Source organism: Aotus nancymaae, unplaced genomic scaffold (assembly GCF_030222135.1).
Source record: "Aotus nancymaae isolate 86718 unplaced genomic scaffold, 86718_ANA_hifiasm-v0.15.2.pri h1tg000090l, whole genome shotgun sequence".
NCBI lineage: Eukaryota > Metazoa > Chordata > Mammalia > Primates > Aotidae > Aotus > Aotus nancymaae.
The window spans coordinates 4,813,621-4,957,799 of record NW_026988505.1 but is presented as its reverse complement, the minus strand read 5'-3'; the positions used below and the strand labels follow the sequence as shown (position 1 = coordinate 4,957,799).

At 42.0% G+C, this 144,179-nt stretch overlaps 1 protein-coding gene, 2 long non-coding RNA genes, 1 other non-coding gene and 1 pseudogene across 7 annotated transcripts; 4 read left to right on the top strand and 1 right to left on the bottom strand.

The window, feature by feature from the left end:
* The window catches only part of LOC105721575 (palladin-like), a 3,128-nt pseudogene extending 2,155 nt beyond the window's left edge, over positions 1-973 (top strand).
* Positions 974-46,711: 45,738 nt separating this feature from the next.
* Positions 46,712-137,830, bottom strand: LOC135271795 (uncharacterized). 2 transcript variants are annotated; one of them, XM_064369789.1, is made up of 5 exons: positions 137,622-137,830; positions 100,118-100,179; positions 95,993-96,136; positions 83,616-83,697; positions 46,712-46,969 (listed from the first exon to the last, which is right to left on the bottom strand). In XM_064369789.1, exons 1-5 carry the CDS (start codon positions 137,775-137,777, stop codon positions 46,904-46,906), a joined length of 510 nt encoding a protein of 169 aa, XP_064225859.1. In that variant the 5' UTR covers positions 137,778-137,830; the 3' UTR covers positions 46,712-46,903. The 2 variants fall into 2 exon arrangements, 1 of the variants encoding a protein (XP_064225859.1); XR_010339919.1 differs by lacking the exon at positions 46,712-46,969 and adding an exon at positions 83,904-84,097 and having other exon boundaries at positions 80,264-83,697.
* Positions 72,159-87,292, top strand: LOC135271796 (uncharacterized). Its single transcript, XR_010339923.1, has 4 exons — positions 72,159-72,336; positions 81,234-81,308; positions 82,604-84,129; positions 87,131-87,292. It is a non-coding gene; the product is annotated as an uncharacterized LOC135271796 (long non-coding RNA).
* Positions 88,149-126,764, top strand: LOC110568115 (uncharacterized). Of its 3 annotated transcripts, none has more exons than XR_010339922.1 (4): positions 88,149-88,317; positions 89,773-89,846; positions 92,359-92,457; positions 126,408-126,764. It is a non-coding gene; the product is annotated as an uncharacterized LOC110568115 (long non-coding RNA). The 3 variants fall into 3 exon arrangements; XR_010339920.1 differs by lacking the exon at positions 126,408-126,764 and adding an exon at positions 95,181-97,609; XR_010339921.1 differs by lacking the exon at positions 126,408-126,764 and having other exon boundaries at positions 92,359-92,461.
* On the top strand, positions 103,176-103,279 carry LOC135271803 (U6 spliceosomal RNA). The gene has a single exon (XR_010339935.1). It is a non-coding gene; the product is annotated as a U6 spliceosomal RNA (small nuclear RNA).
* Positions 137,831-144,179: the final 6,349 nt, after the last annotated feature.

Here is a 144,179-nt window from a genome sequence, read left to right as displayed (position 1 = left end):
CTCCATACCATAGCCTCCACCCTAGATGATGATGGGAGTTATATAATTATGGGTACAAACCCTCAGACTGCATCCACTGTACTGCACGGCTAATGGTACAGGCTGTCAACCAAAGAGGTCCAAGTCCCCACTCTCCCTCAGGCCATCCTCATGTCAGAAGGTCTCATTCTAGATCCAGGGACAGTGGTGATGAAAATGAACCAATTCAGGAGTGGTTTTTCAGACCTCACTTCTTGCAGGCTCCTGTAGATCTGACTGTTCAAGAAGGAAAACTCTGCAGAATGCACTGCAAGGTCAGTGGGTTACCAACCTCAGATCGAAGCTGGCAACTAGATGGGAAGCCCATACGCCCTGACAATGCTCACAAGATGCTGGTGCGTGAGAATGGGGTGCACTCTCTGATCGTAGAGCCAGTCACCTCACATGATACCTTTATCTACACAGGCATAGCCACCAACCAAGCAGGACAGAACTCAGTCAGCCTGGAGCTTGCGATTGCTGCTAAAGAAGCGCACAACCCCCTGTGTTTATTGAGAAGCTGCAAAACACAGGAGTTGCTGATGGGTACCCAGTGTGGCTGGAATGTCATGTATTGGGAGTGCCACCACCTCAGATATTTTGGAACAAAGAAGATGAATCACCCACTCGCAGCACTGACTGAGTGAGCATGCACCAGGACAACCACGGCTACATCTGTCTGCTCATTCAGGGAGCCGCGAAAGAAGATGCTGGGTGGTATACCATGTCAGCCAAGAGTGAAGCAGGGATTGTGTCCTGTACTGCCAGGGTGGACATTTACACCCAGTGGCGTCAGAAGTCACAGAGTAGCAAGCCAAAAAATGTACGGCCCTCAGCCAGTCGCTATGCAGCAGTTTCAGACCATGGACTACACATCAAAGCAGAGTTCCAACCTGAAGCCAACCCATCTCCCCTGAGCCTGAATGCTGCCTTGGTAGAAAGTGAGAACCTATAATCCAGCATTCTTGTTAAAGCTGAAACACTGAAACTGCCATTGCCTTGACCAGTATATTCCTTTGTCACATCATGTAAAACGCAGAAACATACATTTAAGAAATTTAAAATAACACCCAAATAATATTTTTCTTATGTGATATACCAAACTTAGAGTTTAAGAAGATGATGCTAATAGAAATATACACGTTGCACAGAAAATTTACATTTGCTATCAAATTTAAAACTTTGGAATTGCTGTGATTAAAGTGACCTAAAATGCCAAAACACTAAAGGAAATCAGTTGTTCACAGGTAACCACAATTTGTGTTATCTACAAGTGCCTTTAAACACAAGATACAGGTGCTGTGTAGCCTGACAGTGTGAAATGTTTAATGAGGCAGTTGTACCACAAACAATACTACAATGATTCTGAAGCTCAGTGTATTCATTCAGACAGATACAGTGAGCCAAGGGCAATACATAAGGATGAAAAAAGAAGAAATGACAAAGAAATCCCAAGTAAATTCCTCATCTTTGCAAATGTTTTTATATTAAATCATAAGGAAGGAACTACTTACCTTAAATTTTATTAATATTAAGGGTTTTCTAACAAGGTTAATACTTTAGTTCTTAACATTTTTTTCTTTATGTGTAGTGTTTTCACACTACATTGGTAGGCAACTTATTTGCCAATCATATTAAAAGGCTAATTTAAATGTAAATAATATAAAGTGCTCTGAATAAAGCAGAAATATATTACAGTTCATTCCACAAAAAGCATCCAAACCACCCAAATGACCAAGGCATATATAGTATTTGGAGGAATTGGGTTTTTTTCTGAGACGGAGTTTTGCTCTCATTACTCAGGCTGGTGTGCAATGGCGCGATCTAGGCTCACCGCAACCTCCGCCTCCTGGGTTCAGGCAATTCTCCTGCCTCAGCCTCCTGAGTAGCTGGGATTATAGGCACACGCCACCATGCTCAGCTAATTCTTTGTATTTTTAGTAGAGACGGGGTTTCACCATGTTGACCAGGATGGTCTCGATCTCTTGACCTCATGATCCACCCGCCTCGGCCTCCCAAAGTGCTGGGATTATAGGTGTGAGCCACCAGGAATCGGGGTTTGGAAGGAGAAGGGAAGAGAAAGAAGGAAAATGCAACCAGCACAATTATAGTGTGTTTATTTAGGTGAAAGTAGAAGGCACAGGAGAGGTAGCCAAAGCCAGGCTTTGCTTTGGTTTTCTTCAAAATTCACCTTCAAACGTAAGTGAAAAAACACCATCATTCACAAGTGGAGGAGCCTAGGGCCAGCTGGACATGTGCTGAGGAGATCACGGTGTCTGAAGTTTGTGTAGTAGTGGAAGATTTTAGGTATGTAGAGCAAGTTGAAAATAGATTGAGACTGCAAAGTGGCATCAATGAGAAACTGCCTGTAGGATCTAGTCTACTTGAAGAAAGTGTAGACACAAGGAGAGACAAAAACAGGTTTGTGCCATAAAGTAGTTTTTCAAAGGCACCAAGATGTGGTGAATGGAAATTGTTAGTTCACTTCCCTGCTGCCACGAAACCTTGCCTTGAGAAGGTCCCGGATTCCAAGGTTTGTAAAGGCATCTCGGTAAAGACTGCTTTTTGAATGCATATGATTTTGCATCAGCTAGACTGAGTTGATTCTGACCAGACTTGATGGTTTTAAGTCAGAACTGATAAATTTTAAAAAGGAGAAAAAATAATTTGACCTAGTAGTATAAAAGATGAGGCTTTAATGGTGCTTTGCGATGGAAAGAAAACACTGTATTCCTTATGCAAGACACATATATCTTTCATTATTTATAAGTGGCCTCTCTAAGCTCAGTTACTTGATTCATATGTAGTACTTTAAAAATAATATCTCTGTATCACCCCATATATTTCATATTACTGCTTCACATGTACAGCTTTCTGCTTTGTAAGAACATCAACCAACCAAGGTTTCAGTGATTAATAGGCTTGAGCACCGGGTGGCAGATGTTCTGTGCAGTATAGTTCAAGTTTTTTTGACCACACATATATACATTGCTAATACAGAATTTAAGATATCATGCAAAGTCTCTCATGGACCTGTCTCTATTGTACAATTATGACTTATGTCTTACTTGCCAAATTTTTCTGAATGTGACTTTTTTTTTTTTTTGCTAATTTTGCTGGGTTTGGGATTAACTAGCATTATTTTGCCACTTTTATATTGTATTTATAAAGAAAAAAGTACTATCATACTACTTTGGATTGTTGTGCTGGTGTAATGTGGATTTAACATCAATAAATATTTGGCAAATAAAGAATAATTAAAATATATATTATTTGGTGGAAATAATGATAAAAATATTCAGTGAAAATGGAAATAACAATGATCAATTTTACCAGGTGGTTCTTTTTAACAACACATTTTAATGAATGAAATACAGTATTTTATTTTTTTATATCTATGATATTGATGTGTTAATAATGAAGGTATTTTAGCATTAATTAGCAACATTTTTTTCCTTTAAAAAAGTACATAAAATGTGTGTCTTGCAAGTAATACTGTCTTAGATACAAAAATATATTTGAGATAAGAAATACAGGAATCTAAAAATCCATAGGGTGATGTATCAATTCATGTATCATTGCCTTCAGATTCTGTATATATAAAGAATTGTGAACAGCCTCCATTTCTCATTAGACATCCTTAATAGAATCATGTGTGCTTTTCTGTCTTATTTTCAAAGGTGAAATATGTATCATCCTCATTATATCACTAACTACAATACTCATATTTCTTTACATGCATACTTGAATTATATGGCAAACTTTATTGTTTTATGGCTTTACATGCATTTATATATGGAGATGTTGCCCAATCCCTACTTACTATAATCTTCACTATTCTCACATATAAAAGTCACTACACTTGAGAGAAGTTTTGATTACTAAGAATTACATTACTCGTATTCAATATTTTTTTTTTAGATGGAGTCTTGCTCTTTTGCCAGGCTTGAGTGCAGTGGCATGATCTCAGCTCACTGCAACTTCCATCTCCCAGATTCAAGTGATTCCCTTGCCTCAGTGTCCTGAGTAGCTGGGACAACAGGCACGTGCCACCATGCCCGGCTAATTTTTTTTTTGTATTTTATTAGAGACGGGGTTTCACCATGGTCAGGATAGTCTTGATCGCCTGACCTCATGATTTGCCCACCTAAGCCTCCTAAAATGCTAGGATTACAGGTGCGAGCCACTGCACCTGGCCTGTATTCTACATTTTTATACCCCTGTGAAACTAGGTGAAGCCAGCTTCAACCATCATTAGAAAGTCTACTTCTAGTTCGTCCTCTCTCCTGATGTGCATATACATGTATTTCATGTAATAATCTGGCCTCTATCTCCCGTTTGACCTCCTCTCATCCATTTTCTATATTGCCCACAAGGTGTGCTGACACACCAAACTGATCTTGATCACTAACCTATTAAAAGTCAGTATTACCTATTACTTTCATTATAAAATCTGATTTTGTTGGCAGAGCTTATAAAGTTCTCAAGCTTCAACACTCACCACTTTTTCTAACCAAACCTGACTTTTAGCAAATATTTATTGAAGATTTACTGTAGACCCTAGGATTCTAGTAACAAATATGAGCCATGCAGCATACAGTCTAATGGAGGATTATATTTTTAAAAATATTTTAATGAAGAAAAGAGCAGTATGCAGGACATAGCAATTTTGGTGGTAAGAAAAGACATCCTAGGGAAGCTACATTTTTCCATGAAGGATAAGTGGGTACTGATAAAGTGGCATGGTGCCAAAGATGATTTAGAAACTTGGAACTCTGAGGGGAAAGTGTGACACATCATAGGACTTAACAGAAGCCCAATATTCCTTGGCAGAGTAGGGCATCGGTGGCATCAGACGAATGACTTGAATGCACCACATTCTTTTTTATCTGTGAAATACCTCAAGTGCTGATTTCTTATCCTGAAATGATCTCTCTTTATTTATAGTTACATCACTATTCAACTAACAAATCTAAAACTTACTGATTTATTTGAATAATTAATATCTGCCCATGAGAAAAAAGTATAATACTAGCCAGTGATGATCAGGGCTAAAATAACGTATTCTAATCAAGGGAAAGAAATATTTCTGTGGGCTGAATTAGGTGAGATAGGCCTTAAAAGAGGTTGTACTTGAGCAATATTTTGATAAATTGCAATAGAGGTTAGGGGAGCAGTGACACATTCTATGAGCACTGATCAATATAAGGAAAAGATTGAAGAAAACATTACCTAAGTGTAGCTGAAAAGCAATAGAAAGTGGTACCAACCTTTCAAAAGCTGAGATTTCTTAGAAATCATGTATAAAAATTTAAATTTCATAATTCTTTGTTTTTTCTTCATAGGTTCTTAAATAGAAACAAAATACAGCTTTCTTTCTAACTTGAGATATGAAATAAAATACTAAGTATATAACTATTTGAGTAATTAAAGAGATATCTTGTTCTTCACAATTATATGACTCTACTCTCTCTGTCAGTAAAAGCCATCGTCAAGTTATTAACCAGAAGTGATAACTCTATGCATTGGGAACTGGCAATATAATCTTCTACATAATGCTCTACTTTTATTTCTACTAGAATTGCCTTCAAGTTGTTCTAAATAGTTTTCTCAATGAAAATGCCTAAAAAATTCTAGATGATTCTTTTAAAAAGTCTTTAAAAATGTGTGTTTATAGGATAAGAAAGTAATATATCTGCAGGAAATAAAAATAAATGTTAAATAGGAATCCTTAAAAGTAAATAATTATCAAAGACAGCTTCCTTTCTAATCAGATAGTAGCCAATTTACAAATGTTAAGAGACAATTTTTGTGTGTCTAATAGCCAAAACTGTATTCACATGTTTTTCCCTAGTGGAGATGAATATACATGCTTTTCCTAGATCAGTCACTTAGTTCTTTGAGGATTTTTTTTTTTTTGGTAACTAACATTGGAGAATTTGGACAAAAATCATTTGATTATGTTAAAAAATAATATTTTGGAAAAAGAAGAGACATTAGAGATATTTCTTATCTTACACTCTATATATGAAGAAATTAAAATTATAGTACTGATGGTATGTCACTCAGTACCATCTAACTGGCAAATAACAGAATATAAAATGGAAGGATTTGAAGGAAACTTTTTGATATATGTTTTTAAAAATGAATAAATATTATAAATGTAAAGATTAGTAAAAACTTTGTTAAATGATTATAACTAAAAGTAATATACTACAAGATGCTTCTATGACACTCTTTAAGAATTTGTCATTGACTCTCTAATTTTTATTTTCCAAACCTATAATGATTATTTTTATTAAACATCATGGAACACTCAATGGAAAGAAGACTACAGTTTAAATATAATTTTAAGCAAGGATATATCTTGATCTTTAGGGAATATGCACATGATCAAATGCAGATCTAAAATTACAAGCATATTTTAAATTTTATTTTAATTACATCAGTAATATATATTTTTGTGTGCTAATTTTGAGCTTAAAGCCATGAGATTTTTATTCTAGAATAAAGAAAAACTATATTCTTAATGATTAGAATGCAATGTTAATCAGCCCTGTTTTGTAAAGTAGCTTTATTATAGCCATCAGGAACAGAAACTCATTTCCATAAGTAGGACACCTGTGGTTTTGTTATATTAGCCATATCTTTTAGTACTGATAGATCCTGCTTACACATTTTGTAAATAATACACCCATAGATTCTGAATCAAACCAGTGTTATAGATTGATGTGCTAATCTAACTTTTACCTTTTCCTTTTCTATCGATTTTCAGTAATCCTCAGGAAATCAATGTATCTGCTAAAAGTACAAAAGCTTTAGCCTATTATGCAAAATGCAGATTTGTTTTATTATGGAGAATTTTAAAGCTGAACCTGTTCTTTTTATTTTCCTCCTTCTACATTACCATCTTCTTCTGGCCTCTTTTCCTCTCGAAAAACATGAAAAAAAAGAAATACTCTGATAAATTGAATAAGTAACAGAATTCTGTAGGAAAACACATACAGTTGACCCTTGAAAAACTCAGGAGTTGGGTTCCCAAACCCCCATGCAGCTAGCAATTCATGTATAACTTTTGACTTTTCCAAAACTTAACTCTTAATACCCTGTTGTTGATTGGAAGTTTAAGGATAACATAAACAGTCAACTAACATGTACTTTGTATGTTAAGTGTATTATATGCTGTATTCTTACAGTAAAGTAGGATAGGGAAAAGTAAAACATTGAAGACAATTAAAAGGAAGATAAAATGTATCTACTATTCATTAAGTGGAACTGGATCATCATAAACGTCTCCGTTCTTGTTATCTCCATATTCAGTAGGCTGAGGAGGAGAAGGAAGAGAAGGGATTGGTTTTGCTGTCTCAGGGATGGCAGGGAGCAAGAAAATTCTTTAAGTGAAACCACACAGCTCAAACCCATTGTGTTCAAGAGTGAACTGTATTTATTTTTGATATAATAAAATGTAAATATTATGAACATAGGAATGTCAAAATTGGCAAGATTATCAAAAATAAAGAAAGTCTGAGAAATTGTCACAGCCAAGAGGAGCCTAAGGAGACATGACAACTGAATATAATGTGGTATAGTGGCTGATGTCCTGGAATAGCAAAGGGACAGTGAGTAAAAACTAAGGAAATAGGAGCAAAATATGACCTTTACTTAATAATAATGTATCAGCATTGTTGTTCTTTGTAGCAAATGTATCATGCTACTGTAAGATGTTAATAGTATGGTAACATGTATGTATGTGTGTGCGTTGGGGTTACTATATAGGAACCCTCTGTACTATCAGCTCATGTGTTTTGTAAATTCAAAGTAGTTTTTTAAAAATAAAGTCTGTTAATGTAAAGAAGACAATCAGGCAAATAAATTATTTGTTTAGTGCCTACTTTCAAAGAAATTAGGGTCAAAAGTGAAGTATTGATAAAAAAAAGATGTAACCACATTGCCAGTGTAGAAGTCCTCACATTATTGTAAGGACACAGAGCCACTGGTTACATAAGAAGCTGTTTGGATGACACACTCTGTTGGTAATCCATCAGAAGATAGTTATTTGAATTAGTAAATTATCTGCACATGTGAAATGTGAGAAATTTCCCCACGTAATGTTTATAAGCATGTATAATATGCAATTTAAAGGATTATGGGTGTAAGTCTTTGCAATTCAGGAAAACATACTATTATAGCTTATTTCTTTTATTTCCAAGCATTATAGAACAGTACTGGAAAAGGATTTTGAGATAACAACTGGCATTTGAAAAATAGTGTGAGAAAACTGTAAAAAATTGTTACAAACAACTTGGTGACAATGTTATAGACAAGAATTAGTTGAGACTATATTTCAAATGACATAAGCAAAGACATATAGATCAGAAAATACAGAGTGAACAATTATTCTGACCATAAAAATAAAAAACATACCACGTTGGTAAAGATTATGTAGCTTGTCAAAATTTAAGTAACAAGATTTTCCTTAATCTGGTAAATGTATAATTTGAATGGTTTGTATATACATTGTCCATTTTTAATTCTTTAGTGGGAATGAAGGTAGTAGAGATCAAAATAAATAAACATCATTTTAGACATTTTGTTTCATATTTCACATAATTTCAACAGACAACATACGTTGAGGAAAGATCTGTACCAAGTCTCATGTACAATTCTTAAAATGAAGCAAACCTGATGTTTGTAGAATGTACATGTAGATTTTGAACTCACTCAAAATCTAACCATATTCTTCAGTGAAGTAAATGAACAAACAGAAGAAGAAATACCTAGTACACTCTCAAAGAGGCTTTCACCTGCATTTTCTTCTTTGTATAAATTAATAAGATTGCAGTTATAATTGTACTTATTTTATCTATTAACTGAGATTTAAGTTATGAAAGTGAATACATATCAACTTATAGCTAATGTTTGAATTTCTATTTCAGATTTATTCTCACTAAGGGATAACATCTTTCCAACTATACAAAAAGGTGAAAATGTAAAAAGAGGGTAAAAATCACTGTGACAATGTCAAAATTGATTTTCAATGAGATTTCGGTCTTTGTAAATGTGGAGTCAGTATGCATTTAAATCTCCAATACAAGCTCTGAGTGAAATTCATTAAAAGGGAAATCAATCCATATTGTCTTAGTACTCTTTAAAGCATATGTAAAATAAAATGCATCACATAGCAAATTCCAATTTTATTGACAGTTCTTACTGCCTTTCAGGGATTTGAATGTTTAAATATTTTCGCAACCACATTGGTTGATGTTTCAGGAATGTCACTGCTTCAAAAGTATAACAAAATTTTACTACTGTGAAAGCCATAGAGCAAAGTTTTTCAATACATTTTTTTTTTCAAGGAAGGCCATTTATTTCCAAGATAAAGACTGTACTTTTAAGACAGGACTTTTCAGAAGTAGGAAATTTTAGTTGTCACTAGAGAGGCGTGTCAAGGACACAGCGAAAGAAGCCATGCGAACATGGGTTGGAAGACTTTGTCCAACACTGTTACAATACTTATAGTTCAAAACCTACTCAAAATAGGATTAGATTTTTGAGTGAATTTAAAATTACATGTACATTCTACAAACATCAGGTTTGCTTCATTTTAAGAATTACACATGAGACAGTACAGATCTTTCCTCAAGACATAATGTCTGTTGAAATTATATGAAATATGAAACAAAATTTCACTTTTATAAATGAGCAAAACATCTTTAAAAATTCTTATAAATTCGTTATGCTACACATTTAGAGACAACATTTACAATAAAAGGATGGGGGAGGGAGGGAAAGAAATCTACTTTACACTAAATCTTTGCATACAACAAGAGGACTGATAGACGTGGCAGGGGGTTCACCACCCACCTGGTCTTCCCTGGAATGAGTGGGTGTGTAGGGGCTGGCCTGGTCTATTTACAACCTGTGGGGAGAAGAGGGCGCTAGGTCCTGTCCATCCTGCAGAAACAGCCCAGCTCGGACCCCATAAATAAGTGCGTGAGTGACAGAGACACCAGGGGTGTTCACTATCCCCTCTCCTAAGGGGAAGAAGGTAGGCTTCTGTGTGCCTGGGTTGTGGAAGGAACAGGCACAGGTGGAAGAACAAAAAGAGGGGTGAGGGAGATACCAGCAAGGGGGACCATGGACCTCCCACAAACGGGAATAGGCAGCTGCCCGCAGTCAAAGTGCTTAGCGGGTGACTCAGGCTCAGGGATGTTGGGGAGTAACCCTGGTGAAGGTTTCATTCCTGCCTCCTTGGAGTGGCCACAACCTCCTTCTCGGGCTCTGACAAGCTAAGAGGGCAGGATCCTGTGTGCACCAAAGGCAGGGAGGCCTGGGGGCGCAGTGGGGACCGGGATGGGGGTAGAGGAGCAGAAGTCGCTACTGGAAACACTTTGGGACAGTGACTGCACACACAGTCGCACACACAAGACCCTCCCTCGTGGACATACGCACCCTACACCTCCTCTCCCCAGACAGACACACAGCCCACTTATGAGCTAAAGAGGTGGGAGGGCAGAGGAAAGAAGCAAAAAGCTAGCATCGCCCAGGATCTTTCCTTCAGTGTGAAACTTAGGAGTTCCCGAGCCACACCCCATGGTCCACAAGGGTCTCCAAGGCAGCCACAGAAAGGCTCAACAGGACCCAATGGGCACAAGTGTCAGGCAGCAGATCCCAGCAGCCCACGCCCTCTCCGGAACCCCCTTCCATTGACTCAGTCCAGCTCCAGCCTTCTCCTCTGCTCACCCCCTGACAGTTCCAGCACACAAGCTAGAGACACGGTCTGCTGCGCCCTCCACCCCCACCGTGTACCCAGGGACCACAGAAGCGGGGGTGCAGGCCAGAGGAGGCTCCTGGTTCCCTAGGGGCTCTGGGGAGGGGTGGGGCCCGAGCGGCGCGGGAGGTGGGGATCACAGACAGGCGGGAGGCGGGAGGCGGCTGAGCGGCTGGGGGCTGGCTCTGCAGGGCCCCGGTCCCGGGCGCGGGCGGCAGCGAGGCGGCAGTTGACGGAGCCTGTGCCTTGGTGGACTCCAGGCTGCTGAGGCCGGAGTCCTCGTTGTCATTATGAGCCCGCGCGCCTGTAGGCTCCGGGGGTCCCTCCACCCAGTTCCTTCCACTCGTTGAAGTTGAGGTCGGTCAGCGGGCTCTGCACCGCCACCGTGCCCGGTCTAGGGCGACAGCGGCCACAGCAGGAGCACTGCAAGCACGTGGTCGGCAGAGCTGTGGAGCCGCAGCCGCAGCGCCTACAGGCTGGAGGTCCGCTAGCCCAGTGCCGCGCCGAGGCCACAGAGAGTCCTGGCTGCTGGGCGACGCGGAGCTGGGCGGCTTTAGGGCACGGGGACTGCTTCTGCAGCGCCCTCGCCGTCAGGGCGGCCCAGACCAGGCGCCAGGGTGTGTCAGGGCCTGAGGTGGCGCGAGCTGAAGGACGCCCGGGTCAGGCGGCAGCGCAGGGTGTGTCAGGGCCTGAGGTGGCGTGAACTGAAGGATGCCCGGGTCAGGCGGCGTCGCAGGGTGCGTCAGGGCCTGAGGTGGCGCAAGCTGAAGGACGCCCGGGGCCAGACGGCGCGCCAGGGTGTGTCACGGCCTGAGGTGGCGCGAGCTGAAGGGTGGCCGGGGCCAGACGGCGCGCCAGGGTGTGTCAGGGCCTGAGGTGGTGGCGCGAACTGAAGGGCGGTCGGGGCCAGGCAGCGGCGCAGGGTGTGTCAGGGCCTGAGGTGGCCGCGTGAACTGAAGGACGCCCGGGGCCAGACGGCGCGCCAGAGTGTGTCAGGGCCAGCCTTGATGCTGCTGCAGCCCTGCGAGTAATGGCATCCCAGGGTGAAGGCGAAGGTTGGGGAGGATGGAGGATGGGCTGGTGCCCAGGACGGGGCGAGTTCATGGCACTGGAGACCACAGCGGAGGCAGGGACGTGCTTGGCTTGGAGGTCAATGCTGGGGCTGGTGGGTTCAATAAAGGGGATGAAAACTAGAGAGTCTTTGTGGCGGCCAAAGGGGCCACCTTCCTGCCCAAGAGTTCCCCTCCCCCACTGGCCTCTGGCTCTAGGGACTGATCACCAAATCCAAGGTTCATCTGTCTTGCAGGGGTCAGCCGAACTTTGCGGCACGTTGGGGGCTTCTGCCTCAGGACCACCTCATCGAGGCGATCCTCCGTAGGAGGCTCCAGGGATCGGGTGCTGGGTTCCACCGTACAACCCTGGGTGGCTGGGAGTCCTCTGGTGGGAACTACGCAGGGGACTGGGCCAGGTTGAAGGTAGGCAGCACCGCCTCTCCCCAACCCGCAAAAGGGTGAGTCCTGGAAGGAAAGTGCCTGCAGGAGGCAGATCCAGCGCTGGAATGATGGACTGTAGCTCCATTAGCTGTTGAACCTGACGTAGTCCAGGCCCTGCAACCCAGGCCGGGGCGAAGCCTGGGGCCCTGGCAGGTCTCGAGTTGCGCAGGCAGGGGTGTGGGCAAGAAACGCTAGGAAGCCCAGCCACACTGCTCAAAGTGGGCTGACACCACTGCCCCTGGCCCCAGTGCCTCGGTTGAACGGGTGGTCCGGCTCAAGTAGTCATCTGAGCCAGCTCGGTGCCAGTCCTCCTGGCCCAGCTGGCTCGAGGCATCCTGGGAGGTGGAGCAGGGCCACAGGCGGGGGGCAGCCACCTCCTCCAACCAGTCCTGGGAGGCACTGCGGGCCCGGGGAGCCCAGATAGCTGGGCACCATCTCTCCCCCACACTGCGGGGTACCTGGTTTGACAGCCAGTGTGACAAGGCCTGCTGGCACTCCAGTCTGCTGGGGAGTATCCGGCTGTCAGGGCTCCGGGAAGGCACAGGGCCTCTGGGGCTCCGAAGCGAGGTAAGAGTTATCAACCAGGGAAATCAATCCATATTGTATTAGTACACTTGAAGCATATGTAAAATAAAATATATCGCATAACGAATTCCAATTTTATTGACAGTTCTTACCAACTCTCAGGGATTTGAATATTTAAATATTTTAGCAGCCACATTAGTTAATGTTTCGGGAATATCACTGCTTCAAAAGTATAACAAAACTACTGTGAAAGCCATACAGCAAACTTTTTTCAGTTTTTTTTTTCTAACAGGAAAATATGTGGGTTCGACTAATAAATGATCGCACTTTTGTAAGAAAAGATAGGAAAAAGTTAACAACAGATTGCAAGTAGAATAATAAAATAGAACTAATGAAATTTGTTTTAATTTTAGGGAATTACATTTATGGACTGTTAACTATCTGTAATGCTGGCTTAAAAAGGCGTATGCTCAAATTTTAATAATTTAAATTTTTAATAGGGTAGTGGTTGGTGACAATTGGTATAAAATTATTAAAATGAACAAAAGCACCCTTCGAGCTGATTTTTCCCATGTTGTACACAGTTTTTTTTAAAAGGTAAAATGGGTGGCCTGTGTTTAGTTTCACAGGAGCTTCTTTTTTGTACAGATGACTGAAAGTTTCTTGTTTCATTTTAGACCCTCACTTGGCCCAAAGGAAGTAATGCTTGTTAATATAAGTTAATCTGGCTGTATCTTAGACAGATATAATGGAGGAATGTTCATCTAAACGTGGAGACAAAGAGCACTGTCATTACAACATAGAAACACAGATTTACTCCTAATAGCTCAGTTTGGAGAAAAGTCAACCTTTACTCGAAATCTCAGCTATTAGTGAAGTTAACGTTCTATTGTGTTGTTTAGCTCTATAGAGGAATTAGTATGTAAAATAAAGCCAAACAATTAATCTTTAGAATACATTCTACAAATCTAGGAAAATTAAAATCCTGTGAACAAGCAATCCTCCCCACTCATTCTCCCCAGTAGCTGAGCCTATGGGTATATGTCATCCTGCTGGGCTTACATAATAGGTTCTAGCATTATTTTCAATAATGAACATTAAAAACCAAGACATTAAGCATTCAGTAAATACTAGTTAATACTTCTTCCTCGAATTCTTCATTTGATTTCTGGGAAAGTCTATTCTTCTGTTCTTCTGTCTTCCTCAAAATCTCCTAAGCTAGGTACTTCCCATCTCCACATTTGGCATGTTCTAAGGCTCAGTACTTAGACTTTCTTGCTACTTTGTTTATACCTATACCTTTGGTTATTTCATCAAATCTCCTATCTTTAAGTGGTGGTAAATCACAAAGCCTCTAAGTTTCTATCTTTATCCCCCAAATTTCCCCTGTACTGCAGACACATATCTGTATTAACTACATACTTGAGATCTTCACATGGATGTCTATGGGGCCTCTGAAATGTGTCCCAAACCAAACTCCTGGTTTTTGTGCATTAGCCCCCTACATTTTGCCATTTCCATTATAATTAATCTCAGCAACTATTAAGTCTATTCTTTTCGTTGCTAAGGGTTCATAAATTGGGGCCATGCCTTACTCCTCCTTTTTAATTTTACATGTTCTAATATCTTGATAAATTCTACAGGGTCTTGTATTGATGATAAAATTCCTTATTATTGATTAACCTACCAAGGAGATTGAATGACAATTATTGATTTCTTAGATCTACAGTTCCTAAAGTATGCTCAGGGGTCTCCTGAGAGTCCCAAGACCATTTCTAGGAATTCATGATGTCAAAACTATTTTCATAATGATAACAAGATATTAAAAATCTTGATATTTCCTTGTCTTTAGCAGTACTATCAAATCTTAGCATGGTGTCTCACACAGAGTATACATTAAAATGTAGACTACACAGCAAGTTAGGTAGCCTGATTTACAAAGTCAAGCTCTTTATTATAATGCTATAATCTATCAAAAATAAAATAATTTATTTGAAAATCTGTTTATTGTGGAACCTTTGATGGTTTTCGGTCTTTTCATCTAGTAATATCATAATTTGAGCTCTTTTGCATAAAAATTGCACCCTAATTTCTTAGGACATTGTATATAATGGAATTTTTAGATGAAAGGATGTTCATAATTTTGATTTTCTGGATATACATATAGGCAAATTGTAAGACAAGAGGGTTAAATAAAATCAAAGGCCAATAGCTGCATATGACAGCAACTAATTTACCATATTCTCTTTAGGGTTGTTATCATTTTTTTAAGTGTTTAATATTTTGATAGTTTAAAAGATTATAGTATTTGAATTTACAACTTTTTACCCACAATTATGGTTGACGGTTTTTTGTTTCTCTTTGTCAGTTTTCTCTTTTGAATTTTATTTGTCTTTTATATCTGTCATGTTGTCCTTTAAAGAATTTTAGTTTATCTCTAGTGATGTCAGAATTTGCATGAGCTTTTTCATTTCTTTCTCTTCATTTTCATTTTTTTCTTTTAAGTTAAGCAAAAATAATTTTGATATTTTATTTTTAGATGGAAAATGCATTGTAAATGGTTAGATTATAAAATAGAACAGTTTGCTAACAGCCTCTCATATTTAAATAATTCTACTCTGCCCTGTTTTAAATTGGCAAGTTGAATTTTTAACTCTTTTCTACCTCTAGATATTTTTAGATGTAGGGAATTGTGGCCCTTAGTTTTTCCAGGCATACAGCCTCACATGCAGGTAAAATTTCTTGGGAACCACAACAATTACAAAAACCCAGCAGAACTGAAGAACTTCAAAAAGACAACATTTGACTTGAGTTTTAAATGATAAGGAGGAGTTTGTTGAGCTGAGAAAGAAAAGAAGCACCATATTAAAGGCAGAGAGAAGAACAGTTTGGGTAAAGAAGCAGAAACATAAAAGACCAGAGGGTATTTGGGGTACCCAAACAGTTTGGTGTGATGAGGAAGGAAGATGGGAGATAAGCCTGTGAAGCTAGTGACAGTTGATTTGAGGAAGCTTGCATTCCGGACTAGAGAGTTTGTGCTTAATCTTATTTGTAGTTGGGGATTTGCTAAAGATTTTCTACAAAGGGACACACTATGATCAAATTTGTAGTCTGAAGGCATTCATACAATTTTAGTAGCCTACTAGATTATTTTACTTATTAAATCCTTTTTCCCACTTCTTCATTTTCATATCTGACAATAATGTGGTTGGTATTGGCCTCTGCGAGAATGTAAACGGTGCCTAAGTAGCCTCCAGCCATGTCAGGATCCTGAGCTTTCTCATTTCTTCCTCTTCTTTGTTTTCATTTTGTTCTTTTAATACAAGCAAAAGTAATTTTTGACCTTTGATTTTAATATGATAATGCATTAAAAACATCTAGAGGTGCAAATAGTATAGTTTCCTCAGCTTTACTGACTCAGATTTCATTACTATAAAGAGGCAAGGAAAATGATAAATATACATGTGTGAAGAATAGGAAGAAAGCTAAATTTATTAATATTTTTATCAAAAAATTTTCTGCAGACTTTCAAAGCTTCTGTTTATTGAATAATAGCTTAAGATGTTAAAAATATTTTTAATATTTTATGTTGACATTGGGCCACTCAATTAAAAATTAATTTACTTTTTAGTAAAATGAAAATTGAAGATCTTAGAAACAGAAGCCCTGTTTCTCTAAGAGAATCTATTTCTGGAGGGATCTCATCTCTTAAAATATAGATCCTATAATTACCATGCACTCAGGAAGAAACTAAATGAATTAACCTCAATATTGTCCTCCTTCTGTTGATAAATTCTGTGGAATGCTTATCTTTTGAGTGAAAGAATAGTAGAGTAATAGCATTATAATATTCTTATAGCTTATCACTAGGCTAATAAAAACTATTCCTTTGGTCTTAAGTTTGAATCTTTGTAGGAGGTTGGGAAGACACTTAGTGATGGCAAATTAACAGTGTTTTACTTGTGCTGATTGTGTATATCATTAATATGGCAGCATTTTAACTGTCTTTCACCTAAGCTGAGTAATATATGACTGCCTCAGGTAATGATACTTAAAAATTCAATCAGTATTAAGGTTTATTCCAGGGCAGTAGATGATAGGGACTAGTGTTTAAAGTATTCCTTGTTGCTGAATACTTTAAAAGATCATAGATTTTTTTTCAATCTATGTATGTTAGATATTAAATTGTTTATAGACTATAAACTAATCAAACACAAGGGCTATTTTAATTTTTATCTTGCTTAATTTTAACTGTTTTATTTCATTTAAATGGATTATGATGTTCCCAACTTGTTTAAGTCATAATACAAAAATGTTAATATTCATGATATTATAGATTACTAGAAAATTATGTTTTCACTTACATATATGATAGCTTGACACAAATCAAAATTAAACTCAAATTAAACATAACAGAAAAATTAGTAGCAATCCTTATAAATATAAGATTGTATTTTTACTTAGGTATACTGACATAATCAGTCATATTAAGTGAGATACCATGTCTTTATTAATGGCATTATTGATCATGAATAAGCAAATATGTCATTTTCTAGAACTTAATTTGGTTTGCCTTTTAAGAAAATCTAACAGACAAAATTCTAAATAAAATTTAGATACTTATAAATTTGTTAGTGTTAACTTTCAGAAGAAAACTAAGTAAACTTAAGATACAAAACAGAATTATACACAGCTTAGCACTGTTGATGGAAATACTGTGAATGCAAGATGCAAGGCACATTTTAAAATACCACTTGCATTTCAAACCCCAAAGCAGAGCCATAATAAAAGCTTACAACTAGAAGGAAATTAAAAATCATCTAAATTAAATTTAGTCTTCAGTGTATTAGATGAAGAAATTGAGACAATGTTATATAAGTAGTTAGATATATTTATAAGAATTTAATTTTCTTACTTTTAGTCCACTATGTTTATATCACAAAAAGTTGATTCATTTGACACAATTATATATATATCTATAGAATTATGTAAGAGTAAATATATTACATAAAATTACACACATATACACATTAGTAATATATGTACTAGTATATTAGCATTTATAATCAAGGAGAATATTATTTTATAAAGGTGAATAGCCTTAAAATTAAAAACAGGAAGATAAGAGCTGATTTTTATTATTTGTTAGATTTGGGGATTTAATTTATACTTAAAACACACACACACATATATATATATATACAGATGTATGTGTCTTAGTGTATATATAAAATCTATAGTGAATAATATATATTTTTATGTAGATATATATTTTATCTCTAGTGATAATTTCATTGCTCAATGTAGACAGAGATGATGAGATAGGAATGTATCAGTGAAAGCAAAAAACTTATAATTATATTTCCCTGTTTACTTACTATCTGGATGTCTTTAAAAATTGATTAATCAGCTACTCAGGAGGCTGAGGCAGGAGAATTGCCTGAACCCAGGAGGCAGAGGTTGCGGTGAGCCGAGATCGCGCCATTGCACTCCAGCCTGGGTAACAACAGCGAAACTCCGTCTCAAAAAAAAAAAAAAAAAAAAAAAAATTGATTAATATCTATGAATCCATTTTGGTTTCTTTTCTGTACAATGAGGATAATAAAACAAAATTTTCTGGTTTGGGGAAGGTTCCAGATAATGCATATAATGTAGTCAGCATAGTAGTTTCATGTTGTTTGGTTGGTACTGTGAGACACACCAGAACACTGAGGCAAGCAACCTCTTCCTTTGTATCTCATCATATTAGTTCCAATGGACTAATACAATTCAAACCTGAAAAATTATGATAATCTGACTACTGGGGTACATAATTACTAGAAATGAAATTGTGTTCGTAATATTAGTATACACAAAGTGATCCTTGAAAATTGAATACCCAGAGGTGATTTAATGTTTATTCCTTTTGGCTATGATCTGAGTTTTTATCAACAATAGATAAAAATATGGACTTTGAGATAAGAGAGGCTTGGTTTAAAGTGCTGGATTTGCCTCTTAGTAGCTGCGGGAACATTTTATCTACATCTCCACAGTTCTGTAAAATGCAATAATAATAATATTTGTCTCATAAAGTTATTGTGAAATTAAATAGCACAGTGAAAAAGCTTCATGCTATACTAGATAAAGAAAAGTCAATCCATTTTAAGCATTATATCATTGATGTTATTACGAAGGCAGTGGCATATTTTCTTTCTCTAAAGAAACTAAACTTGATCTTTGCACAATTTTAGGAGTATAAAAGTTATGGTTGATGATACATATAGCAATGCTTTTGGAGCAAGATATATACATTTAGATATTCATTGCTATCAATAGGGTAAAACAATCAATGGAATAATTTTATTTTAAGGGGTCATCATATTTTTACTAAGATCCTTTCAAAGACTAATTCATTTATTATTTATTAGTTTCACTTTTGTTCTTATGCTGCCCAATATTGGCTAATTTCTATATTGTATAAGAGAACAGGATTACCAGATTGTAAATCACATTGTTAATGTGTTTTACAAAAAAAAATTTGATTAGTACTATAATAGGGCAATAATGAAAATAGACAAATTCAGAAAAAGTAAAGGAAATGCTAAGTGATGCATTTGGACAACATATTTGTGAAACTGTTTTACTGATATAATCATAAAGTCTAATCTAAAAAATGTAGATACATACATAGACATAGATTTATTGAGGGAAAACAGGATATATCATGGTAGATCAGCATCCTTGACATTAATCAAAACTGATGATGTTATCAAAGAATTTATAGATTCCCATGATATCTTCTATCATCTATCTATCTATCTATCTATTTATCTATCATCTCTCTATCTATCTACTTATTGTCAGAGAACCTGATTACCCTTTGATTCTGAATCATTATAAAAATTATACTCTTATTTGGCACAATGCAGATAGTGAAATAATTAGTTGATCTAGATAAGCATATTGGGAAATGAGAAACAGCAGTTTTTATACTATTTGTGATTTTTAAAAACTGGCATGCTATTATTCATATTTTCAAAAAGCCTTAGTGGTAAACACATGCATTTCTAATTTTATTTCTATATCATTTTGGTTATTGTTGTTATAATAGAACTTTTGAAAGAACATATCTTTAAAGAATGTTTTTAGTAACTGAAAAACATTCTTTTAACTCATCTGCAAAAGGTTATACTTCTAATATATCCTTACCCTGATCCTTACTGATTGGAGTTAGAAATCAGTTTATTCTGACTCTCATTCTGCTCTGTTCCAAGGCTTTTCTAAATTGTCCCCTTAGAGATTTTGTTTCTATATCTCCTAATTCTGTCTTAAAGGCATTTACTAAAATAAGGCATTTACTAAAAGACAAACTGGAGTAACTTCTGCTTCAGTATTTACCTACAGATACTATCCAATATGAAAGAATGTATCCCTCAAGTCTTCAATAGACTACTCTTTTCTTTGCTTGCTGGACTGAATTAGAGTGCAATTTGGGTTCACAGGAATGATTTTGGCGATAGCCTCCAAAACATCTTCTTTCACAGTACAGATGTTCTAAACCTTTTACTTTTGTTCTTTGCAACTTGAAGTATTTTATGTGACCCTCAAGATATTTTCTATTTGTTATAACCATTATTTTTCTTTTCCTGAGCTTATAACCTATGAAGCAATTGATATAGACTCAGCAGTACTGGATTATATCTTCCTGGGAATGTTTTATTATTTTATTTTATTGTTTTATCGACAGGATCTTGCTTTGTCATCTAGGCTGGATGGAATATAGTGGTATGATCATAACTCGCTGCAGCCTTGAGCTCCTGGGCTCAAGTAGGCAAACCCACCTCAGCCTCCTGAGTAGGTGGGACTAAAGTAGCATGCCACTATGCCTGGCTAATTTTTTTATTTTTTGTAGAGACAGTGTCTTGGTTCGTTGCCCAGGCTTGTCTTGAACTCCTGGGCTCAAGGAATCCTCCTGTCTCAGCCTCTCAAAATACTGGGGTTACAGGTATGAGCCACTGCATCCAGCCCTTAGGAATACTTTAAATTTCTCTGTAAATATATTTCTATTCTGTCTGTCTACCTAAATAAAAGACAGAGAGAGACTGTCTAAAAGCCAATGATACTCACTCAGGAATGGGCACTGATATGGGAAGCATATGCCACAGTAAACTGTGTGTATTCAGGGAGGTAAAGAAAGGCAATGGTTTTTAAAATAAAACCAGGAAGATTACATAATTGTTTTGAGATAATTATCCTTGGCTATAAGAATCAATAACAAACATGGCTCCAGTCAAAGGCTGGACAGGTAGTTGGTGGGCAAATGTTCTCGTAGAATTATATTTTTGTTTGACTGTGGGGTAGGCATTGTGCAGGGTTGTGGGTTTTGCATTTTTTTGTGATAGCTCTTTTTATTAGCTATTTGTATATGAGAACCCTTCCTTCATGACTTTTCCCAGCTCAGTTTGTCAAAGTTTTGTGATATAAGCGATTCATTTTTATTTTGAGTTTAAATATTTTAAATTTCTCTGTGAATATCTTTCTATTCTTTCTAAGCTTCAGAAAGTCTTTAGCTCATAACAGGACCAGGGCTTAAAATTTAAGTTCCTTAAAAGAAGGTGCTTGCCCTATTCTCAGAGAGCTTTAACTCTAAGAGGCAATTTAGCTTTGAGGGTTTTCTTCTGACTAGAAACAAAAATGGTAGTAGGGTCAGAAAATATAACAGTGCAAGGTAATGAATGCACAAGGGATGAGGGAAGGCAAACAGTGGCATAAAGGCCATTAGTTAGATTTCCCTAAGTGTTATTTTGGGACAATCTGAAAGAGATAGTTTAACATTTTTCAACTTAGCCAAGGAATCCTTTAAGAAGATAATTTTAGAATCATAATTTCTTTTGGTGGCTTCATCAACCAAGAAAATCTAGACAGCTGAATACTTGGAATGTTCCTCTCTCTTCTTGTTTTAAGTAACTTTTCACATAAACAATTTTATTCATATCAAAAAAATTCCCCAAAGTTGCTTATATTGTCTTTTTTAGCTCAGCTTGCCATAACAAAATGCATAGACTAAGTGGCTTAAACAATAGATATTTATTTTCTCACAATTCTGAAGACTAGAATATTTTTTTTTTTTTTTGAGACGGAGTTTTGCTTTCGTTACCCAGACTGGAGTGCAATGGCGCGATCTCGGCTCACTGCAACCTCCGCCTCCTGGGTTCAGGCAATTCTCCTGCCTCAGCCTCCTGAGTAGCTGGGATTACAGGCATGCGCCACCGTGCCCAGCTAATTTTTTGTATTTTTAGTAGAGACGGGGTTTCACCATGTTGACCGGGATGGTCTCGATCTCTTGACCTCGTGATCCACCCGCCTTGGCCTCCCAAAGTGCTGGGATTACAGGCATGAGCCACCGCGCCCAGCCTGAAGACTAGAATTTTAAGATCAAGGTGCCAGCATGGTCCATTGCTGCTGAAGGCTGTCTTCCTGGCTTGTAGATGGCCACCTTTTTTGCTGTGTCTTCATAAGGTAGGGGAAGGAAAGAACAATCTCTCTGGTGTCTGTTTTTTAAGGGCACTAATTCCATCATGAGAGCCCCACCCTTGTGACTTTGTCTACACCTAATTATCTTCCAAGGGCTCTGCCTCCAAATACCATCACATTGGGGGTTAACACTTCAACATAAGAATTTGGGAGTGGTGACACGATTCACTCTGTAATGATGATCTGTGTTGCTACTATGCCATTTAGAATGATAGCACTTGAATTAGGCTTATATTGTGAATGTATTGCATGTAAGAGACAAACCTGGGAGGGAGTGCCTTGCATCTATGCTGCTGAACATAAGAGTTGGATGTGTCTAATAGAAGACACAAGAAACAATCTCTGTTGAATAAATGATTATAGATGAGATATATCTAGAATTAAGCTGTTCTGAACAAAGCAAGACAAACTGAGGAAAGTTCTCATAAATTTTTCCCCTGCTTCTTAGTTCTTAGGAGTATATACGTCAGTGATTATCAGCCTTCATCTATATTTATATTTGATTCAAATATTACTTCCAGCACTATCTGTTTTTCTTTCTTTTTTCTACTTTCATTTTTATTTGCAATTTTTTTTCCTTACATTGGCTGTTTTTATAAAATTTCATGTAAATTTATCATGGGGAGACAAGAAATCAATGCAACTGCACATTATGATTTATGTGCTTGAACTGAATAATGCCTAGTTATCAATAATTGACAGAATTTGAAAGAAGTGATATATGTGTGTCACTGATCTTAATATATCTCTTTTATTTACATAATGATTTGTGTACTGAAGCACTAGTAAAGATGTTTGTACCTTATACAATTACTCACAGTTCCATGTAACATGTGAACTGCAATTTGAACCCTGCGGCAGGTGACTGGTGTTATTTAACTGAACCATGTAACTGAATTTTCTGCATATTAGAACCATGTAAAATGAGGACTGACTATACACTACATATATTCAATTGCATTCATTATCAGGAATATATAAATTGAAGCTACAGTGCCATACCACTACAGTTAAAGAAATGGCTTTGGTAGGCAGAATTCTAAGATGACACATGAATCCAGCCCTTAATTCTTTTTACTGGGAATATGATGGGGCATCACTAATGTGATTATTATTTGGCAAAAGGGATTTTGCAGATGTAATTAAGGCTACTAAAAAGTTGACTTTAAGTTGATCAAAAAGGAGATAATCTGGGTAGGCCTAACTTAATCACATGGGCCATTTAAAAGCAGAGAGAGAATTGTTTATCCCTAGTTGGTAGCAGAGGAAGAAATCAGAGATATTTAATGCATGAGAGGGCTTCAATGTGAAGGATGTTCCCCATTGTTTAGATGGATGGGCCATAGGCCATGAACCTGTGAGTAGCCCTAGAAGCTCAGAGTGGTCCCTAGATACAACAGCTGGCAAGGTAAAAGGAGACTTGAATCCTGCTACTGGAAGTAAGTTCTGTTAACATGAGTAAGTCTGGAAGTGGATTCTTCACATAGAGACACTAGATAAGAGAACTGCCTGGCTGACACCTTGATTTTGGCCTTGTAAGACCCTAATAAGGGAACCCAGCTGAGCCCATCTGAACTTCTGATCTATAGGACTGTAAAATGATAAATGAATGTTGTTTTAAGCTGCTAAGTTTGTGTTAATTTGTTAGCTGCAATAGAAAATTAATACAATATTAAAATTTTAATTAAAAAACTGATAAAACCAAGTGTTGGTGTGGATGTGGAACAACTGAAACTCTTTCTCTATTGTTGGTAATGCAAATTAATGTAGATCATTCTGAATCGTATTTGGCAGTAGCTACTAAAGCAGAACATATAACATGACTATATCCTAGAAATAATTACAACTTCTTATTTTTCCAATATAAATATATTTGAGCACTCTTTTTAAAAAGCACAAGAATGTTCACAGATAATTGAATAGACCCAAACTGAAAATAACCCATGTTCATTATTAATGAAATGTGTAAATAAATTGTGGTATATTCATCTAGTGGAAAGCCACACAGCTATGAGAATGAACCAGCTACTGCTAGACATAGATGAATCTTATAAGCACACATTAAATGTAATAAATCACACATAAAAGAATATGCTAGGCCAGGTGTGGTGGCTCACCCCTGCAATCCCATTACTTTGGGAGGCCGAGGTGGGTGGATCACAAGGTCAAGAGATCAAGACCATCCTGGTCAACACGGTGAAACTCCATCTCTACAAAAAACACAAAAATCAGCTGGGCATATTGGCGCTCGCCTGTAGTCCCAGTTACTTGGGAGGCTGAGGCAGGAGAATCACTGGAACCCGGGACGTGGAGGTTGCATTGAGCCAAGATCGCACCACTGCACTCCAGCCTGGGCACCGGAGCAAGACTCTGTCTCAAAAAAAAAAAAAAAAAAAAAAAAAAAAAAAAAAAAAAAAAAAAAAAAAAAAAAAAAAAAAAAAAAAAAAAAAAAATAAGGAAAAGAATATGCTCACAAAGGGCCGGGCACGGTGGCTCAAGCCTGTAATCCCAGCACTTTGGGAGGCCGAGGCGGGTGGATCACGAGGTCAAGAGATCAAGACCATCCTGGTCAACATGGTGAAACCCCGTCTCTACTAAAAATACAAAAATTAGCTGGGCATGGTGGCACGTGCCTGTAATCCCAGCTACTCAGGAGACTGAGGCAGGAGAATTGCCTGAACCCAGGAGGCGGAGGTTGCGGTGAGCCGAGATCGCGCCATTGCACTCCAGCCTGGGTAACAAGAGCGAAACTCCGTCTCAAAAAAAAAAAAAAAAAAAAGAATATGCTCACAAAAGAATATGATCCCATTTGTATAAAGGTCAGATATAGGCAAAACTTCTTTATGGTTATATAAGTGATGATAATAGTTAAGTTCAGAGGCTACAGTAGTGTTTGGGAAGGGGTACCACAGGAGGATTCAGGATGCCGGTGATGCACTGTTTATTTATCTCGAAGCTGACTTAGCATGTGTGGTCGTGTTGCAAAGATCCATTTAACTGTATGTATATAATTTTTGCACTTTTCATTCTTTGATGAAAAGCTTTTTTAGGAAAGGACTATAAACTGTTGGCAATACCTTTTCCACCTTGGGCTTTAAACAAGAAAAATTGCCCAAGGTCATATAGCTAGTGAGTGAAAAGACTTACAGCAAAAAATATTTAAGGATAATTTAATAATTAATGTTTTAGTAAAATTAGACCTTTTATTAGACTAAATATAGAAAGGGAAAAAAGGAGAGGTGAGAATAGTTCATAAACAATTTTCACATTTACAATTCTTTGTTTTTTTTGAACAAACAGTTTGCTGGGAGGATTCATATCACTCTGTCACCTCATGGACTGCTGAGATTCTTACTCCTATGGAACCAACAATAGAAATGAAGAAAAGAGAAGAACCAAAATTCCCTAAACCCTCCAAACAGTGAGTTGTTCATTTAATTTTTAAAGGCCTTGTAAAATCAATTAGATAACTCATCAGAAAATGGGATTCATAATAAATGAATTAACATTAGTGTAAAGAAATAAGAAATAAATATTGTACATTAAAAAAATCTGTTTGATACTGTCTCAATGAATAACTTCTGTGTCTCCCAACTTCATGTGTTTGAACCATGTGTCTTTTGTTGCCTTATCTTAAGGACATGGGCAAGTAGGCTGATTTACTTTATTTCCTACTTCGTGATTGTGAATACACTGTTCTTAGATTGCTTACTATACAGCTGTAGTCTTTAATGATATAAAATGAAATTAGTTTTTAATATAAAGTTTTTAAAGTTGGTTTGTGTTTTTATGAAGAATGTAAATTATTATTTAAAATATTTCTATTAAATTAGAACAAATTTTAATTTTATACTATTTAGTGTTTCCATACTTTTCCATTTGAACAGTTCGTTTTAATTTAAATTTGATCTTCTATTACATAAATGATAAACTTGTACTCTTATAATGGCCAAAAAGACTTAAGTTTATGATGATAAATGTAAGCTTATGTGGATGTAAAATATTAAATAAATGGGGATTATTTTGACTTATACATTAAATACATGAAAAGGAAAAACCTTCTGAGTACTTTTCAGTGAGAAAGAGTATGCCTCCTTTAAGGTCTGAGGTTAGCGATTAGGTGATATAAGGTGCTGCCACGGATTTTAGGCTGACCACCACACCACAGGAGTGAGGCAGAAGGTATCTTGATATACCTACTGTTTTTCTCCATTGGATTGCACTGTGTTATAGTTATTTGCTTCTTGTATGTCTTCCTACAGGATACTAAGCCTTTAAAGCATAATTGTGTTTGATACTGTTTGTGAATAGAGCAATGTATATATTTAATTGTATGAAGATATTCAGTATTAATATTCTCATTATTGAGGGAAGAAACACTGACCAGTTTAAAAAATGATGATTGTAATTCAGTTTTAATACAATCTAAAAGTGAGATAATTTAGATGTTCTTCATATAGTCTTAATTTTTAAGTTCCAAAAGCCATTTTTGTCTAATAGCATCACGTTTGCCAATTGAATTATATTAGAAAGCTCAAATGTGTTTTCCTGCAAAATACTCTCTCTCTGTCTCTCACACACACACATTCACACACACACACACACACACACATAATTTTCCCTATCTCTTAGAGTGATATCACCACCCTCATTGTTAGTATTATGTGAAATGATGCTAAGAAAGGACCTGAAATCTAATAATCCATAAAGTTCTAGTTATGCTGCCCCTTCCATACCTTTAGCTATCAACATTATGGGTGACTTATGGTTATATATTATTTTCAAGAAGGCTCTTTTGAATGCAAATCTAATATTGAAAGTTGTTGATCAGTTTTGTTTAACTAGGCATTCTACCGAAGTGTCATGCAGGCTGAATATCCCTTATCCAAAATGCTTGGGACCAGAAGTGTTTCAGATTTCAGATTGTTTTTGATTTTGCAATATTTGTATTATATTGGCTAAGCATCCCAAATCCAAAAATCTGAAAGTTGAAATGGAACAATGAGCATTTCCTTTGATCATCAAGTTAAGACTCAAAAAGTTTCAGATTTTGGAACATTTGGATTTTGGATTTTCAGGTTTGCAATGGTCGATCTATAGTAAATGTGTCTGAAACCAAATTAATAATCTCTTCTAAATGCTCCTTAAATTCTCAAGTTATTCCATATTTAATTAAAGCTACCATCATTTTTCTTTTCTTAAAATCTTGGTATGTTTTCTTACTCACATCTCATATTCAATCAGTTGTCAATTACTTGATTAATGTCTCCATTATATTTTCTTCTTATTTCAGCTGACCTAAAAGGTATATATATATCTCCCATATTTTAAATTTTTCCCAAAATATCTCTTTATTTGTGATCTTAATGATGCCACCTATCAAATGGAAATTGTTTATGTATTATACCTCACATTATTATTTGGAGAGTTAAAAGATAGGTGTGAATATATGGCAAGAACACAGTATAAACACAAAGGCAGTGATTAACTCAAAGCTCTTGTTTGCCAGTGAGAGAAGCCAAATACTAACTGGTTTCAGAAGAAAGAATCAAGAGTTGGTGGTTATTGGTTCATGTAATTTAAAAAGTACAAAGGTAGCAATTTCTTCAAGTACACTTTTGGTTCTCAAATGATATCATCAAAGATAATTCTGTCTATCTACATCTTTTTACTCGGCTCTTCAGTCTGTGGTTTTTATTTTTGGGAGTTTCCTCTAGTGGTGATATTGCTGCCTTTAGCAGCAACTGGGATTGATTTTCATTTTCTTCACAAATCGAGTGGAAGGAGATAATTTCTCGTTCTCTTTAATCAAAACAAAAAAGCCTCAGATTTGACATTGGATTGGCTTTGACTAGGTTAGCTTGTTTGACACAGTAATTCTGAAGCAATTGCTATGTCCAAAAGTATTTGATGGTGATTAATTAGATGATCTGTTGATGTTGCATGACAAGCCCTGGAACACAGAATGAAAAGGAGAGGGAAAGGTGATTCCACAATTAACATATCGGTGATATTGATAAAAGAAGGCAGAGATAGATGAGGTGTCACAATAATGAATGTTCAATATAGGTAATATCATTAATTTTTAAAGTCAGAATTCTTTATTATATTTAAATCATAAACATTGAAATACTAAAATATAATGTATGTATCATTATTTCTTAATTTAAATGATTTTTTATCTAGTTAATTTTATTTTTTGATGTTTGATCTGGCTGGCTAAGGAGAGGCAGTATAACTCAGTGGTTAGGAATCCAGGCCTTGGGCAGATTCTTATGTTTTCCCCCAATTTTCTTAACCCCTGGGCACTGTGGCTTGCACCTATAGTTCCAGATACTCACAAAGCTGAGGCAGAAGGATCACTTGAGCCCAGGAGTTTGAGGCTGCAGAGAGCTCTGACCATGCCACTCCTTTACATCAGCCTGGGTGACAAAGCAAGACTCTGCCTCTAAAATAAATAAATAAACCTTCTTAACCTTAGTTTATTTCTTTATTTTTAATCTGGGAGATACTTTACCTCATAATGCAATGCCTAAAACATAATATAGAGGCAAGAACATATAAATTTTGTAATTATTTTTTTACAACAAATATATTTGTCAAATAGTCACATCAAATTTTTATAAATGGAATTACTAAAGCCCTGTATAATATCAATTTTATGTATTTTGGATTTCCCATAAGAAAAAAAATAGATAGGGCAGGGTGCAGTGACTCACACCTGTAATCCCAGCACTTTGGGAGGCTGAGGCGGGCAGATCACTCGAGGTCAGGAGTTCAAAACCAACCTGACCAACATGGTGAAACCCTGACTCTACTAAAAATACAAAGAATTAGCCAGGTGTGGTGGTAGGCACCTGTAATCCCAGCTCTTTGGGAGGCTGAGGCAGGAGAATCGCTTGAACCTGGGAGACAGAGGTTTCAGTGAGCTGAGATTGTGCCACTGCACTCCAGTCTGGGTGACAAGAGCAAAACTCTGCCTCAAAAAAAAAGGTAGACATAAAATAATCACCCACCAATATAAGTAATCACTCACCAATATAATACTAATGCAGAAAGTTAAGACATTGTCTTTGGATAACTAATACTTCCTTTTAATTTAGGATGGAATTATTTAAGTAAATTTTCCCCTTGAGTTTTATAGTCTTCACATATAAATTCATAAATTATTGAGTTTTTGAAATATAAGATTCATAGAGTCATCTAATTCAGAACCCAGTACATTTATTGCTAAGAATATCTGAAATAGTCATCTTGGAATATGTAAGACTGCACATAAGAAAGAATATGGAATATATAATTACATCAATTTAGAGGGTAAGAAATATTCTATGACTGAGATATTTGTATTATCTAACTTTTAGTTATATTTTGAAGATAAATATTTTAATTTTGATGAATTGTTATGAAATATTCTCATGTATTTATTAATTTTTACACATTCGATAAAGAAAAATAAGAATTAGGAACTCCTACTGGGAATGAAGTATAAATTTTTCAGCATAGCAAATTATAGGGAGAACCTAAATTCTTTAAGAAGGAAAGCTACGTTGCATGTTATAGCAGGAGGGGACCAGAGCGTTCTGCTTTCTGCAATATCTAAAATTCATCTTAATTCAGGAAACAAAGTTGGGGATTTTCCTTCACGTCTGAGTTTAGTTAGATATGTAACTCGGAATACTGTGGAAAGAATAAACTTGCTAGAAAGTAGAATAATCTATGTAATCCAAAAATAGAGTAGAATTTTCAAATATTTAATCATAAGCATAGAATGCTGGGGTCAAAGCTTTGAGTGCGACTGTTCACAATAGCCAAGTCATGCAATCAACCTAAGTGCCCATCAACAGATGGTTGAATAAGGAAAATGTGGTATATATACAACATGAAAAAGAGTGAGATCATGTCTTTCCAGCAACATAGAGGAGCTGGAGGTCATTATTCTAAGTAAAATAACTCAGAAACAGAAAATCAAACACCACATATCCATAATTGGGAGCTAAATAATAAGCACACATGGACATACAGAGGGGAATTACAAATGCATAAAAATCTGACCGCTAAAAGTATGCCTAAATATCCAGCTACACTCAGCATGTTGCAGGGAACCAGCCCCCACATACCACCAGTGGGTACCTGAGTTTGGTGGTGGCAAAGGAATGAGAAAAAGACAGGTTAAGAATGCATGCAGTGGGACCAGGAGGCCAGTTCATAAAAAGGGTGCAAAGGCCCTAAGCTCTGATCTTCCACAGTATTTATTGGTTACAATCAGTTTGATCTATAGGGCAGGTGGTGGAGTGATGGTGTGGAGAGGGTGATGGTGGGGTGAATCAGTGAGCCAGAAGGGGTGTGTCATTCTGAAGATTGGTAACAGTGGCAGTCTGGGAGTTTCACAAAATAAGAACATATGGCCGGGTGCGGTGGCTCACGCCTGTAATCCCAGCACTTTTGGAGGCAGAGGCGGGTGGATCACGAGGTCAAGAGATCGAGACCATCCTGGTCAACAAGGTGAAACCCCGTCTCTACTAAAAAATACAAAAATTAGCTGGGCATGGTGGCGCATGCCTGTAGTCCCAGCTACTCGGGAGGCTGAGGCAGGAGAATTGCTTGAATCCAGGAGGCCGAGGTTGCGGTGAGCCGAGAACGCGCCATTGCACTCCAGCCTGGGTAACAAGAGTGAAACTCCGTCTCAAAAAAACAAACAAACAAACAAACAAACAAAATAAAAAACAGGAACATATGGGTATCTGTAGCCTATTATCTCTGTGCAGCTGGTGGAATGCAGGCCTCACAAGGAGCCTACAAGTCTGCTTTCGTTTTAGTGCTGTGAAGGGGTTTTACTTTCTTGAGCGCAATGTTTATGGTAACAGAGCCTAGGTCACCCTGCACTGGAACATGAGGCATGATGAAGTTTGCCTCCCCAGAGGCTTCCTGAAGTTTGTGGTGGTTTGTTGTTCCCAGTTTATATGTTACTCATAACCAATTTCTGTAGGCACTCTGTAAGTTCTTTCTCCTTTGCTGCTTCCCCCAACACGTTACTCACAACTCTACATTTCTCAAGTCAGTTTCAAGTAAATGAGCATTTCCTCCTGGCGCAGTGGCTTTCACTTGTAATCCCAGAACTTTGGGAGGCAGAGGCACGCAGATCACCTGAGGTCAGAGTTTGAGACTAGTCTGGCTAACATGGTGAAACCCCATCTCTACTAAAATTACAAAAATTAGCCGGGATTGGTGGCAGGCACGTGTAACCCCAGCTACTCAGGAGGCTCAGGCAGGAGAATCACTTGAACCCTGAAGGTGGAAAAAGCGAAACTTCATCTCAAAAAAAAAAGAAAAAAGAGCATTTCATGAAATGTACATAAAAATCAAGATCAAACTCTGAAGAGAATGAAAGAATAACCATAATTGGTTTTGGATTATATTTTATAGTAATACTTTCTTTGCTAGAAATATGCTTATTGAAATGCAAACATTGTGTCCATACCATAGCTCAGTGTCTGAAATGAAGGGATTTTTATGACCATTGTAAAGTTAGAAATGCAGAGGTAAAAGAAAAATTATTCTATTCTTTGTCCATTTCCACATTATATATTATTTTATAGAAATAAATCTAATCTTGGGAAGAGATTTGTTTACCCATGTGTAGATGAAGCATTACTGAAACATACTATAATTAACTCTAAGTTTCAAGACCTCTTTGTAATGCTTCAGTTTCTTTTCATTAAGAAGGTTCAGTAAGCTTCTGAAATGTCACAGATGCTATCATTTAGAACAGAAGTTTTATTTTTAAAGAATGGCTAAAACTAACCTATTTTATTCTTAGAGGGTACTTAACACAAAGGTTTACAGTTCTATTGGCTCTTTTTTGTTTATTTATCTGAATAAATAGTGTCAGTTAGATTTGGAACAGTGAAGTACTCCCTCTACGGTCTTTTTAGTCTCTCTAAAGTTGTTACACAAACTCTGTAGTTATATTGGAGACACATGAAAGAATAACATTATGAGCTAATCTCCAAGTTTCCTAAACAATCTTCAGGGGAGCATATTTATTTATGCTTTTAGGCAGATATTGATTTGTTAATTCATCAAAAATAGGTAATTCCTGAGTTCCTGCTTTGTTCTTGGCATTGTGCATAGAGCCAGGGATTTTTGCTTTGAAAAGCAGGTGTTGTCCTTTGTGAAACGTATAGTGTAGTCCAGGAAGCAAACATTAATTGTTTAATATTAACAAGAAATGCAAAATTGTAGCTGTGACTATGGCTATAATGTAGAGGTATATCTCATTATAAGGGCTCGTAGTGAGAGGTTTTAACATAGCCAAGGAGGTCAGGTAAAACATCCCTGAGGAAGTGACTCTTGAGCTAACATTTATGGGATATAAGTTAACTAACTGAAGAAACAAAATAACTTTCCAGTTTCTTAAAGTGTTCTGTGATGGGTGGTGTAAGGCCGGTGCCTCCTTGGGAGCCGAATGGACACGCCTTTCTCTCTCCGCGCCTAAAAACTACGACATCATTCTGAGCACATTGCTCAGCATTTGCCCTCTCCACGCGGGCTCCCCCTTGCCAATTTCCGCATTCCAATCTCAGTCCTGCTCCCGCCAGAAATGTTAAAAAGGTCCGCCAAGAACCTGCCCTATGGTAGCTCCCCCGTACGTCCTCGGCCAGCCCCTCGTCCGTGCTCACTCCCTTCATACCCAATGGAAATGCCCCCGCTTTGTTCACCTCGCCCGTCCCCAGTCTTTTAATACCCAATAGAACTACCTTGTCTTTGTTTCCCCCGTAGTCAATCAGCTACCTCTACTCCCCGTGAAACCCCACACCCCAAGACGAGAAGCGCGACTTCTCCGGCCCCTCCTGTCGGACGGTAGAACCTCGCCCAGGAGCTGATTAAATTTCTTTATTCCAATAACTGATCTCAGTTGCTTCATTCAAAACTTACAGGTGGGAGTGTGGAGAAATTGAAGGAAGGTTTGTGGGAGGAAAAGATAGCCAAAAAAATGTCAGCAGGGCCAAGTGACATGGTCAGATTTGCCTTTTGAAAACTTTGTTTGTTATAGAGAACCAATTAGGTGTGGTTGGAGTAGTGATGAAATGGAGCCAGCTTGGGAGAGCCAATTTGTTAGCATTTATCCCCAGCTCCAGGTTCAGTTGAAGTGGGAAATTAGAGACTTGGAGAGATGGATGGGGTAGCAGGAGGAATTTATTTAACATGATTGTGGGCTCAGTGGAATTGAGCAAGGTACAAAGCAACTTAGAGCTTTTTAAGCACCTTTGCAATACAGGATGATGAAGCAGGAAGCAATTTTACAAAACCAAGAACAAAGAATAGTTGATTAACCTGTGACATGTTTTGTGATGTACTTTACATTTTGCGTTTGTGCGACTTGTGCGTTCTTCGACTGTTCTCTGCCCTGTGATCTTGCAGCTGGTTAGCAAGAAAAGCAGGGACTTTTAGATGCCTGAGAACTTTGCTAAGAATGCAGGGAGGATACAGAAGGTTGAATGGTTTGCAGTGAGTTAGTTAACTTTAAGCAGAGCTGGAGGTTAGGTTTTCTATTGAACCCAACAGAGTAAATTTTGCTTTATTGTACAGCAATTGCAAATTATTTATTTATTTATTTATTTATTTATTTATTTTCTTTTCTTTCTTTCTTTTTTTTTTGAGATGAAATCTCACTCTGTTGCCCAGGCTGGAGTGCAATGGCATGATCTCGGCTCACTGCAACCTCCGCCTCCTGAGTTCAAGCAGTTCTCCTGCCTCAGCCTCCCGAGTAGCTGAGATTACAGGCATGCGCCACCACACCTGGCTAATTTTTTATTTTCAGTAGAGACGGGGTTTCACCATGTTGGTGAGGCTGGTCTTGACCTCCTGACCTCAGGTGATCTGCCCACCTAGGACTCCCAAAATGCTGGGATTACAGGCGTGAGCCACTGCACCTGGCCCACAAATTATTTATTTTTAATTATTATTTTCCCACTTTACCTTTGCCTCCCAAAGTACTGGGGTTATAGGCATGAGCCACCACCCCTGGCTCTAAATTCTTTTTTGTATGAGATCCAAGAACCCACTCTTCAGTTCTAGATTGGGACCATTTCTGGAAGCCTCTTTCCAGTGAATCACAAAGGAATGATACTAAGGAAACCCCCAACCCAAAGGAAATAGACTGAATCACCAATTGGCTAACTTTTTGTAAGTGGTGGTGTACCTGGGTAAAGAATGAGATTAGGTTGGTAGCCCAATTTAGGGGAGTTAGAATGTCTCCTAAGACAGATAAGATGAAAGGTCCCTTCTAATAAAAGGCAAGAACACTTGACAAAACTTGCTTGAGGTGCAACTTAGAAGATTTAGGGGGCTAGAAGCCCCTCTCAGTAAAGTGTCAGCTAAGATCAGATTTGGCATTATGGAATGTTAAACACTATTGTCTTTGTCTTTGTTTGTTTTGAGGAAGTCTCTCATGTCACTCAGGCTGGAGTGCAATGGTGAGATCTTGGCTCACTGCAACCTCTGCCTCCCAGGTTCAGGTGATTCTCCTGCCTCAGCCTCCCAAGTACAGGCACACGCCACCCCGCCCAGCTAATTTTTGTATTCTTAGTAGAGATGGGCTTTTACCGCGTTGGCCAGGCTGGTCTCAAACTCCTGACCTCAGCTGATTCACCCGCCTTGGCCTCGCAAAGTGCTGGGATGGGAGGTAAGAGCCACCATGCCCGGCCCTGTCTTTGGATTAATCTGCCTTCCACTTTTTGCTGATGTCTGAGGCTGATAGAATTATGCCAGTACAGGATCACGGAACATGGGGAGCTTTTTCCTCCCTGAAGTGGGAAACTTGAGAGCTGATGGGACTTCCGAAAAAGATTATTTCACAACCGATGAGCAGCCGCCTAAACTTTTGATTCAGTGCAATGTGTGGGTCTTTCTCTGGCTTTCCTGAGCTCCTCACCTTTCCCACCCTGCCATAGGCAATGCCCCTCTCCCTGCTTCCCCCCCACCCCCCTTCCCCCCCTTTTTCTCTCATCCTTTTCCTTTTCCTTTCCTATCTTTTCTGTTACTTTGGGCCACCATCTTGCCCAGAGTCCACATGTTGAAACTTCTGGTCAAAAGTCCCTAAAACAGTTCAGGCATGGCGACTCACACCGGTAATCCCAGCACTCTGAGAAGCCAAGGTGGGCGGATCACCTGAGGTCAGGAGTTCAACACCAGCCTGGCCAACATGGTGAAACCTCATCTCTACTAAAAATACAAAAATTAACCAGGCTGGTGGTGGGGGCCTGTAGTCCCAGCTACTCAGGAGGCTGATGCAGGGAGAACTGCTTGAACCTGGAAGGCAGAGGTTGCAGTTTTATGTTCTTAGGAGCTTGATCTTGTAGCCATGTGGCAGTATTTTCTCTTGGTTTCCACCATTCAGCATACAGAAATTTTGAAATTTATGTTATAGTTAACCCTAAAAGTGAGCTTGAGCAGTTAAAAACCTTTGCAAGCTCAAAATTGGCTACTTTCAGCTTCTTCTGGGAGACTCCATTGGAGATTGCTCAGTGCTGTAGCTCAGTAGCTGAGCTTTGCTGTCTCACAGTGGCAGCCCATGTTCAGGGTTCAATTTCTGGCTTAGGAAATGAGTCCTTTCTGATTTGATATCTGCATGAACATTTGTTGATTCTCTTCCCCTCTGGGGGTAACACCCTCCATGGGGACTGAGGAAGAACTGTCCAGACCCCAGGTACAACTAGTGCCTGAAGAATATCTTAATTTATAATGTTATTGCTCAGCTGTTTCCTTTATATAATCCTTCATATATAATCATATATTTGTTTATAGAATTAGTGCTTGTGCAACTTACTGCTTACATATATCTAGCATACTTAGTCCTATATAATCTTTATATATAATCTTATAGGTATTGTAGTCGGAGCTGTACTGACACATTTAGTGCTGATTTATATAATCCTTCTATATAACCATATAGTAGTTTGTGGTAAGAGGAATGCCTAGAGCAGTCACAGAACAGAAGCAGTACACGGGAAAACAGCCAGACCAGGACAAGAACCAAAGATCCAGGCGGTGGCGTCCCTGCCTGAAAGGGCATACACTGTATGGCAGGCTTGGAGCAAGTGCCTCTCCTCCTGATAAAGGAGTTGTAGTACCTTGCATCCAGTTCCTGTGGGAAGTAGGCCTCAGGCCTGAGATCCTGGAAATAACTGAGGAAGAAGAACCCCTCTGGTGTCACCAGTCACTGCAGCTGTACACCCTGTCAGTCTTCTTTCATTTCTGTGCTAGCTCACATCATCCTCCCATAAATATCTTAAGAGAAGAGCACAAGTCTGTCAGCTCCCACTACATTAAGCTTATAGTATCCTTCTATTAGAAATCCTTTGAAGTCTCCAGCCCCCAGATAAGAAGTGTTGCACGCGGCACCTGTTGCACACAGCCTACCTCCTTGCCTTGATGACCTAATGGGGGTGGACTCCTTTTCTGTACACGATCCTCTACTACTGCGCATGGCACAGTCCCCTGCTGTGCACAGCCCGCTGCTCTTCCCAGGTGACATAATGGGGTGTTCCCCTCGCTTGTAACTTAGGTGATTATGTATGCCCTCTTACTAAGCCTGTAGATGATGACCTCACTCATGACCCTGCCCCCTGCTTGTACCTAATAAATACAGATGCTCTTGGGCATTTGGGGGCCACCACTAATCTCCACTCACAGGTGGTGTGGCCCCCCGAGTCCAGATGCTCTTCATCAGTTCTTCAGTGTCCTGTCTCTTTACCTCTTGGATCCTGCACCTCAACACAGCATAAAGGTCACCCTACGACCCTGTGGGGCCTCCACAGCCCTACACCCTCCACGAACCATCTTGAATTTTTCTTTCTCTGAGCTACCTTTGAAGATTCTAGATTTTGTAAAAACTGCTTGCACCTTTTTGAAAATACCTTGTACACTTGTGGTTAGGTTCATAACCTTAGTTAAAGTTTATTGGTTTCAGGAGATGGCGGTTGCAGCAAGCCGAATTTGGCAACTGCACTCTATCCTGGGTCAAAGAGAAAGATTCCATCTTAAAAAAAAAAGCGGCCGGGCGCGGTGGCTCAAGCCTGTAATCCCAGCACTTTGGGAGGCCGAGGCGGGTGGATCACGAGGTCAAGAGATCGAGACCATCCTGGTCAACATGGTGAAACCCCGTCTCTACTAATACAAAAAAATTAGCTGGGCACGGTGGCGCGTGCCTGTAATCCCAGCTACTCAGGAGGCTGAGGCAGGAGAATTGCCTGAATCCAGGAGGCGGAGATTGCGGTGAGCCGAGATCGCGCCATTGCGCTCCAGCCTGGGTATCAAGAGCGAAACTCCGTCTCAAAAAAAAAAAAAAAAAAAAAAAAAAAAAGCTTATTGATTTCACCTGGGAGGTTATGTTAGCAAAGTTCAAAAGTCAGAAATATTGGCAGTTTTGCATGGCTAAAGTAAAGTAATAAGATAAGTAAATATTTTTTTTTAAAGAGTATCACGGTTAAAAGTCAGCTTTTTATTTATTTATTTAGAAACATAGTCTCACTCTGTCACTCAGACTGAAGTGCAGCGTCGCAATCTTGGCTCACTGCAACCTCTGCCTCCTGAGATCAAGCAATTCTTTTGCCTCAGCCTCCTGAGTAGCTGAGATTACAGGTGCCCACCACCCCACCTGGCTAATTCTTGTATTTTTAGTAGAGACAGGGTTTCACCCTGTTGGCCATGCTGGTCTTGAACTTCTGACCTCAAGTGATCTGCCCACCTTGGCCCCCCAAAGTGCTGGGATTACAGGTGTGAGCCACCACACCTGGCCAAAGTTGGCTTAATTAATTGCAGATATTCAAGCTCTAATGGCCTGGAATTCCTTGGAAAAAAACAGAGGAGGTGCCACAATAGGCATTTTGGGAAAAATATCTGTTTTCCTCATGAAACCCCAGGAATTGGAAGTGGATAGATCCCTCTCAAAGTCTAATCTCAAAGTCTAAGGCTCTTAGACTTTGTTCCATTTTGCACTGCATTATCTGATGGTTTTTACTTTCCAGGGTATCAGAAATTACTTCACATTAGGAGAGAACATAGATATGTAATAACTAGGTAGGAAATATACATTTAGGGATGGCTAATGGCAGCTATTGGGGGATACTCAGCTTTTTGCACATTTGAATCAGAGAAGTGTGGTCTTGGCCACCTAGAAGGTATGGAAATGTTCCCTCCCCTCACTGAGAGGTAAGATGCCAATGGGAGATGGGTTGAATCCCTTGTTTTGGGATCCAGGTTCTAGTATAAAAATAGGAGTCGTAATTTAGGGGATCTGTTTTGCTTCCAGCTGTGCCTGCTTACTAGGCTGTAGAAACTCCTTGGTTTTTGCTTTCCTGGGCCCCTGTTCCCCCTAGGGATCCACCTTGGAGCCAGGGTGGTAATCCAATTAAGAAACTGACAAATGAAAAATCTTACAGGTACTTGATCTTCTTCCATCTGTGTATTTATATGTGTTGGGTGTGCAATATGAAAGAACTTTGATTAATTGGTTTAAAAATAATAAGAGCATAAATCAAATATTTTATCAGAAAAATAGAAACTATGGTGTGTTTTAGTTTACATGACTTTAGTAATATTTGGGAAATAAAAACAGTTTTTTATGCTAGGTGTGTAAAAAAAAAAGTAAAATGTGTTTTTGATAAAAGATTACAAGAAGTCATGGGAATGTGGATTCATTTTGGCCTAAATTAAAGGGTTAAAGGATTGTTTTAAGTTAGATAAAATAGAGCTGAAGGTTTAACCAAGTTGCAAAAGGTTTGTAAAAACTTAAATCTTGTAAATGAAATTCTGTGTGTTAACATATTGGCTAAAGCTAAAGGGATATTCAGTTTTTTAGTAAATTGAACACTGGAATAAAAGCACAACCATTTTTCCTTAGAACACTAATCTGCTCTTTTACAAAAATTGTGAAATGTTGTAAAAGGATTGTAGGAATCTTACCTTATAGTCAAACTGATTAAGACTAGATAGATTTATCTATAAGGTTTTATTAAGAATTAGGTTTGACATGAATAGTGCAGAAATGCAAGGGTGAGATTTAGCTTTTCCCTGTGAACAAGATTTTTATGTATTTTTTTAAAAGAAAGATTTTTGTCCTCCCTTTTGAATAAACTGGAGCAACAGGAAAGGAAAAAATATGATTATTTGGAAAGTGAAGTCATTCCTCTGTTAATGAGTAAGGGATTTTGCCTTTTTAAAATTTTATTTTTTTATTTTTAAAGATGGGGTTTCACCATGATGGCCAGGCTGGTCTTGAACTCCTGACCTCAGGTGATCCACCCATCTCAGCTTCCCAAAGTGCTAGGATTACAGGCATGAGCCACTGCGCCCAGCCTACCTTTTTAAAATTTTTGAGTTATCACTTTGGTTAATGAGTGACTTATGATAACCTGGGATTTGATATCTGACAAACTTTTAAAAATCAAATCATAAATTATGTATTTTTCTTACATAAACATCTTTCAGAGAGGCTGGGTGAGGTGGCTCACACCTATAATCCCAGCACTTTGGGAGGCCGAAGTGGGTGGATCACGAGGTCAAGAGATCGAGACCATCCTGGTCAACATGGTGAAATCCTGTCTCTACTAAAAATACAAAAATTAGCTGGGCATGGTGGCACGCACCTGTAGTCCCAGCTACTTGGGAGGCTGAGGCAGGAGAATTGCTTGAACCTGGGAGGCGGAGGTTGCGGTGAGCCGAGATCACGCCATTGCACTCTAGCCTGGGTAACAAGAGCGAAACTCCGTCTCAGGAAAAAAAAAAAAAAAAAAGTCTTTCAGATATTATATCCCCTAAAGTACAAAAATGACATTTGGCTTATGTGGTATAAAAACCATACAGAAAGAATTGTCAGAAAGCATTGTCAGGCCAGATGCAGTGGCTCCCATCTGTAAGCCCAGCACTTTGGGAGACCAGGGAGGGTGGATCGCCTGACGTCAGGAGTTAGAGATCAGCTAGGCCAACATGGTGAAACCTTGTCTCTACTAAAAATACAAAAAGATTAGCTGGGTGTTGTGGCAAGCACCTGTAATCCCAGCTACTCAGGAGGCTGAGGCGGGAGAATCACTTGAACCAGGAGGTGAAGGTTGCAGTCAGCAGAGATTGCGTCATCGCACTCCAGTCTGGACAACAAGAGCAAAAGTGTATCTCAGGAAAAAAAAGAAAGCATTGCCAAATGGGAAATGGTGTTTGGTTTTCCTTTTGTTGTATTTGTATAAATATGTTATTGGTATGTGTTTCAAAATAATGGAAAACTCCTATAATTTTGATATGACTTAGTGTATGTTATTAATAGTAGTAATTGTTATGTCAAATTGTTGTTTGCAACAGAAGTAACCAAAATCTCCCTGCCAATTTTGGCTGTCATAGTGAGGAAAGGTGTTCTCTTTCCAGGTCCACAAGGGGGCGTAGTTTTAAGGGCAAGAACTTCCAAGTGCCTTGACCCCCTCCCTGACCCGCTCCCATCTCTCTCCATGTGGGAGATTTAATGGTTTATGTTTGAGTTTTGTGGGAACGGGAAGAAACTAAGAGTCAATCACTCCAGCAGAAGTTCTAAGGAACTCCTTTCATTGGCCCGGGTCTTAGAGAAGGTGGGGGTTCCTCCCAGGTTAAAAGTCCCGTTCTTCCTCACCCCTTTGGACTCCGTGTTTGGGTCCCCTTCCATGAACACTCCCTTCGTGGAAGCCATCTTTCTCTCTCCTGGATTTCCCCTCTGGAGTCCCCTTCCACACTCTCTTTTGGAAGCCTGTCTTCCCCTCCTAGACTCCATCTCTCTCTCTATTCCCTTCCACTCAATGTGGAAGCTGCTTTCCTCTCCTGGATTCCATCTTTCTGGAATCTCTTACTCAGTGTGAGAGTTAGCTGTTTTTTTCTCTCTCTCTAAGTATGTCACTTTCTACAAACACTTTTGAGTCTAGCATTTGCTGAGCACTGTGCTGTGGTCCCCTCTCTCATTCTTGAGAGGGCAGGAGACCAAGAACCTGGAGAAACATCCTCTCAGGGGCGCTACGGGCACCCTGAACCCCCATATTACAATGGTGGCCGTCCTAAGACATCTTTGTTATCCACAGACATTTGTTGTCTTGTCCACAGACATTTGTTGTCTTGTTGTAGGATGTTGACAGGTGCTCTTAAATGCAGGTTTCTGCCAACTTTGGAAATTTTGGCATTAGAATAAAGAAAAACTTTCAGAACTCTCATGGAGAGCTGAAATGTTAATGAATATAAAGCAGAAAAGGAGATAACTGCATGGAGTGAACTAATTTAAGACTGAAGTCATCTTTTGACTTTACTTAAAATATTACTGATCCTTTCTTTTTTTTTCAGAGTTCAGGAAACTTATTTTGAGCTATTTATAGCTTTTAGCAATTGAGTAAAACATACTCCAATTGAGTAAAACATACTCCAATTGAGTAAACAAAATTTAGCTCATATTAGTTTCTCTCTACCCGTTTTGTCCAGAATTTGGAATCTATTTGTGAGTATTCTTAACTTATGACAATATAATTTGCATAAGTGCAAAAGAACATTTTCTTCTACAACAGGACACAATTGGAGAAATTACTTATTTTGGCAAGGCTTTGACTGGAATGGCATGCTTTCCTCTAAGGAATCAAACTTGATGTATAGAGTCAATAAAAGCCCTTTGGGAAAACTGGCTTTATACCTTGTCTACACATTCCCTGTACAGGGTTTCTAACCTGTGGTAAGTAAATAATATCACTTCCTGACAGGCTCATGAGACCCAAGTTATCCTGTGACCTCGAAAGAGAAATTTATGCAACTCATATAGTTATTTGAGGGGACAGACCCATGGCTGGGCTCAGCTTTAAATTGTCTTATCTGAGATTCAGTTTATGAAACAAATAGGAAATCCAATTTTTAAAACTAATTATTCTTGCTACACTTTATACAAATAATCAGGCCAAGTATAATAAAGACACTTGGTCACACCATGATTTCTCTTTAGTAAAAATGGGAGACTGGAGGGAGAAAAAAAATTATACTTTAAGAGCTGTGGGTCAGGAGTAGTGCTCACGCCTCTAATCCTAGCACTTTGGGAGGCTGAGGTGGGTGGATCACGAGGTTAGGAGATCGAGAGCATCCTGGCTAACACAGTGAAACTGCATCTGTACTAAAAACATAAAAAATTAGCCAGGAGTGGTGTCAGGTGCCTGTAGTCCCAGCTACAGGGAAGGCTGAGGCAGGAGAATCGCTTGAACCCAGGAGGTGGAGATTGCAGTTAGCCAAGATCGCCCCGATGCACTACAGCTTGGGTGACAGTGAGAGACACTGTCTCAAAAAAAAAAAAAAAAAAAGAGGTCCAGGTCCAACCACCAAGGTGGGGCTGGTGATTGGCTTCTGTCTGCAGGAAGCCTGGGATCCCCATCTAACAGAGGAGGACCCAGGCTGGGGTGAGGAAGACATCAGAGTCACCAGGTGAGTGGGTCAGATCTGGAAACACAGAGCAGGTGGGTAGCCCTGGCCCCTCCCAGTGAGGGCTGAGAAGCTGAGATGGGAACACATGCCATGGGCAGATGCACACAAAGGGTCCCTGGGCCCCTCTCCCTGCCCAGTGACTGCCCAGTTCCTAAGGAACCACTGAGGCCTGAGACCCAGGGACACACCACCTGATCATCATCCCCACACCTTTCTGCCAAGATGAGACAATGCTCAGTGCAGGCAGGTGGTCTGGGATTGGGGTCTGGGGTGGGGTGCATGTTTCTACTTAGCAGGTGCCCTTACATAAAGCTGCCTGAGCTGGTTGGACCATCACTTGTTAGTCTGCCTATGTATGGCCTAGAGTCAAAGGTCCGTTGTCCATTCCGGCCACACCATTCCCTGGCTCCTCTGCCAGGCCCAATTATGTATAAGGAGTTTGAATAACTTCGCTTTTAGATCCTCAATAAGAACAAGCTTTACTGTTACTAGATTTTATCTGTAAAAACACTTTCTGCATTTTCAATGAGATTTGACTTAGTGATTTTGGGCCAAATCCACTTGGTTAATTTAAAAAATTGAAAAATTTTTGTTTTTTGGATGATTATCTAAAGTGCCCCCAAAATTTGCCAAATAGGTTTGCCGTGTTACACTATTAATATAGGCTTGCTGAATTTGAATTTTTATAAGAGGCACTATTATTCTTATGGAATTAAATCCATGTGATTTTACAACTTGAGACCTCCCTATTCCAATCCAAGTTGCAGGTTTTTGATTACTTATAAAAGCAATAGTGAACGCAAATTGCTTACAGTCCTTTTCTGCCAAAGGAATTGTAAAAAAACAGTCCTTCAAATAATAACAGTTAGTAGACAATTTTTCTGAATCATAGTGGGTGAAAGTAGTATAGCTGCAATAATTGCTCTAAGATCTGTTAATTTTTTTTATTTCTTTTTTATTACAAAAATAGGAGAGTTTTAAGGTGAAAATGGGGGAACTATATGACTATATGTCCTTTTTCTAAGTGTTTAGCAACTAAGTTTTTTAAAAAATTTCCAGTTTTTCCTTTGTGAGTGGCCATTGTTCTATCCAAATTGGTTTATTATTTAAATGTTTTCAAGCTATTGGTTTTGGAGGTTTAACAATGGCTGTCATTCAAAATGATACCCTAAACCATGTTGAGAACTTTGTCCCTTAACTTTAAAGATTCCTTTAAACCCTGTAAATTTTTTTCTATTCCCATTCCAGGCACATAGCCCATATCCTACATTATTTGTTGACTTTGGGAGCTATACAATTGTTCAGGTATTAAGACTTTGGTTCTTCACTGCTGTAATAAGTTTCTTCCCCACAAGTTAATAGGAATCTGAGTCACAATAGGCTGAATAGTTCCAGGCTGTCCTTCAAGCCCTTTACATGGTAAGATAAGACAGCTTTGATAAACTTCTGAGGCCTGCCCCACTCTGACTATATTAGACTATATTTTATACAGGCCAAGAAGAGGCTCAGTGCTGAATAGAAATAATTGGAACATTTGTGCTAGGATTAACTAAACCTTTAAGTTTTTTTTTCTATGAATAGTGACTTTACATGTTGGGTGTTTATTTGTAATTTGATATACCCGATATGCAGCTTTGCCCTGCTTATTTGTACTTCCAAATCCTCCAATCCTTTAACTTTGCTTTGACCTAATTTGATGTAAGGTAAAATTAAGAGTTGTGCTATGAGTTTTTTAGGTTTAGCACTTCAAGGAATGGAAGATGACATTACAATTTGTATTTCCCCTGTAAAATTACTATTCATAACTTCTGCATTAACTTTTATCCCTTGAGTATGAAGGCTAGATTCTCCCAAAAGCAAAACCACTGTTTCTGTAGACAATGGCCCACAAACTCCTGTTGGTGCTTTTTGTGGAGGCTCCTTAGGTAAAATACTTGTTTTTTGAGTGCTACACAAATTTACTGCTGTGCTTTTAGCGGTGGCAGGGGACCAGCATTGTACAGAGATGAGGGAGTAACTTGAGCAGGATAGGCCCCGGTTGGAATCGGGTTCCCTTCCTTATTAAATTTTGAATGACATTGATTAGCCCAATTTTTTTTTTTTTTTTTAACATTTACGGCAAATGCCTGGTTTAGTATTTTTTGTTTTTACCCTCAGCTGAGGTCCTGCTCTTAGATTTTGTCCGCAATCCTTTTTTGTGTGTCCCCTTTTTCTACAATTAAAACAAGCCCCAGGCAATGCAGCAGTCCCTTTGTTTATCCTCAATCCTGCCATAGTTTGCACTAATAATGTAGCCTTATGTAAGTTTCCTCCAGTGCCATTACAAGCCTTAATATACTACATTAAAGCTTAAAGCTTTCCCTTTAAAAGGCCATTAGCAGCCTGACATTTTGTATTAGTGTTATTGATTGCTTTTTAAAATTTCTTTAGAAATGTAAATGATAAGGCTTAAATGTTACCTGAAACTGTCCCTGCTCATTTTGAGGATGCTTTATAACAGGAAACTGCTATCCCCCTAAATTTCCGTCTTTACCAGCCTGCTGAATCCCAGCCTGACTAGACCCGATTACTGCTGTGGAAGGCATGTATACACCCACTGAAGCAGCAGGTTTCGCTTTTGAAACAACTTTTAAGTTTTCCAACAGGGCAATATCAGGCAGGTTTGGTCATTTTACTTTTTGAGAATGGGCTTAACATTTTTACTTTTTAACTTAACTATTTAATTTGGCTTAAAGTTTTCCTTTAAAGGGTGTGGTTTTACATGCTTAGTTTCTAATTGCTTTTTAACTAATTCATGGGCCAGGTGTAATTTCTTTCCCTTTAGAGGCTACTGCTTAAATTGGATTTTAAAAGAGTTACCTCAGAGATAAAACAGTAATTATTATTAGAATTTAAATTTTACTTAAACCTTAGAAGGTAATTACAATTTCAAATGTTACTTGTTTACAAAGAACACACAAAATTGTACTGTGGAACACCTGCAGAGAGCAGCATGCAGGTATTTGGACCTGCCCCCACACAGCTGCTGCTTGCTGCATGCCGCTTGTGTTCTGCATGTGCTGCTCGCTATGGAATCTGGGCCACAGTTGCTGGACTTGGGCTGAGACTGTTCGCTGGAACGCCGCTGTGAGCTTTTGTGACATGGTAAAAGCCCCATAAAACTGCATACCTCAACCATACCTTGGCTTTCTGTTGAAACTGCTCTCTGTAACCCCTAATGTGACAGGCAAGCAGTCCAAACCCACACCATCTTGGCGCCTGTGACTTGTAATAAGTAATTAAGGTCTGTGATTTCCACCCTACCCAGACAATGTGTAAACAAATGCTTATCTTGACTTTTGTGAACCACTTAAGTAACAATCAGAATGTCAAAAGTCCCCTGGCCCTTGGAATGTCTGGAGCCCCTCACCCTCATCTCTGCCTAGGAGGTGATTTACAGAATCCACTAGCCCTCAGAATGTCTGAAGCCCCTCACCCTCACCCCTGAGGTGGTTTTATGGGTATAAAATGTCTTGACACCCTCCTTTTGGGGCCACAGGTTGGAGAGAAGCGAGTCCTCCATGGTCGCCGACAATAAAGACCCTGCAATTTGGCATACTTTTGTCTTGGTGTTGACTTTCTATGCTCAGGCCAGTACAACACTTTCTTTGCTGTGGGCTTTTTCCATTTTTTTTTCTTTTTCTTTCCCCACCACTGCCAACTTGACTGAGGGTGATACTTTTGCTTGCTGTGCTCCCTCCTCCTGCCAGGGGTGCAGCTTGCTGGCCTTGGTGGATCTTCCCACTAGAGCTTTTTTCTTTTTCTTTTTCTTTTTTTTCTTAGTCATCTTTGATTCCCTCATTCCAATTGCAATTTTCTTCTTCCCCAGCTCCTTCTTTATAAAGCAATGAAAGACAGACTCATTGAAAACAACTGACACAGCAAGTGGCTAGTACTAACTTTAACTCCCCTTTAAGAGCTGCCTTTGCAGACTCAAAGTAAGCATTAAGCCTCCTCACTCCTTAGCCCGTGTGTCTCTGGCACTTCCGAGCACTTTAGCTTAGCCACAAAGCTTCTTAATGTAGTCCTTGGGTTTTCTTTGTCCATAGTCCTCCTGTTTGTATGCTGGAGTGTTCCTTCACCGAAGCTTCTTTGAACCCCACGGTTGGGCACCAAAATGTTGGGGTACCAGCACAGATACAACCTAGGAAGTAACAGGGTGGGCAGAGACAAAGAAATTAAGAGACAAAAGTAAGTGCATAAAGGTGGGCTCCCAGGGGCCTGAGATGAGTAGGAGGATATGAAGGCTCCGAGCACTGGAGACCCACACTATTTATTGAGTGTTTAAACAAAGAAGCATGTGCTCAGGGATGTAGGGGGTGAAAAAGAAGCAAAGCATCAAGCAGATGATCTATAGCTTTGGCGATTTGGCATTTCCTTTGGAGGTATAGAGCATGCTCTACTTTAGATACAATCAGTAAACAGATAGGGAAAAGGCTGCAGCTAGAGCCAGCAAGTCTGGTCACATTCTGGTGTTTCAAAGAGGTCTTCCTTGCTTAAAAGCAAGAGCATGGAGCATGGAGCATGGTCTTCCATTAATTCTCATCCTGTGCCAGATAAGCAGGCCATGCATCGTCCCTTCTCTCAACAAAGCATGTGTTCTGCTTACTGTGTACCAGGCACTGTTCTAAGTTCTTTACCCAAGCATGGGAAGGGGAAATTGTGCTATAGCTGGCCTGGAGCCAGAACCTGAGCAATGCCATTTTATAAGACAAAGCTGTGTCTCCAAAAATGAGTTGTAATAACTGCCCCATTCTCCTTGCAATAACTGCTGACTTGGTTTCTGTAAATAAGACTGCTAGTCTGCTCTGGATAATGTCCACCAGGTGAAGTTGTTCACCTTTCTCATCAGTAACTGATAGAATTGCTGGCCTTTGCTTATCAGAATGCACAGCCCAAGCTAATCTCATCTTGGCCCCTGTGAACTAAGATCTATAATTTCCACCGGTACCCAAACCACATGTAAACTAACGTTTATCTTGACTTTTGTCGGTACCCAATATGTAAACTAATGTTTGTCTTGACTTTTGTGAATCATTTATGTAGCAATTAAAGTGACAATAAACCCCCGAGCCCTCGGAATGTCCGGAGGCCCCCACCCCCTGTCCCTGCCCAGGAGATGATTTACAGAATCCACCAGCCCTCGGAATGTCTGGGGCCCGTTGATCCCCCTCCCCATTCCTCAACCCCACTCCCAAGGTGATCTTTCGGGTATAAAAAGCCTTGACACTCTCCCCTCGGGGCCGCGGGTTAGAGAGACGTGAGTCCTCCGCGGTCACCGGCAATAAAGACCCTGTAATTTGGCATACTTTTGTCTTGGTGAATTATTTTAATCTTGCATCCCAATACTACAAAAGGAGATAGCCCCTTTAATCTCTTGTCATTTCTTAAATACTTTTTAATCCCCTAGTCTTACAGTGTAGAAGTGAGTTAAATGAAGGAGATGAGAATAGTCTTCTTTATTTATGGCTCCCTTTTATTTCCCTTGAACTTTCATATACTCTAACAAGGGTGTGTTTCCTTCACTCTTCAGCCTGAGCATGTTCAGGTTTTCTTGGGAGAGGGTGGGGGATACAATATTTCATTAATCTAACATCTTTGGTCTTATTTATATAACATGACTTGATATAATTTTCACATGTATTAGGTTTCAATATGTTTTATATTTAATATAAAGAAAACTCTACTGAAAGAAAAGAGTGTGGCAAAGTTTGAGAAGTTGCTTGGATTCATTTAGCTAGTCAAAATGGACCTCATATTTGAGCTCAGATTGCCAGACTCCAATTCAGTTAAGCCAGAGCTCCTTTGTTAGTGTAAACAAACCCGGATTTGAAATCAGGGAGAGAAATGTAAGGTCACTGAGAAATTGAAAGATATTCTAGTATGTTTTCTGATATTTTTAAGTCTGTTGAAAGAATATTATTAATAATGTCCCTAGGGTGTGCTGGTGAGTCTTTTGACTATAGAATTGAAATGAATGTTTAAAAGTAATTTTAAAAATAAAAATAAAGGATTAAAAACTATATTACCTGAATTTTGACTTCAAAATCTATTTCAGTCTGCCCTATCCATGAAGGTTCTGTTCATAAACCTTTTTTGGTAGTAGAAGATGGTTAGAAATACTGAAGGAGGCTGGGCGTGGTGGCTCACCCCTGTAATCCAAGCACTTTGGAGGCCAAGGCAGGCGGATCACCTGAGATCGGGAGTTCAAGACCAGTCTGACCAACATGGTGAAACCCCCGTCTTAAAAAAAAAAAAAAAAAATTAAAAAAAAGAAATACTGAAGGAATTGTGGGAAAAATAGGGCTAGGCCCAAGTCATGAGTAAACTTATGAAAACTGTTATGATGGTTTTATGTTAACTAATTAGGATAGAAGTCTAACTAAAAAGAAATAACAATGTTGCTTCACGCATCCTAATTTACTGATAATGGTTAATGTGCAAGTCCTCCTATTCTTGATTTCCTGCTTGCTGGAAGTTTTTTGGCTTTCAATAAGATGTTTATAAATTTATGTACCTTTGCTGAAAATAATTTGCAGCTTAGGTGTTTTTAAAGTACAGTCTATTCTTCTGCTTAATTATTCAAAGACTTTGTTATTTTGTGATACAGTTGTTGATCTCATAGATCCCACTCTGACCACAGAAACAGAACATTTTTTGATGTTTGAGATGGGAAAAGCTTTGAATATCATTTATGTCAATCTACTTGTTATAGATGAGTAGTTAATCATCAAATTCTTTTGTAAAAATAAAAATCCTAAAATGCATTAAGCATGTATTCTACTTACTGTGTACCAGGCACTGTTCTAAGTTCTTTACCTGTGTTAACTCATTTAATCTTCAGAGAAACTGTTGAAGATAAATGGAATTATCATCCCATTTTTCAGACAGGGAAACACGCACAAAAAGATTAAGTGGCTCATGTGAGGTCACACATCAGAAAGGAGCCAGACCCGGGATTCTGCTTTCTGAAACTGTGTCTTCAGTGTTGCTCACATGTGTGTAGGCATCTCTGTGTGTAGGCTATGCTGTCTCAGAGCTGCCTGAGTCCAGGCTTCTTATTTCCTACTCTCCTGACAAAATAGGAGGGTCATCAATTTTGACTTTACTGTCTGTTGGCTTTTTATGCTTCTGTTAAAGTTTCATTGCAGAAATTCTACTTTGGTTCTCTTTTCTGTGTATGATTCCTAGTTTGTTATCTGTCTGTTTCTCTTGCAGAGTTGACTCTCAGATCTTATATACTATGTATGGGATGACATTTCATGAAGAGTCTTAGAGCTGAAACCTTTTTGCTGAATAATTTATTAAAAGAAATATTCAACATAAAAAACAAAACAAAAACAAACAAACAAAAAAAATTCAACATTAAGGAGGGTTACTGCCTCCCTAATATTTTCTCAGTCAGACCTAATTTAAAGAGCCTTCTTAATTTTTAAATAAATAGAAATGACTGTGTTTTCAGAATACAAAATAACATAATTGTATTGTAAAAATGCAGGGCATGCATGAAGGTATAAAGAAGATCATTAAAATCACCACATATTTCTACCCCACAGTGATATCCACTGTTAGTATCTACTGATGGAGTCACATTACTGATGGAGTCACAGGAAGTACTAACCATGACTGATGAGACAGCATCCTTGAATATACACTTCCAGCAATAGGGAAACTCTATCACAGGTAGCACACACTCTATTTCAACAGCTTTAGTTGTTAGAATGCTCCTTTTGGAAAATGGATATACTTGACTTGCATGTATCCGTTCTTTCTTTCTGCATCTTGGTGGAGACTACTAATTTATCACTGTGCTTTATATTGAGCTTCTAGGCAGTCACACCCACATTAATCTTATCAAATAGCCTGTCACACTATTGTGCCCTCTTCCAAACATGCTATCTAATTTTTTTGTCTTTTTAATTTTATTTTGTTTAGCAGCAGAGCCATCACACTTGAAAACATGCTATCTACGTTTTTTGTGTGTGCAATATGGATAGGCTGAGAATTTTCCCATCTGTAATTTCTAGTTCTTTTTTGCATAAAAATTTCATCTTCAATTCATTTTTTTTCTTACATTTTACTATAAGCAGCCAGGAGGAATAAAGCCACTCCTTCAATACTTTGCTTAGAATTCTCTTCAGCAACATATATGATAAATATATGCAATTTTATCTGTCAGTTCAAAGATAATATAAAAAATAAATTTGTTTAGCTAAATATTTAATTTCATTACTTGCAAATTCTACCTTTCACAAAACACTAGATCATAAACACAATTTTGCCAAATTCTTTGCCATTTCATAACAAGGATTGCTGTTTCTTCCTTATCCAATAATATGCTCTTTATTTCTATCTGAGACGTCATCAGAATGGCTTTTGTAGTCCATATTTCTTTCAACATTCTATTCATTATTATTTGTGTGTTCTCTAAGATGAAAGTCTTCTGCCATGTGAGGCTATAGTAAGAGAGCATCACTTACAAACCAGGAAGACAGCCCATACCAGAAACTGAATCAGCTGGTGTCTTGATCTTAGACTTGTCAGTCTCCAGAATTGTAAGAAATAAATGCTTGTTTTTTAATCCACCAGTCTATAGTATTCTGTTATAGCAGCCCAAACTGATGAAGGCAACTATCTTTTCTTGTTTGCTGTCATCTTTAAAACTGTAGCATATTTTTTCCCCAAATTTATGAAGACTGTAATCAGTCATAGACTGTGAACATTTTTTTACCTTTGTGCAACTTATCAGAGTCTCCAGAGTCACTGAGCCCAAACTTCTTGGTGTAAGATGCAAAGATTTCATTAGTGTGATATAAGGTGTAATAGTGAGAAGGATCACTCCTGTTTCCTGGACGGTGTGTTCTAGTTACGAGGGACTGGCATCATATACTCATTGCTGGCATAATGCTTATGCTTCTAACTGTGCTGTCAACTTCCATTTCCAACCATGCTCAGAGCCATCTCCTAGGTACCATGGCTAAATCTTCAGTGGGCCATTTTTTCCCCTTTCACACATCTGCATCGACCCCAGTGAATCTGAAGGCAGAACACCTAGCCAAAGAGGATTGTTACTGAACCTTGAGATCCCATGGAATTTGCCTTGCTAGGTTTTGAAGTTGCCTGGAAACTGTCACCCTTTCCTTCTTCCCTATTTCCCCTTTTTGGGATGGGATTGTCTCTCCTGTGCCTGTCCTACTGTTGTTTTTTTGGCAGCACATAGTTTGTTTGGTTTTGCACATTCATAGCTGGAGAAGAATTTTGCCTCAGAATGAATCGTACGTGGAGTCTCACCCATATCTGATTTAGATAGTATTTAAATGGGACTTTGGACTGTAGACTTTAGAACTAGCGCTAGAATGAGGTAAGATTTTGGGGGCTATTGGGATGGGATAAATGTATTTTGCATGTGAAAAGGACATTAATTTATTGGGGGCAGAGGTGGAATGCTATGGATTAAATGCTTGTGTTTCCCCCCAGATTAATGTTGCATGAAAAGGGATTTAATGAAGAGCATTAAGCTGTGAGCTTGAATGGGGAAAAAAACACTGATTCACTTAAAAAGGGGGCAATACATATAACTCGGAGGATTAATAGCTGTGGTGTTTGTGAATTCCCAACAGCAGCCTAATGAATGGTCGGTGTGCAAAAACTGCTCCATCCCTTCCTCAAATGCCATGAAGCCATGGAACGTCTTCCCGCATGCATGAAGGGAAAGTCCAGATGCTCATAACTGCATAAACAGATAAAACTCAATCCATGTCAGAAGTTATAATGCAGAGTTATTATAGGGATAGTGTTAATGCTGGGATTAGGGTTCAGGGGTTAGAAGTTAGGATTTGTGATTGGGTTCTGGTTTGGTTGGGGTTGGTGTATGGATCAGGTTAGGATTGCGGGTGGGTAGCCCAGTGGGAGCTGGGACCAGGGCGGTCTCCCTCTGCCCACTTCCCTGCCACACCTTAAGCATCGGGATTTTTTCACCCATCGCTCTGTGCACCTTCCTCGAAGCCTTAGTGTTCCACAGCACCTTTTCTTTGTGGCCCACTCAGCAGGGCTCTCCTCATTGCTAGCTCCACTCATGGACACTTTTGTCCTGTCTCTTTGACCTAAGAATGCCCTCAGCAGCTGGACATCAGGTTAGGTGGTTGCTCTGGTGGGCACGAAGGAGGACAGCATGAGCCTCATCCTCCATATCTGTTGTCCCATGTCTGAGATCAGGGCATTTTAATGCTTGTTTTCTAGCCTTGTAGACTCAGGGGACAAAATAACTTGCCTTCTTAGGCTGTGGTTCTCCTAAATGTCCTAAATGTACTAGTCCATCTCTGCTTTCCCACCTGCTCCCTCTGATTTGGTTGTAATGGCCTCTTGTCTCTGTCAGAGCCCAGGCTGTTAACTTCTTAGCAAACTACACTTTGTTCACTTTTGTGATCTCCAGCTCCTCCTCCATGTGTCTGCTCTGACCCTCTCTACAGCTGCCCTCTGTGACCCTCTGAGTGATTCTGCTCCATGTGTAACACATTTGCCTCCTAACACTCTATTCGCTTCAGGGTCCTGTTGGAATAGAGTCTGGTCATGATCCCTGCCAAGCACTTACAATGGCACCTGATGGGTAGAATGAGGACTGGATGGGTCTGTTTATCCAATGTCTCCCTGAGACAGAGCCTGTCCTGATGGGTAGAAAGGTAACTGTGTGGGTCTTGTCACTCACTGTCACCCTGGACAGAGCCTTCTCTAATGGGAAGATGGCTGGTGGGTCTTGTCACTCAGTGCCCCCCAAGACAGAGCCAGTCCTAATGGGTAGAAGGAGGACTGGGTAAATCTACTCAAGCAGTGTCCCTTAGAGCCTGTCCTGATGGACAGAGAGAGGATTGGGTGTATCTGGTCATTGAGCGTCCCCGAGACAGCCTGTCCTTGAATTATCTTTTCCAGTCCCTCAGGGCTGGTCCCTGGATCTCCCAGTTCCATCTGAATTCCCTGTTATTTTTTGCTTGCTATTGAGCAGAGCCAGCCCCTGCCTCCTAGTCATGTGAGGTCTTCTCTGAGCACTGTGTTTTGCTTTCCACTTCTGGATCCACAGCTCATGGTGATGAGGGGGGCTCGGCTAGTGCCGCTGGAGTGATAAAATGGGAAAAGACAAACAAGGGGCAGGAATGACTTATGGCTGGATGTTGGTCCACCTGGGGCTGGCTGGGTGGGAGGTGCTGTGGGGCAGTATTCTCTCCTGACTCCAGAATAGGAGGGTCTTTCCTGGATCAGAAGGTACCCAGATGGGAGAGCAGGCCTTGAGCCTGGCAGAGGGAGCCTCTATTTGTAACACTGTGTTTCTACCAGGTGCAATGTCCAAATGGACAGGTCTCCTGTGTTGCATTCTGGGGAGCCAGGGTGCTCCTTGAGTTTTCAGAGGGCAGCCTGGGCTTAGGGGGCATCCCTTGCGAGCTGGGCCAGCACCCCAGGAAAAGCAGGTGTGGTTAGTTTGGGTGTTTAACACAGTGAGTTACAGAACTTTATCACTAATAAAAAATAGAAGTCTCCAGAACTCCCTCAGGGGTTCTGTTGAGAATCATTGAGAGATTCTTTGCTTACTGTGATGTTCGAATAGTTTGATTAGCACCTCCCCACAGTGAAGAGTTGTAGTGGAGAAACATTTGAGAAACATTCATGAGATCAGAAATCAAAGGTTGCTGAGCACGTACAGCAACAGGTTGCTAGCTCACACCTGTGATCCCAGCACTTTGGGAGGCCAAGGTGGGTAGATCACCTGAGGTCAGGAGTTTGAGACCAGCCTGTCCAATGTGGTAAAACCCTGTCTCTACTAAAAATTCAAAAATTAGCTGGCCATGGTGGTGGGAGCCTGTGCTCCCAACTACTCGGGAGACTGAGACAGGAGAATCGCTTGAAGCTGGAAGGCAGAAGTTGCAGTGAGCCAAGATTATGCCATTGTACTCCAGCCTGGGCAACAGAGTGAGACTGTCTCAAAAAAAAAAAAAAAAAAAAAGTGATCAAAAGTAATCAAAGGCAGGTATATACTTGCTGTACTATTATGCATTTCACCTGCAATAAATGAGAGTTCCTGTTGCAATTTCTATTGCATTTACAGAAAGGTTCCAGCCATTTTGCTGGGCATGGTAGCTCATGCCTATAATCCCAGCACTTTGAGAGGCCAGGGCAGGTGGATCACTTTAGCCCAGGAGTTTAGGACCAGCCTGAGTCACATGGCAAAACCCCATCTCTACTAAAAATACAAAGAAGTAACACGCTGTGGTGGCACATGCCTGTAGTCCCAGCTACTTGCGAGGCTGAAATGGGAGGATTGCTTGAGCCCAGAAGGTTGAGGCTGCAGTGAACTGAGATTGCACCACTGCAGTCCAGCCTGGGGAATGGAGCAAGACTCTGTTTCCAAAAAAAAAGTAGCTGTTTTAGTAGATATTCAGTGCTATCCTCATTGTTGTTTTAAGTTGCTTTTTCCTCATGACAAGTGTTAATATTATCATTTTTGATGTTTTTGTTTATTCTATAGTTGCTACCAAAAAAAGTATGCATGTATTGCACCATAGAAAACCAAGTGTTGGCTGGCATTGTGGCTCATGCTTGTAATCCCAGCATTTTGAGAGACTGAGCTGGGAGGATCACTTGAGCCCAGGAGTTTGAGGTTGCAGTGAGCTATGATCTCGCCACTACACTCCAGCTTGGGCAACAGAGGGAGACCTTGGCTTTTGATATTATATCTAATAACTCATTCCAAAACCCAAGGCCATGTAGATTTTTCTTATATTAAAACGTGCCATTTGAAAATTTAAGTCTGTTCTCTATTTTGAATGATTTTTTTCAGGAAGTTTGTGTCTTTGTTCACAGTTTTCTCATATGGTTTCTAGTTGTTCTGTTACCATTTGTGGAACACACTTTTCTTTCTCCATTGAATTGCCTTTGTTCCCTTTGACTGCACCCCAGGAAAAGCAGGTGTGGATGGTCTGGTTGTTTAACACAGCGAGTTACAGAGCTTTATCACTAATAAAAAATAGAAGTATCTAGAATTCCCTCAGGGGTTCTGTTGAGAAGCATTGAGAGATTCTTTGTGATGTCTGAATTTTTGGTTAGCAACTCCCCATAGTGGAGAGTTGTAGTGGAGAAAGCAAGGGTTTGTTGTTGTTGTTTGATTTTGTTTCATTTTTTTTTTAATTTTATTTTTATTGAGACAGAGTCCTACTCTGTTGCTCAGGCTGGAGTACAGTGGCGTGATCTCAGCTCACTGCAACCTCTCCCCTCCGGTTCAAGTGGTTCTCCTGCCTCAGCCTCCTGAGTAGCTGGGATTACAGGCGCATGCCACCACGCCCCACTAATTTTTGTATTTTTAGTAGAGAGGAGGTTTTGCCATGTTGGCCAGGCTGGTCTTGAACTCCTGACCTCAGGTGATGCACCCACTTCGGCCTTCCTTTGCCCCATTTGAAAAAATCAGTTGGCTTGAGCATATAATGGAGTTCTCTATTCTGTTCCACTCATCTATGTATCTACTCGTTCACCAATATCACATTTTCTTTATTACTGTGGTTTTACGTAAGTGTTTAGATCTGGTTGTATAACATTTTAAACTTTGCTCTTCTTCAGCCTTATGTCATCCATTCTGTGTTTAGGTAGTTGTTTGATTGTGATTTGGCTTAATCTATAGATCAAGTTTGAAGAACTGTCATCTACAGAATAATGACTGTATTTCTCTAAAACAAGTAATATCTCTGCATTTACATATACATATTTATTTAAAATTTTTTTTTGAGATGGAGTTCAGCTCTTGTTGTCTAGACTGGATTGCAATGGCTCTATCTCGGCTCACTGCAACCTCCACCTACTGGGTTCAAGCAATTCTCCTGCCTCAGCCTCCCGAGTAGCTGGGACTACAGGTACATGCCACCACACCCAGGTAATTTCTGTATTTTTTAGTAAAGACTGGGTTTCTCGGTCAGGCTGGTTTTGAATTCCTGACCTCAGATGATCCACCTGCCTCAGCTTTCCAAAGTTCTGAGATTACAGGCATGAGCCACCATGTCCGGCCTTATATATGTTTATTTTTATTTATCTCAACTGTGATTCATGGTTTTCTAAATGCTTTTTATATGTTTTGTGAGATTTATACTTAATGGATTCAATTTTGGGAGGGCTGTTGTAAATGGTATTTTAATATTTTAAGTTCCAATTATTCCTACACATTATTGTTGATGCAAAAAAAAATCAGTTGAGTTTTGTCTATTGTGCATCTTCTTTGCTTCTTCTTAGCTCCGTTCGTTATGATCAAGGCACGGGATAGTGGGCTTGATTTCAGTTGAAATTTCCAAAATTATGGCCTGGAATAATCCCAACACTGAATTTCAGTGATTCACCAGGACTGCTGGAGGTGGTGCAGAGCCCCTGCTTAACAGCATGCAAACTGGATCTAATCTGCTCAGCAGCATCCCACCTTCTGCCCGCGGACTGCATAGCTTCCTACTCTTCTGGAGGAGAGGCTGTGGTTTTGGGATGCCTGGGGACCTGGGGCCAATTCCCGGTGAGGATGGAGCATCGTTATTCTCCGGACCCACTTGGGCAGGCGCCACTGTGGAGACGCCACTGCCTTGGGACACCTGGGCCCTCCGATGAAAAGGTAAACAAAAAGCTTCCTGTCTAGGCCCTGAGCCTCGAGGAGGGAGCGCTGTGGCATTTCCTTCTCATGTAGTCTTCTACAAGGCTTATTGTACAACTCTCCCTCCACTGAGGCTTTGACTGCGACTCATCACAGCATGCCAGAGTACGTTTTACATATATGGGTTTCTTTCTGGGAAAAGATATTGGAACCAAGGAGAAATGCTTAGTGGTACCACCCGGATAGTTGGGGTGAAAAGTTGGGGACGGGCAGCCAAGTTGCCCCTGAACCTGAGATCAGACGAAACAGTCACTCCCTCCATAAATGCTTTGGTTTGTGTTTTAATGGCTCATTAAAGCTGTTGAAACAATAATGAAAATTTTAAAAGTAGGCATATTAAAACTCACAACAGGAACTTCAAGTATTTTATACCTCTGTAACATTTTTTCCTTTGTTGCAAAAGTCACAGTTTAATTGTTAGTATATTTGTAATGGTACATAAAATAATTTTTTTTGAGACAGTCTCACTCTGTCACCCAGGCTGGAGTGCAATGGCGTGATCTCAGCTCACTGTAACCTCTGCCTCCCAGGTTCAAGCAATTCTCCTGCCTCAGCCTCCTGAGTAGCTGGGATTACAGGTGTGAGCCACCACACTCAGCTAATTTTTATATTTTTAGTAGAGATGGGGTTTTATCGTGGTAGTCAGGCTGGTCTCGAACTCCTGATGTCATGATCCACCTGCCTCGTCCTCCCAAAGTGCTGGAATTATAGGCGTGAGCCACCGTGCCTGGCAATAGTGTTTTATAAACATTGAAATTTTACATTTAATGAAATATATGAACTCTCTCAAACTTCAAGATTATACCATCAAATTAATTAAAATTTGTCTTCTGTGTTTCCTGGATCTTGACCATGTTTTTTTTTTTTTTTTTTTGAGACAGAGTCTTGCTCTGTCACCAGGAGCCAGGCTGGAGTGCAGTGGCGCAATCTCAGCTCACTGCAATCTCTGCCTCCTGGGTTCAAGCAATTCTCCTGCCTCAGCCTCCTGAGTAGCTGGGACTACAGGCGTGGGCCACCAGGCCCAGCTAATTTTTGTATTTTTTAGTAGAGACGGGGTTTCACCATGTTGGCCAGGATGGTCTCGATCTCTTGACCTTGTGATTCGCCTGCCTCGGCCTCCCAAAGTGCTGGGATTACAGCCGTGAGCCCGGACGACCATATTTTAAAAAATCAGATTCTGTTAATTTTGCTGACTACACTGTTAGCAAGAGGGCCCTGCAGCGTCCCTAGATGCCAGCAGGGGCACACAGGGACCATACCGTGAGCAAGAGGATCTTGCAGTGCCCCCAGGGCCAGCATGGGGCATGCCATCACCACACCGGGAGCAAGAAGGCCCAGCAGCACAGGCCTCAAGCCTAAGCAAGAGGACCTGCATTGCCGTCGTTGCCAGCAGGGGGCGTGCTGCCACTACACGGTGAGCAAGAGGGCCCCCCCCCCCCCCGCAGTGCCGGGCGCCAGCAGGGGGCGCCCGATGCTGCCTTTTCAGAATCCTGAGGCTACGCATGGCGTCACGGCGCGCAAGGCCGCGCATGGCGTCACGGCGCAGGTGTGTGGTGGTCTGCAGAGTTGGGTTCTAGTAAGAACAGACCTTGGGGGCACTGCGAGGGCGGGGCTGCGTTCCCTTCAGCACAGACCCGCGGGCACCGCGAAGGCAGAACAGCGTTCTCAGCACAGACCTTGGGGGCACTGCCTCGCTTTGGGACAACTCTGGGCCGCGTCCACAGTGAGTAAAATCCTTCTTGTTTGCAGCCATGACTGCTGGGGGTCAGAGACTAGTAAGAAGGTCTCGGTGTGGAAAACTAGACACCAGAAGCCCCTCTGAATCCTGCTCGCAGAGGTTCTCCTCACCCAAGGCCGGGCGGCCGCAGTGTGAAGTCCACACCGCAGCCTCAGAACACAAGTAGAGCGTTCCTAAGGCAGATAAGACATCCGAAGTACGAATACAACACCCGCAGTGTGGTGTTGATGAAGAAAACACCTATAATGCTAATGCAAAGCCTCAGTACAAAAATGTTAATATAAAATCCGCAGTACCCACGCAGCCTTGCCAATACAGCACTCAATAAATCAGCACTGACATAGCAATGCAAACGTAGAAAGTAATGTATGATTAGGGTTCAGGGTGAGGATTAGGGCTAGAGGTTAGGGTTAGAGTTAGGGGTTACCAGTTAGGAGTTAGGGGTTAGGGTTTAGGGGTTAGAAGAATTTTAGGCAAAATAAATTTAAGCAATTTATTTGAGTAAAGGAATGATTCATGAATCACACCTGAAGCACCAGAATGGAAAACAGGGTTTGGGGCTTCCAGCTCTTAGAGGTGGCAGCTGTGTGAGATTTCTCATTGGCTCCAGCTGGGCGACCGCCTGTTGTGGGGATGGTTCCCTCAGCGTCCCTAGTCATACAGCCGACTGATGGCTGGGCGTTTTGTCATTGACTGTGGTTGGTTGGTTAATTTTTAAAGTCAATTTAAATGCCTCCAAGTTTGGTTTCCGTTTGCTTAGGCAAGACCTCGGCTAATTGCCTCCTCCTTTTTTGCTTTAACATGTCAAAGTAGTAATTCGTCTTCATTTTACTTTCCTGACGTTAATAGAAATAAATTCACATTTTTGTTGTTATTCAGAAAGCCGGTTTAATTGGCAACCTATTTGTGATGGTGCATGAAATAATGTCTGTTAATCATTAGTATCTTAGATTAGATGAAATATGTTAACTCTATTAAGCTTTGTTATCAAACCATAACAGGCATTGAGTTTCTTTTTTTTCTCCTAGGCTTTAACCATTTAAAATACACTCAAGCATCTCCTAAAGATATGGATACTTTCTGAGAAATTTGTCCTTAGTGATTTCATCTTTGTGTGAACACCATAGAGTGTCCTTATAAAACCTAGATCGTGGAGCCCACTCCACGCGTAAGTTATATGGTGTAGCCTATTGCTCCCAGGCTGCACACCTGTATAGGATGTGTCTGTACTGAATGCTGTAGTCAACTGTCACACCATGGTGATTGTTGATTGTGATCCCAAAATATCTGAGTCAGGTCTCAGTCAGTGTAGAAAGCTTATTTTGCTAAGATTAAGGATATGCCCATGACACAGCCTCAGGAGGTCCTGACAGCATGGGCCCAAGGTGGTCAGGGTAGAGCTTGCTTTTATACATTTTAGAGAGACATGAGACACCAGTCAGTATGTGTAAGATGTACAGTCGTTTGGTTCAGTAAGGTGGAACAACTAGAAGTAGCCTCTAATACTAATAAATAATATTTACTAAGTGGAGTCTGTTGACATTGAGGCTTTTATAAGGGTTCACAGGTTTGGATGAAGCATAGCCTCTATAGTGGATTTTGATGATACCTTTGCTTTTTTGGCATAGTATTGATATGGTTGTTTTAAAAAATAATTTACTTTTTAATAATGTCATACTTCTAGCAGTACAAAATATAACCTGTTTCTTTTCTTAGGTTCCCCAGCAGTTATTGCTGTACCAGATTTGCAATATCCCACAAAATACTCTGGTAAATATTTTACCCAAAGCACAGACACTCTCCTAGGTTAACCCCTCGATCAGGAAATCAGACACTCTCCCACATAACCCCTCGATCAGGAAATCAGCATGGTTCCTATGTGATAATTCAGTCTACAAACTCATTTCACTTTTGCCTCCTGCCCCATCTGGGAGTATAATGTGTTTTTTCATTCTGATCCAGTTTTCCTGGCACTGTTCCCAAGTCTTTCCTGCATATTTATGATCTTGACACATTTAAGGGCATACAAGTTTTTCTTTGAACACCTGTTTTCAGGTTTTTGGGATATATACCTAGGAATGGAATCACTGAGTTATACTGCAAATCTATTTGTAACTGTTTGAAGAAACACCAAATTATTTTACACATAGGCTGCACCGTTTCATATTGTCACAAACAGTGTTTAGTTCAGGTTTCTGCACATCTTTGTCAACCCTTTTTTTTTTTAGTATAACTATTCTAGTGTGAGTTTAGGAGTATCTCTATGGTTTTAATTATGACTAATGATGTTAAGCATCTTTTCATGTGCTTCTTGGTGAAGTGTGTGTTAAAGTCCTTTGTCAATTTTTAGGTTGTGTTGTCTTTGTTGTTGAGTTATAAAAGTTATTTATACATTCTGGACAACAGACACTTATAAAGTAATGCGAAGTTGTTTTCTTCCATTTTGTGGGTTATTGGAAAATAACAAGAGTTAATGTGTGGTCTCTGTCGCGGGGTTCTGAGACAGAGCTCTAAGCCTTTGGAATGTATCAAGTGATGTGTCTTTCGTGTGCTAATAAGATGACTGATGGCTGGGGGTGCCTGGACAGCCTCAGTGGGGCTGGCTGCCAAGGGCACCAATCTTGTCTTTAGAGGATTTGAAATTTCATCTCCCCTCCCATCTCTGTGAAGGGGAGAGGTGCTGATGTTTGAGTTGATCACCTGTGGCCACTCATGTAAGCTATCTGCCTACGTAACAAAGGACCGGGTTGGGAGAGTGCGAGCGTCTGTGTTGCTGAACACGGGGAGATGCTGGGAGGATCATATCTGGAGAGGGCATGGGAGGCCTGCACCCCTTCCACGTACTTCACGTTGTGCCTCTCTTTATCTGACTGTTCATTTGTAGCCTTTAAAATATCTTTGGCAATAAGTCAGCAATAGGAAGTACACTGTTTTCATGGGTTCTGTAATGTGCTGTAGTAAATTGCTGAACCCAATAAGTGTGTTGTGGGAGCCTCCAATCTGTGGCCAAGTCAGACATAAGGTAGCCTGGGAACCTACTATTTGTGATTGTCATCTTATAACTGAGTACCCGTATTTTCTTAAGAAATGAATTACTTTTACTGTTTTTCTTGTGCTATGCTTCCTACTTAGCTCTTTAGGAATGTAATTATAAGCTTTACCGTCTCTCCACAAGATACTTCGTACACTGCAAACTTTTCTGTGTGTTTACTTAGAAGTTCCAGGGACCAAACCTTGAAACAAACTAGGCACCTCCGGAACTCTCCACTACCAGAAGATTGCCAGGAGACAGCAGTCAATTTCCAACCTAGCTCTGCCCATGGTGGTACTAGCAAGACCACCTAATGGATAAAACATCAGAGCAAGTCCCACAGACCCTGCACCTCCTCACTCCATCCCCTGCATGCCACTCTGCCAAGTCCTTCTTTTAAAGCTCCCACTTTCTGCCCCGAAAGTGGAAGCAGTATCCTTAAGGCAAGAGCCTATATGTTCCCTTCAGCTAAGCTCTGGCATAAAGTCACTTTCTTTTTACCATCCTTGTCTTTGTCAGTTGAATTTGCAAGCAACAAATGGCATGACTTGCCTTCCTAGGACTGAGCCCTTAGCCGGTGGGGTCTGATGTTTTCTCGTTAGTGTCAGAACTAGATTGCACTGTAGGACACCTAGCTGGTACCCAAGATTTGGTCTGTCTGGGGAAAAAAAACCAATGCATCTGTTAATAGAAGTGTTGAGTGTTGAAAGAAGACAGTTGTTTTTCCTATTATAACAATTCTGTCTTTCATCTTTTTTCTTCATATCTTCTGAGGTATAAAAGTTTTGAATTTTGAGGAAATCAATTGATTTATTTTTCCTTTTGTGGTTTGTGGTTTTCGTGTCAGATCTAAGAAACTATTGATACACCCAAGGTCATGAAGGTTTAACTGTATGTTTTCTCTAGAGATTTTAGTTTTGCCATATTTAGATCTTTGATCCATTTTAAGTTAAATTTTTTGTGTGATATGAGGTAAGGATACAATTTCATGTCCCTTTATGTGGATCGCAAGTTGCCTTACATCACTTAACTGAGGATAGCATTTTTTCCCCAATTTAATGGTTATGGACCTTGTCTCAAATCAGTTGAGCGTAGAGGTATCGTTTTATGTCTGGCCAACATGGCAAAAACCTATCTCTACTGAAAATACATAATTAGGCAGGCCAGCATTGATTTAATAGGCTAAAAAATCATGTTCATGGTGTTTGATGCTTTCAAAATGCTGTTGGTTTAAATTTGCTATTATTATGTTGAAGATTCCTACATCTACATTTCTGAGGTTATAGATCAGTCCTTGATGTGGCGTGGCACTGAGTAGGATAGATCAGGATGGGATTGTGAATAGACTGCGGTATTTCCAGAGTTAGTGTGTCAGCATATTACAAAATCAGGAGATGGGGTGTAAAGGTGACGAGTTTACCAGTTGAAGATTATGGTCTAAGGGCTGCAAGATAGGAGGTTCCATTTGGTGTTTGGGAGCTGCATAGTAGAGATTAGTGGGAGGGATCAGGTAAGTAACAGGGTTAGGTTGAGAGGTCAGGATTACAGTAAAGGGTTAGGGTGAAAGGGTTAGTGAGGTTTAGGATTATGGTTACAGTAAAGGTTAGAGTAAGTTTAAAGTTAAGTCTGAAGACTATGTTGAGTGAATTTTTGCATTAATTGTGTTGTAATGGACCGAGCGTAGAACATTATCACCAAGACAAAAGTATGCCAAATTGCAGGGTCTTTATTGCCGACGACCACGGAGGACTCACGTCTCTCAAACCTGCGGCCCCTAGCTCAGGGGGAGCAGGGTTTTTAAACTGAAAAATCACATCCTGGCTTTAGGACCAAGCGGGTGAGGGGATGCAGGACAAGCAACTTTACAGCAAGCTAGCTGTTTTTATTTACAGAAGCCAAGCTCAGCACTTCTTGCAAGGAAAACGGGGCAGCAGTTACAACTCATTTTTGGAGACACAGCTTTGTCTTATAAAATGGCATTGCTCAGGTTCTGGCTCTAGGCCAGCTATAGCACAATTGTATAACGTGCATCCATGTTCATTTTATTTCCTATGGTTTCCATTTAATTGTCCCTTCTTCATTTTCAGAAACACATGGGCTAGCAGGCTCCATGTCAGTTTGCATTTCCAGAATGATGGCACTGAATACTTCGCCCTCTGACTTTAAGAGCGTGTGTCCACCATCAGTGCCGTAAGCGCGAGGGCCCTGCAGTGCCCCCAGCCGCCAGCAAAGGGCGCGCGAGCCCAGTTTGTCTAATCCCGAGGCCACAGCATCCCGCCCATTTCTTCAGGCCCCTGCGAGGGCAGGAGCCAGGTTCTCCTCATCACAGACCAGGGGACGCCCCTCACTTTGGGACATCTTGGCATCCATGGTGAGTAAAATCTTTTCCTGTTTGCCGCCCTGACTGCTGAGGGGCAGAGACTCTTCATGTGGAAAATTAGAAATGAAAAGCCATGGTGAATCCAGTGCAGCCAAGGTTCTTTCTCTGCACCCAAGGCGATGTGGCCACAGGGCTGCGCCGCAGGCTTGGAACAGAAATGCGTTGTCAAGAGAGCAAATAGAACACCCGCCACGCTGATAATAACTCCTTATAATACCAGTAACGCTCTGTCTGTGGTGCTGGTGTAAGCATCCGTTATACAGACGTCACACCCATTAGGGGAACACGGCAGCTGCCACGCAGGTCTGATCCTGGGAGTGCGGATGTGTCTCTCAGAGTGCACAGAATGCCCAGAACGTCTGTGAGTGCACACATATCACCCATAACACCCATGACGCAGACTAACGCAGCACCTGTCACACTCATATAACCCCCAGAACATGCACGTGTCCCTTCGAGCGCGCACATATCACCCAGAAGCCTGTGACAACATTAGACTTAGAGTGCACACATATCACCTGGAACACAGAAATGAGACCAACTATCCCAACGCCTGTCACACCCATATAACCCCCAGAACACGCATATATCCCTCAGAGCACACACGTATGCCCAGAACACCAGTGACAGTGTCAGAGTGCACACATCACTCGGAATGCACAAGTGATATTGTCAGATTAACCCAATACCCGTCACACTCATTCAACCCCTGGAACATGCATGTGCCCCTCAGAACACACACATATCACCTGGAATGACTGTTACACCGTAGACTCAGAGTGCTCTTATCACCCGGAATGCACAGGTGATGCTGTCAGACCAACCCAACACCCATCACACTCATATAACCTCCGGAACATGTGTGTGTCCCTCAGAACACACATGTAATGCCCAGAACGACCATGACACCATCAGTCTAACACAACACCCGTCACGCTCATATAACCCCCAGAACACGCATGTGTTCCTCAGGGCACATATATCACCCAGAACTCCGATGACACTGTAAGACTGATGCAACAACCATCGCGTGCATATAACCCTGGAAACATGCATGTGTCCCTTAGAACACATGTATCACTTGGGACACAAACATGGCCTTTGGAGCGTCTGCAGCACTGAGTGTGGGACCCTCCGGCTCTCGCTGAGGCGCTGGTTCACAGCCTGTGCGGGGCTGGGTTTGGGTTGAATTTGGCCTCTGTTATGAAGTGTGATGTTGTTGTTTCTGCCTTTCTGACGTGATATTGACAGGGTTGTTTTAAAAAGTAGTTGACTTTCCAGTAACGTCATACTTCTGGGAAACTTGCAGTTGCAGTTAGTATGACTTCTCCTGTCTCTCCGATTCCCCAGCAGTTACTGCTGTGCCAGATTTGCAGGTTCACACAAAATACCCCCGTGTGTTTCACCAAAAGCAGAAACACTCTTTCAGGTGACCCCCATATAACCCCAAATCAGGAAATACAAGGTTTCTTTTTCTTTTTTCTTTTCTTTTCTTTTCTTTCTTTTCTTTCTTTCTTTTTTTTGAGACGGAGTGTTGCTCTGTTGCCAGCTTGGAATGCAATGGCATGTTCTCGGCTCACTGCAACCTCCACCTCCCAGGTTCAAGGGATTCTCCTGCCTCAGCCTCCCCAGTAGCTGGGATTATAGGCATGTGCCACCACGTGCCGCCAATTTTTTGTATTTTTGGTAGAGAAGGGATTTCACCATGTTGGCCAGGATGGTCTTGCTCTCTTGACCTTGTGATCCTCCCGACTCGGCTTTCCAAAGTGTTGGGATTACACGTGTGAGCCACTGTGCCCAGCCGAAAATACAAGATTTCTTTGTGAAAGTCCAGTCCACAGACCTACTTCACTTCACTGCCTTCCCCTGTTGGCAGAAAAATGTCTCTTTCCATGTGGACCCAATTTTCCTTTTTGGGAATTGTTCCTGACGTCTTGCAATTTTCTTTCTTTTTTTTTTTTTTTTGAGATGGAGTTTTGCTCTTTTTGCACAGGCTGGAGTGCAGTGTCACGATGTCTGCTCACTGCAGCCCCCGCCTCCCAGGTTCAAGAGAGTCTCCTGCCTCAGCCCCTGAGTAGCTGGAATTACAGGCATCCACCACAATGCCTGGCTAATTTTCTGTATTTTTAGTAGAGACAGGATTTCACCATGTTGGCCAGGTTGGTCTCAAACTTCTGACCTCAGGTGATCCACCCACCTTGGCCTCCCAGAGTGCTGGGATTACAGGTATGAGCCACTATGCCTAGCTGACTCTCTCAGTTTTCACAGCCTTGACAGATGTAAAGAGCAGAGATGACTCCATGCTGGGTCTACCCAGCCTTTCCTCCTGAACAGTTGCAGACCCTGCATTCCTGGTAGGAACACCCTAGCCTGGTGCCGTGCTGTCCTCAGTGCAGCCCACCTGGAGGAGCTTCCATCCATCCCACAACCACTGGCGATCTCACTTGGTAATGGCAAAATATTTATTTACAATCACAATTTTCATCCTGTCAAGCTCTGGATTTAACTTTGCCGGTGGTTTCCCTATGGCCTTAGAACCATGGCCTCCAGACCCTGAGTGCTCCTGCCTGCTGCCCTCTCCCATCCAGTCTGCTACACCTGCCTGCAGTCCCACTTACGGGGACATAGGCTCCTGGGTGTCTTGGCAGGGATTTTATGTGTGTTCTCCCAGCCCATTCACCCAGTGACCACCTTAGGTTTTTAAGGCTTTGTCTGGATAAGTTCTTAAACTCGTAGCAGTTATGTTATTTAAAAGTAGAAAAGCTAATAATGTGATTTTTCTAAAGTCAAGGAAATAATCCATTATTTATTAGATCATCTGTGAGATGACCCTCAACTTTTCTTTTCTTTTTTTTTTTGGAGATGGAGTCTCCCTGTTTGACTCAGGCTGGAGTGCAGTGCACAATCTCTGCTCATCAAAGCCTCCACCTCCCAGGTTCAAGCGATTTTCATGCCTCAGTCTCCTGAGTAGCTGGGACTACAGGCACCCGCCACCACACCCAGCTAATTTTTTTATTTTTAGTAGAGATGTGGTTTCACTATGTTGGCACGGTTGGTCTCAAACTCCTGACCTGATGATCCACCTGTCTCGGCCTCTGAATGTGCTAGGTGTTAGCTAGCATGCCCAGCCTATTTAACTTTTTGAGGGAATACCAAACTATGTTAAAAGTAGGCTGCACCATTTTATGTTCCACATACAGTATTTAAGGGTGGTGATTTCTCTCTGACCTTGCCAACACTTGTTATTTTACATTTCTTAAATCAGCCTTTCTAGTGTGTGTGAAGGAGTATGTCGTGATTTCAGTTTAGATGGCCACGATGATAATGGTATTGATCATCTTTTTATGTGCTTGTTTTCCATTTTTATGTTTTATTGGCAAAGTGTGTGTTCAACTGTTTCTCCATTTTGTAATTTGGTTGTTTTTGTTGTTGAGTTATCCAAATTATACATTGTGGTTAACAGACTGTTGTTAGATGTATAATGCACAAATATGCTCTTCTGTTCTGTGGGTTGTCTTTTCACTTTCTTTCTTTCTTTTTTTTTTTTTTTCAGAAGGAGCCTTGTTCTGTCACCCAGGCTGGAGTGCAGTGGCACAATCTTGGCTCACTGTAGCCTCCGCCTCCTGGGTTCAAATGACTCTCCTGCCTGAACTTCCCAACTAGCTGAGATTAGAAGCGCCCCCTACCATGGCCAGCTAATTTTTTGTATTTCTTTTTGAAATGGAGTCTTGCTCTGTTGCCCAGTGCTATAGCGCAATCTCGGCTCACTGCAGCCTTCACCTCTGGGGTTCAAGGGATTCTCCTGCCTTGGCCTTCAGGTGGGATTATAGGCATGCCCCAGGACGCCCAGCTAATTTTTGTGTTTTTAGTAGAGACAGGGTTTCTCCATGTTGGTCAGGCTGGTCTCGAACTCCTGACCTAGGTGATCCATCTGCCTCGGTCTCCCACAGTGCTGGGATTACAGGTGTGAGCCACTGCACCCTGCCACTCCCAGGCATTTTGTTTTCCTTTCCTTTTTTTTTTGAGATGGGATCTTGCTTTGTTGGCTAGGCTGGAGTGCAGTGGCCTGATATTGGCTCACTGCAACCTCTGCCTCCTGGGTTCAAGCAGTTCTCCTGCCTCAGCCTCCCAAGTAGCTGGGATTACAGGTGCATTCCAACATGCTCGGGTAATTTTTATATTTTTAGTAGAGATGGGGTTTTGGCATGTTGGCCAAGCTGGTCTCAAACTCCTGACCTCAAGTGATCCATCCACCTTGGCCTCCCAAAGTGCTGGGATTGCACCATGCCTGGCCTTTGTTTTCTGAGACAGGGTGCTGTCCTGTTGTCCAGGCTGGAGGGCAGTGGTGTGATCCTTGTCTTACTGCAACCTCCACATCCTGGGCTCAGGCAGTCCTCGCGTTTCGGCCCCTCTGAAGTACTGGAACTACAGGTGTGTGCCCCCATGCCCAGCTAATTTTTGTATTTCTAGTAGAGATGGGGTTCTGCTGCGTTGTTGTGGGTGGTGGTGAACTCCTGGACTCAAGTGATCCATTTGTCTCAGCCTCCCAGTGTGCCTGGATTACAGGCATTAGTTACCGTGCCTGGCCTATTTTTAACTTTTTAAGGAAGTATCAAACTATGTTAAAAATAGGCTGCACTATCATATATTCCACATATAGTATTTAAGGGTTGCAATTTCTCTCTGACCTTGCCGACACTTGTTATTTTACATTTCTTGGATCATAGCCTTTCTAGTGTGTGTGAAGGAGTATGTCAGTATGGTTTCAGTTTAGATGGCCATAATAATAATGGTATTGATCATCTTTTTATGTGCTTTCCATTTGCATGTCTTATTGGCAAAGTGCATGTTCAACTATTTCTCCATTTTGTATTTTGGTTGTTTTTGTTGTTGAGTTATCCAAATTATACATTGTGGTTAACAGACTGGTGTTAGATATGTAATGCACAAATATTTTCTTTCTTTCTGTGTGTTGTTTCTTCATTTTCCTTTCTTTTTTTTTTTTGAGATAGAGTCTTGCTTTGTTGCCCAGGCTGGAGTGCAGTAGTGCTATCTCGGCTCACTGCAACCTCTACCTCCTAGGTTGAAGCGATTCTCCTGCCTCAGCCTTCTGAGTAGTTGGGATTACAGGCATGCACCACAAGGCACAACTAATTTTGGTATTTTTGGTAAAGACGGGGTTTCTCGATGTTGGTCATGCTGGTCTTGAACTCCTGACCTCAGGTGATCCACCCGCCTTGGCCTCCCAAAGTGCTGGATTACAGGTGTGAGCCACTGCACCCTGCCACTACTAGGCATTTTGTTTTTCTTTCTTGCTTGTTTTTGAGATATCTTGGTCTTTCGGCCAGGCTGGAGTGCAGTGACCTGATATTGGCTCACTGCAACCTCTGCCTCCTGGGTTCAAGCAATTCTCCTGCCTCAGCCTCCAAAGTAGCTGGGATTACAGGTGCATGCCACCATGCCTGGATAATTTTTGTATTTTTAGTAGAGATTGGATTTTGCCATGATGGTCAAGCTGGTCTTGAACTTCTGACCTCAAGTTATCCATCTGCCTCGGCCTCCCAAAGTGCTGGGATTGCAGTCATTAGCCACCATACCTGGCCTTTCTTTTTGAGACAGGGTGTTGTGCTGTCACCCAGGCTGGAGTGCAGTGGTGCAATCTCGGCTTACTGCAACCTCCACATTGTGGGTGGAAGCAGTCCTCCCGCCTCAGCCTCCCAAGTAGCTGGGACTACAGGTGTGTGCCACCATACCTGGCTAAATCTTGTATTTTTAGTAGAGGCAGGGTTTTGCTATGTCGTCCTGGCTGGTCTTGATCTCCTGGACTCAGGTGATTCACCTGTCTCGGCCTCCCAATGTGTTGGGATTACAGGCATTACCTGCCGTGCCTGGCCTATTTTTAACTCTTTGAGGAGACACCAAACTGTGTTAAAAATAGACCGCACCATCTTATCTTCCACATAAAATATTTAAGGGTTGTAATTTCTCCCTAACCTTGCCTACACTTGTCCTTTTATGTTTCTTGGATCTTACTCTTTCTACTATGTGTGAGGAGTATGTCATTGTGGTTTCAAGTTAGATGGCCATGATGATAATGCTATTGATCATCTTTTTATGTGCTTGTTTTCCATTTGCATGTCTTATTGGTGAAGTGTGTGTTCAACTGTTTCTCCATTTTGTAATTGTTGCTTTTGTTGTTGAGTTCTCCAAATTACACATTGTGGTTAACAGACCGTTCCCTTCTGTGGGTTGTCTGTTTACTTTTTTTTTTTTAAGATGGAGTCTTGCTCTGTAGTCCTGACTGGAGAACAGTAGCACATTCTCGGCTCACTGCAACCTCTACCTCCTAGGCTGAAGTGATTCTCCTGCCTTAGCCTTCTGAGTAGTTGGGCTTACAGGCACGAACCACCACGCATAGCTAATTTTTGTATTTTTAGTAGAGACAGGGTTTCTCGATGTTGGTCAGGCTGATCTCGACCTCCTGACCTCAGGTGATTCACCCACCTGGGATTCCCAAAAACGCTGGGATTACAGGTGTGAGCCACTGCACTCTGCCACTCCTAGGCGTTTTTCTTTCTTTCTTTTTTTTGAGATGGGATCTTGCTCTGTTGGCCAGGCTGGAGTGTAGTGGCCTGATATAGGGTGACTGCAAGCTCTGCCTCCTGGGTTCAAGCAATTCTCCTGTCTCAGCCTCCCAAGTAGCTGGATTATGGGTGCGTTCCACCATGCCCGGGTAATTTTTGTATTTTTAGTAGAGACGGGATTTCAGCGTGTTGGCCAAGCTGGTCTGTAACTCCTGACCTCAAGTGATCTGTCCACCTCGGCCTTCCAAGGTGCTAGGATTGCAGGTGTTAGCCACCATGCCTGGCCTTTCTTTTTTGAGACAGGGTGCTGTGCTGTCGCCCAGGCTGGAGTACAGTGGTGCGATGTTGTCTTACTGCAACCTCCACATTTTGGGTTGAAGCAGTCCTCCCGCCTCAGCCTCCCAGGTAGCTGGGACTACAGGTGTGTGCCACCATGCCTGGCTAATTTTTGTATTTCTAGTAGAGATGGGGTTTTGCTATTTCATCCTGTCTGGTTTTGATCTCTTGGACTCAAGTGATCCACCTGTCTTGGCCTCCCAGTGTGCTGGGATTACAGGCATTACCTACTGTGCCTGTTCTATTTTTAACTTTTTGAGGAAATACCAAAGTATATTAAAAATAGGCTGTATCATCTTATATTCCATATAAAGTATTTAAGGGTTGTAATTTCTCTCCGACCTTGCCAACACTTGTCCTTTTATATTTCTGGATCTTACCCTTTCTAGTGTGTGCGAAGGAGTATGTCACTGTGGTTTCAGTTTAGACGGCCATAATGATAGTGGTATTGATCATCTTTTTATGTGCTTGTTTTCCATTTGCATGTCTTCTTGAAGGAGTGTGTGTTCAACTGTTTCTCCATTTTGTAATTTGATTACTTTTGTTGTTTCATCCAAACTATACATTGTGGTTAACAGACTGGTGTTAGATATGTAATACAGAAATATTTTCTTCCCTTCTGTTGGTTGTCTTTTTACTTTCTTTTTTTTCTTTTAGATGGAGTCTTGCTCTTGCCCAGGCTGGAGTGCGATAGCGCTATCTCGGCTCACTGCAACCTCCACCTCCCGGGTTCAAGCGATTCTCCTGCCTCAGCCTCCTGAGTAGCTGCGATTACAGGTGTGCACCACCACGCCTGGCTAATTTTTGTATTTTTAGTAGAGACGGTCTTGAACTCCTGACCTCAGGTGATCCACCCGCCTCGGCCTCCCAAAGTGCTGGATTACAGGTGTGAGCCACTGCACCCTGCCACTCCCAGGCATTTTGTTTTTCTTTCTTGCTTGCTTTTGAGATGGGATCTTGCTCTGTTGGCCACGCTGGAGTGCAGTGGCCTGATACTGGCTCACTGCAACCTCTGCCTCCTGGATTCAAGCAATTCTCCTGCCTCAGCCTCCAAAGTAGCTGGGATTACAGGTGCATGCCACCATGCCTGGATAATTTTTATATTTTTAGTAGAGATTGGATTTTGCCATGATGGTCAAGCTGGTCTTGAACTTCTGACCTCAAGTTATCCATCTGCCTCAGCCTCCCAAAGTGCTGGGATTGCAGTCATTAGCCACCATACCTGGCCTTTCTTTTTGAGACAGGGTGTTGTGCTGTCACCCAGGCTGGAGTGCAGTGGTGTGATGTCAGCTTACTACAGCCTCCACATTCTGGGCAGACGCAATCCTCCCGCCTCAGCCTCCCAAGTAGCTGGGACTACAGGTGTGTGCCACCATGCCTGGCTACTTTTTGCATTTCTAGTAGAGATGGGGTTTTGCTGTCATCCTGGCTGGTCTTGAACTGGACTCAAGTGATCCATGTGTTTTGGCCTCCCAGTGTGCTGGGAATAGGGGCATTAGCTACCATGCCCAGGCTTTTCTTAATTTTTGAGGAGATACCAAACTATGTTAAAAATAAGCTGTATCATCTTATATTCCACATAAAGTATTTAGGGGTTGTAATTTCTCTCCGACCTTGCCAACACTTGTCCTTTTATATTTCTTGGATCTTAGCCTTTCTAGTGTGTGTGAAGGAGTGTGTTATTGTGGTTTCAGTTTAGACGGCCGTAATGATAATGGTATTGATCATCTTTTTATGTGCCTGTTTTCCATTTGCATGTCTTACTAAAGGAGTGTGTGTTCAATTGTTTCTCCATTTTGTAATTTTGGTTGAGTTATCTAAATTATACATTGTGGTTAACAGACTGTTGTTACATATATAATGTACATAATATTTTCTTTATTTCTGCGTGTCTTTTCTTTCTTTTTTTTTTGAGATGAGGTCTTACTCTTTCACCCAAGCTGGAGCGCAGTTGCGCAATCTCTGCTCACTGCCACCTTCACCTCCCAGGTTCAAGCAATTATCCTGCCTAAGCATCCTGAATAGCTGGGATTACAAGCGTGTATCACCACGCCCGGCTAACTTTTGTATTTTTAGTAGAGACGGGGTTTCAACATGTTGGCCAGGCTGGTCTTGAACTCCTGACCTCAGGTGATCCACCTGCCTCAGTCTTCCAAAGTGCTGGGATTATAGGCACGAGCCACTGTGCCCTGCCACTCCCAGGCATTTTGTTTTTCTTTCCTTTTGTTTTTCTTTTTTGAGATAAGATCTTGCTCTGTCAGCCATGCTGGAGTGCAGTGGCTTCGTATTGGCTCACTGCAACCTCTGCCTGCTGGGTTCAAGCAGTTCTCCTGTCTCAGCCTCCCAAGTAGCTGGGATTACAGGTGTGTTCCACCACGATTGGGCAGTATTTGTATTTTTAGTGGAGACAGGATATTGCCATGTTGGCCAAGCTGGTCTTGAACTCCTGACCTCAGATGATCCATCTGCCTCGGCCTCCCAAAGTTCTGGGATTGCAGTCGTTAGCTACTATGCCTGGCCTTTCTTTTTTGAGACAGGGTGTTGTGCTGTCGCCCAGGCTGCAGTGCAGTGGTGCAATCTCGGCTTACTGCAGCGTCCACTTTCTGGGTTCAAGCAATCCTCCCGCCTCAGCCTTCCCAGTAGCTGGGACTACAGGTGTGTGCCACCATGCCTGGCTAATTTTTGTATTTCTAGTAGAGAGAGGGTTTTGCTATGTCGTCCTGGCTAGTCTTGAATTTCTGGACTCAAGTGATCCACCTGTCTCGGTCTCCCAGTGTGCTGGGATTACAGGCATTACCTACTGTGCCTGGCCTATATTTAACTTTCTAAGGAGATACCAAACTATGTTAAAAATAGGCTGTACCATCTTATATTCCACATAAAGTATTTAAGGGTTATAATTTCTCTCCGACCTTGCCAACACTTGTTGTTTTACATTCCTTGGATCTTATCCTTTCTAGTGTGTGTGAAGGAGTATGTCATTGTGGTTTCAGTTGAAATTGCCATAATGATAATGGGTAGGGTTGTGGTTGGGGTTAGGGTCAGGGTCAGGGTTTAGGGTTAGGGTTAGGGTTTGGGTTAGGGTTTAGGGTTCAGGGTTTGGGTTAGGGTTAGGGGTAGGAGTTAAGGGTTAGGGTTAGGGATAGAGGGTTAGAGGGTTCGGGCTAGGGGTTAGGGGTTAGGGGTTAATTGTTTGGGTTTGGGTTGGGGTTAGGGTTTAAGGTTAGGGGTAGGGTTTAGGATTGGGGTTAGGGTTTGGGGTTAGTGTTATGGCTTAGGTTTAGAGGGTTAGGGTTAGGGTTTATGGTTTGGGTTAGGGTTTAGGGTTAGGTTTTGGTTTAGAGTTTGTGGTTAGGGTCATGGTCACGGGGTTAGGGTTTAGGGTTAGGTTAGAGTTAGGGTTAGGGTTAGGATTGGGTTTAGGGGTTAGGGGTTATATTTAGGTTTTAAGGTTAGGGTTAGGGGTTAGGTATGGGGTTAGGGGTTGGGGGTTATGGTTTAGGGGTTAATGTTAGTTTTGGGGTTGTGGTTAGTGTTTAGGGTTAAGGTTGGGGTTGGGTTGGGGTTGAGGTCAGGTCAGTGTTAAGGGTTAGGGTTAGGTGTTAGTGGTTAGCAGTTAGGGTTGGGGTCGGGGTCGGGTTTAGGCTTTAGGGTTTATAAGCTCTAGGAAGCCCCAGAAGAACCTCGGATGCAGCTTGCTTCTATAATTTTAGGGAGATAGGATATATCAATCAAATGTATTTAAGATATATATTGGTTCGGTCTAGAAAGGCGCAACAACCCAGTGGGTTAGGGTGAAGAGAGGCTTTCAGGTTATTGGTAGATTTAAAATTTTTCTGATTGGTAATTGGTTGAAAGAGTTATCAGTAGAAAGGAGCATCTGGGTTATGATAAGGGGTTATGGAGACTAAAGTTTTATGCAGATGAAGCATCCAGGTAGCAGACTTCAGAGAGAATAGATTGTAAATGTGTTTTTACCAGATTGAAGGTCTCTATTGATATTAAATGCTGATTGGCTTTTCCTGAATTCCAAAAGGGAAGAAGGCATAATGAGCCATGTCTGACCACCTCTTTCCCATCATGGCCTGAACCAGTCTTCCAGGTTAACTGGTGTCCCCTGGTGGAGAGAAGGGAGTCTATACAGATAACTGGGGGAAGGGCCTTTGAATTTTATTTTTGGTTTGCAAGTGCTATTCTCGTCACTTCATGCCTCAAGATGTATCACCGTTAATGTTAACTTTGATTACCTGGCTGAGATAGTATTTTCAGGTTTCTCACTGTGAAGTTACTTTTTTCCCATGTCTATATTATATGTATGCTTTTGGAGGAAGTTACCACGCAGAGCCCACACCTAAGGAGTGGGGAGTTAGCCATATGTCCTTAATGACTGAATGTCTGTATCAGGTATTTGGAATTCTTCTGTATAAGAAAATTCTGTTCAGCCCATCTGTGTATCTGTTTTATCATTTGCATATACTGGTATGGACACTCAAGATAGTTATTTTTTAAAAAAATTATTATTTTTTTAAGACAGGGTTTCACCATGTTGGTCAGGCTGGTCTTGAACTCCTGACCTCAGGTGATCAGCCTGCCTTGGCCTCCAAAGTGCTTGGATTACAGGCATGAGCCACCACGCCCGGCCCAAGATAGTTACTTTAATCTTGTGGTTGTTAACCATTTTACAGCATTTTGTTTTTCTTTGTTTATACTCATGGCCACTGGGAGCTCTTTCCACTGGCTCCTTTGACATAATTTAATGTTTTTTTTAAATTTCTTATTGTTAATTCAAAAGGATCCTGGCTCAGTTATTTTCTGTTCTAGGGTTAGTTTCAGCCATTTCTTCAAAGAGCCCTGATTTTCTTTGTTAGAGAATGGTATTAAAAACATATCCAGCCACTAAATGTGGTCATCGCATCATGACCCTCGCAGCTGACAGTGCAAAGAAATATATGTGTGTATTCTAACTTATATGTACCCACTTAATTATAAAGGTTTCTACGTGGAACCATCTGTGTATATATTAAGCTAGATGTGAGTTTATACTTAATGTCTCTAATCAACAGACTCATCCATTATCACAGAGCTCATTTTAGGCTTCCCCCATTTTATATCTGTAACATCTACTCAACAGTGAGGAACCTGGCTCCCACTATCTGCCATTTATTGCATCCCCTGTTCCATTGGGAACAAGGAATTCACTCTTGATCCAGATTCTTGGTTGCGACTTAATAAGAAATATATTTGGTCTCTGTCTCCAGTTCCTGGCACAGAGCTCCTAAAACTTGTATAATTTCCTGAACAATAGTAGTACTAGGTGCATCTTATGTTCTAATATTTGGTCTCTGGCCCTGGTTCCTGATGCAGCGCTCCTAAATCCCTTGGAATCTCCTGGGTAATTGGAATGTCTTCTGTTCTAGTAAGGACCCTAATAAGGTTCTAATAAATTGTTACCATGGAATCAGCCAACCATTTCCATGAGGCTCTAGAACCACAGGGCCTATCTGCTATGACAGCAGGTGTCACCAACACAATGAGCACTCAGTCACAAGTACCATTGCTTAGAACCAGGAGAGCTCTCCTCCTGCACTTGGCTTCCCAAAGTGCTGGGATTACAGGCATGAGCCATTGCATCTGCCTGATCCCCAAAAAATGGGTTTATGCCTGGGAGAGGGTGCCCCCAGATGGATGACATTTGCAATTTTTTCATATAATGTGTGGACCTCTTCATAAACACCCTTAGAACGTGCAGGCTCATCCATCTGTCCACATACAGGCAATCATGTCAGTTCCCTTTTTTATACAAAGCAATTTTGTTTCTGTTATTTTGCAATCTCTAGTCCTTTCAGCATAATGAACACAAGAAATGGTGGCATACCTGAGCCATCTCTATGTTTCTTATTTAATTAATTAATTTATTTTTTGAGAGTCTCACTCTGTCACCCAGGCTGTAGTGCAGTGGTGCGATCTCGGCTCACTGCAACCTCCACCTTCTGGGTTCAAGTGATTCTCCTGCCTCAGCCTCCCATGTAGCTGGGACTACAGGCATGCACAACCATGCTCAGCTCATTTTTTTGTATTTTTATTAGAGATGAGGTTTCACCATGTTGGCCAGGCTGGTCTTGAATTGCTGACCTCAGGTAATCTGCCCACCTTGGCCTCCCAAAATGCTGAGATTACAGACATGAGCCACCACGCTCAGCTTTATCGATTGATTTATTGATTGAGATAGGGTCTCACTCTGTCACCCAGGCTGGAGTGCAGTGGCGTGATCTCAGCTTACTACGTCCTCGAACTCCTGGACTCAAATGATCTCCCAGCCTCCTGAGTAGCTGGGACTACAGGCATGGGCCACCACATCTGGCTAATATTTAATTTTTTTGTAGAGACAGGAGTCTTGCTGTGTTGCCCAGGTCTTGAACACCTGGCCTGAAGTGATTCTCCTGTACTCTGCACTTGACTTCCCAAACTTCCCAAAGTGCTGGGATTACAGGCATGAGCCACTGCACCTGACCTAATCTGTGTGCTTTTTTTTTTTTTCTTTTGAGACGGTGTCTTGCTCTTGCCACTTAAGGTAGAGTGCAGTGGTGCCATCTCTGTTCACTGCAACCCCTGACTGCTGGGTTCAGGCAGTTCTGCCTCAGCCTCCCCAGTAGCTGGAATTATAGGCACCCACCACCATTCCTGGCTAATTTTTGTATTTTTAGTAGAGATGGGATTTCACCGTGTTGTCCAGGCTAGTCTTGAACTCTTGACCTCAGGCGATCCACCAGCCTCGGCCTCTCAAAGTGTTGGGATTACAGGCGTGAGCCATTGTGTCCAGCCCCTGATCTCTCTTTTATGGACTGGTCTCTTCCCCAGATGGGTGACTGGGAGAGGGTGCCCCCAGGTGGACAACATTTGAAATTGTTCCATATAATGGCTTGATAACCTTATTTGAAAAGCCACCATCCTCTTCCCGGATCTTGTCTGTGGAATGGCAGCTCATTGGTAGGAGCGTGGAGGTGGGAGATCGCCACCATCAAGGTCACCACTTGGGGTGCATTGTTTCCCATGAACTGGAAAGCTTTGTCCTCACGCCTTGCACATGCAGAACTTGGTAGACAGGAAGCTGCTGCCACACATCTTGAGACACTGAAACCCAAAGCCCGAGTTTTTTGCTCTTCTGGCTGGGTGACTTGGGCTTTGGTTTCCCTAGGCCTGGGTGTCCTTTGACCGTCTGGTCACCTTCCTCTGCCTGGAAGAAGTTGAGCTTGGTGCAGTGGACTCAGTCCCTCTGGACACTGTGAATGCTGAGTCTGGCAGGAGGGGTGTGGGAGGGATGGGGGTGTGGGGGCCACCTTGGCCCATAATGGCAAGCCAGCATCAGCACTGGGGGCAGATAGGGGCTGCAGGCACTGGACTGGCATGTGCAGATCACATTATCTGCGTGTCCTTGGAAACAGACATTGTGCTGCTGTTTCTGTTAGCCGTTTAGCAACCACTCACTGAGCACACACTTTATGCCATCCTGGGCGTACAGCAGGAAACATGCTAACGCAGTGGTCCGCAGGCTTTTTGGCACCAGGGACTGGTTTTGTGGAAGACAGCTTTTCTATGGACCGGGGTGGGGTGTGTGGTTTTGGGATGATGTAAACATATTACATTTATTGTACATTTATTATTATTACACTGTAATATGTAATGAAATAATGATTTCACATTGTCTTCCTGCAACTGGATGGTCCCATCTGGGGGTCATGGGAGACAGTGACAGATTATCAGACATTAGATACTCATACGGAGCATGCAGCCTAGATCCCTTACATGCTCAGCTCATAATAGGGTTCATGCTCCTTTGAGAATCTAATGCCACTGCTGATCTGACAGGAGGTGGAGCTCAAACGGTGATGCGGGTGATGGGGAGTGGTTATAAACACAGATGACACAATGCTTGCCTGTCCTCCGCTCATCTCCTGCTGTATGGTCCAATTCCTGAGAGGCTGCAGACTGGTACCAGTCTGTGAGCTGGGGACTGGAGACTCCTGCTCCAACAGACCAGGTCCTTGTCCTCATGCAGAAAGTCCAAGATAAGCATGGCAACATTTTGGTCAAGCTATAAAATCGCATCATTGCAAGCTAGGCGCAGTGGCTCATTCCTGTAATCACAGCACTTTGGGAGGCAGAGGTGGGCGGATCATGAGGTCAGGAGTTCGAGATCAGCCTGGCCAACATGGTGAAACCCCGTCTCTCCTAGAATACAAGTTTTAGCCAGGTGTGGTAGTGTGCGCCTGTAATTCCAGCTACTCAGGAGGCCGAAGCAGGAAAATAACTTGAACCTGGGAGGTGGAGGTTGCAGTAAACCAAGATCATGTCACTGCACTCCAGCCTGGGAGAGCAAGATTCCATCTCAGAAAAAAAAAAAAAGAAAGGAAAAAAGAAAATAGCATCACTGCAAGCATCATTGCACGATGAGACTCCCCAGACTCAAGTTACCTGGGCTTGCCCTTCCACCCCATCCTTTTGTCACCCCACGGACTAAGACACCCTCCCCCTTGTTGTACTGAAGAACCTGGGCAAACTGCGTACCTGAAAAACACTCAACCTAGTGGTAAAAAGCCTAGTCTATGGCATTGGACTGCCCAGGTCCAAATCCCAGCCCCACCACTGACTAGCTGGTTGATTCTGACAAGGAGATCATCTCAGCCTCCGTGTTTCCATCTGCAAAATGAGCATATCAATCATCACAGCAGCTGATTGTGAGAATGGATTTAATTGATCTGAGCTGAGCCATGAGAGCTTTGATTTTCAGAAAATCTTTCAGGAGATTCTAACTATGTGTTAAGGATCAAGAACCACTAATCTAATTACACTTGTCACAGTGAAATATTTATTATTGATTATAATTATTATAGTTACATAGTAAATATATAACATGTATTCTAATAAGTATTTACTATTATTTGAGATGGAATCTTGCTCTGTCATCCAGGCTGGAATGCAGTGAGTGGTGCAGTCTCAGTTCACTGCAACCTCCCAGGTTCAAGCAATTCTCCTGCCTTAGCCTCTCCAGTAGCTGTGATTACAGGCACCCACCACTACACCTGGCTAATTTTCATACTTTTTGGTAGAGATGAGATTTTGCCACGTTGGCCAGGCTGGTCTGAAACTCCTGACCTCAAGTGATCCACCCAGGGAAAACCACCTCGGCTTCCCAATGTGCTGGGATTACAGGCGTGAGACACCACGCCCGGCCACAGTGAAATTAATAACACCCTCTTCACTCTCTGGGAAGACTGGGATTAGATGATAATTTATATCAGAAGGTCACTAACTGTTTCATAAGTGACCAGATTGTGCATATTTTAGGCTAGTCAGCCACATAGTTTCTGTCACAACTGCTCAAAATATGAAATATAGAAATGAATGGATTTGGGTGTGTTCCAACAAAACTTTATTGATAAAAGTAGGTAGTAGGCAGGATTTGGTCTCTGGGCCGTGGTTTGCCTTCCCCTGGATTATTAGCCATGGGACTTGGAAAGAACAAGACCCCTGCAGGGTCACACACAAGCCAGCGAGTAGCAGGACGGTTTGTTCAGTGGGAGAGATTTCCTGCTGCAGCTTCTGCCTCCAGCCTCTCTGATGCAGAGGCTGGCCAGGTCAGGGGTCTCCTATAACTGGCCTCTTGTGTCCCACAGCTGCCAAGAAGTATGCATCGTGATACACAGTGCCACCTTCACCTTGTTCCAGGAAAGCCCTCCCTGCTTCCACAGGTACAGAATGACACCCATGGAAACCATCCTCATGTTTTTAGGGAGAAGCTGCATGGTGCTCCTGCCACCTTCCACCTGAGGGGTGTTGTAGGTTTCCAGCATGGGATGGGAGGGGGGGGTTAGGTTGGGCTGGGGCTCTGCCAGGAAGGTTCCCAGAATGCTCCTGTACCTCCTGCAGGTGGGGACCAGGGCATCTGAGTGTCCCCCATCAGGGAGAGACACCACTCTGCTCCCAGGCTGGCCAAGACATTGCCAAGGTGGGGCTGGCTGAGGAGCCGCATGGTTCATTCAGCCTTGTCAGCTTTGCTTACTTCTGTGCCACCTTTATCAGTCCCAGAACATTATTACCTGTAGCCCCCAACTCTATGGCTTAGTCTTTGTGGCCAAAAATCTCAGCCAGCCGTGTAACTCCATAAGAAGGGAGAGAATATGTCCTGGGCAGTATTTGTATTGGTTGTCATTCACTCACGTCATTGATGGAGCATTTGCTATGGGCTATGCTCTGTTCTCGGTACTGGGGATCAGGTGAAAGAAACAGACAAGGGCCCTGCTCTCTTGCGGTGACTGCTGCTAGAGGTGAGGCCCAAACAGGAAGCCAGGGCAGGGGGACAGAGCACGATGGCATGCCTAGTGAGGGAAGGCTTGGCATTCAAGCCGAGATCATAAGGAAAGAGAGTGAGCCGTGCAGGTGTTTGGGAGATGTTTTTTTTTTTTTTGGATACAGAGTCTTGCTCTGTTGCCCAGGCTGGGGTGCAATGGTACGATCTTGGCTCACTGCAACTTCCACCTCCTGAGTTCCAGCGATTTTCCTGCCTCAGCCTCCCGAGTAGCTGGGATTACAGGTGTGCACCACCACAACCAGCTAATTTTTGTATTTTTATTAGAGATGAGGTTTCACTATGTTGGCCATGCTGGTCTCCAACTCCCGACCTCAAGTGATCATCCACCTGCCTCAGCCCCCAAAGGACTGGGATTACAGGCATGAGCCACTGTGCCTGGCCTGGGAGAAGAGCCTTCTAGGCAGTGGGAATGGCATATGCAAAGGTCCTGGGTCAGGAGTGTTCCTGGACTTGGGTTTTCTAACCTTAGCATGGTTGATATTTTGGGCTGAAACTTCATTGTTGGGTTCTGTCCTGTGCATCGTGGGATGTTTAGCAGACCCCATCTCTACCCACTAGATGCCAGCAGCACCCCCTACCAGTTGTGACGTCCAAAAATATCTCTAGATCTTGCCAAATGACTCTTGGGGAATGCAGTCACTCCCAGTTGAGAACCACTGACTTATTGTGTTCCAGAAACAGCAAGAAGGTCAGCGTGGCCAAGAAAGAGCAGCTGAGGCACAGAGTGGAAGGAGCCGGGACGTCGGTCATGATCATCAGTGCTTAGGCTTTGACCCTGAGTGAAATGGGAGTGCTGATGGGTTTAGCTGGGAAGTGTTAAGAGCTGACTTGGGTTTTTTGTTTGTTTGTTTTTTGAGATGGAGTCTCGCTCTGTTCCAGGCTGAAGTGAAGTGGCGTGATCCTCACTGTAACCTCCACCTCCTGGTTCAAGCAGTTCTCCTGCCTCAGTCTCCCAAGTAACTGGGAATATAGGCATGTGCCACCACACCAGCTAATTTTTGTATTTTTAGTAGAGGTGAAGTTTCTCCATATTGGTCAGGCTGGTCTAGGACTCAAAACTTCAGGTGATCCGCCCACCACGGCCTCCCAAAGTACTGGGATTACAGGCGTGAGTCACTGCTGACATGGGTTTTAACAAATCCCTCTGGTCACAGGGTGGAGGATGGGCTGTGGGACATGGACAGGAGTGGGGCAGGACCAAGAGCAGGGACAGGGAGGGGAGGAAAGAGCCTATTTATTGAAGAGCCAAGGTAGGAGGCCAGGCTGGCGAAACCCTCAGGCTACTGCCAACTCTGTGGGTGGACATGCCTACATGTGTATTCATGGTGTGCGTGTGTGCACACATGCATGCATGTGAGCATGGATTGCTTGGGTATGCACATGCACTTGTGTGTGGATGTGTGCCCACATTGTGTTGCTGTGCACAGTAGCATGCTTGTATGAGTGTGCAAATGTGCATGCATGTGTGCACGCCTTGTGTGTATGCGTGTGCACATGCACAGATATGCACAGGATGGTTGTTCAAATAGCCAGATAAGGACTGGGAAAAGAGCAGCTCCACAGGTGCTCTTAGACTCCCAGAGTAGGAAAGCTCGGCTCCATGTGGGGCTCACCCTTCTTCAAAGATGCGGGCTAGGCCCTAACCAAGGTCCTATCTCCTTTCTTGCATTGAAAGAATAAACCTCACCATGCCCCAGGGCTGTTTCCTGGCTGTAGTTGGTCCAGTGGTGACACGGAAGTCCTCCCTGCTGTCCGTCCTCTTTGGGGAGCTGTCAAAGGTGGAGGGGTTTGTGAGCATGAAGGTGATGCCACCCCCTGCCTGTCTGCTAGGATATCCCCATCATCCTGAAAGTCCCCCTTCCTCAATGCCTTTCCACCCCTCCCCATCCCAGCCAAGTTCACTTTCATTCATTCTCTCCACCACCCACCCACCACCGAGAGCTGAGCTCCCACTGCTCCTCAAAACCTGTCATACCTCTGTCCCCATCATTCTTCTGTGACCAAAGTAAGTTGTGTTATAATTTTCGGTGGCCTACATGTTCCAGGAGGCCTCGTGGATGCCGAACACCTCTGTGGTGGAGAATGTGTGCCTTGGGCAGGAGCTGGACCCAGCCTGGCTGGAGAGAGTCCTAGAGGCCTGTGCCCTATGGCCAGATGTGGACAGCATCCCTGCGGGAGTCCACAGTTCATTTGAGGAGCAGGTGAGTCTCGGGGTCTTTTGGGTCAGGGAGGCATTGCGGTTGGGGGTCACTTGGGTCCCTGACTCATCATGGGCAGTATGATGGAGAAATGCAGGAAGTGGTCAGGGAAGTGGGGGAGAAGAAGGGCTCAGCTCAGTGTCAGACACATACTAGGTGCTCAGTAAATAATATCATTAATAAATAGAAATGGACACAGAGAGGCAAGGAGTTGTGGTAGGGGTTGGCAGTGAGGGGCTCTCTGACAACTGAGAGTGAGAAGGCTAGACTATCTTACTCTGCCCTGCCTTGCTGGGTGACATTGGTCTAATTGCTTCCCCTCTCTGGGCCTCACCAAAGGGTCTGGACAGAGATGTCCAAGACACAGGATATATGCATCTGGAGCTATGGATTGGGCAGGAGCTGGCAAACTGACCCCCAGGCCAAATCCAGCCCTCCACTTGTGTGGGTTTTTTTTTGTTTGTTTTTTTTGAGATGGAGTCTCATTCTGTCGCACTGGCTGGAGTGCAGTGATGCAGTCTTGGCTCACTGTAACCTCCCCCTCCCACATTTAAGAAATTCTCCCACCTCAGCCTCCTGAGTAGCTGGTATTATAGGCACGTGCCACCATGCCTAATTTTTGTATTTTTAGTAGAGACAGTATTTCACCATGTTGGCTAGGCTGGTCTCGAACTCCTGACCTTAGGTGATCTCCCCATTCCCCTCAGAGTCAAAGCCCAAGTCGTGACGATCCCTGGCGATGTCCCTGTCACCTTGGTCTGGTATCCATCATCCCCATCTCCCATCGTCATCTCCTGGTTTCACTCCAGCCTCCAGAGTCTCTGTGATCCCTGATCCCCCGCAGCACACTCTGTCCCCAGGGCCTTTGCACCTGCTGTTCCCAGTGTTGGAAATCTCTCCCCAGGAGTCCCCAGGGCTCATCCCTCACTTCTGTCACATTCACAGAGAAGCCTTCCCTAATTACCTTATCCACCACCAGCACCGCAACCCTGCTCATGCTAGTGCGCCTTACACCGACACCTGCTTTTCCTTTCCTTTTCCTTTCCCTTTCCCCCTCCCCTCCCCTCCCCCTTCCCTTTTTCTCCTTTCCTTTTTTTTCTTGAGACAGTGTTACTCTGTTCCCCAGGCTGGAGTGCAGTTGCGCAGTCTAGGCTCACTGCAACCTCCACCTCCCAAATTCCCACCTCCCAAGTTCAAGCAATCCTCCCACCTCAGCCTCCTGAGTAGCTAGGATTACAGGCAGGTAATGGTGGCACCCATGCCTGGCTCATTTTTTTGTGTCTGTACTTTTAGTAAAAATGGGATTTCACCATGTTGACCAGGCTGATCTCAAACTTCTAACCTCAAGTGATCCACTCATCTTGGCCTCCCAAAGTGCTGAGATTCAGGCGTGAGTCACCGTACCTGGCTGCACCTGCTTTAGTATTTGTTCTTCATAGCACTTTCGACCTGATGTGCTGTTTGTGTTACTGGTTTGTTTATGGATCATCTGTCTCTCTCCCCCTCATTATAATGACAGATTCATTCAGAGAGCAGAAACTTTGTTTTGTTCATTGTTGTTTCCCCAAAGCCTAGAACCCTGCTGGGTATATGATAACCAGGCAGTAGTTATTAGTGGAATGAATGAATGTAAGAATGAATGAATGGCCGGGTGCGGTGGCTTATTCAAGGGATCTAGGCTGCATGCTGCTGCGTTTTTTTGAAATGCAGTCTCACTCTGTTTCCAGGCTGGAGTACAGTGGTGTGATCTTGGCTCACTGCAACCTCCACTTTTCAGGTTCAAGCAATTCTCCTGCCTCAGCCTCCTGAGTAGCTGGGATTACAGACACATACCACCACGCTTGGCTAATTTTTGTATTTTTTTAGTAGAGACGGGGTTTCACCATGTTGGCCAGACTGGTCTCAAACTCCTGACCTCGTGACCCACCTGCTTTGGCCTCCCAAAGTGCTGGGATTACAGGCATGAGCCACTACACCCTGCAGCTACATGCTTCTTATGAAAATCTAATGCCTGATGATCTACTGCAGTCTCCCATTACCCCCAGAGGGACTGTCTGGTTTCAGCAAAACTAGTTCAGGCTCTCACTGATTCTACATTATGGTGAGTTGTCTAGGCACAATGGCTTATGCCTATCATCCCAGCTCTTTGGGAGGGTGAGATGGGCAGATAACCTGAGGTCAGGAGTTCGAGACCAGCTTGGCCAACATGATGAAACCCCATCTCTACTACAAATCCAAAAATTCAGCCAGATGTGGTGGCAGGCACCTGTAATCCCAGCTACTCGGGACGCTGAGGCAGGAGAATTGCTTGAACCCAACAGGCAGAGGTTGCATTGAGCCAAGATCATGCCATTCCACTCCAGCCTGGATGACAAGCACAAGCCTGTCTCAATATGTGGTAATAATAATAGAAGTAAAGTGCACAATAAATGTAATGTGCTTGAATCATTGTGAAACCAACCCCCTGCCCCCAGGTCCATGGAGAAGTTGTCTTCTACAAAACCAATCCCTGGTGCCAAAAAGGTTGGGGACCACTGCTCTACAGGTCTCAAAATATCACCTGTGCCCCTCAAATAGGTACAACTATTACACATCAATAAAAACTAAAATCAATTAAAATTTAAAATTTAAAGTAGGACTGAAAAGTTACCACTGGATCACAGAATAAAGGAAAGGTGTCCTTATTAAAGGTGGTCTCAGTGGAGAAAGGGAACAGAAGTTGGACTCAAATGGATACAGAGAATGAGTAGGAGACAGAGTAGTTTGGGAAGCACAGGTAACTCCTCCAGGCAGCGTGCTGGGAAGGGGAGAAGCGAGGCTGGTAAGGATGCAGGGGATGCTGGCTTCGGAGTGAGTGCCTTTGAAGCTGAGCATGTCTCGGGACAGACATGGGGAGCTACACCTCACCCTGATGGGCAGATGTGCCCCAACCTGCTCCTGCCTAGGCTCTCCAGTTTCACCCTGTAGATGTAGACTCAGGACACTGTTCCTTTTGTGGCCACAGGGCATGAATCTCTAGGGAGCCAGAAGCAGCAGCTGAGCCTCACCCGGGCCGTATACAGAAAGGCAGCTGTGTACCTGCTGGATGACTCCCTGGTGGCTCTGAACGTTCATGTCGGCCAGCACGTCTTCAACCAGGTCACCAGACCTGGTGGGCTACTCCAGGGAACAGTAAGTTTGGGAACATGTGTCAGAGGGCACAGGGCAAAGGCAGAGGATGCCCTTAGCATCCAGTCCTAATCGAAGTTTCTCTCACCGCCCCCTTCCACTTGAGTCCAATTTTCCTCTTTGTATTGGTCAGCTTTTGCTGTGATGATGATACATAACAACCCCTCAGATTCCATTAGCTTACAGCAGCATCTGTTTCTTGCTTATGCATCTGTGGTTTAACTACTACAGCTCAGCCTTGGATGATTGGCCTGGGTCAGATGGACTCCTTGTCTTCTTGAGGCAGGCTGAAGGAGTCCCCTCTGTTTCTGTATTTGGAAATGCTATTTTCAAGAAGGATGGCACGAACACAAGGGGAGCTCTCCCCACTCTGAGTCCAGGGACAATACTCCCACCCCAACCCCCTGCTGCAGGAGGCTGGCCAAGCATATGTGTGTAACTTTTTCTTACTTTCTTTCCCCTTCCCTTCTCTTTCTCCCTCTCTCTCTTTCTCCCTCTCTCCTCCCTCCGTCCTTCTCTCCCTTCCTTCCTTCCTTTTTGACGGAGTCTTGCTCCATCACCTAGGATGGAATGCAGTGGTGCAATTTCAGCTCACTGCAACCTCCCAGTTTCAAGTGATTCTCATGCCTCAGTTTCCCAAGTAGCTGTGACTACAGGTATGTGCCACCATACCTAGCTTATTTTAGTATTTTTAGTAGAAACAGGGCTTAGTCCTATTGACCTGGCTGGTCTTGAACTCTGGGCCTCAAGTGGTCCACCTGCCTTGGCCTCCAAAAGTGTTGGGATTACAGATGTGAGCCATGGAATCTGGCCACGTGTGTGTTAACTTTTAACCCTTCCCTGCCCAGACACAGATTCTCGTGACCCATGCACTCCACATCCTGCCCCAGGCTGATTGGATCATGGTGCTGGCAGATGGGGCCATATTAGAGATGGGTTCCTACCAGGAGCTTCTGCACAAGAAGGGGACCATCATGAGTCTTCTCGATCAAGTCAGACAGCTAGGAGATAGAGGAGAAGGAGGTACTAGGTGGACTTTGCTGATTCTCTGTGCCTGGCTCTTGCCACCCTTGGGAAAAAAGGCTCAAAGGGTCCTGCTGGCAAGAATGGATTGCTCTGGTCACACCCTCCCTGCAGGCTTATGCCCAGAAGCAGACGGCTCTCCGATAGGTCACCTCTCTCCAAGAAGAGCCAATAACACCGTCTACATGCCAGGGTCTGTGCTAAGTGCTTCTATAAAAAATACACTATTTCATTTGATTCTCACCGTACCCTCACAGGCATGTGAAGTTACTGCTGTCATTTTACAGATGAGCAAAGAGTTAAATCAGTTGCCTAAGGTCACCAAATTAGAACTTCAGTGTGTGCAACTCCAGAGTCTATGCTTGCAGTTGCTATGGAGATAGCACAAGAAGGTTTTGCTGCCTAGAAAGCCACAACATGCCAGCTAGAGTTTCTAATAATCCAAAGAACACAAAGGGTGCTGGATACATGACAAGGTTTTGGAAGTAAAGTTGCCAAACCAAGCTCACACACAATGACTGAAAAGTAGCAACTCATAGCACATCACATACATTAGCTCACTGAATCAACATAATGCCTGTGAGGCTGGTACTAGAATCATTTCCATTTCACAGATGAGGAAACTGAGGCCCAAAAGTTAAGGAACCAGTCCCAGGTTACATGGCTTGTAAGTGGCAGCACTGGGATTTGCACCCAAGCAACTTGATTCCAGAGAATGTGTTTTTTTAATCACTAGGCTTTTTACTATCCCTGCATGACAAAGCAAGGACTCACACCCAGGTCTCCCTCAGTCTCCAGCTTTGTCTCTTCTGAGAACATCTGCTTAGCATTGGCCCACCCTGGCTAAAAACCCTAAGTGTTGATTCACAGTGTCCCAGTCATGAAGCCTGAAGCTAGAACTTTCCTGTTTGTATTGGTCAGCTTTTGCTACAATGATGCTATATAACAAATATAGCCCCCCCCCCCAACTCTCAACAGCTTACATGAGCAGTTATTTCTTCCTTACAGATCTGTGGTTAAACTTCTACAGCTCTGCTTTCAGTAACTGGCATATCTGGGGGATAGCAGTGGGGAGGCATCCTTCCTGGGAGAGATGGTACCTGAGGGTAAGTGGGAGTTAGCCAGAAAAGAGCATTCCAGACACAAGGAACTGCTTGAGCAAAGCTGTTGGAGGAAACAGAGATACCTCTATACAGTGTTCACTGCTGTTTTTCCAACATCAAGTTCACAGCAGGTGCTCAATTATAGTCACTGATTGAAAAAATGAATGAGTTGAGTGAATGCCTGAATGATATTCCTGGAAGAACTCAGAATGGAGTGTTGAGGTTGCTGGAGAGGTGGCAGGAGCCAGAACAGGAAAAACGGATGGTCAGAGCAGTTAAGGCCACATGGTCAATGGGTGTCAAAGTGAGTATCTGGACCATGTTGTGTGACAGGACTCTTTTGACCTTGCAGAAACAGAACCTGGGACCAGTACAAGGACCCTAGAGACTCCTCTGCAGGCAGGAGGCCCGGCTTAGACCTGAGAGGTGAGTCCGCCGTGGTGCCACACTCAGAAAGGCACAGGCTGAAGCTGATGTAGCTGAAGGGACCACCTGCATCTCAGGCAGTTAGGGGGCAACTGACAACATTATGGAGGGAGCCCCTGCTGAAGTTCCTCCATGATGCCCTGCTGAGGGATAATTCACCAAAATTGGTCCAGTTGGTCAAGAAGATTGGTCCCCATGGGGCCATTTCATGGGATGAACAAATGTCTTCCAGCATGATAGATGTCTTTAAGGGGGCCGAGCCAGCTTGCTGGAGTTGTCTGAATGCTGCAGTAGGGCAGGGCTGGTTCCAAAGAAAGATCCTCCTCATAGTTGTTAATCACCATGCCAGGCCCTGTCATTTATGCTTTTTAACAGATGGGTTATGCACAGGGCTTGGGTCTGTACAGACAGCATCACTTGTTGTTGGCCAGAATACATGGACAAGAGGCCAGGAGGAGGTCTGCGGTCCCCTATTCTCTCAGCTCCCTCCAGCTGGGACACAGCTGAGCTCACTCTGGAGCAGAGGGACCTGCTGCCTGCTACTCTCCCCTCGTAATGAGAAGGGTCTTAGGAAGCAGAACCACAGGCCACTGCTACCAGGTTGTTTGAGCTTAAGTGCCTTCAGTGCAGGGTGGCAATGATCTGAGGGGCCTCAGTCCGTGGGGATCACTGGGGCTGATCCCCATCCCAGCTAGCCACCCTAAGGACACTTCTCAGTCACACACTGACCAATCCCACTGTCTTCACAGTGCACAAGAATCCAAAGTTAAGATCAGATGGATAAGTAGTCATGTTCAAAGAAAACCTTTAGATACCTTAAGGCTGGATATGGTGGCTCATGCCTGTAATCCCAGCACTGGGAGGCAGAAGCAGGTGAATCACCTGAGGTCAGGAGTTTGAGACCAGCCTGGCCAACATGGCCAAACACTGTCTGTACTAAAAATATAAAGATTATCCAGGCATGGTGTTGCACGCCTGTAGTCCCAGCCACTCAGGAGGCTGAGGCACGAGAATTGGTTGAACTTGAGAGGCGGAGGTTGCAGTGAGCAGAGATTGTGCCACCGCACTCTGGCCTGGGTGACAGAGCAATACTCCATCTCAAAAAATAATAATCTCTGTCAAATTTAATGTGTCTAAAGTTTTGTTTCGTTATGTTTTGTTTCTGAGACAGAATCTCTCTCTAGCCCCTTAGGCCGGAGTGCAGTGGCACGATACTGGTTCACTGCAACCTCTGTCTTCTGGGTTCAAGAGATTCTTGTGCCTCAGCCTTCCAAGTAGCTGGAACTACAGGTGTGTGCAACCAGGCTCAGCTAATTTTTGTATTTTTAGTAGTGACAGGGTTTTGCCATGTTGACCAGGCTGGTCTCGAAATCCTGACCTCAGGGGATCTGCCTGCTTTGGCCTCCCAAAGGGCTGGGATTACAGGCATGAGTCACAGCACTTGGCTGACAGAGGTTGAGTGAAGAATAATCCACACATCATGCAGTCGCTGAACCAGAATGTGTTCATAGAGGCTCTGATATAGCCACGTGGTCAAAGACGAATGGACCGAAAAAGAAAGGTGAAGGACAGAAAACGAAGTGAGGTACATAAACAGCCAGATTGGTTGCAGCTCATCGTTTGCTTTATTTCAATGTGGTTTAAACAGTTGGCTCTCTTTGATTGGTTGAAATTCAGTGATTGACACATGAGTAGATTGCAGTCTGTTTGTGTAGGAGTCCAGTTAGTTTACAGTTCACTATGTATGGGAAAACCTTTAGGCCAAACTTAAAATATGTAAGGAGGCAGCTTTAGGCTAAACGTCATAGCAGGTAGGTAGACAAGTATATATAGTTAGACAGATATGTAGATGAATGGATAAATGGATGGATGGATAGATATTACTGCGATTTTTACAGCTGAGGAAACCACGGTACAGAGGTTAAGTCAGCTCACTCATCCACAGATAAGACATTCAAGAAGTCTTCAGCATCAGAATTGTGCATAATTTATATTCTGTCAGTTGGACTGACAAACCTGATGGTAAACAGTAGGGGCAAAACAATTGCACCAAAGCTTAAGCCAAAATGAAAATTCTGACAACAGGATGGGTGCAGTGGCTTATGCATGTAATCCCAGCACTTTGGGAGGCTGAGGGGTGGATTGCTTGAGCTCAGGAGTTTAAGAACAACCTGGGCAACACAGAACAACCCTGTCTGTCTCAAAAAAAAAAAAAATTTTTTGAGAACAGAGTTCCAATGGTGGGCAAATTAAGTTCATCCTGTGAAATGGCATCAGAAGAATAGGCTTGCTTGACTCTGGAGTAATAGATGGCATTTAGCTGGGTACCACACAGGGAGAAGGAAGTGTGATATCAGGTCAGTATTCTGTTGAATGAATGAATGAATGAACGAATGAATGACTAGAGAGTATACCCTGAGCTCAGTGGCTATCAGTGGGCCTGAGGGTTGGGCACATACACCCCACCATTGGAGGAGAGACTGACTTCATCTTTATTTCCTCTAAACAACAGGTCCATCAAGTCAATCCTTGAGAAGGACACCACCACTTCATTAGCCCAGACGGAGGTTCCTCTAGAGCACCATGACAGGACAGCATGCAATATGGCAGGGTAAGCACCAGCTTGGCCCACCCACTGCTGCCACCCCAGCAGCCCAAGTCCTCCCACCAAATGTAGCAGTTGGCAGTGGGGCAGTGGTGATACTCACCTTTCTTAAGCACCTACTATGTGCCAGTAGAATTCTAGACCTTCATTTTCTTAATCCTCACAACCACTCTAAAAATAGATACGATAGCTCTATTTCAGACATACATAAAAAGTCTTTTAAAATTTATTTTTGAGAGAGTGGCTCACCCAGCCTGGACTGCAGTGATGTAATCACAGCTCACTTGCAGCCAAGTTAAAAGACTTCTCTGCGTCCTCATAGCTAGCCTGGGACTCAAGTCTAGGCCAGTCTAACTCTGAAGCTTGTAGTGGTTTCTCCTTTTCTATACAGCTACGTACCTCCACCCACCTACTTATCCATCCCATCATCCACCTAGATGTTCACCCACTCACTCTTCCATCCCACATACTCATCTATCCTTCCCAACTCACTTATCCATCCATCCCATCCATTCACCCACCCACCATCTATCCATCCCATCCATTCTCCCACCTATTCCTTTATCCAACCCATCCATCTAACCCAGCTAACAATACATACCAACCATTCCGTCACCTACACATCTGTTTAGCTGTTGATCCATTCATTGATCTTTCCATCCATTCATTCACTCACCTACTTACCCACCCACCCCCTCATTCATCCAGCAAACACATACATAATATCCACTACGTGCCAGGCTAAGTCTGGTGGAGATTGGATACTAGTGAGGATAGATGGAGAGAAAATAATTAGGCTAATAAGTAGGCGATATCTGATATAAATAAGTGCTATAAAGAAAGAATGGGCCAGGTGCGGTGGCTCACGCCTGTAATCCCAGCACTTTGGGAGGTCGAGGCGGGCGGATCATGAAGTCAGCATTTTGAGACCAGCCTGGCCAACATAGCAAAACTGTGTCTCTACTAAAAATATAAAAAAAATTAGCTGGGCATGTTGGGGGGGGCACCTGTAATCCCAGCTACTCAGGAGGCTGAGGCAGGAGAATCGTTTGAACCCAGGAGGTGAAGGTTGCAGTGAGCCAAGATTGTGCCATTGCACTCCAGCCTGTGTGATAGTGCAAGACTCCATCTCAAAAAAAAAAAAAAAAAAATGATCAGGAGCAGTGGCTCACGACTGTAATCCCAACACTTTGGGAGGCTGAGGCAGGAGGAATGCTTGAGGCCAAGAGTTCAAGGGTGCAGTGAACTATGATCATGCCACTGCATTCCAGCCTAGGTGACAGAGTGAAACCCTGCCTCTTAAAGGAAAATATGATGAAATGGAGACCAACTGATGGTCACGGTTGGTATGGATAGGATGCTCTGAGAAGTGACATGTGAGCTTCCCCAAAGAATGTGTCAAGGAACTAATCATACAAAGAGCAAGAGAAAGAGTACTCCAGGCAGAGGAAGCAGCAGGCACAGTGGCTTCAAAGTGGTTTAGGGTGGCAGAGAAAGGGGTCCCATGAGGCTGGCAGGCAATGAGTAGGGGCAAGATAAGAATCTTGGAATTTCAGTTTTTCTGTTTTGAGATGCAGTTTTACTCTTGTCACCCAGGGTGCAGTGCAATGGTGCAATCTCGGCTCGCTGCAACCTCTGTCTCTCAAATTCAGGTGATTCTCCTGCCTCAGCCACCCAAGTAGCTGGGATTACAGGAACCCGCCACCACGCCTGGCTGATTTTTGTATTTTTAGTAGAGATGGGCTTTCACCATGTTGGTCCAGGGTGGCCTCAAACTCCTGACCTTAGGTGATCCACCCACCTCAGCCTCCCAAAGTGCTGGGATTACAGGTGTGAGTCACCTGCCTGGCTGGAATTTCCTTTAAGAGCAAGAGATAGCCATGGACAGGCAAGTGATAAGATATGATTAGATTGATGTTTTCAACAGTCCTGTCTGGCTGCAGCTGTGCATGGAACTTCAGATTTCTAGGAGCAGGATCCTAAACCAGTGGCTGAACCTCTCTGTGCCTCAGTTTCCTTATCTGTGAAATGGAGGTTATTATGAGCATAGATGCATGCCTGACCCATGGTGGGTGTTCAAGAAAACCCTTCTGGATGGGTGTGGTGGCTCACACCTGTAATCCAAGCATTTTGGGAGGCTGGGTAGGGAGGATTGCTTGAGGCCAGGAGTTTGAGATCGGCCTGGGCAACATAGCGAGACTCCATCTCTTTAAAAATACAAAAATTAACAAGGCATGGTGGTATAAAACCATAGTCCCAGCTGTTTGGGAGGCTGAGGTGGGGAGATTACTTGAACCTAGGAGTTCAAGGCTGCAGTGAGCCATGATTGTGACAGTGTACTCCAGCCTGGGTGACATGGGCAATGAAGCAAGACCCTGTCCTAAAAAATAAATAATGCTGGGCGTGGTGGCTAATGCCTGTAATCCGAGCACTTTGGGAGGTTGATGGGTGCGGATCATGTGGTCAGGAGATCAAGACCATCCTGGCTAACACAGTGAAACCCTGTTTCTACTAAAAATACAAATAAGTAGCCAGGTGTGATTGCATGTGCCTGCAGTCCCAGCTACTTGGGAGGCAGAGGCAGGACAATTGCTTGAGCCTGGGGATGGAGGTTGCAGCTGAGATTGTGCCACTGCACTCCAGCCTGGGTGGCAGTGAGACCCTGCCTCAAAAACAAAAAAAGGCCTCATATCCATGCATCTCTATCCAACTGTGTGGCTATCACTCAGGTACCTTGTTTTGGCCAATGGGACACCAGCAAACATAAGGCCAGCCAAAAGAATACTGCGAGATGCACATGGAAGTTTGTGTGCTCTTGTGCCCCTGTCATCGCCATGACAACATGCCCAAGCTGGTCTGCTGGAGAATGAGGAATGCACACGTACCCTTCTTGCCCCACCTGAGGCCAAGTAGATCAGCTGACAGCCAGCTGATCCCGAGACATGATGTGAACCCAGCCAAGATCAGCAGAGCCACCTGCCTGACTGCCCTCGCCAGGGAGCAAAGATCACTGCTTTATTTTGAACGTGACTGAGACTTTGTGGTTGGTTGTCATGGAGATGGATAACCAAACCAGAACCAGGCACTAACAATACCAGAGTAGGACACCAGAGGTTCCCCTGCTGTGCCAGGCATTTATGCTATAGTTGCTGGGTCATGGACAGATCTCCAGTATCCTTGGAGAAGGACCAAGACAGCTGGGGACTTGAGGGGCTCAGAGCAGTGCTAGTGATTAACTGGTACAGAAGCCTTTCTATAGCTTAACAACTGATAGCCACTGTCAACTGAACGGGCTGGTGTGTATAAAAGGAAATGCATTGTCCATCCTGGTTATTATACCTCATGGTAAAAAGAGACTGTATTAAGACTCATTTTACAGATACAGAAACTGAGGCTCCGAAAGGTGAAGGGACAAATGGGTCATCTGCAGCACAACTGGGACTCAAATCCAGGTCTGACACATGTGGACAGAATCTTCAAACACCCCTACCCAGGTGGCACCTAGACCTTATCTGGTGTTCCTCAGTCTATCCCCACTTACCTGAGGTTCTCTCCACCTTCTGGGCACTCGTGTTCCAGCTTATCAGGAAGGGCTGACATGAAGTCCTTCAGGTGAACCAGCTCCAGGGACATCCAGACTTCATCGAGTACTAGCTGAACGGGTCCAGGTTCATGCAGAAGGAACCTGAAAACAAAACAGGGTCCTGTTCAGAGAGGAGAGAGTGGCAGCATGTGATGCTTACATCACAATGACATGGACAGAGAAGAGGTGAGATATAAAGACTTCTGGATAGGACTGGTGAAGGTGGGGTTTCAGAGCTCCTTGGAATCACTGTTTCTGATGATGTTATTAACAAGAAAAAGGCCAGGTACAGTGGCTCATGCCTGTAACTCCAGCAGTTTGAGAGGCAGATGCAGGGAGATCACTTGAGGCCAGGGGTTCAAGACCAGTCTAACCAACATGGTGAAACCCTATCTGTACTAAAAATACAAAAATTAGCTGGATATGGTGGCAGGAGCCTGTAATCCCAGCTACTCAGTAGGCTGAGGCAGGAGGATCACTAGATCCCAGGAGGCAGAGGTTGCAGTGAGCCAAGATCATGCCAGTGCACTCCAGCCTGGGTGGCAGAGTGAAAGTCTGTCTAAAAAAACAGAACCAAAACCAAAAACACACAGAGTATTTTTTTATTTTGTGGAGACGAGGTCTCACCATGTTGCCCAGGATGGTCTCGAACTCCTCAGCTCAAGTGATCCACCTACATCAGTCTCCCAGAAGTGCTGGGATTACAGATATGTGTCACAGCACCCTTCCAAAAAATAAGGATACAAATGTATGGGGTTATGTGGGAATCCACACAGAAAAGTGCTGGAGGAGGAAATACACCTAAATGCTAAAGGGGCCTCTCTGTGGGAAGAAGAGGAACGGGGTGAACAGGAATCAACTTTCATTCTCCCCCATAAACTTCTTGTATTGATTTTTTTTTAAGAAAGCTTTTGCCCAGCTTCTCTATTCTTTTCTACCCAGTTGCCTTAATGACTTGTGAGATTTTACCCCATTTGGCAGAAAAGCAAACTGAGGCCTGGAGGAGAAGCAAGAACCCCAAAACTTGTAACATTGCCAGGGCTGCAGCCTGGATTCAGCCCACGGGGGTGGGAAGTAGAGAACCAGGGCATCCGGGAGGACAAGGAAACTCACATTTACTTTCTAGACTTAATGAATTCCTTCTTTCAGTTCTTTACCAAAACAGGCACAACTTGTTCTGACGTGTCCTCCTTGTTTAAGGACCAGAGGCCATTGCTCTCCAGGGCCTGGTGATAGCACTGGACCATCTACCTGAGGCCAAGACACAAGGGGGTTAGGCAATGGGAGTCAATGAGAGAAGGAGGAGGATGGGGCTCACTCACTCCACATGCATGCCGATGCTGCGCCCCTCTCCAGCACAACTGCCTGCTGTGAACAAAGGCAGCCACGCAGCTGGGGATGTCTGAATGTGGGTAGACATCTGCACATATTACAAGGTTATTACAGCTCATTCTGTTGGGTCATGCAGGAAAAAAGGGCTTTCTTTTCGGGGGTGCATAGAAAAGATTTAGGGAAAAATAATTAGGAGGGAAATACCAAGATGGTTCCAATTCACTCTTTTATCATTCATTCATTTGTTTTTTTTTTTTGTTTTTTGTTGTTTTGAGTAGTCTCGCTATGTCTTCCAGGTTGGAATGTAATAACGTGTTCTCAGCTCTTTACAACCTCTGCCTCCCAGGTTCAAGCAATTCTCCTGCCTCAGCCTCTCAAATCTGGGACTACAGGCACGCGCCACCATGCCTGGCTAATTTTTTGTATTTCAGTAGAGATGGGGTTTCACCAGCCCAGGCTGGTCTCAAACTCCTGAGCTCAGGCAATCCACCTGCCTTGGCCTCCCAGAATGCTGGGATTTACAGGCATGAGCCACCATGCTCAGCCTCAGTCCTTTATTTGGTGACAGTCTCCTTGTGTCACTCGGGATGGAGTACAGTGGCACAATCAAGGCTCCCTGCAGCCTCCAGTTCCTGGCCTAGAGCTATCCCCCGACCTCAGCCTCCCAATTAGCTGGGATTTGAGGTGTGAACCATTATGACTGGCTAATTTTTTTTTTTTTGGAGAGACAGAGTCTCTCTCTGTTTCATATGACTGCAGAACACCAGATGCATGCTAGTAACATTCATTCTTGTTTTGGAAAATTGTGCTCTAGTTACATAAGAGCATGTCCTGGATTGTAAGGGGATACACTCCCAGTTTTTTGGGGGTAAAGCTATGTAGAGCCTACATCTTAACTTTTTTTTTTTTGAGACAGAGTCTTGCTCTGTTGACCAGGCTGGACTGCAGTGGCGTGATCTGTAGCCTCTGCCTCCTGGGTTTAAGCGATTCTCTTGTCTCAGCCTCCTGAGTAGCTGGGATTACAAGCATGCACCACCATGCCTGGCTAATTTTTGTACTTTTAGTAGAGATGGGGTTTCACCATGTTGGCCAGGCTAGTTTCAAACTCCTGGACCTCAGGTGCTCTATCCACTTCAGCCTCCCAAGGAGCTGGGATTACAGGTGTGAGCCACTGTGCTAGGCCTTTAACTGTTTGAATGGTTTGGAAAAAGCTGATGTGTTTGCATGTGTGTGTGTGTGTGAATGGATAGAGACAGAATGATACTGTAAACTTGGCAACATGTTAATAGTGGTGAATTGAGTGAATTCTTAGTATGATTTCAGTAAAAAACTGGGAGTGTATCCCCTTACAATCCAGGACATGCTCTTATGTAACTAGAGCACAATTTTCCAAAACAAGAATGAATGTTACTAGCATGCATCTGGTGTTCTGCAGTCATATACAAATTACATCAACTGTCCCAGTGACGCTCTTTAATAGTAATTTGAAAAAATTATTTAAAACATCGAATCTTTTAAAAAGATGTTTACAAAACGTTCATAAAGACGAGAATGAGACTGGGCATGGTGGCTGATTCCTATAATCCCAGCACTCTGGGAGACTGAGGCAGAAGAATCACTTGAGCTCAGGAGTTGGAGACCAGCCTGGGCAACATGGTGAAACCCCGTCTATGCAAAAAAAAAAAAAAAAAAAAAAAAAAAATGTTCTGGGCATGGTGGAGCATGCCTATAGTCCCAGCTACTCAGGAGGCTGAGGCAGTAGCATCACCTGAGCCCAGAAGATCGAGACTACAGTGAGCTACAATTGTGCCACTGCACTCCAGCCTCAGAGACAGAGAAAAAGCCTGTCTCAAAAAAAAAAAAAAAAGATAATGCATATTAGGGTGAAAGAAAGATTCTTCAAATAATCCCCAATAAGGTGTTGACAATGGGCAGAAAAAGATGTACAAAAAGAAAACCACAAGGTTGCTGGGCACGGTGACTCACACCTGTAATCTCAGCACTTTGGGAGGCTGATGCGGGTGGATCAGCTGAGGTCAGGAGTTCCAGACAAGCCTGGCCAACATGGCAAAACCCTGTTTTTACTAAAAATACAAAAATTAGCCAGGCATGGTGCACACCTGTAATCCCAGTTACGTGGGAGACTAAGGCAGGAGAAGCGCTTAAACTGAGGAGGCAGTGGTTGTAGTGAGCTGAGATTGTGCTACTGCACTCTAGCCTGGGAGACAGAGCAAGACTCCGTCTCAAAAAGAAAAGAAGACCAGAAGGAGGCATACTAAAATGATGACAGTGGTTGCCTCTGGGTGTTTCCTTACTACAGATCTGCACTTGTGTTGGAGCAGAGAGTGGAAGGGGAACAATGTCAGTAATAACTATACCTAATATTTTAAAAACCTAAATCTGTCAGATTGAATATGATGTCTAGGTAAGAAATAAAGAAATAATACCGAAATCTGAAGCTAAAGCAAGAGCAGTCCAGTGTATGGCTGTCCCAGGCCAAGCCTTCTGCAGAGATTTAAGCTGCTCCTGGCTCATGTGATAAACATGGCTCCTCGCATTCAAGGTGATAAACTTGCAGAACAGAGTTGGTGTCTCTGAGATCACATGGCCAGCACAGGCAGAGTCAAGACAACTCTGCAGAAGAGCAATGAGAGAGAAGTCGAGGGGGGAGCTCAGCATGTTCATTCATTCATTCTTTCATTCATTCATTCCCCACCACCTCCCTGAGGTCTTGAAAGTGTCCCGCCTTACCCTGTGATCCACCAGAAGGTGATCCTGGACAGGAAGAAGGTGCTGGACTCTCGGCAGGGATTCTAGTGGAAAGAAAGAACAGGTTAGGGAGGAAGAGGGAAAGGAACAATTCAACTTTTCATCCAGGCCAGAGCTTGGCAAGGAGTAGTCAGCTGCCCATTCTTCCTTCAAGAGGACCAGCATCTGCTCCATACCATTCTGCACCCCAAAAGGATTCTCTCTTAAGCGCCTGGAGAAAGAAAGTCATAGCAGCTTCTCCTGTTTCACTCAACACTATGTCTATCACGCGCAACCACAATATAACAAGCTATCGACCTGCCTTATCTTCTATCCCCACAGCAACCCTAGGAGCTAGTGTTATCATCATCCAAACTTCACTCATTCATTCAACAAATATTTTTCTGAGCACCTACTATGTGCTAGGCACTCTACAAGGTACTACAGGGTTAGCTTAGATCCCCACAACATCCTCATAAGCTGGTATTATTGTTGTCCCCATTTTCCTCATTGAATCATTGAATATTTACTGACCACCTACTATGAGCTAGACATGCTACCAAGAAGTTATATACTTGCATTATTTTATATCCTCATGGAATTCTATGAACATGGTATTACTACTATCTCCACTTCATTCATTCATCCAACAAATATTTCCTGAGCACCATCCATGTGCTGAGCACCATCCATGTGCTAAGCACCATGCATACAAATCTAAACAAACCAAAATGACCCCTGCCTGTATGGAGCTTGTGGTCCACTGCAGTAATCATCAGTAATACCTGCCAACATTCTCTACTATTAATAGCTAGCTCTAAGTGCTTTACACAAATTACCCTATTTAATCTTCATCCCCACCTCACAAGGTAGGTCAAAGTATTATCTCTGTTTTGCAGATAAAAGAAACTGGGGACCAGAGAACTAATTTGTTCAAGGTCCCATGGCTAGAAGTGGTGGAGACAGGACATGAGCCCGGAAGAGTCAGGCTCCAGAGAGACATGCATCAAATGATCACATGAACAAACACAAAACTATGACTTCTGGGCCTTGATATGCGTCCTGAAGGTAGAGAAATATTACCAATGAGACAAAGTTAGCACATGGGGGCTGATCTGGTATATGAAGGTCAGAGAAGGCTACCCTGAGGAAGACTGTCAAGCTAGCACCTGAAAGATGAGTAGAGGAGAACTAAATAATGAAAGGGAAGGCATTCCCAGCAGAGAGCAGTGTGTGCAAAGGCCCGGTGGTGGAAGCATGGCAAACTCCAGGAACCAAGAGGGGGCCTGAGCAGTCTACACTGAAGGCCACATATTTTGGTATTCCTTCTAAGGGCAAGGGAAGGTACTCAGAGACTCTAAGCAAGTTATCAAATAACTTATTTCCCAGAGGTACAAAGATGAGCCCCAACTCAACATACAGGCAAGGAAAGGGACTGACACAGAATCCTGGGATGACAGACCAAGCCTGGCTTTCAACACATGGATTCAGGTCAAAATTCTGAAACACAAGTTTTAAGCGGCAGAGGAAGCAAGGTCACCATGTAGCAATGAGAGCTTTAGCCAAAGACTCCACTCAAAGTCCCAGCCTTGTGCAGAGATAAGGTCTTTACAGAGCCTGATAAGGCAGCATACTCTCCTCAAGTGGTTTTCCATCCAAGGCTGGGCATGCTTTTTAAAAAATACCGTATCTTGGCGGGGTGTTGTGGTTCATGCCTGTAATCCCAGCACTTTGGGAGACCAAGGAAGGTGGATCACTTGAGGTCAGGATTTGGAGACCAGCCTGGCCAACATGGCAAATTCCTGTTTCTACTAAAAATGCAAAAATTAGAGTGGTGGCTCACAACTGTATTCCCAGCTACTCAGGAGGCTGAGGCAGGAGAATCACTGGAACCCAGGAGGCAGAGGTTGCAGTGAGCTGAGATCCTACCACTGCACTCCACTCTGAGGACCCTGTCTGTATCTGGGCTCTATCCTCACCAGGGATTCTGATTAAGCTGGTTTGGGGTGTGACTGGGGAACTGAAACTTTGTTTTCTTTTTAAACGTTCACATTCTTCTTGGAAAAGTGACTAGGCAGCATATATGCATGATAAGCCAAGAACATTGTGTTACACTGGACAACAAGGAAACTAAGTATAAACAGGATTGTTAGAAGGCCCAAGAGCCAAGCAGAAGTGGCACTGCAGGCTAAAAAGGGGACAATTTGAGCTTGGACAAGGAGAGTAATTTTTTTTTTTTCAGGACTGAGTCTTGCTCTGTCTCCCAGGCTGGAGTGCAGTGGTGTGATCTTGGCTCAATGCAACCTCCATCTCCTGGGTTCAAGTGATCCTCCTGCCTTGGCCTCCAAAGTAGCTGGGATTACAAGCATAAGCCAAGACACTGGGGTAATTTTTCTATTTTTAGTAGAGATGGGGTGTCACACTGTTGGTAAGCAGGCTAGTCTTGAACTCCTAATCTCAAGTGATCCACCCGCCTTGGCCTCCCAAAATGCTGGGATTACAGAAATGAGCCACCGCGCCTGGCCAAAAACCTCTATTTTTACTTAAGGTTTTAATGATTAATTTCACATTATAATGTGAAAAGTAATGAGTTTCTAGCAGCCTTATACCAAAAACTGGGGCTGATTATAAAGCACTACTTTGCTCAGTCCCATCACCTATTTTGAGTACATACACTAGTTTCATTTTCCACCCTGTATATGGGCGGTAAATCCTACTAGGAAAAAACCCATAATTAGCACCAGTACAAATTCAAGGTTTCCAACCTGAGCGTAAGCATTGCTTTGTAATTTTTTTTTACCCATCCCAGGTTACAGTCTCCTATGACCCCAAAATGAAATCTCAAATGTCCTCCATTCTGTATAAAACCCATGCTGGCCCCTCAGTGGAAAACATCAACCATGAATTATGGATCTTTTCTCCTTTACTTTGACACCACCAATTTCTGTTGCACTGACTGTACTTGTTACCATGTATGTCTAGCATTAGACTGGACATTCATTTCTTTGTCCCGAGGGCCAAACTCCAAAGTGTAATCAAGGAAAGAAACAACTCCAATTCTGTGCTCACTTTGGAAGCACATATACTAAAATTGGAATGATACAGAGATTAGCATGGCCCCTGTGCAAGGATGACACGCAAATTTGTGAAGCGTTCCATATTATATATATATATATATAAAAAAACTCCAATTCTTTCGAGTTCTGAATTTCTGTTCCTCTCAAAAATGGCAGCGTGTATTCAAGGTCTGCTTATTTTCCTGAACCAGTTTTCCACCTTTGGGGGTCTTACAAAATAGTCTAGGAAGTCAAAAATGTCTAGAGATTACTCCCAAATGGTAATTTTTGCAAATAAAACTCTTATACCTAACTTTATGCTAATAAAAATTTCATACTTTTTTTTTTTGAGACAGGGTCTTGCTCTGTCACCCAGGCTGGAGTACGATTACAGCTGACTGCAACCTCATTGTCCTGAGCTCAAGCAATCCTCTCACCTCAGCCTCCTGAGTATTGGGGCCACAGGCACAAGCCACCATGTGTGGCTAATTTTTTGTATAGGTCAGTTTCACCATGTTGCCCAGTCTGGTCTCAAACTTCTGGGCTCACAGAATCCACCTATCTCAGCCTCCCAAAGTGCTGGTATGACAGGTGTGAGCCACTGTGTCCAGCCCCAATACCACACTTAAATTGTGTGGTGAGGTGGCTGGATTGAACGAAGAAATGGGCACTCCATTTTCTTTTATTTCCCAGTCCTAATGGTTTTTTTTTTTTTTTTTTTTTTGAGACGGAGTTTCACTCTTGTTACCCAGGCTGGAGTGCAATGGCGCGATCTCGGCTCACCGCAATCTCCACCTCCTGGGTTCAGGCAATTCTCCTGCCTCAGCCTCCTGAGTAGCTGGGATTACAGGCACCCGCCACCATGCCCAGCTAATTTTTTGTATTTTTAGTAGAGATGGGGTTTCACCGTGTTGACCAGAATGGTCTCGATCTCTTGACCTGTGATCCACCCGCCTCGGCCTCCCAAAATGCTGGGATTACAGGCGTGAGCCACCGCACCCGGCCTCCTAATGGGTTTTAAACACACGAATATTCAATTTTAAATGCCCTAGAGCTGAATAAGAGATTTAAAAACTTGACAGTCTCACAGTATCTGGTATAAGTTGAAGAAAATAAAATGCAAGGTTTGAGTAAATTTTGCATCTTTAAAAATGGAATCAGAATAATCTGAGGAAAGATTTCAGAGATGAAAATATTTTCAGAGATGAAAAGCATGGTTTTCCACATTTAAAACAGCAAAAGAAGCAATAAGTAGCAGATGAAATATTACCGAACAAAAATTAGTAACATAAAAAAAAATCAGCTAATGAATTATCCCACAATTCAAATGAAAAGGACAAAATAGATTAACAAGATGATCACTTGAACCTGGGAGGCAGAGGTTGCTGTGAGTCGATTGTGCCACTGCACTCCAGCCTGGGTGACAGAGCAAGACTCCGTCTCCAAAAAAAAAAAAAAAAAAAAAAAATACAGATCAACCTTACCAATACTGTGTATGGTAAGAAAACAGCATTTTTTGACAAATGTATTTAGCATTGAGTATCTAGTATACTACAGCCATGATACAATACAGAATAAGAGAGACATGGAATGTGTCTTCAAAACATTCACATTCTAGAACAAATGAAGCTGAGGTAGTAACCAAAGAAATGACTGAAGAAAACTATGCTTATGAAGAAAGAGGGCAAGAAGAGAAGGAAAGGGAAAAAAATGAATATACACATTTTATGTTTTAGCCAAATTTAAGGCAAAGAGATTCTGATAGATTTTCAAAGATCTCAGAAACAAAGTAATATCCTTCAAGTATGGCAAGTATTGGTTATCTTGGGTAATCAAGTTTTTAAGAAATCTAGGTGGCAATGTTTTTAAATGAATGCCACACGTGGACAAGGACATGGTTAAATTGGCACTCCCATACATTTGAAGTGGGAACATAAATTGCTTTAATTTTCTAGATGTAAATTTGACAATTCCACTTCATGTACAGCTTAAGAACCTTACTGTTTCTGCCAGGCATGGTAACTCACGCCTGCAATCCCAGCACTTTGGGAGGCTGAGGAAGGCTGATCACTTGAGGTCAGGTGGATCACCTGAGGTCAGGAATTTGAGACCAGCCTCATGGTGAAACTTCGTCTCTAGTAAAAGTACAAAAATTAGCTGGGTGTGGTGGCACATACCTGAAATCATAGCTACTTGGGGAGGCTGAGGCAGAATTGTTGAAACCAGGAAGCAGAGGTTGGAGTGAGCAGGGATTGTGCCACCACATTCCAGCCTGGGAAACAAAGTGATATTGTCTCATAAACCAGTCAATCAACCAGTCAGTCCTTACTTAGGTTTCTTATACCCTTCACATCCCCTTCCATTCTTTGTGCTATTGTCATATCTTTTACTCCCATGTGTTATAAAACTTATAATGCATTATTATTTTTGCTTTAAACAACTTATGTTTTTAAAGCTACTATTTCTTTAATTCACAATGTTGTGTAACCATCACCACTAACTGCAGAACATTTCCCTCATGCAAAAAGGGAAATCTTGTACCTGTTAGCAGTCACCTTCAATACAAGTCTTTTAAGGAGATTAAAAAAGAAAAAAAAAATGTCTTATTTTTACTTCCAGTTACCATTTCTAGCACTTCTCAATCCTTTGTGGAGATCTAAATTTCCATTTTAAATAATTTGCCTCCTGCCTGAACAACTTCAACATTTTTTGTGGAGGTCTGCTGGCAACAAGTTCCAGTAGAACTTTTTTTTTTTTTTTTTTTTGAGACAGGGTCTTGCTCTGTCACCCAGGCTAAAGTGCAGTGTGGCTCAATTATAGCTCACTGCATCCTCTGCTTCCTGGGCTAAAGCAATCCTCCCACCTCAGTCTCCAATGGACCTGGGACCATAGGCATGTGCCACCATGGCTAGTTTTTGTATTTTTTGTAGAGATGGGGTTTTGCCATGTCACTCAGGCTGGTCTTGAACTCCTGGACTCAAGCAATCCTCCTGCCTCAGCCTCCCAAACTACTGGGATTGCAGGTGTTGGCCACTGCACCCAGCCCCAGTAGGCTTTTTAAAAAAGTACTTTAAAGATGTCTCTCCAGGCCAGGTGCAGTGGCTTACACCTGTAATCCCAGCAATTTGGGAGGCCAAGGCAGGCATATCATGAGGTCAGGAGTTTGAGAACAGCCTGGACAACATAGTGAAACTCCGTCTCTACTAAAAATACAAAAATATTAGCCAGGTGTGGTGGCATGCACCTGTAATCTCACCTACTCAGCAGGCTGAGGCAGGAGAATCACTTGAACCTAGGAGGCAAAGATTGCAGTGAGCTGAGATCATGCCACTGCACTCCACTCTGGGCAAAAGTGAGACTCCGTCTCAGGAAAAAGAAAAATAAATAAATAAAATTCAAGAGTTCTCTCCATTGTATGTTGATGTGCTAAATTTCTGATGAGAAGTTTGCTGTCATTCTCATCTCTGTTACTCTGTTATGTGATGTGTATTTTTTTCTCTGCCTGCTTTCAAGATTTTCTTTTTATTATTGGTTGTCAACAATGTGATGATGATGTGCCTTGGTGTGGTTACCTTTATAGTTATTCTCCTAGGGATTCTTAAATATATCAGCTTATAGTTTTTATCAAATTTGTAAATTTTCTGGCAATCATTTTTTACAATCTTTTTTCTGTTCTCCCCTTTCCCTCTTTTCTGGGGCTTTGATTACATATATGTCAGACTGCTTCTATCTCTAACAATTGTCCTTGTTATAGTCATTGATGCTTTATCAATTTTTCCATTTTTCTTTCTGTTCTCATTTTGGACAGATTCTATTGCTCTGTTTGCAGTCCACTGATGTGCACTGCTTTAACTACTGTTAATGTCATCACTGTAATTTAAAATTTATTTCCAACTCTAGATGTTCCGTTGGGGTCTTTTAAATATATAACTTCCAGTTCTCTTCCCAATATGTTAACCATCTCCTCTACTTTTTTGAACTGAGAGCATATTTATAATTGCTGTTTTCATGTCTTTGTTAATTCCATCATCTCTGTCATTTCTAAATCTGGTTCTGTTGATTTTTCTCCTGATTATGCCACATTTTCCTGTTTTTCTGCATGCCTGGTCATTTTATTGAATGCCTAACACTGTGAATTTTGTGTTTTGGATTTTCTATATTCCTTTAAATAGCACTGGACTTTGCTCTCACACACAGGTAAGATTCTTTAAATCGGCTGGATCCTCCAAGACTTGCTTTTTCATTGTTAGAGTAGGTCCAGAGTAGCCTTTAACTTAGGGCTAACTTAGCCTCATTACAAAAGGCCATGCCCTTTTGATGCCCTTGTATATACTCTGGCTAATGGCAACACAGACTATTCTCAGCTCTGTGTGAGTTCCAGGAATCATTTGGCCTCCTCCTTTTCAGTGGGGTTCTTTCTCTGGCCTCAGGTGGTCTCCTCTCATGCATGTGTAGGTTAGGACTCAACCTGACTTCAGGAGACTCCTCCACCTGCCTCTGGAGTTCTGTGTACAACTCCCACCTCTCTGGTACTCTTCCTCACAAATTATGATAATCTTCCCTCTCCACTGATCCCCATCTTGTCCTCTCAATTCAGTAAGACACCAGGCTTTATTTGGGTTCCCTATCTCTGCTCTGCACCCTGAAAACTACCTCCAGATAATAAACTGGAGCAACCAGAGAACTCAGCGGGTTTGTTTCCCACCTTTCAGTGACCACAGTCTTGCACTACCTGTCACCCAATGCTTATAAATTGCTATTTCATATATTGTCCAGTTTTCTACTTGCTTAAAATAGCAAGGTAAATCCAGTCTTTGTTATTCCATCACTGCTGGACAGAATATATATTCAACTATATATTCAAGTAATAGTTTCTCAATTTCATATCTTCTTGTTGCTGTTTTGAGACAGGGTCTCACTCTTTACCAAGCTGGAGTGCAGTGGCTCATAACTCTCTGCAGCCTCAAACTGCTGGGCTCCAGGCATCCTCCCACCTAGGCCTCTCAAAGTGCTGGGATTTCAAGAATACGCATGCCATTATGCCCTCAATTTAGCATCTAAAGTCTTAGTCTTCATCAAGCTCTACCTCTTTATAACACCAAACAATATTTTTCCTCCTTTTATCTTGGAATGTGCTCTGCTTTTCTTAGTTTGACACTAAACTCTTTTTTCTTTTATGTACTTTCTATTCATTTGGAAAAAGATATAATAACATCTATACACCAAACTTTTCTTTTTATCTTTTGAGACAGGGCCTCACTCTACTGCCCAGGCTGGAGTGCGGTGGTGTGATCTCAGCTCATGGCAGCCTCTACCTCCTGAGCTCAAGAGATCCTCCCACCACAGCCTCCTGAGTAGCTGGGACCACAGGAGGAGCTGCCACCACACCTGGTTAGTTTTGTATTTTTAAAAATAGAGATGGGGTCTCACCATATTGCCCAGGCTTGTCTTGAACTCCTGCGCTCAAGCAACCTGCCAGGCCGAGCCTCCCAGAGTGCTGGAATTACAGGCATGAGTCATCACAGCCGGCCTAAGTTTTTCTTTTTTGCAGTACATCATATGGTCAGAATCACACAGTATGTAGTCTTTACAGATTAGCTTCTTTTTCTTTTTTTTTTTAAATTTGAAATATTTTCATGCTATGTGAAGTAACTTTTCAGTAAAGGCCAATACTAACTTATATTAGGTAGCGTGAAAAGACTCAATATAAAATTTTTTTTTTTTTTGAAGAAAAAAAAAGGAACAAGAGGAAGAAAAAGGAAGAGAAAGAGAGAGAGAATGGGAGTATTGCTTTCTTGTCCAGGCTAGAATGCAGTTTAGTAATGGGTATTGAAAACCTCTTTTGTACCAATAATTATACTTAATGATGTAGACAGAAAGGAATAAGGGAAGAAAATAACAAACAAGCAGCCAACCAATATTTCATTTAAACCTATGAAATGCTATGCGATTACTGAGGAGTGATTTACTTCCAATTATGTAGTCTCTTTTGGAATAGGTGTGAGGTAGTAATGTATGTTTTATGTATTTGAAGTGGAGAGTTCTATAAATGTTTATTAAGCTTACTTGTTCCGGGTCTGAGTTCAAGTCCTGGATGTCTTTGTTAATTTTCTGTCTCATTGATCTATAGAATCGTTAGCTCTTCTTGTTACATTGATCCTTTTGCCATTATGTAATGTCCTTCTTTGCCTCTTTTGATCTTTGTTGCTTTAAAGTCTACTTTATCAAAGGCGAGAATTGCATCTCCTGCTTTTTGTTTATTTGTTTATTTTTACTCTGTTTGGTTGGTAAATCCTCCTTCTCTGTTTTGAGTCTTTGTGTATCCTTGCACGTGAGATGGGTCTGGATGCAGCATACCGATGGGTTTTGGCTTTTTATCCGATTAGAATATATATAAGTTTAATACTGGCATTTGATGCTAGCTGGCTGTTTTGCCCATTAGTTGGTGTAAATTTTTCATTGTGTTGATGCTCTTTGCTTTTTGATATATTTTTGGAAAGGCTGATATTGGTTGTTCCTTTATATGTATAGTGCTTCTTTCAGAAGCTCTTGTAAAGCAGGCCTGGTGGTGGTGAAGTCTCTAACTACTTGTTCACAAAAGATTTAATTTTTCCTTCACTTATAAAGCTTAGTTTGGCTGGATATGAAATTCTGGGTTGAAAGTTCTTTTCTTTAAGGATGTTAAATACTGGTCCCCACTCTCTTCTGGCTTGTAGGGTTTCTGCTGAGAGATCTGCTCTAAGTCTGATAGGTTTCCCTTTATGGGTAACCTGACCTTTCTCTCTGGCTGCCCTTAGTATTTTCTCCTTCATTTCAACCCTAATAAATCTGGCGATTATGTGCCTTGGGGTTGGTCTTCTTGAAGAATATCTTTGTGGTGTTCTCTGTATTACCTGGAGTTGAATATTACCCTGCCTTGCTAGGTTGGGAAAGTTTTCCTGAATGATATCCTGAAGAGTATTTTCCAACTTGGATTCATTCTCTTCATCACATCCAGGTACACCTATCAAACGTATATTAGGTCTTTTCACATAGTCCCATATTTCCTGGAGACTTTGCTCATTCCTTTTCATCCTTTTTTCTGCAATCTTGTCTTCTCGTTTCATTTCACTGAGCTGGTCCTCAACTTCTGATATCCTTTCTTCTGCTTGATCAATTTGACTGTTTAAACTTGTGCATACTTCACGAAGTTCTCGTGTTGTGTTTTTCAGCTCCATCAATTCACTTATATTCCTCTCTAAATTGTCCATTCTTTTTAACATTTCGTCAAATGTTTGTTCAAGGTTCTTAGTTTCTTTGCATTGGATTAGAACAAGTTCTTTTAATTCACAGAAGTTTCTTATCACCCACCTTTTGAAACCTGCTTCTGATAATGGAACACACTCGTTCTCCATTAAGCCTTGTTCCATTACTGATGAGGAATTGTGATCCCCTGCAGAGGGAGAGGCATTCTGATTTTGAGTATTCTCTGCCCTTTTAGGCTGGTTTCTTCCCTTCATTATATATTTATCCTTCTGTTATCTTTGTAATTACCAACTTTCTAACTAGGTCTCTGAGCGGGCGTCCAACTTGTTGATTCCCAGCGCCAAAATCTGAGCAATCCACTGCGTGGGCCAAAACAGCGGTGTTAAGATTGATGGTGCTTTTCTGCCCGGGAATCTCCAGACTCTGCACCAAGAACTGCCGCACTAAGGCGCCAGCAAAACCGCCACGCTGGCCACAAGAGTCGCCCTGGTGACCCATGGGGCTCCTCCGCTCGGAATCTCTTGGTCTGTGAGCAACAAATGTTCATCTGAATGTGTGGCGTCCTCTCGTTCTCTGCGCTTTCACTGGGAGTTACGAGCCAGAGCTGCTAGTGATCATCCATCTTGGATCTCACTCTCGACACTAAACTCTTAATAATCCCACCTCTTTGATTATGATTTTTGATTCCTGAATCCTGAAAGTTTTAGAAAAGTTTTGGCAAGTTTCCAAAATCCCATTCTTGCCACATTTTCTTCTACATCTGTGTAGGATCTCACCCTGTAAAATTTCAACAAGTCCCACAAATTCATTCATGACCTCTTTTTGGGCTCTCTCTTAACAGAAGTACTATGCAACTGGCCTGGGACTTCATTCACAGAGCGGGAAACAAAGTGAATACAAAATATAATTTCTACATTTTAAAGTGTGTGTGTGTGTATATGTGTGTGTGTGTGTGTTTGTATATTTTTTTAGAAGAATCTTCTGTCATCCAGGCAGTTCAATGGCTCAGTCTTGGCTCACTGCAAATTCTGCCTCTAGGGTTGAAGCAATTCTCATGCTTCAGCCTCCCGAGTAGCTGGAACTACAGGAACATGTCACCATGCCCGGCTCTAATTTTTGTATTTTTAGTAGAAATGGGGTGTCACCATTGGCCAGGCCAGTCTCAAACTCCTGGCCTTAACTGATCCTCCGGACTCAGCCTCTCAAAGTGCTAGGATTACAGGCATGAGCCACCACGCTGGCTATATACTTTCATACACATACATAGAGGATAAAAACAGAAGCTAATTCACTTAAAGTATTAAGAATCATGACCTATTTTATGGGTAACATTTTATTTTTCTGTATTTTCAATACACACACACCTATTTTTAAAGTCCCCATTTCTAGCTCGTAAGTCCAGCTGTTTTTGCAGGCCTGAATCTCACACCACTATTTTCAAAAGCAAGTCACATATCTTCCACCTACAGCCTGTCTTTCTCTCTCTGTGCCAGTTAATGATACCCAGTCCTCCCTTAAACTTCAGAGTGATTTCAACTTGTTCTTCTTTCCCAACATCTAGTCAAAAATCCTACTGGAAACAATGAATTTCAATCCATGAGAAACAATATAATTGTAGAGGCCTCCAGAATAATGATCTCAAAGGAGCACTAAAAAGCTAGCAGAATGAAAAACCCCCCTTTTTCCACATCAGAGATGTGAGGAAAATCTGCAATGAGGAAGCCATGCCTTTGGCATAGAAAGCAGCAGCTTGTTCCTGGGGAAAAGAGGTAGATTTGGAAGAGCAGGCCAAAGTTGGACAGTAAGCTGAGGTGGGAAACTGTTGAGCAGAGTCAAGAAGCTGGCGACTTAAGCCTGCATTTTGGGGGTACCCACAGATGACAAAAGGAGAAACACATTATAAACCCACCTTCAGATGGTGCTTTGGCATAAAGTTGTTTTGCTGCCCAAACTGGCATTTAATATTGGTTCAAATGAAAAAGACACACCAGCCATGAACTTTTTACCATGTAATTAACCAGCTCTGAATAATGCCATGTCTTTTTACTTTAATGCTCTTTTGAAAATGTGTAATAAATGAACAATGAATAGAGTTCAAAACTCACAAAATAGTATGGACCTTGAGAACATTGTGCTAAGTGAAATAAACTAGTTGCAAACAGACAAATACTATATGATTCCACTGGCATGAGCTATCTAGAGCAGTCCAATTTATAGACTCAAAAAGTAGAATGGTGACTGCCGAGGGTAAGGGGGAAGTATTAAGTACTTTTTTAATGGCTATAAAACAGTTTTGGAGACTGGTTGTACGATATGAATGTACTTAACACTACTGAGCTGTACCCGTAAAAATGTTTAAGGTAGTAAGTTTTGGTATATGCATTTTATCACAACTCAAAATTAAAAAAAGAGACAGCCAGTGTTAGGATATAGTCTCATCTTTCCAAATATATTCTAGCTAAATATGCTTGTGAATATATGCCTTTTGAGATAAAACACACCCATACACAAATAGTAGCATATACTACATGTACTGTTCATGCACTTTGGTCTTTTCACTTACTGTATCTTAGAGACTTTACTATATTACTTTATATTGAGCTGCCATACTCCTTTTAAGAGCTACTAATTCACTATATGACGATATCAATTATTTTACCAGCTACCTACTTATGAGTAATTAGGTTTCGTACGAACTTTTGTGCTTACAAACAGAGCAATGAATACGTTCATGCTACTTTTAACCCCCACATATGCAAGAGTGTGTGTAAATATGTTATATGCCAAGGATAAAACTGCTAAAACAAAAGTTATGTGCATTCTTTATGTGTGACTGCATGTATGCATGCTATTTTTACTTACATAACAATGTGTATTGAAGTATAGCATACATTCAGAACAGTACATAATTCTTAAGTTCATAGCTCAATAAATTTTCCCAATACAATCCCACCTAACACAGACAAAAAAAAAAAAAAGATTATAAGCCTCCAAAAGCCCTTCATGTCTCCATACAGTGAACTTCCCAAGAGTAATACTATCCTGACTTCTAACAATTTTGTCTCTTTTTGAACGTATATTTCTGTGTTTCGCTCTTGCACCTAGCATATTTGTGAATCATGTTGTGTGAATTGTAATTCATTCTTATTGCTCTATAGTATCCCATTATGTATATACATCACAACTTATCTAAACTTATCTATACTACACAAGCTATGTGCGTTCTAAAATTTTAATAATTATTCAATTACTCTACATAGAGTTTAGAATCTTACAATTAATATATGGAAATCTATTTTCCTACGCCTTAGTCAACAGCTAATCAAACTTCTTAATCTTGGCTAATTGGATATTTTTAAAATGACTTCAGTATAGTTTCAATTTGCTTTTCTCTTATAACAACTGAAACTGAGGAACATTTCATATATTAATATATAAAAGCCACGTGTCTTTCCCTTGAACTGTCTCTAATATGCCCATTTGTCTATTGAGCTGTTGGCTTTTTCTATGAGCAAGTGATCCTGCTTTTTAAAGGAAATTAGCCCTTTGAACATGCGGCATGGCAACTACTTTTTCCCAACTTATCACTGGAGTCTCAATTTTGTTCATACTAGAGTTTTTGCCATGTCTACATGTCTGTTTTATTTTTTTCATTTTCTTTCTTTCTTTCTTTTTTTTTTTTTTGAGATGAGAAGTCTCGCTCTGTCACCCTGGCCGGAGTACAGTGCAGTGGTGCGATCTTCATGGCTCATGCCTGTAATCCTAGCATTTTGGGAGGCCAAGGTGGGTGGATCACTTGAGGTCACGAGTTGAAAACCAGCCTGGCTGACATGGTGAAATCCCCGTCTCTACTAACAAAACACAAAAATTAGCCAGACGTGGTGGCAGATGCCTGTAAAACCAGCTACTTGGGAGGTGAAGGCAGGAGAATCACTTGAACCTGGGAGATTGAGGTTGCAATGAGCCAAGATCACACCACTGTACTCTAGCCTGGGCAAGAAGGAGACCCCATATATTTAAAAAAAAAAAAAAGAAAAGAAAAGAAAGAAAAAGTGAGATAGCAAGCGAGTTCTCTTTTTTCCCAAATGGCTACTACTCAGTTCATCCAATACTATTTACTGAAGAATTCACTGTTTTGATCATATACCACTGTTGACCACACAAAACATTCCTATAAATGAGGCTACTTCAGTGCTCTCAATTCTGTACCAGTGATCTGATGCTCAACTTGGTTTGGCTTCACCATACACTTTAATATTTGACAGCACCAATACCCACTTTATGAACAGAGATTCATAATTTTTGTGAAAAATTTCTTTTTTTATTCTTTCATATAAATTTAAGAATCAAGTTTTGGAAAGCCTATTGAAATATTAATTGGGATTACTTTAAATTCACAAATTATATGCGTGTATATGTGTGTATATATATCCACACACACACACACACACACACACACACATATATATATATTTTTCCCCCAGAGATGACATCTTATTATATTGCCCAGTCTGGTCTCCAACTCCTGGCCTCAAGTAATCCTCCTACCTCAGCGTCCCAAAGTGCTGGGTTCTAGGAGTGAGTCACTTTGCCTGGCCTATTTCACTAAATTTAAGACATTTTCAATGTAAGATGCACAGTTATTTTATACCAATTGAAAGAGCTTCTTTAGATTTAAATGCTTCTGTTTTCATATCACTCTTGACTTGTGCTTATAATCAAAGGAAAGTTTATATAAAATAAATTGGTTAAGATGCTCCTAACCTAACTTCTTAATTACCACATGGCCAGAAGTACCTGGAAGATGTCTTCAGTTTTAAGGTATACTTTAACTTTAGAAATCATTATATATATATATATATATATATATATATATATATATATATATATATTATATAATGTGTCATTTTAACAGTATAAAATATGGCAACTTAGAGGGGATACTGACATCAATGTGAGAGCTATCTTATTCAAGAACAAAATATGTTTTAGCATTTATTCAATTCTTTTGTGAGCTTCAGTAAAGTTCTATAATATTTTTCAGAAGTATCTTTCATTTTCTTGTTAATTCCTATTAATTATTAAGTTTATCTTTTTCTTTGTAGAGATAGGGTCTCACTATGTGCCCAAGTTGGTCTCAAACTCCTGGGCTCAAGGGAGCCTCCTGCCTTGGCCTCCCTTCCAAAGTGCTGGGATTACAGGCATGAGCTACTGTACCTGGCCAGTTTATTTCTAAGTAGAATTTGTTCCTTAAAAAATTCTGTTTGGAAAATGTGCAAAACCTTTATACAGAAAATTATATAACAATATTGAGGAAAAAAATTAAAGACCAAAACACATGGAGAAATAATGTTTGTGAATCAGAAGATTGAATTGTATAAAGGTTTCAAATTCCCATCACAGCAGGTGTAACTAAAAACAAAACAAAAAAATTTCAATTATTCCAAACCTATTCAACACAACTCCAATCAAAATCCTAACAGGTATTCTTGTGGAACATCACAGCTGATTCTAAAATGTATGTGGAAAAATGCACAAGGCCCAGGGCCACACATAACCAAGATTTATTATCCACTGAATATCAAGACATAAAACTCGGTGAGTGATTCTCAAACTTTTTGGTTTGACATTCCTGCAAACTATTGAGATTCTAAAATGCTTTAGTTAACATGGGTTGTAGCTATTATATTTATCACATTAGAAATTAAAACAGAAAATTAATTGATTTATTGAGAAGGAGTCTCCCTTTGTCACCCAGGCTGAAGTGCAGTGGCATGATCTTGGCTCACTGCAACCTCTGCTTCCCGGGTTCAAGCAATTCTCCTGCCTCAGGCTCCCGATAGCTGGGATTACAGGCCTGTGCCACCACATCCCACTAATTTTGTATTTTTAGTAGAGATAGGGTTTCAACATGTTGCCCAGCTGGTCTCAAATTCCTGACTTCAGGTGATCTGCCCACCTCAACTTCCCAAAGTGTTGGGATTACAGGAATGAGCCACCACACCCAACCAAAACAGGAAAGTTTTTAATATCAATTCATTCATTTATAAATAACAAGAAATCTATTATATGCTAACATAAGTAACACTTTAATAAAAAATAACTTTTTCAAAACATAAAAAAATGAGTGAGAAGAGTGGCACTGTTTGACATTTCTGCAAATCTTTATTCGGGAGACAGCTTGGTTCTCTTATCTGTGTCTGCATTCAATCTGTTGCAACACTGAATTTCATGTGGCCTCTGGAAAACCCTATCGTACACTTGTGATAGAATGAGTCTGAGGCAAAAATATCACCAAGTGTTACTATGAAAATAGTTTTGACCTGGGTAACACCCACTCTGAAAAGGTCTCAGGAAACCAGGAATAGAAGAGGCAGACAAATCCTTGTATACACAATCACCTGATTTGTTACCAAGAAACCTCTACAGAGCAGGAGGGGATGGCCTTTTCAATAAATGGAACTAAAGGACATCATCATCATCATCATCATCATCATCATCATGTCACCTAGCAAAACAAACTGACCCTATCTCACACCACACACAAAAAATTCCAGAGATTGTTGATTTAAATGTGAAAAACAAACAATAACAGAAAATAATGCAGCTTATCTTCACACAGGGATACAAAAGCCCTGATTACAAAGGAAAAGTCAGAAATGCTCAACTACATTAAAACTAAGCATTTCTTTAATCAGAGAAATGCAAATCAAAACTACAATGAGATATCATCTCACTCCAGCTTAAATATCTTTTATCAAAAAGACAGGCAATGACAGATAATGGCAAGGATATGGAAATAGGGGAACCCTTGTACACTGCTGTTGGGAATATAAATTGGTACAATCACTATGTGGAGGTTCCTCAAAAAAAACTAAAAGTTGAACTGTCGTGTGATCCAGCAATCCCACTGCTGGGTATACACTGAAAAGAAAGGAAATCAGTACACTGAAGAGATTTCTGCACTCCCATGCTTACTGCAGCACTAAAATACAGAATCAACATAAGTTTCCATCAAGAGATGAATGAATAAAGAAAACGTAGTACTATTCAGCCATCAAAATGAATGCAATCCTGCCATTTGCGACAATATGGTAAGTGAAATATGCCAGGCACAGAAAGATGAACATTGCATGTTCTCACTCATATGTGGTGCTAAAGAAAAAAATTGAACCCATGTAGACAGAGTAGAGAACAGGAAGGGAAGTGGGAAATAAGTAGGGATGGGTGAATGGGTACAAAAATACAGTTAAAAAGAATGAGTAAGTCTAGTGTTCAGCAGCACAACAGGGCAACACAGTTAACAGTAATTTATATTTCAAAATAACTAATAGACTAGAATTGGAATATTCCTAACATGAAGAAACGATAAATGCTTCAGGTGATGGGGTACTCTACCCTAATTTGATAATTATTCCTTGTATGTTTGCATCAAAATACCAGATCTACCCCATAAATATGGTTATGTATCTGTAATTATTAAAAACAAAAATTAATAATTTTTCTGTTAGTGAAGAGATACCTTTAAGAGAATAAAAAGGCTAGCCACTAGCTAGTAATTGACAGCTGCAACACAGATATGGGGCAGGGAGAGGAAGGGATCAATATATTATCCCTTATACAAACCAATAGAACAAAGAACACCTACCAAAAATTAGGCAAAAGACTTCAATGAGCTCTTCAAATAGAAGATATACAAATGGCCAAAACAACAACAACAACAAAAAAACATAAAATGCTGCTCAACCTCATTAGTAATCAGAGAAATGCAAATTAAAACCAATGTGGAGTGTTAATTAGTACAACCACTTTGGGAAACTGTTATGTCTTTTCTAATAACATTAAACACTCACCTACCCCATGACCCAGAAATCCACTGCTAGACATACACCCTAGAGAATAAGTATAAGGATGTTGATAGCAGCTTAATTCACAATATCCAAAACCTAGAAACAATAAGAAAACGAATAAACAAAATGTAATATAATCTTACAACAGAACTCAGAAAGAGAAAAAGAGTAACCAACAACTTGGACAAATTGCAAAAAACCATTATGCTGGGCAAAAGAAGCCAGATACAGTAAAGTCCATACAATCTGACCTTATTTATGTGAAGTTCAAAAACAAGCAAAACGCATGTATAGTGGCCAAAGTCAAAACAGTGTGGATAGAATAGCAGCTTCTTTCTGGAAAAGAGCATGAGAGAACTTTCTGGGGTGATGGAAATATTCTATATCTTCATCTGGGTAGTGGTTACATAGATACATTTTTATGTAAAATGTTCTTTTAGGCTGCACATTTTTGCATTTTATTGTGTATGACATACACCTCAGTTACACACAAAAACCCATTATGTACCTACCAGAATCGTTAATAAAATTTAACAGATTGACAATTCTAAGCCTTGATAAAGAGGTGAATAAGCAGGAATTTTCACACATTGTTGGTAGGAATCTAAACTACTGTAACCACTTTGAAAAACAGTCTGGCATTACTAAGTAAAACTGAAGATATAAAAAAATGTTCATAGCAGCAGTATTCATAATTGCTGTACGCTGGAGACAAATATCCATCAGAATGAGAGTGAAGGCTGGGCATGGTGGCTCACATCTAATCCCTGCACCTTGGGAGGCCAAGGCAGGTGGATCACCTGAGGTCAGGAGTTTGCGATCAGCGTGGCCAACACAGTGAAACTCCATCTCTATTAAAAATACAATAATTAGTGGGGCCTGGTAGTGCTCACCTGTAGTCCCAGCTACTCAGGAGGCTGAGGCAGGTGAATCGCTTGAACCTGGGAGACAGAGATTGCAGTGAGCCGAGACTGAGCCACTGCACTCCAGCCTGGGTGAAAAGAGTGAAACTCAGTCTCCAAAAAAAAAGACAGAGGGAGTGAATACAACAATTTGTTAGATTCATAGTAGAGTATTATTCAGCAATGTCTAATGAACAAACTACAGCTCCATCAAACACAGGTGAATCTCACAAAATGACACTGAGTGAAAGCAGCCAAGTAAAGAAAACAAACTAAATGGTTCCATTTATACAAAGTCCAAAGAGCAGGGAAAACTAAACTACCAAGTTTGGGTGCGAACTTAGAAAATTAAGAAAATGATTTTCATGGAAGTCAGGAGAGAGTTAACGTTTTTGAGAAGGAGAAGGCATATAGCTGATTAGGGCTGTTAGGAGCATTGGCATTGGCCTATTTAATGACTATTTATTGCTTAAAGGGTTATGCTTTGTTCATTACAACAACAAAAAATGCACCACTCAATGATTTCTCTGTGTGTATATTTTTTGGGTGGGGGGTGGGGTTTGGAGTCTCACTGTGTCACCCAGGCTGGAGTGCAGTGGCAGGATCACGGCTGACTACAACCTCTGCCTCCGAGATTCCAGTGATTCTCCTGCCTCAGCCTCCTGAGTAGTTGGGACTACAGGTGTGCACTACCTAGCCTGGCTAATTTTTGTATTTTTAGTAGAGATGGGGTTTCACCATGTTGGTCAGGCTGATCTCGAACTCCTGAACTCGTGATCTGCCCACCTTGGCCTCCCAAAGTGCTGGGATTACAGGCATGAGCCACTGTGCCCAGCCAGTGATACCTTTCATTAAGATAGCAAACAGCATTATTTGAGGAAGAGTATGAAATAAATCTTGGACATGCTGAATTTAGAATACTTTTAAGACATCCAAGTAGAGATGTGCTGTAGGCAATTAAGTATTAGCAGATGGAGTTCTCAACAGCAGAGGTTGCGGTAGAGATGAAAATGTTGGATTCGCCCATGACTGAGGCCATGGACATGGCTGTGACTGTTTAGGGAAAGAATGACAGAAGGGCCTAGGGCTGATTGGTGGAACATCAACATTTAATGGCGAAATACAGAATAAACCAGAAAAAAAAAATTGAGAAGTGGTAGGAGAAAAATGAAGAACATGTCATGAACTATTAAGCAAGAGGAAAGAGCATCTCAAGAGTGAGAAGTCACTCGCTGGAGGCTGCTGCACAGCTAGGTGGTGACATGGATTGTGTGTAATTCTCAGCAAGACAGTTTTTACTCTACCTCTTTCTGGCTGACTTGACACAAGCAACAACCCAACAGAAAACCAATGCTTCTGAGAATGGCTGCAAGTTTTTTTGTGCTGTGCTTTGAGGTGAGAAATCAAGCCTGAGCTCTTCTTTCTCCTGATTCTCAGGAAGGAGGAAGGCAGATGTGAGAACACTGACTGGGTCTGCATGTCACTGGGCAGCATCACTGTTAAAAGGTCAGCACACAGATGTGAGCTCACATTTCTCCTTCATGTGACTGAAGTGGCTGAGAAGGTTGTCACTCCCTCGTGTACCCCACACTGTCAGGGATAGCCAGGGCCAAACCTACTGCTTGGGCAGAAGAGGCCAGGGCAGGTGTCCAAGGCCAGATCAGCAGTCGGCCAGGGCAAATGGGCTCTCTCGTTACATGACCCAGGGCAACTGACAGAAAGGAGTGAAATGTGGGGAAGATCTATGTGTGTTTGAGAACTTGGGAGATTAAAAGTGTTCATCTCATGGCCTGCTTTAGTTTGAAACAATTTAAGCTTAACTAGGTTCCAAAAAACCAGCATTTCCACATGAACCAGCTGGGCTCATTCCAGTCTTCTACCCTGGAGTTTGCGGCCCAAATCCTAGTTAAGAATAAAATGCACAGTCCTTTTTTCTTCCATTTGTCAGTGCAAATATTTAATACCAATCTTTCTCTCAGGAATCCTATAGACTTGAAAACAGTGGCTATAGATTGGAGATGACTCTGATATTCCAGGGATCCCTGACCACAATATTATGAAATTACCATAATTTCTCAATTTCTAGCACCACACACATAAACTGCATCAGACACACACACACACACACACACGGGGGGGGGAGAGAGAGAGAGAGAGAGAGAGGAAGGCTTCTCTACCTCTCAGAAAATTGCACAGATTCAATAAGAATAAATATTAATTAATGTGTTCCTTAATGACTGCTGAATAATAATGTTAAGTAAAACAGAAACAAGTTTTATTTTTAAACCCACTATTGCCCCCCACCACATTTTTAAATCAGAGTCTAAACTGACAGAACAGCAAATTAATATGGTCATTTGGGAGGGAAATCTGGTGATACATATTAGAAACCAATCCTGTTATTTGTTGCTGTTTAAAAAAAATGACAAAAAATAATGATAAAATGCTGTTTCATAAATCATAGTACATTCTTACAATGAATACTATGTAAACACTTTAAAAATGAGATACTTGTGTTAGAACTAGCTTTGAAGGAGATACAAAGTACTTACAAATTATTTTACTGAATGATAGCTAGTATTTGTGGAACACCTATGTACTAGGGCTGTGCTGGCTGATTGTACACCTGCTGGTTAGTTTCATAATAACCTTACAAGGCAGGTGGCATACTAACCTCATTTAACAAATAAAATGGGAACAGAGGCTTGTTTATTATCTAGTATCATTGAGGGAGGACATAGCAGAATCAGAATTTAAAACCATGGAACCTTGATTTCAGAACCTATACTTCCGCTCACTGTGCCAGTGTGTCATAAAGTATACATACTTTTGAAGAAATAATTTAATATGCATCAATGTTATATATTTCTTAATAGACAGCAATGTACATGAAACATCAACATTATGTATTCATCTAATATACATCAATGTATGAGTTCACAGCTTTTATCACTAAGGATTTTTGGGGATTTTTAGTGAATTTTAAGAAAACTGTTACGAATTAACAGTACAGAAGATACAAATATATGGCAAAAGTGACAAGGAGGCACTTCAGTGACTCAAAGTTTGGAGAACAAAACTCTCAGCTTCTCATAAGGCACTTTCTTCTTTATAAGCTACAATATTGTATGAAATTTTCACAATTACATATTACCTCAAAGAGTTTTTTCAAAAAATTAAAACAACTCCTCCTGAAAGATTTTTCAAATAAAGCAAGAGTAAAAGCACTACCTTAATGTGTACTCTCAGAAACTGGAAACATCCTTCATATCTAACATAAGAGTTAAATAGAGTTATCAACTTGATTAGTCCTTAATCATTACATTAATGACAGTAAGAAAGAGAGATACTATACTGCCAATTGTTACAAGAGCCTGAGTATACATATACCATGTATCATGATAAAGTCTCTTTAGACCCAAAATTAAAGGTGAAAAGAGAAATAAAAACAGGGAGAGACATGAGGCTTTTCCTTCAACTAATTTACTCTAATACTATCTTTGTAATTCATGTGTTTAGAACAAAACAATGCTACAATGAGCATTTAGGTTAAAACAGTTATTGGAGAGGCAACTCCAGAATAGACACATATAGTATGCTCCTTGATGGAAAGACCTGCTAGTGAGAACTGACTCCTTCTCAAATTCATTTATAAATTTAGCAAAATTCTAATCTAAATCTCAATGTAATTTGTCTTAAAACTCATCAAAATAATTCTAAAATTCACCGGAAACAGTAAATTCATCAGAATAGCTAAGAAAAATATGAAAATAAGCATGTTTGTCCTATCAGATATCATACTTCTATAAGAAGCCACAGGGAGGAGGATTCCAAGATGGTCAAGCTCCCAGGGAGAGAGACAGATGCAGAAATTGAGTGGTATCCACAATTCCAAATGAGGTACCAGGTCCATTTTGTGGGTCTGGTTGGACAGTGGGTATAAACCGCATAAGGCAAGTTGAGGCAAAGCGGGCACGACCCCACCCAGGAGGTGCATGCAACCCACAGGAGGATGGGGGGATCTCCCCCTCTGGGACTTTGGTTCGGATACAGTGCTCCACCCAAGCCCTCTACAACCCACAGAACAGGAGATCTTCGCCACGCTAAAAAGCCTCACCAAGCTGCCTGAACAGGGCAGAACAGCAACTTCAGCCATCGCGGGAGCTATCAGCATAGATCTAGGCAGAAGCACTGGCTGAGGCAAAAGCCAGAAAGCCGACTGGATGAATCATAGAGCCCATCCTGCCGTATGGGCTGTTTCCCTGTTCTTAGTTCCTCAGAGGGTAGGGGAACTAAAAACAGGGAAACAGCCCATACGGCAGGATGGGTCCCCCCCACTCTCCTCGACAAAGCCGAGCAGACTGGAAAAAAAACCTCTCATGGCAGTTTCGCACCTAGGGAGCGACCTGGAACGATCCAGCTCGGTGGCGGGGAGGGGCAGCCACCATTGCAGAAGCCAGCCTAACTTTGCTGAGTAAATAAAAGACAGCAGCTTCACGGAACCCGTGGCAGCCCAGCAGTCCCGCTGCAGGCAAAGAACTCCTGACCTTAGGTGACCCAATTGCCTCAAGTACACAGAGAGGTTCCAAGTACACTCACCCAAATTCCTCCAACGTTGTTACTTATGTGACTCTAGTACAATGTCACCATCAGGAAACTGACCTTGGTACAATCCCAAGTTTATTCAGGTTTAACCAGTTTTGTATGCAAAAGGGGACTTGAGAATGCTAGGATTTGTATGTAGTGTGTGTGTGTGTGGTTGTATGAAATTTTATCACATTTGTAGCTTTGTATAATCACATCTGAGATAGAGAACTGTTCCATCCCTACACAGTTCCCTCATGCTACCACTTTTAACCACCCCACCCCTCACCTCCCATTCCTAACTCATAGCAACCACTAAATCTGTTTTCCATCTCTGCAGTTTTATTTCAATAATATTACATAAATGCAATCATACAGTATGTAACTTTTAACTCTCTCTTTTATGTGTGTGTGTGACGGAGTCTTGCTCTGTCACCCAGGCTGGTGTGCAGTGGTGCAATCTTGGTTCACTGCCATCTCCACCTCCCGGGTTCCAGTAATTCTCCTGCCTCAGCCTCTCGAGTAGCTGGGACTACAGGCATGCGCCACCATGCCTGGCTAATTTTTGTATTTTTTGCCATGTTGGTCAGGCTGCTCTTGAACTCCTGACCTCAGGTGATCCGCCTGCCTTGGCCTCACAAAGTGCTGGGATTACAGACGTGAGCCACCATGCCTGGACTTCACTCAGTATAACTCTCTCGAGATAACCTGGTGGTACAAATCAGTTGTCCTAATATATTAAAATTTAGCATGATATGCACTTGAGTGTATATAAACATTTATAATATTTTAAAGTTTAAAACATTAAAATGTGAATCAAAGGCATATGAAATCCCTGTTTCACTGACACAGAACAAGGATTTTGATATAAATTTTGAAAACTGGTAATCTAAGACAAGTCTATTACAATTCATTATAGGTTGAGTATTCCTTATCTGAATGCTTTGGAGTAGAAATACTTTAGATTTGGATTTTTTTCAGATTTGGGAATATGTGCATTATATACCGGTTGAGCATCCCAAATCTGAAAGTGCAAAATCTGAAATGTTCCAAAATCCCAGAACTGTGAGTGCCAATACAACACTGAAAGGAAATGCTCACCAGGACATTTCACAGTTTGGATTTTCAGATTAGGGATCGTCAGCCTGTACAAGCACTTTATAGAAGAAGGGCCCAGGGCTCAGTGCTATGTCTTATCAGTGTTTACAACAGTACATGGTTTACAAGAATGCCTGGTTTTGCACTTTTTATGGCCAATCTCTAGATTCTGGCTTTTTCCCAACCCAGTTGAGTATGTTACATTCAAATGTGACCACTTGCTCTTCTTCTCAAGTGACCACAGTTTGCTACCCTTTCAAGTTCTTCCTAGTGATCAAGGAAATGAATTCCTCTTAAATTTCCAGATCTGTGTGGTGCTTTAGCTAGCACCACACCTCAGGTCCAATTCTCCCATCTCTATGTGCAGCAGGTCCACGTGACAAGGCCTCCCTCAGAAAGAACTACCCCAACCTAGGGCAGATTCAAACAAACTCTTCTCCCTTTTCCTCCCTCCAGGTGCCTAGATTCCTTATCTCATTCCTCCCTAGGCTACCCAGCTAAGTCTTCTGGATAGCTCACCCCCAGTGTCTATCTGTTAGCTAACTGGGTGTCACAAACCAAGTCCTCACAGCTTCAGGTTTACAAAAAAAACACTCCAGGAATTTACTTCTCGAATACCAATACCTTCACAGTAATTTCCTTGCCTTTCCAAAGAGTGCTCTAAACAGGTAAAAGCTATAATACAAACTGTGTATCTTTTTGTCATACAGATACCGAAAATGGCAGCTAACTTTTTTTGTGGACTTGATTTTCAAATACATGGACCCTTGAACAACATGGGTTTGAGCTGAATGGGCCCATTTATATTATATGTGGATTTTTCTTTCTTTTCTTTTTTTTTTTTTACACCAAGAACCCAATAAAATTTAATAAAGGACACAAAGAACTCACAGTAAAAGAAATACAAATGGCTTAAAGTGTGAAGAAATGCTAAACTCATAATAGAAAACATGCAATTAAAGTTATTGAATTCTATTTTCATTCATATTGGCAAAGATAAGAAAAACACTTATCTACTGTTGTAAGGAATGTAAATTCGTATTGCTTTTTCTCTCCTCAAAAAAAAAAAAAAAAAAGAAAAAAAAGAAACTTAAAAACTGGAAATAGGGCCTGACAGGTCTACAGAGTCAGCAGCTTGGATATAATCAGCATTGCACCCAGAACCTCTGTTTGATTAGCAACCTCAGGTGGCTGAGAAGGGAAAATCTCTCTTGTGGGTAGACATTTTAGTAGCCCTGGGAAAATCTATTTTCATTTCATTTAATTTATTTTTAGCCTTGGGAAAATTTAAAATAAAGCACTTGAACGTTTAACAGAATCAAAACTATAGTTTTCATAGTTTCAAGTTAAGAATTTGTGCCTATATAATATTTATGTGGGCATAATTTTAGAGAATTTGGCCTATTGGAATACTAGACTACCTTCAATATTTCATTTTAATGTATGTACTTGAGTAATTGATTGAAATTTGTGATAAGTTGAAATCTTTCCAAGTTTACATATAGTTTGGACATTTAGGAGAATTTAAGGTTCACTGTACCTTTTTTTTTTTTTAAAGGAAGAAAGAAAGAAAGAAAAAAAAGAATGAAGAAGAGGAAGAAAAAGGAAGAGAAAGAGAGAGAGAGAATGGGAGTATTGCTTTCTTGCCCAGGCTAGAATGCATTTTAGAAATGGGTATCGAAAACCTCTTTTATACCAATAATTATACTTAATGATGTAGACAGGAAGGAATAAGGGAAAAAAATAACAAACAAGCAGCCAATCAATATTTCATTTAAACCTATGAAAATGCTATGTGATTACTGAGGAGTGATTTACTTCCAATTATGTAGTCTCTTTTGGAATAGGTTTGAGCTGGCAATGTGTGTTTTGTGTATTTAAAGTGGAGAGTTCTATAAATGTTTATTAAGTTTACTTGTTCCGGGTCTGAGTTCAAGTCCTGGATGTCCTTGTTAATTTTCTGTCTCGTTGATCTATAGAATCGTTAGCTCTTCTTGTTACATTGATCCTTTTGCCATTATATAATGTCCTTCTTTGCCTCTTTTGATCTTTGTTGCTTTAAAGTCTATTTTATCAGAGGCGAAAATTGCATCTCCTACTTTTTATTTATTTGTTTATTTTTACTCTCTGTTTGGTTGGTAAATCTTCCTCCATCCCTTTGTTTTGAGTCTTTGTGTATCATTGCATGTGAGATGGATCTGGATGCAGCATACCGATGGGTTTTGGCTTTTTGTCTAATTTGAATATATATGAGTTTAATACTGCCATTTGATGCTAGCTGGCTGTTTTGCCCATTAGTTGGTGTAAATTTTTCATTGTGTTGATGCTCTTTGCTTTTTGATATATTTTTGGAAAGGCTGATATTGGTTGTTCCTTTATATGTATAGTGCTTCTTTCAGAAGCTCTTGTAAAGCAGGCCTGGTGGTGGTGAAATCTCTAAGTACTTGCTTGTTCGCAAAAGATTTAATTTTTCCTTCACTTGTAAAGCTTAGTTTGGCTGGATATGAAATTCTGGGTTGAAAGTTCTTTTCTTTAAGGATGTTAAATATTGGTCCCCGCTCTCTTCTGGCTTGTAGGGTTTCTGCTGAGAGATCTGCTCTAAGTCTGATAGGTTTCCCTTTATGGGTAACCTGACCTTTCTCTCTGGCTGCCCTTAGTATTTTCTCCTTCATTTCAACCCTAATAAATCTGGCGATTATGTGCCTTGGGGTTGGTCTTCTTGAAGAATATCTTTGTGGTGTTCTCTGTATTACCTGGAGTTGAATATTACCCTGCCTTGCTAGGTTGGGAAAGTTTTCCTGAATGATATCCTGAAGAGTATTTTCCAACTTGGATTCATTCTCTTCATCACATTCAGGTACACCTATCAAACGTATATTAGGTCTTTTCACATAGTCCCGTATTTCCTGGAGACTTTGCTCATTCCTTTTTATCCTTTTTTCTGCAATCTTGTCTTCTTGTTTCATTTCACTGAGCTGGTCCTCAACTTCTGATATCCTTTCTTCTGCTTGATCAATTCGACTGTTTAAACTTGTGCATACTTCACGAAGTTCTCGTGTTGTGTTTTTCAGCTCCATCAATTCACTTATATTCCTCTCTAAATTGTCCATTCTCGTTAGCATTTCGTCAAACCTTTTTTCAAGGTTCTTAGTTTCTTTGCATTGGGTTAGAACAAGTTCTTTTAATTCACAGAAGTTTCTTATCACCCACCTTTTGAAACCTGCTTCTGATAATGGAACACACTCGTTCTCCATTAAGCCTTGTTCCATTGCTGATGAGGAACTGCGATCCTTTTTAGAGGGAGAGGCATTCTGATTTTGAGTATTCTCTGCCCTTTTAGGCTGGTTTCTTCCCTTCATTATATATTTATCCCTCTGTCATCTTTGTAATTACTGACTTTCTAATTAGGTCTCTGAGCGGGCGTCCAACTTGTTGATTCCCAGCACCGAAATCTGAGCAATCCACTGCATGGGCCAAAACAGCGGTGTTAAGATTGATGGTGCTTTTCTGCCTGGGAATCTCTGGACTCTGCACCAAGAAGTGCCGCGCTAAGGCACCAGCAAAACTGCCGCGCTGGCCACAAGAGTCGCCCTGGTGACCCGTGGGGCTCCTCCGCTGGGAATCTCTTGGTCCGTGAGCAACAAATATTCATCTGAATGTGTGGCATCCTCTCATTCTCTGCGCTTTCACTGGGAGCTACGATCCCGAGCTGCTAGTGGTCAGGCATCTTGGATCTCTCTTTGTGGATGTTTTTCAACCAAATGCAGGCATGCATATATGGAGGCCCAACTTTTCACACACCCAGTATCTGCAGGGCTTATAGTGGGCACTTGAGTATGCCAGGATTTTGGTAGAAATCAGGGTCCTGGAACCAACCCCCTATGGTATATGTCCTATGCATATACCATAGGAAAATTGGACTACTTTTACAGTTAAGAAACATAAATTTGTCAAACCTATTAACCTTTCCAGATCATTTGTACAATTCTTACATAGAAACCCTTCTTAGAGGGGGTCTAATATATAGGAAATACCTACATACAATATTCTGCATATTAGGGCTGGGCATGGTGGCTGATGCCATTAATCTCAGCACTTTAGGAGGCTGAGGTGGGCAGATCACCTGAGGTCAGGAGTTCAAGACCAGCTGGCCAACATGGTGAGAACCTGCCTCTGCTAAAAATACAAAAATTAGCTGGGTATGGTGCTGGGTGCCTGTAATCCCAGCTACTTGGGAGGCTGAGGCAGGAGAATCACTTGAACCTGGGAGATGAAGGTTCCAGTGAGCCAAGATCGCACCACTGCACTCCAGCCTGGGTACAGAGCAAGACTCAATCTCAAAAAAAAAAAAAAAAAAGAATATTCTCAATATTAGTTTCTCTTATACAACTTCAAAAGTGTTTTAAATGGACACATCTTTATACTATGCCATGAAGTCAGCAATAAAATACATTAAAACAATTAACATTTAAACATATAAGTGACTATATACAAGAAACGTATTATACTTAAAGGCATTTATTATCAAACACTGGAAAAAAAAAAGTAACATCTCCAATCAATGGTAACAGTTATAACTGAGGACAGATTTTATTTCAGGAACATATATGTAATACTTTTCATCTGAACATTTATCTGGCAAAGTAGAGTTGTTTGTTTTTTCAGACAGAATCTCTATCTCCCAGGCTGGAGTGCAGTGGCACCATCATGGCTCACTCCACAATGACTTCAGCCACCCGGGCTCAAGTGATCCTCACACCTAAGCCTCCCAAGAAGCTGGAACTAAAGGCATGTGCCACCATGCCCGATTAATTTTTATATTTTTTGTAGAGACAGGGTTTTGCTCTGTTGCAGAGGCTGGTCTGAAATTCCTTAGCTCAAGAGATCTGCCAGGTGTCAGCCTCTCAAAGTGCTGGCATTACAGGTGTGAGCCAGGCCCTAAGTAGGTTTAAAAATCCCTATTTAATGTAAGAAATTGAGGTGACATGAAGATAAGGCCACAAGTCTAAGAACTGGGAGAGCTGGAAGCTCCCCAGATCCATTAGATTTGACTTCAGTATACCAAACCAAGGGGGCAGGGAGGGCAAACTTAATGTTAGCTGGAAGGCTGGTGTAAGTTTGCAGCAGAATTTTCATTGATTTATGGGAAAATGGGGAAAAATAAGGACACAAAAGTAATTTTTTTTTTTTTTTTTTTTGAGATAGAGTTTGACTCTTGTAGCCCAGCTGGAGTGCAATGGCACCATCTCCGCTTACTGCAACCTTTCCCTCCCGGGTTCAAGTGATTCTCCTGACTCAGCCTTTGGAGTAGCTGGGATTACAAGTGCATGCCACCATTCCCAGCTAATTTTATATTTTTAGTAGAGAGAGGGTTTCACCATGTTAGCCAGGCTGGTCTGAAAGTAAACTTTTTAATATAACTAAATGATTCCATTTAAAGATCTTTTATTCTGGCCAGGTGGAGTGGCTCATGCCTGTAATCTCAGCACTTTGGGAGGCTGAGGTGGGCAGATCATGAGGTCAAGAGATCAAGACCATCCTGGCCAACACGGTGAAACCCCGTCTCAACTACAAATACAAAAATTAGCTGGGTGTGTTGGTGCATGCCTGTAGTACCAGCTACTCAGGAGGCTGAGGCAGGAGTATCACTCTAACCAAGGAGGCAGAGGTTGCAGTGAGCCAAGATCATGCCACTGCACTCCAGTCTGGTGACAGAGCAAGATTCCATCTCAAAAAAATAAAACATAAAATTTATTGTGAGAGATTCTGTTCTTTCGAATTGTTTTGAGTGACAGGAGATAGTGGTGTGATATTTGTTTTTATTGGCTGTACCTGGTAGAAATAAAAATTCAGGCCAGGCATGGTGGCTCAGGAGGTCAAGAGATTGAGACCATCCTGGCCAACATTATGAAACTCTGTCTCTACTAAAAATACAAAAATTAGCTGGGTGTGGTGGCATGTACCTGTAATCCCAGCTACTCAGGAAGGTGGAGCAGGAGAATCACTTGAACCCAGGAGGCAGAGCACGCAGTGAGCTGAGATCACATCACTGCACTCCAGCCTGATGACAGAGCGAGAAGACTCCATCTCAAAAAAAAGAAAAAAAGAAAAAAATCAGCATTTCTATTGTAGCCTCCTAATTCTGGGGAAATATTTCTTTAGAAATCTAAGAGTCTGGCCTTTTACATCTTTAGGACCCCAAAATAACAGGGGACTTTACACACAGATAACACATGCCCCTCAAGATTCTCTCTTTAACCTCTACCTTATTCTGTTTGGATTAGGACATTTGGGGATTGTGAAATGAGAATCAAGTTGAGTATAAGCAATCCAAAAGCAGGTGCTGACACTGGACCCTGGAAGAGGACTTTTTTCAGAATCTTTTTCATCTGTTAACTTTGCTCTGGGTTCAAACCTTTTTTTTTTTTTTTTTTTTTGAGATGAAGTTTTGCTCTTGTTGCCCTGACTAAAGTGCAGTGGCGCGATTTTGTCTCACCACAACCTCCGCCTCCCTGGTTGAAGTCATTCTCCTGCCTCAGCTTCCTAAGTAGCTGAGATTACAGGTATGCACCACCACACCCAGCTAATTTTGTATTTTCAGTAGAGATGGGGTTTCTCCATGTTGGTCAGGCTGGTCTTGAACTCCTGACCTCAGATGATCCACCTGCCTTGGTCTCCCAAAGTGCTGGGATAACAGGCGTGAGCCAGGTGGCTTCAAACTTTCTTATTTATTTATTTGAGACAGAGTTTCACTCTTGTCCAGACTAGAGTGCAATGGTGTAATCTCAGCTCACTGCAACCTCCATCTCCAGGGTTCAAGCAATTCTCCTGCCTCAGCCTCCCGAGTAGCTGGGATTACAGGCATGCACCACCAAGCCCACCCATCTAATTGTGTATTTTTATTAGAGATGGAGTTTCTCCATGTTGGTCAAGCTGGTCTTGAACTCCTGACCTCAGGTGATCTGCTGCCTCAGTCTCCCAAAGTCCTGGTATTACAAGCATGAGCCACCACACCCAGCCTGGGCTCAAACTTTCTTTTCTTAAGGGTCTCATCTTTGAGTAGTACTGCTACATGGCAATCACTACTCAAAAGAAACTAACTTGAGGTGTCCAATAATCAGCTTTCATTTAAGGTCTCTTTCAGCGTGACAAAATAAAAACTTTCAAAGTTTTGTCTACCTACTTCCAAAAGAAATTTAGTCTGTATATGTATATATATGTGATTATATATGTATATATACATATGTGATTTTGATCAGCCTTATTTCCAGAATAAGTTAACCTGTAAATTCATTTATTAAATCAGTATTTTATAAGCTACTTGATTTTTGCAAGTAATTTACACACAGGCTGATCAAACTGAATAAATTTCTTAAACTAATTTCACTGTATAGATAGCAAGGAAGTCATTTACTCTTCTTATTAGCATATCTTATTTTTACCTTTCCTTTAACAAGCATCTAAGTTAAACTGTTTTATGTCCACAGCTACACACTGAAACAACACTTTCAGTCACAACATATTAAACTGAAATTAAGAACTTAAGCATACAGTAAAGTACTCCTTCCATGGCGCAATGTTAAAAGGTCCATTTACTTTAGTCTACTTGTGTAGGGGTGTTGGGGCCCCACAGGTTTGTGGGGTGTCCCTTATGCTGTGTTGAGGTGCAGGATCTGAGAAGCAAAGAGACAGGACACTGAAGAACTGATGAAGAGCATCTGGACCTGAGGGGCCATGCCACTTGTTAGCGGAGACCAGTGATGGCCCCAAATGCCCAAGAGCATGTGTATTCATTAGGTATAAGCAGGGGGCAGGGTCATGAGTGAAGTCATCATCTATAGGTGTAGTAATAGGGCATACATAATCACATGAGTCACAAGCCAGGGGGCCACCCCATTATGTCACCTGGGCAAAGGGGTGGGCTATGCATAGCAGGGGGTGGTGCCATGCACAGTAGTAGAGGGTGGTGTGCAGAAAAGAGGTCCACCCCCATTACATCACCGAGGCAAGGAGGTGGGCTGTGTGCAACAGGTGTTATGCACAACACTGCTTATCTGGGGCTGGTGAATTCAAAGGATTTCTAATAGAAGGATATTGTAAGCTTAATGCAGTGGGAGCTGACAGACTTGTGCTCTTCTCTTACGATATTTATGGGAGGATTCTTAGAGCTAGCACAGAAGTGAGAAAAGACTGACAGGGTGTACAGCCATAGTGACTGGTCACACCAGGGGGGTTCTTCTCCCTCAGTTACTTCCAGGATCTCAGGCCTGAGGACTACTTTCCACAGGAACTGGATGCAAGGTACTACAATTCCTTCATCAAGTGGAGAGGCACTTGCTTCAAGCCTGCCATACAGTGTATGCCCTCTCAGACAGGGATGCCACCGCCTGGATCTTTGGTTCTCGTCCTGTCTGGCTGTTTTCCCATGTACTGCTTCTGTTCTGTGACTGCTCTAGGCATTCCTCCTACTACAAACTAGCATATGGTTATATAGAATAATTATATACATCAGCACTAAATGTGTCAGTACAGCTCCGACTACAATACCTATAAGATTATATACAAAGATTATATAGGACTAAGTAGATATAAGTATTAAGTATGATTATATAAACTAGATATATGTAAGCAGTAAGTTATACTTCAAGCACTAATTCTATGAACTAATATATGATTATATATGCAGGATTATATAAAGGAAACAGCTGAGCAATAACACTATAAACTAAGATATTCTTCAGGCACTGCTTGTGCCTGGGGTCTGGACAGTTCTCTTTCCTCAGTGCCCATGTGGGGTGTTACCCACATACTTGTTTAAAAAAAAAAAATCTAAAATTGGTAATAATTCTGCTAAAATTCCATATTAACCTCAGATCAAAAGTTATTTTTAGTTCTTGTTTCTTAAATACTTGAAATGTGCTGCTGCATAATGTTTTCCTTATTTATTCAATCAACTAACTTCAGGTGGAAGGTACTTATGAGTTTAAAAGTCCTTTCCCAAAGTTGAAATTACATAAAAATTTTGCATAAAAGACACTCTATGTTTCTCAAAGGGTATCTGAGAGTCTAATCAGCCTATTATTTTGGTTCGGAATAACTACTAACAACAAATGTGAGCTTTTTGTCACATCTATGTAGTTTCCCCTGCAAACTAATACTTACATTTTAAATGAATTTTCAAAATGTTTCATTTGGTCATGTGGTAATTATTTCCCCTGTAAAAAGCTACAGGATTTTGATTTAAGAGCAAATGAGATAGAGTATCTGGCCATGAGAAGGCTAAGTGGAAAGATCCACACTCTGAAGTTTGTAACCAATAACAAGACAAACTCCAATGCTATCTTGTTCATGTAATCAACATTATGTGAGTGGAAATAAACTAGTGAGCTACACAATTCTGTCTACATACCAATTTACCAATCAACAGGAGGGGAAAAAATTGCTCAAATGTGACTACTGTAAACAAACATGCTAACAAATATCTAAATATTAGACATAGTTGTAAGGCCGATTGCCTCGCTGGGAGCTCAGATGCACACCCCCACCCCTTTTTCCCCAAAAACTAGGACAAGCTCAGGCATGTTTCCTTCTCCCTTTCTTACACAGCCTGGCTTTCCCTTAAAGAACCCAGTATGCAAACAGGGTCTTGTGATTCTAGCCAATAGCAGCCAAGTCTTTCTAGCCAATAGCAGCCAAGTCTTTCTAGCCAATAGCAGCCAAGTCGTATATGCAAACAAAGGCTTGTAACCTTACCCAATAGTAGTCCTGCTCTCCCACAACCAATCGAGCTCCTTCACTCCCTATAAAACCCCACGTCTGAGAGGAGTCCGCGCGACTTCTCTGGCCCCTCCCGTCGGACCGCAGAACATCACCTGGGAGCCTGAATAAACCTTTCATATTGGATCTTCTGGTGTTGGCCTCAGTTTCTTCCTTTTAAACTTGGCAAGAACCCAAGAACAAATCTTACAATAGTCTCTATTAAAATCATAACCTATAAATTCTGAAATCATTCCTTCAACTGCTGTTATGTTTTTAATCCCCCCCTAAATAAACCCAAAAAACAAAAAACAGCAGTCATCTTTGAAATGTAAATTCCTGAGAGAGATCCAAGATGGCTGATCACTAGCAGCTCGGGATTGTAGCTCCCAGAGAAAGCACACAGAACGAGATGACGCCACACTTTCAGATGAATTTTTGTTACCCATGGACCAGAAGATTCCCAGCAGAGGAGCACCATGGGTCATCAAGGCGACTCTTGTGGCCTGCGTCGTGGTTTTGCCGGTGCCCCTATGCCGTGGTTATTGGTGCAGAGTAAACAGGACTGATTGATGTTTGGAGCTCCGGGGAGGCAGAGTTGCCCATTTACCTGATTGAAGAAAGGACTCAAGAGGGAAGCCAGACTGGAGATTCCCGGGCAGAAAAGCACCACGAATGTTGATGCCGCTGTTTTGGCCCGCGCAGTGGGTTGCTCAGATTTCAGCGCTGGGAATCAACAAGTTGGACGTCCACTTAGAGACCTAATTTGAAAGTAGGCAATTACAAAGATGACAGGTGGATGAACTCACAATGAATGGAAGAAACCAGCATAAAAAGGCAGAGAATACCCAAGATCAGAATGCCTCTCCTTCTACAGGTGATCACAGTTCCTCATCAACAAGAGAACAAGACCTGATGGAGAACGAGTGCGTTCCATTAACAGACTTAGGCTTCAGAAAGTGGATAATAAGGAACTTTAGTGACTTAAAGGAACATGTTCTAGCCCAATGTAAAGAAACTAAGAACCTTGAAAAAAGGTTTGAAGAAATCCTAATGAGAATAGATAATTTAGAGAGGAATATAAGTGAATTAATGGTACTGAAGAATACAATACGAGAACTCTGCGAAGTATGCACAGTTTTTAACAGGTGAATTGATCAAGCAGAAGAAAGGATATCAGAGGTCAAAGACCAACTTAATGAAATGAAACGAGAAGACAAGATTAGAGAAGAGTAAAAAGGAATGAGCAAAGTCTCCAAGAAATACGGGACTACATGAAAAGACCTAATTTACGATAGGTATACCTGAATGTCATGAAGAAAATGAATCCAAGTTGGAAAATATTCTTCAGGATATTATTCAGGAAAACTTTCCTAATCTAGTAAGGCAGGACAATACTCAACTCCAGCTAATCCAGAGAACACCTAAAAGATATTTCTCAAGTAGAGCAACTCCAAGACACATAATCGCTAGATTCACTAGGGTTGAAATAAAGGAGAAAATTCTAAGGGCAGCTAGAGAGAAAGGTCACGTTACCCATAAAGGGAAACCTATCAGACTCACAGCAGACCTCTCTCCAGAAACACTACAAACTAGAAGAGAGTGGGGGTCAATATTCAATATCCTCAAAGAAAAGACTTTTCAACCCAGAATCTCATATTCCGCCAAACTAAGCTTTATAAGCGAAGGAAAAAGAAAATTTTTCCCAAACAAGCAAGCACTCAGCGATTTCATCACCATCAGGCCTGCTTTACACAGGCCCCATTGTTAATATTCGACGGATCAACGACATAGAAAATTAATAGGGACATCTATGATTTGAACTTAGATCTGGAATAAGTAAACTTAGTGAATATTTATAGACTTCTCCACCCCAGGTCCACAGAACATACATTTTTCTCAGTATCACATTACACCTATTTTGAAAGTGACCACATAATTGGAAAATTGGAAGTAAATCACTTTTCAGCATTTGCATAGCATTTCACAGACTTAAATGAAATATTGGTTGGCTGTTTGTTATTTTCTTCCCTTATTCCTTCCTGTCTCCGTTGTTAAGCACAATTATCGGCATAAAAGAGGTTTTTAATACATATTTTTAGGTTGCAAAAAAAAAAAAAAGGTAAATTCCTCCCTTTTTCAAAGTAACTTGCCTAGTAAAATTTAATGCATTAAAATAAAACGTAACAGACCAATTACAACACTAAAAAAAAAAAAAAAACTAAAATGATCAGTAACACAAACCAATCGCTCAAGTTTAGCAAAGCGTGTATTTTTAACCTGTTGTGGGTTTCCTATTACACTAATAAGCAACAACGTTTAAAAGCTATCCCAATGCCTGAAACACCACCATACAGATAACATACTTGTCCTTTTCTCCAATGAAGCTTAAACTCAGACCCAAACTCAGACCACTTCCCTCTCCTGGCACACCGAGATACACGAGGGGAAATCCAAGAAATCAGATATGTTAAGTGCCGGTATCTTCTTCCAGAGTAGGGTCAAATTCGTGTTTGTCTGCAAATGTCACTGTCCCAGGAAGTCTGCAAATTCTTACTAGCTTTGGAGTACAAAGGAAACACCTGTCCTAGCACCAGGAAGACACTGGGAAATGCAACCCCCCTGAGTCTGCGCTGTTCCCAAAACTTCAGCTGCAGGGATAGGGGGACAAGAGATGGCCACTGGCCTCGCGGGTGCAGCAGACAGGGTCCCACAACCCCAGCCCACCTCCTGAGAACCAGGAAACCTGTCAGGCTGGCTTGGACCCACCCTCCTCAGACCCTCGCTCTCCAGCCCAGCGCGGCATCCGCCCGACCACACCCCGACCGCCCCGGCCTCCCGTCAGCACTCTGTCACCTCATCCCTCCCTGGCGGACTCTCGGCCTGCAACCTCCACCTCGAGGCCCGGGCTCAGGCTGCCCCTGGGGCAGGAACGCCCATGCCTGGCCCCAGCCCCGACCCCGTCCGTTCCCCCCGCGGCGCGGTCTCAGCTCCTGGCCCACTCCCCAGTGGCTACCTGGAGGCAAGGGCGGCGAAGCACTTCACCCAGGGCCCAAGGTCGCAGAGGGCCGGGCGCTCGGCGGCCCGCTCCTTCTCCCGCTCCACGTGGTAGGCGTAGATGGAGAGCAGGATTCCAGCGGAGCAAAGGGCGTACAGGGACACCCCCTCCCATCGCGGCACCAACTCTCTCAGGAGGACGGGCACCGCCATTTTAACCCTCCAACGCTACCGCCTCCTTCCGCTGCCCGTTTGGAGACCCAGCCACCACACCCCATTGGCTGAGTCGCTTTCTCTGGGACCCACCCCCACAGGCGCCAGGCCCAACCGCCCCAAAAGGAGGCGGGCGGAGCGGGGAAGGTGGGCATGGGCACGGAGGGAGAGGGTGGAGCGCGCAACCGCTGAGGAGGCTGGATTGGCCGGCGGAGACTGAGGCAGCGCACGTGGAGGGCGGGGCCGGGGGTGAGGGGTGGGACCGGGAGGGAGGGACTTAGGGGAGCGGTTGCCAGGATCAGGTAGCAAGGATCCCGTAGGAAGGATCCCACTGTGGGTGGCTGGGTGAGCCCTCAGCCCCTCCCTCTGGCCTTTTTCGTCATCCCTTGATATTTCTGACACAATCCAAATCACCTCTGGCCAATGCTTGGGGCTCCTGAGCCACCCTCCTATGACCTGATCTTCCCACTACCACCTCCAGTCACTTTGTGTTCAACCTGTGCAAAACTTTTTTTTTTTTTAAATGTGCAAAACTATGTTTTAAATCTAAAAACTATTTTGAAAAAATAATTTATGGGCCAGGCACAGTGGCCCACGCCTGCAATCCCAACAGTTTGGGAGGCTGAGGCAGGTGGCTCACTTGAGGTCAGGAGTTCGAGACTAGCCTGGCCTACATGGTGAAACCCCCCGCCTCTACTAAATAAAATAAAAAATTAGCCAGGCATGGTGGTGTGAACCTGTAATCCCAGCTACTTGGGAGGCTGAGGCACGAGAATCACTTGAATCCAGGAGGCAGAGGTTGCAGTAAGTGGAGATGGTGCCACTGCACTCCATCCTGGACCATAGGGTGAGACTCTAAAAAAAAAAAACAAAAAAAAAAAAAACAAATTTACAAATGCCTTGCTTCTCTATAAGCTGAATTTGAGGTGGCTTACCATAATTCATATCATATAGAAAAATATAGATGAGCTAATAAAATCAGTACCAAGAAAAGGAAAAGTCAGGCCCAGGCGCCGTGGCTCACGCCTGTAATCCCAGCACATTGGGAGGCTGAGGCAGGTGAATCACCTGAGGTCGGGAGTTCAAGACCAGTCTGACCAACATGGAGAAGCCCTGTGTCTACTAAAAATACAAAATTAGCTGGGTGTGGTGGCACATGACTGTGATCCCAGCTACTACTCGGGAGGCTTAGGCAGGAGAATCCCTTGAACCTGGGAGGCAGAGTTTGTGGTGAGCTGCGCTACCGCACTCCAGCCTGGGCAAGAAGAGTGAAACTCCGTCTTGTTTCCAAAAAAAAAAAAAGAGAAAAAAAGTCAGAATAAAATGAAAGGCCAGGAATAAGAACACAGATAAGCAAGTCATAGGGGCTTACGCAGTTATTAAAATTGGGTCATACATTTGGCTCTGAGCTTCCTGGTGGCCAAAACTAAAAGGAAAAAAACATGTATGTTCTTTTCTCACTGTCTCTAATAAGAAACACAGGGTTCTTGGAGACTCTCAGTGTTTGCCTAGTTGCAGCTTTCAATTTTTCAGGGGCTTTATATACTGATTTTGAGTAATAAGCAATATCCTTGTATTCGTTACCTATTGTTGGGTAAAAATCGCCCCAAATTTAGCAGCTTAATAAACAATACACTTCTTTTTTCTCACAGTTTCAGTGGGCTAGGGATCTGGGTGAGGTTAGCTGTGTCCTCTGGCTCAGGCTCTCATGAGGATATAATCAAGCTGTCAGCCAGGGCTGTAGCTCTCAGGGCTTCACGACCCTCTTTCAAACTCACTTCCATGGCTGCTGGCAGGCCTCAGGTCCTCTCTGTCTGTTGGCTGGAGACCTCAGTTCCTGTCCACTTGCACCTCTTCGTAACAAGCAGCTGGCTTGCCCCAGGGCTAGGGAGGAGAAAGAGGAAGAGAAAGAAAAAGTAAATGAGAGAGAGAGGTCACAGTCCTTTTTTGTGACCTAATACCAGAAGTGACATCCCATCATTTTTATGTATTCTATTGCTACTTGGAAAATAGCACCTAGGTCCAGCGAGTCATGATGGCTCACACCTGTAATCCCATAATTTTAGGAGGCCGAGGTGGGTGGATCACCTGAAGTCAGGAGTTCAAGACCAGCCTGACCAATATGGTGAAACACCGTCTCAACTAAAAATACAAAAATTAGCTGGATGTAGTGGAACACACCTGTAATCCCAGCTACTTGGGAAGCTGAGGCAGGAGAATCACTTAAACTTGGAAGGCAGAGGTTGAAGTGAGCCAAAATCACACCATTGCACTTCAGCCTGGCCTAGAAGGTGAAACTCTGTCTCAAAAAAAAGAAAAGAAAAGTAAAGAAAAGAGTCCCAATAGTCCCTAGGTCCAGCCCATGCTCAAAGGGAGAGGATTATACAGGACATAAATGTGAGTAGGCTGTTTACCACAGTCCTCAAAAACATCCTCACTCTGCCTGGGTGGGGTGGCTCACAACATTTTGACAGGCTGAGGCAGGAGGATTGCTTGAGGCCAGCAGTTTGAGACCAGCCAGAGCAACATAGGGAGCTCTGGTCTCTGCAAAAAATACACAAAATTAGCCAGGTGTGGTGGTGCATGCCTGTTGTTCCAGCTACTTGGGAGGCTGAGGGGGGAGGACTGATTGAGCCCAGGGGTCTTGGGATGGGGGTGTGGGTTGAGGCTGCAATGAGCTGACATTGCCCCACTATACTCCCACCTGGATGACAGAGTGAGACCCTAATTAAAAAAAAAATCCTGACCCTGCAACCATAATGATTTTCATAAGTCTAAGTGGATTTCTGCAGCTTCCTTTCTTATTGATTCCTTTTAGATCTCTTGTTAATGAGATTTCTTGATCATCTGCCTTCTTTAATGTCTGGGAGGTTTACCCATGCTATTGCAGATAGTGACTGTTATTTTTCAGTATTGTGTAATAATCCATTATATTAGATATCCACAATTTTATTTATGCATTCTACTGCTGTTGGACATCTGGCTGATTTTTAGCAATCATGAATTAAGTTGCTATGAACATTCTATGAATGAATTTTGGTGGACATAAGCCCTCATTTCTTACTTTCATTTTTTTTGTTTTTAGTTGGAGAGAGAGTTTTGCTCTTGTTGCCCAGGCTGGAGTGCAATGGCATAATCATGACTCACTGCAACCTCTGCCTCCTGGGTTCAAAGTCTCCCAAAGTGCTGGGATTACAGGCATGAGCCACCCTTGCCCAGCCAGCATAAGCCCTCATTTCTATTGGGAATACATCCAGAGTGGAATTGATGAGTGAGATAGTATTGATTGCATGGGTAAATACCGCCTCTGTCAATTCAGGTGCTCCAAGTGAGAAGGTGCAGTGCCTGCAGGCCCATGCAAGCATGAACATTAACAAAAAAGCTTGAATTTCTTCAAGAAAAATTCCAGGCACTTAGCCCTGAAAAGTCACTGAATGACGTACATAGCCAGCAGCACAAGCAGTGGCACAAGGCAAGTCTGGCTCTGGCCAGCAAAATGGTAAAAAAGGGTTCATGTATGTCCGAAAATAGTAAGAGAAAGTGTGCATGTATGTGAGAGAGAGATGGGAAGTAAAAATAAACAGAAATAGTGTAAAGAGAAAAGAGAGAGAAGCTTTTTCTTTTAAAAACTCAGGCAAAACAGCTAAGCCAAAACATGTTTAAAAAGGTTTAAAAAGGAAAATTTTAAAGTAAAAGAGGAGGGAATTGCGAGAAGTAGAAAAGTGCCTGTGGTCCCAGCTCCACAGGAAGTTAGGTGGGAGGACTTCTTGGGCCCAGGACTTCAAGGGTGCAGTGAGCTATGATTGTGCCACTGCACTCCAGCCTGGGTAGCAAAGGGAGACCCTGCCTTTTTAATTAAAAAACGTTTGGGGCCTGATACAGTGGCTCATGTCTGTAATCCCAGCACTTTGGGAGGCCAAGGCAGGTGGATCACTCGAGGTCAGGAGGTCGAGACCAGCCTGACCAACATGGTGAAACCCTTTCTCTATGAATTAGCTGGGCATGATATTGCATGCCTGTAATCCCAGCTGCAGGTATGGGCCACCATGCTTGACTAATTTTCTTTAATTTCATACAGATGAAACTCCTGGGCTCAGGTAGTGTTGGAAATAGATGCTCTGTGCTGCAAAGAAAAATTAGCACTGAGACAAAGGATCTTTCAGCAACATAAGTTGTACTTCCTGGACTGCAGGAAGGGTACTCCCAGTAGCCATTATGCCATGAGAGTACAATGAACAAAGGAGGAACCAGGCGAGCTGATACCAGTTCAGTTCCATAACACAAGAAGCAGATGCCAAGGTGGAATTTGATGTGCAAGAGATTGATAGGAAAAAAAAGCCTGTGAAAAATAAAGGAAAGGCCTGTAATCCCAGCTAATCAGGAGGCTGAGGCAGGAGAATTGCCTGAACCCAGGAGGCGGAGGTTGCGGTGAACTGAGATCGCGCCATTGCACTCCAGCCTGGGTAACAAGAGTGAAACTCCATCTCAAAATAAATAAATAAATAAATAAATAAATAAATAAATAAATAAAATAAAGGAAAGGGGGAGCAAGAATAAGCATAGATGGGCCGGGTGAGGTGGCTCATGCCTGTAATCCCCGCACTTTGGGAGGCCAAGGCAGGCAGATCATCTGAGGGCCAGACTTTCAGACCAGCATGGACAACATGGCAAAACCCCATCTCTACTAAAAATACAAAAATTAGCCTGGCATGGTGGTGGGTGCCTGTAATCCCAGCTACTGAGGTGAGGCTGAGGTGGGAGAATCACTTGTACTCATGATGGGGAGGTTGCAGTGACCTGAGATCACACCACTGCATTCCCACCTGGGTGACAGAATGAGTGACTCCATCTCAAAAATAATAATAATAATAATTAAAAAACAAAAAAATTTTTTTAAAGGCATGAATGGACACAGTGGCTCATGCCTATAATTCCAGAACTTTGAGAAGTCAAGGCAGGGGGATCACTTGATGCCAGGAGTTCAAGACCAGCCTGGGCAATATGGTGAGACCCTGTCTCTGCAAAAAAAATAAAATTATTAGCCGGGTATTGTGGTATGCATCTGTAGTCCTAGCTACTGGGGAGGCTGAGGTGGGAGGATTGCTTGAGCCCAGGAGGTGGAGGCTACAATGAGCCATGATTGAGCCACTGTACTCCAAATCCTATCTAAAAAAATTAAAAATAAAATAAACAAAACAAATATTCATGGAGAGCGTACTGACCACAATGCAGGTCTGACAACTGTTTGAGAGCTCTGCAGAGAGCCCAGAGCAGACTGTCCATGTAGGAGCTGTTTGTAAGGCAGGAATGGGCTGAATCTGGAATTCCTGGCATGCAGAGTCATTGGCTGGCACAGTCTGGGAGGAGCCTGCCTCAGCATGAAGCCTGTGGTAGGCCCGAGTGTGTAGCAGATGGAGTATCTTGGCCAGCCAGACCTCTTGCAGTAGGCTCTCTCTCTTTTTTTTTTTTTTTGAGACAAAGTCTCTGTCACCAAGGCTGGTGTGCAGTGGCATGATCTCGGCTCACAGCAACCTCTGCCTCCTGGGTTCAAGTGATTCCCCTGCCTTAATCTCCCTAGTAGCTGGAACTACAGGCATGTGCCACCATGCCCAGCTAACTTTTATATTTTAATAGAGACAGTGTTTCACCATGTTGGCCAGGATGGTATCAATCTCCTGACCTCGTGATCTGCCCACCTCAGCCATCTAAAGTACTCGTATTACAGGTGTGAGCCACCTCACCCAGCCAGTATGCTCTATTACAGGTGTGCATCTGTAATTCCACCACTTTGGGAGGCTGAGGTGGGCAGATCACTTGAGGTCAGAAGTTTGAGACTGCCCTGGACAACACAGTGAAACCCTATCTGTACTAAAAATACAAAATTAGCAAGGCATAGCGGTGGGTGCCTGTAGTCTGAGCTACTTGGGAGGCTGAGGCAGGTGAATTGCTTGAGGCCAGGAGGCAGAGGTTGCAAGGAGCAGAGATGGCACCACTACACTCCAGCCTGGGTGACAGAGGAAGACTGTCTTTAAGAAAATAAAATAAATAAAATAAAATAAGGAGATCTGAGTGTGTTCCCACCACCACCACCACACTACCAAACAGTTTTCCAAAGTGGGTGTACTGATGTAAACTCCCATTAGAGCTACATGAGTCTCTGTTACACCACATCCTCCCAAACTTTTGCATTGTTAGTGCTTTCAGCTTTAGGATTTTTGATGACTCTATAGAGGTCTCTCATTGTGGGTATTTTGGTTTTTTGTTTGTTTGTTTATTTTGGTTTTTTGTTTGTTTTTGGGACAGAGTCTCACTTAGTTGCTCAGGCTGGAGTGCAGTGGTGTGATCTCGGCTCACTGCAACCTCT

Excerpts from the sequence above, each read along its gene's own strand:
- LOC135271795 (XM_064369789.1), bottom strand. The coding sequence starts at position 137,777 with ATGGGAGGGGGTGTCCCTGTACGCCCTTTGCTCCGCTGGAATCCTGCT. Across the intron at positions 96,137-100,117 it reads ACCTTCTGGTGGATCACAGG|GTTCCTTCTGCATGAACCTG; the intron begins GTAAGGCGGGAC and ends TTTTGTTTTCAG. Across the intron at positions 46,970-83,615 it reads GGAAACAGCCCTGGGGCATG|GTTGTATCTGTGCTGGTACC; the intron begins GTGAGGTTTATT and ends GTTACTTCCTAG.